The sequence below is a fragment of the Choloepus didactylus genome, chromosome 5 (assembly GCF_015220235.1).
Source record: "Choloepus didactylus isolate mChoDid1 chromosome 5, mChoDid1.pri, whole genome shotgun sequence".
NCBI classification, from domain to species: domain Eukaryota; kingdom Metazoa; phylum Chordata; class Mammalia; order Pilosa; family Megalonychidae; genus Choloepus; species Choloepus didactylus.
In genome coordinates this window covers 142,696,811-142,827,038 of record NC_051311.1, presented here as the reverse complement: position 1 = coordinate 142,827,038, position 130,228 = coordinate 142,696,811, and the positions used below count along the sequence as shown (strand labels likewise).

Below are 130,228 nucleotides of genomic sequence, written 5' to 3'. Positions count from 1 at the left end.
ACTGGCTTCCAAACTTGCCTGTGCCCTAGAATCATGTCAGGAACTTAAATACAGATTCCTCTCCTTCACATACATAGTTTTTTCTACCTTAAACACTCTTCCCCTTTGGCTAAATCTAAGATAACCATACATCCTAGTTTATGCCCATTTTCCCTTTCACTATCAAAAATGTCTGTCTGGATGATGAATTATCTGGTAAGGTAATTGTGGTTAAATTTAGTTTACTCTCCAAGTAATTTCCTCCAGAAGACACTTAAAAATTCACTCTACTACCTTGAGCTTCTTTAAATCAGTTTCACCCCATATTGCCTAACTCTCATTAAAAACTATTGCGTATTACCTATTTTGATTGTCTTCACCACTGGGCTTGTGTCTATGCTGTTCATTTCTGTATCTTCAGTATCTAAAAATACCTGTCACACAGTAGGTACACTACGGAATAAAAGACTGTATAGGTCACAAGGGGAATTTGAACTAGAGTAAAATCATTCATTTAGACCAGTATTTTGAAATTGTAGTAATATTGAAAAATTCCTCTTTGATGCTACAGAGAAAGGATTTGTGAAATAAATGAGCAAGTTGACGTTAAAAAGACAAACTTCCCAACAACATACAAAAAGGATAGTGTACTGTGACCAAGAAGGGCTTATCCCAGGAATAAGTTTAACATCTGAGAATCACACAATACACCATAATAACAGAAAGGAGAAAAACCATGTGATCACCTCAGAAGCAGAAAAAGTATTTGACAAAATCCAATACCCATTTATGATAAAAACTTGGCAGACTAGGAATATGAGCAAACTTCCTCGACCCTGATAAAGGACTTCTATGAAAAACCCATAGCCAACATGAAAGACTGAAAGCTTTCCCCCTAAGAACAGGAACCAGATAAGAGACCTGGTCCAAGCCAGTGTAATAGGGCAGGAAAGAGGCATAGATGGCTTAGAGTGTAGGGAATCTTTAAATAAACAAACAAACAAATAAATAAGGTATTAGATAAAAAGTTAGGAAGCTCACAGGATACAAGATGAACATACAAAAAAAAAAAAAATCAGTTGTATCAATGAACCACTCAAAAATGAAGTTAAAAGCTTAGTAACAATGACATTTTGTAAATACTTGGGAATAAATTAAAAGATATGTAAGATCTGTACACTGATAACTACAACATTTTTGAGAGACTAAAGCCCAAGAAATGGAGATATACCATGTTCCCAAATTGGAAGAATCAATATTGTTAAGACAGCAATTTTCTCTTAATTGATCTATAGATTCAATGCAAGTCCCTACCACAAAAGCAGCAGGCTATTTTGTGGCTATCGATTGTTTATGGGAAAACAAAAGATGTAGTATAGCCAAAACAATTTTTAAAAAAAGAACAAAGTTGGAGGAACAAACAGTTTCAACACTTGATTATAATGTAGACAGTGCAGTACTAGGGACAGAGAGACAGATCAATGGAAGAGAGTCTGGAAACTGATCCTCACATATATATGGTCAATTTTTGGACAAAGATGCCAAGTAATTCAATGATGTCGGAACAGCTGTCTGTCCACACACACACCACAGAAGTAAAGAAAAAACCTGGTGAATTCCTCTATAGTCTGGAAGTTGGAAAACTTTCCTAACTATGGCTCAAATTCTAGAAGCGATAAGGTAAAAGATAATTTTGCTTACAAACTTATTCCGAGGCTAACATGACTGATATCAAAGCCAAATAAAGACATCACAAGAAAATAAAACTACAGACCAATTTCCTGTGTAAATATAGGTGCAAAAATTCTCAACAAATTGCTAGCAAATCAAGAGCATATTAAAAGAATTACATACCGTTATCAAGTGGGATTTATCCTAGGAATGAGAGTGATTCAACATAAAATAAATTAATACATACGCCACATTAATAAAGTGGGAAAAATCACAGGAACATTTCGACGCAGAAAAGGCATTTGACAAATCTAACATGCTTTCATGATAACACTCCAAAAACTAGTAGAAAGGAACTCCCTCAAAATCATACAGAGCATATATGAAAAACCTACAACTAATATTACACTCAATGGCAAAAGAATGAAAGCTTTCCCCGCCAAGTCAGGAATAAGAGAAGAGACACCTACATTCACCACTGCTATTCAACATTGTACACGAAGTTCTAGCCAGAGCAATTATGCAAGAAAAAAAGAAATACAAGGCATCCAAATTGAAAAGGAAAAAGTAAAATTATTCACAGAGGACATGATCTATTATATAGAAAATCCCAAAGAATCCACAAGAAAACTACCAGAGCTAATAAATTAATTCAGCAAAGTTGCAGGCTATAAGATTAACACATGAAAACCAGTGTGTCTCTATATAACAGCAGGAAACATAGTGAAATGTAATTTAAAAAAAAAAATACATTCACAACAGCATTCAAAAGAATAAAATACCTAGGAACATTTAACTAGGGAGGTGATGGGCTTGTACACTGGCAATTACAACACATTGCTGAAATAAAGTTAAAATGACATAAATAAATAGTAAGGCATCCTGTGTTCATGGATAGGAGACTTAATATCGTTAAGATATCAATACTACCCAAAGCAATCTACAGATTTAATGCAATTCCTATCAAAATCTCAGCAGCCTTTTTTTGCAAAAATCGAAAAGCTGATCTCAAATCCATATTGAATCACAGGGCACCCTGAATAGCCAAATCAGTATTGCAAGGAAGAACAAAGTAAAGTTAGGGCTCACACTTCATGATTTCAAAACCTACTACAAAAGCCACAGTAATCAAAACAATGTAGTGCTGGCATAATTATAGACATATACCAATGGAATAGAATTGACAGTTCCTAAAGAAACCCATAAATTTATGGCCAACTTATTTTCAACCAAGATGCCAAGTACAGTAATTGGAAAAGAATCTCTTCAACAAAGTGCTGGAAAAACTGGAATCAAGGTGCAAAAGAATGGAATTGGACTCCTAACCTCACACCATATACAAAAATTAATTCAAAATGGATAATTAACCTACACATGAGAGCTAAAACTATAAAGCTCTTAGAAAATAGAAAATCTTCAAATCTAGTATTTGATAGTGATTTCTGAGCTATTACACTAAAGCATATATATACCCAAATATATTTGAGATGTTTGCACAATGTTCTTAGCAGCATTATTCACAATAGCCAAAAGGTGGAAGCAATCCAAATGTCCATCAACGGATGATAAACAAAATGTGGGGATATACACACAATGTTACATCATTCAGCTATAAAAAGGAATGAAGTTCCGATACATGATAAAACAAAAAAAAAACCTTGAAGAAATCACATTGAGTGAAATAAACCAGATACAAAAAGACAAATATTGTGTGACCTTGCTTACACGAAATAGCTAGAATAAGTTAGTTCATAGAGACAGCAGATTACAGGTTACCAGGGGATGGGGGTGGGGTTAGGTGGGGAGTAAGGGAACTGAGGGAAAGGGGAAGTTATTGCTTAATGGGTACAGAGTTTTTGTTTGAAGTGATGAAAAAGTGTGGGTAATGGATGTCAGTGGTAGTCCAATATTGCGAATGTAGTACATGCCACTGGAAGTGGTCAAAATGGGAAATTTGGGGTTGTATATATGTGACTACAAAAGTTTAAAAAATAATAAAACTTTTGCATAGAGTAAGAAACCATAAGCAGAGTAAAAAGAAATGACAAAATGGAAAAATATATTTGCAAGTGTTATTTCTAATACGGAAAGAAATTTTAAAAATAAAAAGACCAAGAATCCTATAGGAAAATGGACTTGTGAAATGAATGAGGAACAGGAAAATAAATTCAAATGATTCTTAATCATCTGCAAACTTGCTCACCTCATTCCTGTTAAGAGAAATGCAAAAAATTTATAAATAGCACAGATACCATTTCTTACATACTAAATTGGCAATAATCCAGAAGTTTGAAATGTTGGTGGGGACACAGGCATGCTCATACATTGCTGATGGACTGCAAATTACCCTCTTACTACAATTGTTGTAGGGGATTTGGCAATATCGGGTAAAATCAGTAACGCATTTGCCTTTTGACTAGCAATCCCACTTCTAGGAATGTATTCTGAAGTTAAACTGGGAAAAATATTTTTTGAAGGCATGCAAAGTATTCCTTACAGCACTATTTGTAATGACAAAATACTAGAAACAAACCAAATGTCCATCAGTAGGGGACTGGTTAAATAAACAATGGTAGAGCCATACAGTAAATTTTTAAGATATGTTATTAAAGAGGAAAGGATTTGTGTTCATGTATATGTTTAATGTGCTAATATTTTAAAAATGGAAGGGTAAATTATAAACATTAAAATTTAGTTAAAATAAAACAGGGAGGATAGCGGATTAGGAGAGACAAAGCAAAATTCTCCTTCATGGAAAACATCAGGTAAAGGGCTGCAGAACAGCAATTCCAGCGTTCCATCAGCTGGGCAGGGACTTCTACACCCGTAGTGAGTGTGTACTTGGAGAAGCTGAGAGACTGCTTTTAAAACCAGTGAGTGTTCAGCCCAGGATGCCGCTGGGGTATGGGTGGTTGGAGCCGGCGGACGAGCGCGGAGGGGAGCAGCCTTTCACACTCCAGGCACCCTCCTCAGCACTCGGTTCAGGTGATAACCCTTCACATACCCGTGGCCAAGAGCCCTCATGCCAGGGACTGGCAGTTGGAGCAGGCTGACAATTGTGGAGGGAGGAAGCTTGCCACACCCTGTGTAGCAATCTTGGCAGTTGGCTGGGGAGACAACCTTTCACAGCCCCATGGCCGAGAGCTTCCTTGAGGGAATTTGGGATATGGTGAGCTTGTGGCAGAATCCATCTTCCTCCACAGAAACCCCTGGTGTGTAGAGCCTAGAGGCAGGGGTGCCACATGGAAGTGCCAGGAGGCCTTCCCCAATCCCAGGGACTTGTTGGCACACAGCAGAGAGGGACTGGGACATCTGGGCTGAAAGGTGAGACACACATCTCTGCAGCCCCAGGGTACTTCACCTGCAGCCCTGGGAATGGCCGAGACCACTGTGTCCAGGAGCAGACTCCCTGTCAAGCCGCACAGGGCACACCCCCCACCTACAGAGCTGGCAGTCCCCAGTGCACATAGAAAACTGGTGCACTGATTGGACTTCCACATGGTTTGGACCCTTACTGGTGCATGGATGAAGTTGGGGGGGAAACTGGCTGGAGGGTAATCGGTGGCTCAAGAGTGCCATCTATGGGTAAGTAAGGGGAAGTGCACTCCACCAAACTAGCACTGCCAAATTATAGATAAATGTTTAAATAGACTTGCACATGCTAAAAGAACCGTATCAAGATCAGCAAATGCCAAGAGGCCAAAAAAAAAAAAAAAAACAGAAAATTATAAAGCATATGAAGAAAGCAGAAGACATGGATAACCCAAATGTCCAAATTAAAAACCCAGAGGAGACAAAGAACTTGGACCAATTAATCAAAGAAGTACACACAAACATCAGTCATGGCTCAAGACATAAAGGACATGAAGACCCTAGAAAAGCATAAAGAATTTTCAAGAGTTAAGTTAAAAAATAGCAGATCTAATGGAAATAAAAGATACTGCTGATCCACTTAAAATATTTTTGAGACACATAACAGCAGATTTGAAGAGACAGAGGAACGAATTAGTGAACTTGAAGACAGGACAATGGAATACGAAAGCACAAAAGAATGAATAGTGAAAAAAATAAAAAAATTTGAAATGGATCTCAGGGAAATGATTGATAAAATGAAGCACACAAATATAATAATCATTGGTGCTCCAGAAGATGAAAAGTGTATAGGGCTGGGAAGAGTATTCAAAGACACTGTTGGGGAAACCTTCCCACCCTTCTATAAAATAAATATGTAAATCAAAGATGCCCAATGAACTCCAAATAGAATAAATCCAAATAAACCCACTGAGACATATTCTAATCAGATTGTCAAATGCTGAAGAGGAGAAAGTACTTAAAGTCGCAAGGGAGAAGTGATTCACCATACAAAGGAAACACCATTAGACTAAGTGCTGACTACCCAGTGGGCACCACTGAGGCGAGAAGGCAGTGGTATGACATATTTAAAATTCTGAAAGAGAAAAATTGCCAGCCAAGAATTCTTCATCCAGTAAAGCTCTCCTTGAAAACTGAAGGAGAGCTTAAAATTTTCACAGATAAACAAATGCTGAGAACATTTGTTAACAAGAGACCTTCTCTACAAGAAATACTAAAGGGAGCTCTAAAGAGGAGAGAGAGGCCTGGAGAAGGGCACAGAACTGAAGAGTATAAGTAAGGGTTATTTAAAGAAAATAAGAAGAATGGGGGGAAAAATAGACCTGGCAATTAAAAGCCAAAAGATAAGATGGCTGATTCAAGAACTGCCTTCACAGTAATAACTTTGAATGTGAATGGGTTAAACTCCCCAATTGAAAGACATAGATCGGAAGACATAGATCGAAAAACTATGAACCATCTATATGCTGCCCATAAGAGATTCATCTTAGACCCAGCAACATAAAGATTGAAAATGAAAGGATGGAAAAAGATATTCCATGCAAGTTACAGCCAAAGAAAGGAGGGGGTGGCAATATAATATCAGATAAAATAGATGTTAAATGCAAGGAAGTCATAAGAGACAAAGAAGGACACTATATTCTAATAAAGGGGCAATTTAACAAGAAGAAATAACAATCAAATTTTTATTCACCCAGTCAGGATGCTCCAAAGTAAATGAGACAAACATTGGCAAAACTGAAGGAAGCAATAGGTGTTCCCACAATAATCATAGGACACTTCAATACACCACTCTTTCCTATAGATAGATCAACCAGACAGAGGACCAATAAGGAAACTGAGAACCTAAACAATATGATAAATGAATTAGACTTAACAGACATATATAGAGGATTACGTCCCAAATTACCAGGATATTCATTCTTCTGCAGTATTCATGGAACTTTCTCCAGAATAGACCATATGCTGGGGCATAAAACAAGCCTCAATAAATTTAAAAAGATTGAAATTATTCAAAGCACATTGTCTGACCAAAATGGAATGCAACTAGAAGTCAATAATAATCAACATTCACAAGTATCTGGAGATTAAAAGACACACTCCTTCTAAACAATCAGTGGGTCAAAGAAGAAATTGCAAGAGAAATTGCTAAATATCTAGAGATGAATGAAAACGAGAACACAACATATCAAAACTTATAGGATACAGCAAGGGCGGTGCTGAGGGGTAAAATTATAGCTCTAAATGCATATATTAAAAAGGAAGAAAGAGCTAAAATCAAAGAACTAATGGAACAACTGACAAAGCTAGAAAATGAACAGCAAAGTAATCATAAAGCAAGTAAAAGAAAATAAATAATAAGGATTAAAGCAGAAATAAGTGATATGGAGAACAAAAAAAAAAAAAAAAAAGAGAATAAATAAAACCAAAAGTTTGTTCCTTGAGAAGATCAACTAGATTGACAAACCCTTAGCTAGACTGACAGAGTCAAAAAGAGAGAAAACCCAAATAAAATAATAAATGAGAGGGTAACATTACTGCAGATCATGAAGAAATTAAATCATAAGAAGATACTATGAACAACTGTGTGCCAACAAACTAGATAATTTAGAGGAAGTGGATAACTTCCTGGAAACATATGAACAAGCTAGACTGACCAGAGAAGAAATAGAAGACCTCAACAAACCAATCACAAGCAAAGAGATCCAATCAGTCATCAAAAAGCTTCATACAAATAAAAGCCCAGGGCCAGATGGCTCCACAGGGGGATTCTATAAAATTTTCCGAAAAGCACTGACACCATTCTTACTTAAACTCTTTCATAAAATTGAGGAAAATGGAATACTACCTAACTCATTTTATGAAGCCAACATCACTCTAATACCAAAACCAGATAAAGATGCTACAAGAAAGGAAAACTACAGGCCAATCCCTTAATGCAGTTAGATGAAACGTTCTCAAAAAAAAAAATACTTGCAAATCAAATCCAAAGACACATTTAAAAAATCATACACCATGCATGGCAAAGTGGGGTTCATCCCAGGCATGCAAGGATGGTTCAACATAAGAAAATCATTGTAATAGAACACATTAACAAATCAAGAGGGAAAAATCAAATGATCATCTCAATAGATGCTAAAAAATCATTCAACCAAATTCAGCATCATTTTTTGATAAAAACACTTCAAAGGGTAGGAATTGAAGGAAAATTCCTCAATATGATAAAGGGCATAGATGGAAAAGCCACAGCCAGCATAATACTCAATGGTTCTCACCTTCTAAGATCAGGAATGAGACAAGGATGGCTGCTGTCACCACTATTATTCAACATTGTGTTAGAAGTTCTAGCCAGAGCAATTTTTGGCAAGACAAAGAAATAAAAGGCATGCAAATTGGAAAGGAAGAAGTAAAACTGTCATTATTTGCAGATGATATGATCTTAAATTTGGAAAACCCTGAGAAATCGATGACAGCTAATTGAGCTAATAAACAAATTTAGCAAAGTGGCGGGACACAAGATTAATGCACATAAGTCAGTAATGTTCCTATGCACAAGAAATGACCTAACTGAAGAGACACCCAAGAAAAAGATTCCATTCACAATAGCAACTAAAAAAATCAAGTACCTAGGAATGAAGTTAACCAAGGATGTAAAAGACTTCTACACAGAAAATTACATAACTTAATAAAAAAAAAAAAATAAAAGGGGACCTATAGAGATGGAAAGATATTCCATGTTCATGGATAGGAAGGCTAAACTTCATTAAGAACTCAATCCTATGCAAACTGATGTTTAGATTCAATGCCATTCCAATCAAAATTCCAACAACCTACTTTGCAGGCTTGGAAAATCTAGTTACGAAATTTATTTGGAAGTGAAAGGAGCCTCTAATTGCTAAAAACATTCTAATAAAAGAAAAAGTGGGAGGACATACCATTCCTGATTTTGAAGTCTACTATAAAGCCACAGTAGTCAAAACAGCATGGCATTGGGACAAAGATAGACATATTGATCAATGGAATTGAATTGAGGATTTAGAAATAGACACTCAGATCTATGGTTGACTGATTGCTGATAGGGCCCCCAAATCCAGTGAACTGGGACATAACAGTCTCTTCAACAAATGGGGCTGGAAGAACTGGATATCCATATCCAGAAGAATGAAAGAGGACCCCTACATCACATGCTACACAAAAATTAACTCAAAGTGGATCAAAGGCCTAAATATAAGAGACAGTACCATAAAACTTCTAGAAGACAATGTAGGGAAACATCTCCAAGACCTAGTATTAGCAGGGCATTTCTCAGACCTTACACCTGAAGCACAAGCAACAAACGAAAAAATAGATAAATGGGAATTCCTCAAAATCCTTCTGAGGTACAGAGGTTCCTTCTGTACCTCAAAAGAATTTGTCAAAAAAGGTGAAGAGGCAGCCAATGCAATGGAAAAAAATATTTGGAAACCATGTATCCAATAAGAGACTGATATCTTGCATATATAAATAAATCCTAAAACTCAACAATAGTACAAACAGCCCAAGTATAAAATGGGCAAAAGATATGAAAAGACATTTCTCCAAGGAGGGAATACAAATGGCCAAAAAACAAATGAAAATATGTTCATCTTCACTAGCTATTAGGGAGATGTGAATCAAGACCACAATGGGGTATCATCTCACACAAATAAGAATGGCTGCCATTAAACAAACAGCAAACTGCAAATGCTGGAGAGGATGTGGAGAAATTGAAACTCTTATTCATTGCTGGTGGGACCATATAATAGTATAGCCACTGTGGAAGACAGTTTGGTGGTTCCTCAGAAAAGCTGATACTGAGTTACCTTACGATTCAGCAATATCACTTCTCGGTATATACTCAGAAGATCTGAAAGCAGTGACACAAAGATATTTGCACCCTTATGTTCATAGCAGCATTGTTCACAATTGTGAGATGGAAACAATCCAAATATTGTTCAGCAGATGAGTGGATAAACAAAATGTGGTATATACATACTATGGAATACTACCCAGCAGTAAGAAGGAATGAGGTTGTGAAACATATGACAACATGGATGAAACTTGAAGACATAATGCTGAGTGAAATAAGCCCGACACAAAAGGTGAGATATTGTATGTTACCAATAATGTGAACTCTGTGAAAAATGTAAAATAAGTGTCTTATAATGTAGGATATAGGGGACCCACAGATAGAAGCTAGTGAAGGGGGAATGATAATTTAGTACATACAGATATGATAATGAGGGTGAACTTAATGGTGTGGGAATGGTCAGGTGTGACTATGGTTCGTTAATGGGATTGTTAAGTATCAGTGACACATTAAAGGTGAACATGTTCGTAAATGGTTGTTTAAAGGCATGTAACCTACAGAGTAGCACCACAAACCTAAATAAGTGTTAGCATGATATAATTATAAGGTATGACACTGGTGCAAAGGGTTTACAACAGTGGTATATGGAAAAAATACCCGTTACATATTAAAGACTATGTTTACTAGAAATATCTTACCAATAGTATACTAATAATAGGGATAAGTAATTAGCAGCTGATAAGAGCTCTGGAATGTATTATGTTATGATAATTGTTTAAAGTTGAGAGTGATGAAGATTGTACAACTAAGTAAAGATAATGTAAGAAACTGACCATTTAGCTTGGGATAGAAGATATATTAAGTGAAATTAGGAACCCACTACTTAATAAATCAAGCCCTCGACTTGAGGCTTGCTCATGTGAAACTCAGGGTTGTAAAAGGCTGAGCCTTCCTATAATTATGCCTAAGAGGCACTCCCAGGAAATGTCTTTTGTTGCTCAGATGTGGCCTTTCTCTCTCTAAGCCCATCCCGGCAAATGAATTCATTAACCTCCCTCCCACGAGGGATATGACTCCCAGGGGAATGAATTTCCCTGGCAACATGGGACCTGACTCCCAGGAATGAGCCAGACGCTGGCACTGAGGGATTGAAAATGCCTACTTGACCAAGGGGTGGGGGTGGGGGGAGAAAAGTAATAAGCTGAGGCCACAGTGGCTGAGAGATCCCAGATAGAGTCAAGAGGCTATCCTGGAGGTTTCTCTTATGCAAGCTCCAGCTAGACATCCCAAATGGCCACAGTATGCCATGCCCTTACCAAAAGTAGTGGCAAAATACCTGGGTCCCTACATTAGATTCTATAAAAGATTCTCTCGCTAAGTTTTATCTCCCAGAAACTTAAATCCACAGTGTCTTCCTATGCCAGACAAGTCCTAAAACCCAGAAGCAACAACCTCTTAAGAACTATCAGATGCAGGTCCCCTCCTCATTATGTTGACTTTCAATATGAACAAGTTAGGGTGCTCACTGCCTAGACATCTGTGAAGATGGAGAAAGAGATTAAGTGAGAGGAAGGGGTAGCAAAAAACAAGATTTAACAAAGGTCTACGAATACTGAAACTATATATAAATGTGTGTGTGGGTATATATATATATATATGAATATATATTTAGACACTGGGATGTTGGAATAGCTGGAAGGAGGTAAATGACATGGTAGAACTATAACCTACATCATACTTTGAAATTCACTCTAGCTATTCATTGAATTGTACTTTGAAAGTCTTCACGTTTTTGTATATACCCTATATTGCCTAATTAAAGAACTGAAACAGTAGAACTGTAACCCGTAACAATTTTTGAAATTACCTATTGTGTCAGTTTGTATATTTACATCTTCCAGAAAAAGCCATATTCTTTAATGCATTCTTGTGGGGGCGGACATATTAGTGTGGATTGGGTTGGAGCCTATTAGTTTAGTGTCCATGGAGATGTGATCCACCCAACTGTAGGTGATGACTCTGATTGGATCATTTCCATGGAGGTGTGGCCCCACGCATTCAGCATGGGCCTTGATTAGTTTACTGGAGCACTATATAACAGCACAAACAGAAGGAACTCGGTGCTGCAGTTTAAAGAGACATTTTGAAGAAGGCTGTTAAAGGCTGAAACTGACACTTTGGAGAACGCCATTTTGAAACACAACCTGGGAGCAAGCAGACACCAGCCACATGCCTTCCCAGCTAACAGAGGTTTTCCAGATGCCAAGGGCCTTTCTCCAGTGAAGGTACCTTTTGTTGATGGACATTTTATGGCCTTAAGACTGTAACTGTAACCAAATAAACCCCCTTTTATAAAAGCCAATCCGTTTCTGGTGTTTTGCATTCTGGCAGCATTAGCGAACTAGAACAACTATATAACTGCTTGTTGAGCTGTACATCAAAAGTTAGCATCTTTATGTATGTATGTTATATTTTACAATAATGGAAATTAGCAAGCTAAAGTTGTGGAACTGTGACCCTTGATATTTTTGAAATTTGCTAACTACTTGTTACATTGTACTTTGAAGGTTACCACTGTTATGTATACATGCTAAAGTTCACAAGAAAAAATGCATTAAAAATAAAAAATAGGGAACAGGATGAGAGAGATAAATAAAAGTTTTCTTTAAAAATACCTTGTTTTATTTCAGTGGCTGAGAGATTTCAAATGGAGTGAAGAGGTCACTCTGGAGGTATTCTTTTGCGTTATAGAGATATCACCCTTTAGTGTTTCATATGGTGGAATGGCTAGGGGCAAATACCTGAAGCTGTTGAACTGTATCACAGTGACCTTGATTTTTGAAGACAATTATGTAACTACGTAGCTTGCACAGTGTGACTGTGATTGTGAAAACCTTGTGGCTTGCACTTCCTTTATCCAGCATATGGACAGATCATGGAAAAATGGGGATAAAAATTAGATATAGAATAGGGTGGGATGGAGGGGATGGAAAGAGTTAGGGGTTCTTTTTTTTGCTTTTATTTTTATTTTGAAGTAAGGAAAATGTTCAAAAATTGACTCTGGTGATGAATGCACAACTGTATGATGGTGCTGTGAATAACTGATTATACACTGGATGACTGTAGGGTGTATGGATATATTTCAATAAAACTATTAAAATACCTTGTTTTGTAAATTTGACTTTGGAAGCATATAAATAATTTATATAACTATGAAACAAAATTAAATATTTTATGATGAAGCTAATGAACCTAATGAGTATCCAGTGAGTGGGCGGCATAATTACACAAAGAGTAACTTTAAAACAGCAGTTTGGAGGAGGCGGGGCAAGATGGCAGCACAGAGAAGTATGGAATTTAGTTAATCCCCTGGAGCAACTAATAAACATCCAGGAACAACTAGTAAATAATCTGGAACTGCTGGGGGACAACCATGACTGTCCACAAGTCGTACACCAACCTGGATTGGGTGGAATAGCTGAGACTGCAGCATAAAATCTGTAAGTAAAAACTGTGGAACCGTGCCAGGAGCCTCCCCCCACCCACGGCAGGCTGAGCTGCAGGACCTCACTGTGGTAGAAAACAGCACTCTCTGGGCAAGCGAATGTAGCTAAATCCAGCTTCAACTGGGATTATAATTAACAAATATGGACTGAATACAAGCTACTAACATAGACAAACCCCTGACAAGTAGCAAAATACCCTGAGATCACTCCCAATGGAGAGGAGGTGGGGCTGATGAAAAAAAAATAATTTAAAAAAGGAAGGAAAAATATAGAGGCTTTTACAGACAGTTTACCTTAAAGAGCAAGAAAACACCTGTGCCCTGGGAAAGGGAGCCTAGAAAACCAGATGGTTTCTCTGACTGATGGGCAAAAGTGGGGGGCTGTTGACTGGCCCTGAAAGGGGACTTTCTTCCCCATTTTCTCTCTCTCGACCTGAGTGGCTCATTGGAGACAGCTTCAGCCATTTTTGGTTTGCAGCGCTCTGACCCAGATAGGGGTGGAGTCGACAGTCAGGGAGACAAAGGAGCTATTCAAATGCAGATGATAGCTCCCTAAGGGGTGTATCTTCCCTAAGAGGAAGGAGGTGGGACCCAGCTCTCCTGCCAGCCTTCCCTTCAGAACTCAGACTCCAGGGCCTGGGGGAAAACAGTCAAAACAGAAACAACTTATACTGAGAAGTAAAGGGGCCACACCTCTTTACACCAGTGGGGACAGGCTGACATGCGCCACCTGCTGGGCAGGTTAGGAAAAGCACAGTGGCTAGAGGCCTCACAGGAAAGTCTGTAAATCTTCTAAGATACACCCTAAGGGAACCTTGAAACTGAAAATAACCCTATTCTGAGACCTGAATCCATTCTGGTCTGGGAAAATCTGATTGGGGTAACCAAGGAAACCAGATGCCTAGACAACAGAAAACTACAAATTATACTAGGATAAATGAAGATATTGTCCAAAGGAACAAACTTTCACCTCAATTAAGATACAGTTGAGATATTGTTTCACTTTAATGAAACAAAGATTTTCAAAGAAATATGCTAAACCAAGTCAACAAGTTAGGGAAGATATGGCAAAAGAGATGAAGAATATAAAGAAAACACTGAGCAAACACAAGGTAGAAATCGAAAAGTCTGAAAAAAATGCAGAATCTATGGAAATGAAAGGCACAACCAAGAGACAAAAACAAACAAACAAAAAAACAATGGAGACATACAATAGCAGATCTCAAGAGGCAGAATAAAACACTCAGGAACTGGAGAACAAGACACCTGAAATCCTACTCACAAAAAAACAGATAGGGAAAAGAATGGAAAAATATGAGCAATGTCTCAGGGAACTGAATGACAACATGAAGCAAACAAATGTATGTCATGGGTGTCCAGATGGAGAAGGGAAAAGGGGCAGAAGCAACAAAAGAAGAAATAATCAGTGAAAATTTCCCATCTCTTGTGAAAGACATAAAATTATAGATCCAAGAAGCACAACATACCCCAAGCAGAATAGATCTGAATAGACCTACGCCAAGACACTTAATAATCAGATTATCAAATGTCAAAGACAGAGAGAATCCTGAAAACGTGATTTATCACATACAAAGGAAGATTGATAAGACTACATGTGGATTTCTCAGTAGAAACCATGGAGGCAAGAAGGAAGTGGGGTGATATAATTAAGATACAGAAAAAGAAAAACTGCCAACCAAGAATCCTATATCTGGCAAAACCGTCCTTCAAATTTGAGGGAGAGTTTAAAATATTCTCTGACAAACAGACAATGAGAGAGTTTGTGAACAAGATACCTGCTCCACAGGAAATACTAAAGGGAGCACTACAGACAGACAGGAAAAGACAGGAGAGATTTGGAACACAATTTTGGGTGATGGTAGCACAATAATGTAAGTACACTGAACAAAGATGACTGTGAGTTATGGTTGAAAGAGGAAATTTAGGAGCATGTGGATACCAGAAGGAAAGAGGAACGATAAAGACTGGGACCGTATAACTCAGTGAAACCTAGAGTGCTCAATAATTGTGATAAAATGTACAAATATGTTTTTACATGATGGAGAACAGATGAATGTCAACCTTGCAAGGTGTTAAAAATGGGGTGGTATTGAGGAAAAAATACAGTCAATGCAAACTAGAGACTATAGTTAACAGAAACATTGTATTTTGTTTCCTTTAATGTAACAAAGGCAATATACCAAAGCTAAATGCCTATAAGAGGGGGACATAAGTGAGGGGTATGGGACTCTTGGCATTGGTGGTGGTGTCTGACTTTTTTATTGTACTTTAGTTTAATTCTATCTTTACTTTTGTTGCTTTTTAGCTGTCATTTTTTTCTTTCTTTGCCTTTTTCTTTTGTCTCTCTACCTTCTTTTGACTCTTCCTTTTTTGCAGAACAAATGGAGATATCTTTATATAGAAAGTGGTGATGGTAGTGAATGCATAAATACATGATTATACAGGGAACCATCAATTGTTTACTTAGGATGGAATGTATGGTGGCTAAACAAAACCATTTAAAAAAAAAACAGGCTGAAGAAGAAACCTTGAGGGCACTATATTGAGTGAAATAAGTCAGACACATAGGACAAATATTGCATGGTCTCACTGATATGAACTAATTATAATATATAAACTCACAGACATGAAATATAAGTTACCAGGATATAGAACAAGGCTAAAGAATGGGGAGCGGTTGCTTCTTATGAGCAGAACATTTAACTAGGTTGAACTTAAATGTTTGGAAATGGATAGAGGTGACGGTAGCATGTTATCGTGAGAATAACTAACAGTGCTGAATGGTGTGTGAATGTAGTGGAAAGGGGAAGCTTAGAGTCACGTATGTCACCAGAAGGAAAGTTGGGAGGTTAAAAAAGATGGGAATGTATAAAACTGTGACTCTTGTGGTGGACAGTGTCCATGATTAACTGTACAAATATTAGAAAACTCTTTCATGAACTAGAACAAATGTATGACACTATAACTAGAATAATAGAGGGGTATATAGGGAAAAAATGTACCTATTGCAAACTATGTATTACAGTCAGTAGTATTTTAACATTCTCTCATCAACAGGAACAAATGTACTATACCAATACTATGAGTCAAAAATGGAAGGGGGGTGGTTAGAGGTATGGGAGATTTGAGTTTTCTTTTATGTCTTTATTTCTTTTCTGGAGCAATGAAAATGTTCTAAAAATTGAGAAAAAAAATAATTGTGTTGATGAATGCACAGCTAAATGTTGGTACCGGGGGCAACTGATTGTGCACTTTGGATGATTGTATGGTATGTGAACAATCTCACTAAAATTGAATTTTTTTAAAAAAACAGCAGTTTGGCATCCCTAGTGAAATATATCCTAAGGAGAAAAGAATGGAAAATCTTAAAACTGTTTTCTGATGTTATATTATTATTAGTGGTGGTGTTGGTTTTAGTATTCTGGGTCTGTTGTGTGTATACTGTGGGTTAAATCAAAGTAGCGATATTCTGATCTGTTATTACTGGAATCACTGAGATGTGGGATTCTCTGCCTAGGAGAAAAGCGTTACAGATGTAAATACAAGAGGATAAGTAAAACCCTTGTGGCTCTGAGTTTGCCCTGGAAGTATCTGTATGCACTCAATAAATCTTAAAAAAAAAAAAAAAAAGCTGAACAAACTATATTTCTTTCTTTCCACTAAAGAGGCCTAGAAACAATCATCAATGCTGTGGGGGCAGTGAGCATCCTAGGCCCCAAGCTGTAGTCTCGAAATAATATTTCCCACTGCAGAAACCAAGAATTCTTGGAGAAAACACTGATTCCAGAAGTGAGGCATGGAATATACAAAGGAGCCTAAAACATCTCATCTTACTAGATATCAAGAAAGCTATCAAAGACTACCACAGTCATGTCAAAAGGACCTGGGAACCACCTAGCCAACTAGAACCAATGACCAAAAAGCAGACAATTTGAGCATCAGTAAGAACTACAACTGCAATGGACTGGAATATACTAAATATGTTCAATTCATGAGTTCACTTTAAGTACACACACACACACACAAATAATTGGTCACCATTAAAGGATGATAGTCAACCATCTCATTTTGAAAACTAGTAAATAAAGGGAAATATTCAAGCATTTTATCTTGCCTTTTTTATACATACTGAACTATGGGGTAGCAACATAGTTGAGGGCAAGTTCTTTCTTTATACCATATTCCAGTTAACAAAGAATGACAGAATTAGACCATCACTTATTTCTCAGTCCATAGTGAACCTGGGCAATGATCATCAATGGCTGCTAACATAAAATGATAAAGAAAGAGACAACCAGAAATTATGTTGATAGAATGACACACTTCCTATAAAGTAATCCTGCCCCCACCCCAAGTCTAATCTGATCAAACCTTTACACCCAGCTCCCAATTTATGTAAATGTAGACATTAGAAGAACATGTTAAATTACACCAAAGGATGCAATCAGCAAAATCCAGACTTTGGGAAACTGTAGAGGACAAATGACTGAGTTTCTTCAACAAACTGGAAAGACTATAAATGGGAAGAAGGGACCCTATAGTGACTCAAAAACCATCAATCAATGGCAACACGTGAACTTTATTTTCATCAAACTAAAAATAAATACGGCTGCACACAAAAACTTGTACACGAATGTTCATAGCATTATTTATAATAGCCAAAAACTGAATAAACAGTTGTGGTATAGCTATACAATGGAGTATTATTCAGGAGGTACTGATTCATGTTACAACATGGATGAACCTTGAAAACATGCTGAGTGAAACACGCTGGGCACAAAAGGCCACATGTTATAGGCAAATGCAGACAAAGTAGACTAGTGGATCCCAATGGATGGGGGGTAATGGGAAGTGACTGCTAATGATGATGGGGTTTCTGTTTGGGGTGATGAAAATATATTGGAATTGGTGAAGGTTGCATGACTTTTTTGAATATACTAAAATCCACTGAATTGTACATTTTAAAAGGATGAATTTTATGATAGGTGAATTGGGTCTTAATTAAAATGTGACATTTATGGCACAAATGGAAAATGGAACACTACTTTGCTACTTGATAATATTAAGAAATTATAACAAAATATATAACATTAACATTAAAAAAGAATATAACTTTTAAAGATACAGACTTAAATAATTATAGATGAAATATGATGCTGGGATTGCTTCAAAAATAATACAGGATAGTTGGAAGATCATTATTTTGCAGCTATGAGAGTAAGGACTGAATGAGGCAAGAATCAATGAATGCTTTGATGGCTCTACATTATGCCCACAAATTCTTTGATACTTCTCCCTTCAAAACTTGGAGCTTCATTCCCCTCCCCTTGAATGTGACTTAGTGATTCACTTCCAATGAACAGAATAATATGGTGGAAGTGATAGTGCATGACTTCCAGTACTAGGTCACAAAAGCTGCTGCTTTCTTCTCACTGTCTTTCTGGGATCCCTGGCTCATGGGGAAGCTAGCTGCCATACTGTGAAGACACTGAAGAAATCCTTTGGAAAGATCCACATGATGAGCAACTGACACTACCAACAACTGACACTAACTTGCCAAGTGTGTGAAGGAGCTACCTGAGAAGCAGATCTTCCAGGTCCAGGCAAGCCTTTGGGTGACTCCAGCTTCTGGCCAAGAACTTAAATGCAACCTCATGAGAACCAGAACTACCCACCCAATCCATTCCTGAATTCCTGACCCACAAAAACTGCCTGAGATAATAAATATTGTTTTACGGTACAAAGCTTGGCATAATTTATTGAGCTGCAATAGACAACTAATATAGATGCTGAATCTAGGGGAAATTTTGATGATAAGCAGGATAATTCGCATGATCTTAATGTATCTCCCCACAGCTTATTATTGACAAGGCAAAGAAAAAGAGTAATTATACCGTGATGAAATCAGGCCATACTCTCTTGACTGGTGATCAATATTATCACCATCAACAAAGGGACAGATGGACACCTTATGCCTCCAGATGTGATACCCTGAGAGGGAAACATCACCTATGCAGTATTTTGGCTTTTGCATATTCCTGAGTCTAATTGTGAGGAAACATCAAACAAACCCCAAATAAGGAACATTCTATTAAGAAAAGGAGAGGGAATACACACACACACACACATTCTATTAAGAAAAGGAAAGGGAATACACATACACATTTGTTTGTTTATTCATTTACATGGTGAAAGCATGTACAAATAATAAAGCAAATAGGATAAAATGTTAAAAATAGGTGAATCTGGGTAAAGGGCGATAGATATTCTTCATACTATTTTCATTTCTGCAACTTATCTGTAGGTTTGAAATTATTTCAAATACTTTTATTAGGTAGCACAACAAAGAAAAAAGGATGGAGAAAAATGAGTGAGGGTAAAGGTGCAGTAAGATTTGCCATAAGATGATAATTATTGCAGTTGGGTGACTGGATACAGGAGGCTAATACACTCTTCTGACTACTTGCGTATATGTTTGACATTTGAAGATTGTCGAGCATATTTTTTAACTCCATATTTTATGGTCATTTTGAGTGTGGTGGACTATGTGTGAACAGTATCAGTATATAAGAGGTGATCAAGAAATATATAGGCAACAAACTTGGGTTCCATCACTATTAGTGAATGACCTGGTTTGAATTGGGATGGGGGAAGCACATAGTTTACCTGAATCAAACTGATTTTACAATGAAAGATACTGTAGAATTTCATATGGCAGATTCTACACAAATAGTGTGACTTCAAGACATAGTACAGTATGGTAGTTCAAGCTTGAGCTATCGTCAGACTGTGATCTAAATTTGAATGGAGTCTAGTCTCCTCCAAAAATTGGGGATAGTGATAATTTCTACTACATGGATTTATTAAATATATATTATACATGTTAAAGTTGTTAGCACATTTACTGGCACATAATAGTTGTTCATTATGTTAGTAATCACTGTTGTTATTGAAGGAGTAAGTGAAACAAAAAGATTAATTTCCATTTGATGGTTTAAAGATGGAACATTGTCCCATAGAGTGTGCTGGTAAGGAATTTGACCTGCTGTAACCACTACCATGATGGCATGTGGTACAGGAAGAGGCTCACCAAGGGCCTAAGGAAGGAACAACCTTTTAAAAATTAGGTTGACTCCTATGTATTTTATATATATATGTATGTGTGTAAATATATGTGTGTGTGTGTGTATAAGTGTGTGTATGTGTGTATATATATATATATATATATATATATATTTTTTTTTTTTTTTCCTGAATAGGATGTAACAGAGTCCTCTATTTACCAAAAAATAACATATAGAGAGAACATCGTCAAATGCTCCCAGCAATAAGAAGACAAAATTAGGAGCTTTTCCATCATTAAACTGTGGAATCAAGCTTGGATTTTTATAATTTGTTGGAGGAAGAACGTTCTATTTTAAATTGCTCTTACCATCTGGGCTTTAGTTTGTTTTGATGTTTTTAATTGACCTTTAAGGGGGCAATGATAATGCTTTTCTGGAAAAAACACTAATATGTATGGTCTTGACCTTTTCTAACTTGTACATGAGTTCCTTCAAGTACAGTGCTACTCACGTGACTATCTGGAAGTTACTTCTGTCAGAGGGAGTTGATAATAGAAACCTTGTTTTAGGCTGTTGGGCGAACACGGGTAGAGCTGACTGAGGGTGGTCAAGCTCATGGGAAAGGCTGGCACGTGAGCCCCATTTCTCTTCTGTAACAAACGGCTCTCTTGCTATTCTTTGAGGACTGAGAACTGTTATTTTCTCAAGTGAGCCTGGTTTTGCTTGTGCTCAAAGTTGATTTTCCCATGGACCCCAGTACCGTGGCCTTCTTCCCTCTTCCTCAAAGAGTTATGTAATTATGCAGATCAACACCATGGGTCTTTTTCCCCTTGGACAGTGTTTTCTGGAACTGCTAGATTTCCAGATGAGAACTGTTTATTCTGGATGTGACTTAATTTGGTCAGCTGAATTCTCTTGGGTACAGAGATTTTTCTTACCCTTGACCTACTTTTTTGTGGTACTAAATATCCTTTTACAGTACTTTGTAAAACAGAAATAGTTGAAAGCATTGCTTTCTCTTGCCATCTTCATTCCTTTTGCAGTTTAATACTCTCAGTACACTAGCTACATCGTGCTTCTTTGAAAGCCATAACCACAGAGTCTTTCACTGGAAAGAAATGCTTTCTTCCTGTCACCATTATTTCTCTAATACTCAGTATATTCCAGGCTCCCTGAACGCACAGCTCATTATCTTGCGATTAAGACAAAACCAGAGACTTACCTTAGAAAAGTAAGGACACTCATGAGATATGCTCCGGACCCAATAAGGAAAAAAAGGCACTGGTCTACTTCAGAAATGGTCCAAGAGGCTTTGCTTGTGCTTTTTACCTACATGCAGCAGCTTCTCCACCTTAAATTGTGCTTGGGTTCTGTCTCCTCCCTATAAAACAGTAACAATTCAATAGCAGAAGAAAATCACCATCATGTCATTGTCTTAAAAAATCAACTCATTTTTTCGTGTTCTCAAAGCAACATGGGAGCAACAGAAAAGGCACACGAGAGAGAAATTGTGTAATTTTATATTCTGCACTTTTCCTCTTTTCCATGTTACCCCAGTTTTCACTGGGTCCCTGGTCCTGCTAAGGGTGCTAATGTAGGACCACGTCTGCTTTTATGAGTTTTCCTAGCACCCAGCACATTACTGGGAGAATGGGCTGCCCTGCCTAGAAAAAGAATGGGGAAGAACAGTGCTTACTTAAAGACTGCAAAAGTAGGTGGAATTACATTGGTGAGTGGTGGCTGGAGGGGGCAGGTGATTGGGCTTTTACCCAATGAAAGCTTTTAACTGCATGAAACAACCCCCTCCAAGTCCTGCGACTAGAAGTAGGCTAGGTTAGACTCTGGGCGCAACATTTAAGGAGGCACTCACGTTCACTCTCAGCGTTGTGCTATTCACTGTACTTTGTTCAATGTAATTCTCAAGGGCAGGCAATGTGCTCTGGGGAGACAGAGTACCCTCCACTCCAATCATCTGTGCTCCTCCTGGCAGTGGTCAAGTATGTCAAGCACATTGTCATTATCTCAGAGGTGATTCCAAATGCTGCTGTGGTCAGGCTGATCCTCAGGGGCCAAAATCATCTTATGCCATCTCCTTATTTTACAGATAAATCAAAGACTATACCTAGAAATCAGAATATGGACACATGTGAGATTATCACTGGCAGGTGCTTTACTATTAGGCTGGTTTCAAAGAATTCTTTTGTTCCCAAAGAATTCCTTTACCTCTTGCTTAAAAGCCTTCCAATGGCTATAGTAGGAACAAGTTCACAGAAATGTTGCTGTATTAGGTAACTTTCTTTGGGTAAAGTAGGAACATGTTGGAAGTTAAGCAGTTATCTTAGGTTAGTTGTCTTTTTCTTACTCTCTTGTTATGGTCTCTTTGAAATGTTCTTTTATTGTATGTTTGTTTTCTTTTTAACTTTTTTTTCATACAGTTGATTTAAAAAAGGGAAAGTTAAAAAAAAAAGAAAAACAAGGAAAAAAAGATGTAGTGCCCCCTTGAGGAGCCTGTGGAGAATGCAGGGGTATTCGCCTACCCCACCTCGATGGTTGCTAACATGCCCACAGACATAGGGGACTGGTGGTTTGATGGGTTGAGCCCTCTACCATAGGTTTTACCTTTGGGAAGACGGTTGCTGCAAAGGAGAGGCTAGGCCTCCCTATAATTGTGCCTAAGAGCCTCCTCCCGAATGCCTCTTTGTTGCTCAGATGTGGCCCTCTCTCTCTAGCTAAGCCAACTTGAAAGGTGAAATCACTGCCCTCCCCCCTACATGGGATCAGACACCCAGGGGAGTGAATCTCCCTGGCAACGTGGAATATGACTCCCGGGGAGGAACGTAGACCTGGCATCGTGGGACAGAGAACATATTCTTGACCAAAAGGGGGATGTGAAAGGAAATGAAATAAGCTTCAGTGGCAGAGAGATTCCAAAACGAGCCGAGAGGTCACTCTGGTGGGCACTCTTACGCACACTTTAGACAACCCTTTTTAGGTTCTAAAGAATTGGGGTAGCTGGTGGTGGATACCTGAAACTATCAAACTACAACCCAGAACCCATGAATCTCGAAGACAGTTGTATAAAAATGTAGCTTATGAGGGGTGACAATGGGATTGGGAAAGCCATAAGGACCACACTCCACTTTGTCTAGTTTATGGATGGATGAGTAGAAAAATAGGGGAAGGAAACAAACAGACAAAGGTACCCAGTGTTCTTTTTTACTTCGATTGCTCTTTTTCACTCTAATTATTATTCTTGTTATTCTTGTGTGTGTGCTAATGAAGGTGTCAGGGATTGATTTAGGTGATGAATGTACAACTATGTAATGGTACTGTGAACAATCGAAAGTATGATTTGTTTTGTATGACTGCGTGGTATGTGAATATATCTCAATAAAATGAAGATTAAAAAAAAAAAAAAAGCCTTCCAAAAGCATTTTTTGAAGTAAAAACTTTGACACTCATTTAACTTGCCAATTTATCCATAATTTCTAATCAGGGATTTGATACATGTGGGGGAGTAATTAAGAGGGTACTTTAACATGAGGTTTTGTATTTAGGAATTTATTTACAACAAGAGCTCTGAAATCCAGGTGTATCATTATCAGGACGATAGTAAATAGTACAATTATAAAAACATTCTTTCATGAATTGTAACAGTGTACCCCACACTAATTAAAGGTGTTAATAATAGGGTGGTATATGGGAACTTGATATTTTGGGCATGATTTTTCTGTAAACCTACAGCTTCTCTAATAAAAAAAATATAAAAAATACACATTGCATTGCATCCAATGCTCTGATGGCTATTGGAAGCATTTAATGCAAGATAAGGTGAGTGGTTTGCTTTTGATCTGAAACTGAAGAAATTTTTAGGTCTTCAAATGACAAAATTGAAAGATAAAAAACAAATCCTATTTATGCCCCTTGTGAAACTTACCAACCTGAGGCACCTTGAGGAACTTGAGAGGAAAAATGGTTTTGGATTTGAGTTTACTTCTTTTACAGAAAACATTTGAAGTTTTGAATAGTAATAATAGTAACAATGGTATCTTACACGTGCACAGCACTTCACAAATGTGTCTACTGATTGCTGCTAAAGAAGGAAGAAATTAACATTTATTTTGCAGAAATTATTAAACACATGCAGCAAACCCAGCCTATTTTCCTCAAACAGCACTCTCAACCTATACAGTGGTGAGAAGTTTATGGGCGGTGGAAAGAGAATTTGATTAGAAGTCAGAGTCCTGAATTTGAGCTTCAGCTTTTTTTTTTCTTTTTTTTGGGGGGTGGGGTGGGTTATAAAACTGGGATATGGTCTATTCTTACTCTTTTATATGAATACACAAAGAGGTTTTCTGTCGAAGCCAGCACAGATGGTATGACTGTCTAGAAAACCCCCCCAAAACAAAATAGTTAAATTATTAGCTATTATATTATAAGGTGAATAAATAAGATACAATAGCTTTGAGGAGCAGATAAACAAATTGACCAAAGGAATAGAAGTACCTTAAAACAGACCTGCATGTATAAGGCATGTCTGTTCATCCAAAGAGACCATAAAGAAATCAAACTGGAAGAAGATATTTGCATACACTTAAAGGATTAGTATCAAGAATATATGAAGAGTTCCTACAAATAAGAAAAAGACAAAGTACCCTATGATACAACAGGTATAAAATTGAGCAAGCACTTCACGGAAGAGAAAATATGAACAGCTTATGAACATTTGTAAAGGTATTTAAATTTATTACAAATCAGAGATATTACAAATTAAAGCCATAATAAGATACTCTTTTGAACCCTCCTGGATGGCAAAAATTAAGAAGACTGAAGAGCACATATTGTTGGTGGGGGTGTCATTAGTTGAGAAACAACTTGGCATTAGCTTGTATGATTAATGATGGCCACATTCTCTGCTCGTCTTCTCTCTGAGAGGTGGAGTTCCTTCTCCTTGAATCACAGCTGGCCTTAGTGCCTTGCAGCCCAACAGAATACAGCAGAAAGTGACATTCTGTGACTTCCAAGGCTAGGTCAGAAGAAGGCTTGAAGCTTCTACTCAGGTCTCCTGGAATACCTGCTCTTAGAATCTAGCTGCCATGCTGTCTGCAAACCCAAGGGGTCCCAGGGACGGGATCCCTCGACAGCCAGTGCCAACCAGCCATGTGAGTGAGGATTCCTGGAAGTGGGTCCTCTAGCCCAGCTGAGACACACCAGCTGATACTGCCCTAAGAGCAAATGAACCATCCCTGCCAATCTCTGCCAAACACTCATGAGCAAAATAAATGACTTATTGTTTTAAGCTACTTTTTAAAAAACTTATTGAGGCATAATTTACATACCACAAAATTCACTCATTTTAAGTGTACAATTGAATGATTTTTAGTAAATTTACCAAGTTGTGCAACCATAACTACAATCCAGTTTTAGAACATTTTCGACACCCCAATAACATCCTTTTTTTAAGCCACTAGTTTTGGGAAGGGTTATTATGCAGCAATAGATAAAAGGAACATCTAATAAAGCTGCAGCTGTTCATACCCTATGTCTCAGCAAGTCCTTTCCTAGATATGTACATTAGAGAAACTCTTGTATGTGTGCATCAGGAGACATTTATACAAGAATGTTTCTGGCAACCTTGCTTCTAATAGCAAACATTTGGGAAAAGAAAACCTCAAAAAACTTGAGTTCATGAACAAATGAGGATAGAAATAAAATTGCAGTATATTCATGCAATGGAACATTTTATGGAGGTGAAATTTAACTACAGCTAATCAAAGAAATCTCTCAAACTTGAATGTGCAAAAAAAGCATGTCACAGAGTAATATATACACATAATTCAACTTACATAAAGTTCAAAAACTTGGAATCAAGTAAATATATTATTTAGAGGAGAATTACATGGTAAACTGTTAAAGAAAAAGGGGGATAAGAAACACCATCTTTAATTGGGTATGGCATGTTCATTTTATTATTCTTTATACCCTATACCTTAGATATATTCTTTTGACTATCATCAATTGTTAATATAATTAAAAATATTAATAGCAACTATGTATTCAGAGCTAACTATGTCAGACACAACACTAGTTCAAGTCTACATAATAAGGTCACACTTCCATTTATGTACTATTACAGCACAGCCCTCACCACCTTGATGACTGAAAGCCTGTGTGCCAAGAACAAGAGGCCTCAATGGCGGCCGCAAATCAATGTATCAGCTGCAGTTCCCAAGAGATACCTGCTCCCTCCCTCTTCTCCTGCCTTGGCTCCCCATGTCCATAACTGCCACCCAAGACACCCCTGGGTGTAGCCTCAGCTCCACAACTGCCTGCAGGGGAAAGCCAGAGTCTCTGCCAAGGCTGCTCACAGATGTTCCAACCCTTGGTCAGAGCGATGCTGGATTCTGAACGGAGGTGGCCAAGGCTGGGGCTGTGCTTCACAACCAGGCCCCAAACAGGACAGTTTATGCTCCAGATTACAGAAAGCCTTTTTCGAACAGTTCTTGTTGCTTCTGGCCCTCATCCTTACTTAGATGTTACCATGTTTCTCAATGAAAAATTTTGTCATTCATTTCTGGTCCTTATTCCTCCAACGCCAGGAACTCAGACCATTCTCTTCATTCTTTGTTCTGCCTGTGGACTGTGACCTTACCCACACACAAAACTTCTCCTTCTCCACCAGTTACAAATCACAATTGTCTGTCTGTCAATTCATCCAGCGTTAAGGGCTTACTAAGTGACAGGCACTGCTCTACACCCTGATGATACAGCAGTGAATACAACAGACCAAAATCTCTGTTTGTTTCTGTGGGGAAAACAAACAATAAACAAACACGAAGAAAATAAATATGATCACAAATAAACGCAACTATAACACAAACATCATCTCATTTAAACCTACTCCTTACTGTACTGAAGGAAACCCCAAGGATCAGAGAGGTTAAGTAATAAACATGCCCAAGATCAAACTAGCACGTATGGGTACAGGATTTTAAATCTGGTGCTGTGTGCCTCCAATATATGAAGCCCTATAATAAACCATGGACTATAGTTAATAGTACAATTGTAAATATGTGCTTTCATCAATTGTAACAAATGTCCACACCAATGCAAGGTGTTAATAATAGGGTTGTAAATGGGAATCCGGTATTTTATGTGGGTTCTTTAAACTCACTTCTTTAACAACAAAATTAAAAAAAAAAAAAAATCTAGGAATAAATTAAGCCAAGGATGTAAAGGACTTGTATGCAGAAAGCAACAAATCTTTACTGAAAAAATTAAAGAACTAAAGAAATGGAAAGATATACTGTGCTCATGCACTGGATGGCTTAAGATCATTAAGATGTCAACAGTACCCAAAATGATTTATAAATTTAATGCAATCCCAATCAAAATTCCAATAGCCTTCTTCATAGAAATGGAAAAGCCAATCCTCAAATTTATTTAGAAGGACAAGGGACCCAAACAGCTAAAACCATCTTGAAAAACAACAAAGTTGGAGAACTCACACATCCCAATTTTAACTTATTACAAAGCTAGAGTAAACAAATAGTGCAGTACTGGCACAAGGACAGACATATAGAGCAATGGAATCGAACTGAGAGTGCAGAAATAAACCTATACATCAAAGGCCAATTGATTTTTGACAGGGGAGACAGGTACACTCAATGGGAACAGAATAGTCTCTTCAACAAATGGTGCTGAGAAAATTGGAATCCACATTCAAAAGAATGAAAGTGGACTGTTACCTCATACCATATATAAATATTAACTCGAAATAGACCAATGATCTAAATACAAGCACAAAACTATAAAACTCTTTGTAATAAACAGGGAAATATCTTCAGGACCTTGTAGTAGGCAATGGATCCTCAGATTTTACACTGAAAGTAAAAGCAACAAAACAATAGATAAATTGATCTTTATCAAAATTAAAAACTTCTGCGTGTCAAAGGAAGTTACCAAGAAAGCGAAAAGAAAGCCAATGGGATGGGAGAAAATATTTGGAAACCATATATCTGGTAAGAGTTTAATATCCAGAATATATACATTCCTACAAATCAACAAAAATAAGACAATTAATCCACTTTAAAAATGGGTCAAGGAAGGAATGTGGGTGGCCTCTAGAAGCTGGAGAAGGCAAGGGAACAGATTTTCTTCAAGAGCCTTCCGAAAGGAAGGCAGCCTTGCTAATACCTGGACTTTAGCCCAGTGAAACCCGTTTCAGACTGCTGACATGCAGAAGTATAAGAAAATATTTGTTTTTTTTAAGACACAAAATTTATACTAATTTGTTACAGCAGCAAAAGGAAAATAATACAATTGGAATACAGGCCAAAAAATAGTATTCTACCAATGTTAAATTTCCTGGTATTAATAACTACTATGGTTACATACAAAGGTGGGGGGAGGAGAGAGAAAGAAAGCAAGAGGGAGAGAGGGAAAGAGAAAGAACACAAATGACAAAAACAAATGGAAAATGTTAATAGGTGGATTTGGGTCAAGGGTATCTGGCTGTTCCTTGTACTATTCTTGCAAATTTTCCATACACATGGAATTATTTCTAAATAAAAAGTTACAAAAAAAAAAAAAAATGGGCCAAGGACTTGAATAGACATTTCTCCAAAGATGATACACAAATGGCCAATAAACAGATGAAAAGATGGTCAACATCATTAGCTATTAGGTAAATACAAATCAAAACCACAATAAGATAACACCTCATAACCATTATGATGGCTATTAAACAAAAAGGAAAATAACAAGTGGTAGTGAAGATGCGGAGAAATAGAAACCACAGCACATTGTTTGTGGGAATGAAAAATGGTGCAGCCTTGTAGAAATGCTATTGGAACCTCAAAAAGTTAAACAGAGAAGTACCATATGACCTAGCAATTCCACTTCTAAATACGTACCCAAAAGAATTGAAGGCAGGGACTCAGTTATTTGCACCCCAGTGTCCATAACTGCTTTATTCACAATAGGCAAAAGGTGGAAGTAACCCGAATTACTGAGTCCATCAGCAGATGAATGGATAAACAGAAAGTGGTATACACATACAATGGGATATTACACAGCCTCTGAAAGGAATGAAGTTGACAGACACTACATGGATGGACATTGAAGAAATCATGTTGTGTGGAGTTAGACACAAAGGGATAGACTGTATGATTCCACTTACATGAAACAACTAGAACATGCAAATTCACAGCAACTGAAGGTAGAGTACAGGTTACCAGAGGTGGAGAGAGGAAGAATGAGGAGTTAATGTATAATGGGCATAGGGGTTTTGTTTGGGATAATGGGGAAGTTCTGGTAATGGATGCAACTGTGTGACTGTGATTAACCCACTGAATGGTATGCTTGAAATTGGCTAAGGTGAGAAATTTTATATTGTGTATGTTTTCACAATAAAGAAAAGAGCAACTAAAGAGATAAATAAATTCAATACAATGATCTAATAATGGAGGAGAAAATGCCCAAAAGGACGTTATTTGGACATAAGAAAAAAATAGGAATATAGATGGTTTTATATCAATATTAAATTTTCTGAACTTGATACCTGTACTTAAAGTGGTTACTCAAATGAGTATCCTTGTTCTTAGGAAAAGTACACGGCAGTATTAAGAGTGCAAAGGGCAATGTACTTTCAAATGTTTAATAGATTAATGGATGTCTAGATGGATAGATAGAATGATACAGCAAATGTGGCAAAATGTTAAAAGTTGGAGGATCTGGGTATCTATATGGGTAGGGGGTATGCTGTTCTTTGTATGGGTTTTTGTATTTTTTTTACAAAGTTAAAAAATTGTTGTGCCACCATCACCACCTTCCGTTATTAAGAATTTTCATCGGTTTTTTTCAGATAAAAGTTTTTGATACATCTTATTAGTGTACAACTTGAACTCTGTGTATACCTATTTAACCACCACCTAGATCAAGTAAAATAGTTGGCTTTAATCAACATTATGCTTAGCCTTGAAATTTGTCACAGCTTGAAAGTGGGGACCAGACATCTGGTCCCCATAGGAACATATTGGTGTTTCTTTTTGAAAACTTTTGGTTTGAGAGGTTGATATAAAGGTTACCTGCACTTTCCAAAACCTTCCAGTTTACTTGATGCAAGGTATTTCATATACTTGACCCTGGAAAGGCAGCCATAGCATCTAACAAGCCCTCAACATCCAGACCCCTTACAGGCAAATGGACTCCTCTTCCGTCCTGCCTACCTAGGGTGTCTCCCACTCTTTTGCCTTTTTTTCCTTCATCCTTATGGTCTCACCAAGAGTAATCTCAGGGGGACAAGGAGGAGCTGGCTTCTATACTTCTCAGGTTCCTTCTGGCTTTGGCAGCCCCAGAGGCTGTTTTCTTCCTTAGTTCTTCATCATCACTCCTTATCCTTTCCTAGAGTTTTACTCATTCTGTAAAGGGGCCCACCTCCAGGGTAGATTCAAAATTTGCTCTTATTTTCTTTACTGCCTCTATTCAAAATCTTACCATCTTTACTCCAGGAGCAGCTCAAAGGGCACGTCCTCCAGGAAGCCTTCTTGGAGTGCTTCAGCTGAAAGGACTGCCTTCTTCCTGAAAACTCCATGGCACTTTATTGGACCTCTTTTAGTCTGCTCATTACTTTATATCACATTTTTGTGCAGGTGTCCTTTTGTCAACTTAACTCTATATAGAAGTGGTTTGGTGGCTGAGTAAATGCTTACTTATTCCTGCTGGGGCCGCAGCAGAGGGGCTGTTTTTAGCTGTCAGGTTGTACATGAACGCCTTTTTCTGTCTGTTGTATGGACCATTTCCTTTCTCTAGTACTTTTATACTATTTTGGTTTATTCTTTGGGCTCTGAAAAGCAGACTTTTATGAACTGAGACACAGTTCACATAAACATTGTCCATAAAGGAAAGCCCATTCTTAGTTCTCAAAAAAATTTTATTAGAAACACTGCAAACATAGTCTGTTCTTCAAGGGAGAAGAGTCACACAGTTTAACTTAACAACTTACAAGGAAAAAAACACACTTTTCAACTAGAGGGGTGGAGACTAGTTATCCTTCATTTTCATGAAGAAAAGGCCCCCAAAGAACAAACTCACGATTTATTAAGTCAAGATGCTCAAAGGAATGGAATTAATGGCCCTTAAAATAAAAATGTTTTAAACTTTTGGTCTCAAAATGAGGGATCTATCTGTAATGGAAAACACAGTTTAAAGAATGTAAAATATATGACATAAAAATTCCAGTCCTGATGGCCTGGACCATAAAATGGGTCACAAAAAAAATGCTCATTGATCTTCCTCTGTTAAAACTTTACCTGGGAATTTCCATTTTGAAGGCATTTAGAGAGTGAAGGATATATTGAGGGCACAGTGGCTTTGGTTTCTAAATGGGTGATCTTGTACAAAGAACCAATTCAGGATTATTGTAGCTGAGGACAGTGTAGTTTAACCAGTCTCAGTGGTTTCAAGGAAGGGCTGCTGAATGACTGTTTTCCAGAGCAGAGCAAAAACTCCATGGTCCTACTTTGACCTAATCATTACTCCCCACAGCAAGCACACGGTCCATCTGGTAAGGTTTATCTGAAAAAAAGAAATTCCATACACTGGAGTGAATATAAATGAAAATCCTTATGTTAATTGTAGAAGGACTTTTTGAACATATAAACCACTCCATTCTTGCTAACTACATGAAGGGTGAGTTTTATCGAAGTTTAAATATATCAGTACAGCATTGGTGGCATGTGTCTCTCCGGACTCTATTTTGCCTGAGGGTGACTTTAACAGATACTACTGTCCTCGGTGCTGACTTTCATACACCATCCACATCACTCTGCAGCCCCTTTTTATGAACAGCTCATGCTAATCTACCCTTCGGCAAAATCAAAGGAAAACACATTTTCTCACAGTAACTGGATTTTGACTGAGGGCCAGCTCATAGAAGTTTTGTTCTTGGGTTCTAAAGGCTGAACTGTGTTTGGGGCAAATGTGACCTAAAATTGCTGGAGAGCTGTCAAACTGGTCCAAGGATGAAGGCCAAAGGTGGTTGAGGGCATCAGAGAACGTCAGTGGAGAAACATCACTAAATCTAAAACAAAGGGCAAAGTGAATGCAGTGATGCTCTCCTGAATGAACTTTCTAAAATGCAGCACTGAACCTGACACTTGCCCACAGGAAACCCTTCCTTCCTTTTCCCACTGCCTTTTAGATCAAGTCCACACTCCTTCAACAGGCTGACAGGGCTGTTCCCACTCTGACCAGATCTTACTCTCTGGCCTCATCTCTTGTTCATTCCTCCTTGCTATCTAGGTGTCAGACACACTGGAAGCTTGCTTCCAAGTTTTTGCCTATGCTATTCCCATCCCCAGGAGCCCTTCCTATCTTACAACCTCTCCCACCACCCCCATCTCACCCACTAACCTCACCTGGCCTTCAGGTCTCAGCTAAGGTTTGCACACAAGAAGAAACATGTACTTGTTTCTTACCAAAAGCAGTCAACCACCCATGATATGCTAGCACACCTCCCTGATTTACCCTCAACTCAGCACCCTCTACCCTCTTTACCCTGCCCTCTCTGCCTGCTGAACTGCAAGCTTTAAAAGGGCCAGGCACTGTGTGGGTCTCACACAGTATAGGTGTTACAGTGCAGGCACTCAAATACTCATGGGAGAGAAGGTAGGGTTTAAAACACAGTGCGAAGGGCTTGGTTAGTTTTCAGAGTGATTTTCCAGAACAAGCAGCCAAAGACGCGCAAACCTTGAGTCTCTGGAGGCCAGTGTGTCTACAAAAGTGAGTCATTGGTGCAGGATTAAAGGTCCTTTGGGTGTGTGGCTGCCAAGCACAGTTCTGAAGAAACCTGGAAATTTATGTGATTGTTGGAGTTGGGGAATTAGAGCACAAAAATAAGGTTCTTCATTCATCTCCATGAACTGATACTGAGGCAACACCAGGTTTGCTTAGACCTGGAATAAAATGAGAAGAATGTGAACAAATTAAATAAGTACAACTCAATCATATGTATTTAACTTAAAGGACTCTTCTTTATTCTGAACCTATGATCTTCCCATGTTTTGGTATTAAAATGCCTTTGTATGAAGTGATAGCAATAAGAGAAGGTAGCTTAAAGAGTTCTTATTTAGCAGAATAAGAAGTGGTAAAACTTTCATCCATATGGGGCAAAAAAATGCAATTAGACTCCCATTTCACTCTGCTCCGAAAACAACAAACAAACAAACAAAAAAAACATTTCCAGGTGAATAAAGACCTAAATGTGAAAGGCAAAAACTAAAAAACTTCTAGAAGATTATAGAGAAAATCTTCATACTTTAAGTAGAGAATCATTTCTTAAATAAGACATAAAATACTAATCATAAGGGGAAAGACTAACAAATTTGACTACATTAATAACTCTATTCATCAAAGACACCATAAAGATGAAGACAAGTCACAGAATGAGATATTTTCAACATACATAATTGACAAACAGACAAAAAAATAAGAAATAGACAAGCAACCTCATAGAAATATGGATAAAAGGCTTGAATGGGCATTTAGCAAAAGTGGAAATCCAAATGGCCAATAAATAAGTGAAAAAGTATTCAACCTTATTACTATTCAGAAAAATGCATATTGAAACACACAAAAGAGATTCCATTTCATACCCATCAGTTTGGCAAAAATTTAAAAGTTTGACAATACCAAGTGCTGGAGACAATGTGGAGCAATGGGAACTCCAAATACCCTTCTGGTGGGGAACATAAAATGGTAGAAGTGCTTTGGAAAACAAGTCAGCACCCACTAAAACGGTTGAAGATGTGCATATTCCCATGACCCGATGGTTTCACGCCCACATTTATACCTTATAGAAATGGGCACAGTACCCTGGTAAACGTACACCAGAATGGTCAGGGTAGCCCTGCTGTTCATATTAGCGCCACACTGGAAAGAACCCGGTTTCCACCTACAACAGACCACATAAGTTGCCCTACAGTTGTACGATGGGGTAGCATTACAGAGCAATGAAAGCGAATAATCTCCTAAAACCCAAATTGAGCAGGAAAAAAACATAAAAGAACACAAATGGTGTGGTTCCATTAATACATGTTCAAAAATAGGTAAAAAGAAACTATATATCTTTGGGATACACACACAGGAGGTAGGTGATAAAATTACCAAGAAGTGATCATTGCAAAAGTCAGAATACCAAATACCTCTAGGGGAGGAATTGTGTTACCATCTGGGAGAGGCACAGGGGGTAGGGCTTTTTAGATGCTGGCAACATCCTGGGTTATCAGGTTGCATGAATGTTTGCTCTATAAGAAGGTACGTGTTTTAGGCTCTTTTCTGTCCATTGATCCCCTTTCTTACAATTACGTTTTACTACCCCAAAATCTCCAAGACTGGGAAGTATTTTAGAAAGGACTTGAAGTAGCCTGGGGGAAACATTAAGGAGGAAGAGACTTGATCTGGGTCTTTGATTAGTGTCTCTAAAAGGTTTTCTCAGTAATGTATCTAGAACAGTTAAAGGAGTAGGAAAGCAATAGCAAAGTTGGCCAAGGGGGCTTGTGGAGGTCAGGGCACCACTACAGGAGAAACTAACAGGGTACAAGTTATTTTGTGGTGGATGCTGGGTGCCTGACTTAAGAATCTGGACTTAATTCTGTAGACTATAAGTTGACATTGAGGGTTATCATGAAAGGAAATGTCAATTAAAAGTACCCAAGATGTTTAAGGGAGATGAATCTTGGTGTGGTGGGGGAGGAGGGCCTGGAGATAGGGAAACCAGTTAAGGGTCCAAGCAGAACACAAGGGGAATAATGAAAGCGAAGCTAGAGAGAGGTGGAACTGAAATGTATGTACAGAACAAAGAAAGAACAGTGAGAACATAGTATTGATAGAATAGCACACTTTTTTTTTTTTCTATCTGCTCTTTTCTAGTCCCTTCATTCTAAAGCTAACTCTGGGAGTAAGAATTCAAGATAGAATCTGTGGTACAAGGAGAATAAAGGGCAAGAACCACACAAGGTCAGAACAGGACTAGCAGATACACTGACTTGATGCAGAAAAATTGACGTAAAACTTAGGTCAGTTTTCAATTCCCCGCAAGTATTTAAAAGAGAATTGCCTGTGCTCTTTTTCACTCTAATTATTATTCTTGTTATTTTTGTGTGTGTGCTAATGGAGGTGTCGGGCACCTATTTGGGTGGTGAGTGTACAGCTATGTAGTGGTGCTGTGAACAATCGAAAGTACGATTTATTTTGTATGGCTGCGTGGTATGTGAGTATATCTCAATAAAATGATGATTAAAAAAAAAAAAGAGAATTGCCTGGCAGGGATAAGTAGAATTAAGAGTGACGGTGGTGTTGCCACAGGGAATTTTTTTTTTCATCAGCAACATAGTTGTTTAATGGCTAGGAAGTAGCTTTTTGTTTTGAAGTTTTCATTATGGAAATGCTCAGACATACAAAAAAAGAAAAACCTAACGAAGCTCTATGTACTCATTACATAGCAACAATGACCAACATTTCACCACAGAGCTTTCATCAGCTTTCCATGGTCCCAGTTCCCATCTATGTGCTCCAGGAGTATAGACCAGCACAGTGGAGGATAACTCACATTTCTAAATATTTGATTCCTAATTTTTGTGTCATGATGGGACATCAGTGGTTCCAAATGCAGGTGTTCATGGGCTCAAGAGCAAAAAACATAACCATTCTGATCTTCTGCCCCAGAATATTCCCTGGCTCCTGAATCCATGATCAAAAAAATCATGATCAAACCATGATCAATGTGTGTCTATGTGAGCCTGGTGACTAGCCCTTAGCAGTCTAAACTAAAGGGGCTGTCAGTAATATGGTTTTAAGTTCAGTTGGGGATTTGGTGATTGTGAAGTTGGAGAGATCAGCCCTGCTGCACTGTGGTCTCCCAACCCTGTGTAGATTACCCTGGCAGAGAAGCCTTGAAAAGAACAAGTTTCATATTCACACTTCTTTCAGATGTTACCAGATTTAATTTTTGCAACTCTCATCTTAACAAATGAAGAGCAGGGAGTTCTTACTTGAGAGACAACAGGGAACCATTGCATCACCCCAACAGAGCCTCAAGCCAGTCTGAACAGGTCATCAGGAAAAGGAAGAAGATGTTGGGAAGCTCTACTCTTCTCAAGTCATCTTGTCAGCTCTGGGTGCTAATGGTCCATATGCCAAAGAACACTAATTTAACCTTAACCCTGCACTATCACTCATGTAAACACACATTCCCAGCAGGCAAAAAGGTTTGTCTGCACCTTCTGTGAAGCGTATTACAAAGCCACAGCTTTGTAGGAGTACAAGAAAAGTGACAGCTGTAATGGAACCATAGTACGTGGAAGTCTATAGGTAGATATTCTAGGAGCTCTCAGTGGAAACGTCAAGCCTATTTTGAAGCTTACCAGTCTAGGTAGAAAAATGGGCTGCTCAGGACCATGTCCCATCCCCTGGGTTTCCGTTGATGAAGCATGGGATGAGATACTACCACATGACCAACCTCTGCGTGTTTGTACTTTGTGTGCGGCACTGTGCACTTAGCAGACCAGAGGCTGAGGGGCTTCTTCCTGTGGAGGTCACCACCTTAAAAGCTGAGGCTCTCTGCTGTGGGCAATATCAAAATGAGAGATTAAACATGCAGTGATTATCTTATTTCATTCTGTGTGCTGATTTCTTAATAAATGAAACTAGCATCCCTGTTCAACTGTGAAGCAGGCCAGAAACCACAATGTCAACATGCAAGGCACGTCTAGAAAAACAAGTCACGTACAACAGTATGCATGACAAACAGGATAATTTTATTCTCATTTTTCCATAAAATAAAGATACAGTAAAGTTTTACAATTCAGTATGATTAGACGTGATTTATTATTTAACATTTTAAAAAAATGACAACAAAACTAGCACAAATTATAAAACTACTAAAGCAAAGAGGAACTAACTTTCTGATCAAAACGTGCCACAGACAAACTTCCTTAGAAAACATTCTAAGTTTTCTAAGCTAAACTTCGTTAGAAAGGGTTTGTGGAAAGCTTGTAATCTCAAATATTTAAACTATTTTTATAACCACTAAGTGCCTTCAGCAACTCTTTAATCAGATGCTTCCTAAATTCAGCAACCAATGACCAAGGAGCCTGAAACACAAGTCTTGATCCTATTTTTCCGGCTATAAATTATTAATATTTTAAGGAAACAACAAAATATTTTCTAAGCACAGAAGCTTTCTGAAAACTTCAATTACCCTTTCTGGCTCAGTACCTGACTGAAATGTTCAAATGCTTCTATTGCACACAAAAAAAAATTTGAGCAGCATACAGTGTGTGTAAGAAGCTGAAGAAAAATAAGATTGGAAAAAAACCCTAAATTGTGTCCCATTTACATGACTTAAATATATAGTTTCTCTATGTTTAATTAATATTAGTAAAAAGGTAAACATTAGAACAACACAGAAATAAAAATGCATTAGAGTTTTACAAAATATATCCGATCCCTTATATGCACACAATCTTTAATTCTGGAGTTACCATACAAGGGAGCTAATTTCTTCTTCACAATGAAAGCAGGAAGTCATGTGTAGAAAGTTATTTATATGAAAAGAATAAAGATCCTCATTCCTTTTCTTTGTCCTTGACAAATATTTATGGAATGTTGGAACTATGAAGGAACAGTTCCAATGCTATGAAGGCCAAAGACTTAGAATGAGAAAACTCCTAGTGGCATATTATGCTATGTGGAATGACAATCACCCCCTAGAAATCAAGGCTGTGATCTCTATCACGTTTAAAAGCTACCAAGGATCTGGGTGGAAAAAGCATGAAAGGATCCAGAGCATGCAGATGTTGACCATTTCATAGTCCCAACTAACTCCCCAATAAAACAGCAGGCAATATTCAGCAGCTACCGTCCTAATGGGCTACTTTCCAAAACTGCTCAAGCAGGTAAGTTCATGCAGCTAAGGGTGAGTATATCCATCAGCCCTTTACAGAGCAGAGGGCTCCCAACCACATCACCAGCACTGGAGGGAAACATACCACTGGCTATACCTGATACCCAATTTTTCTCCACAAAATATAAAAAAACAAAACCTGCCTGCCAGAGAGACAATGTAGCTTCATTTAAAAACATGTAACTAGCATATTAAAATTCTAATTTCTTTCTAAAAGAATTCTTATAACCTTTAGCATATTAAATACTGCTCTCAAAATATTTTCCTTCAGAGTTTAAGTACCTTGTTCCTCAGTCTCGAAACAACTTCTCATTTCTCCTCTTCCTTCCTAATTTGTTTTCATCTTGACTTTCCGAAGTCAATTATTCTAAACAAATTGAATGTTTGATAAAGAAATTGGAAAGCAAGATAAGGTTGAGGAAGTCATGCTATATACTCTGGTTTGCTGCCAAAGTATATTGCTACTTTGTTTCTTAAAGCAAAAAGGAGATGAGAATTATTTTAGAGCTTTGGGGCTAGTGAAATCACTAATGGATATGGGGACAGATTATTCATACTGGTTATGTGAGCCAAATACACCTGCAAAATAACTCCAAGCCTTAATGAGTCACACAACTTTTTCTATTCACCTAGCCCACAACACCTGATAGCTTCACTCTCTCTTCTTTCCCTGTGTCATTGTCATTATAGTGCCTGGTAGGAATTCAAGTATACCAGGGACTTTTTCCAAACACTACTTTTAAGTCACCTGGATAGCAATGAGACCACCATCAAGCCTCAGACACAGTCTGTGTGCCTGGCACACCCTGAGAGGCTGGCTGACCCAACGTCCTCAGGCCTATCTACAAATACTTAGTCCTTAGACCCAATGCTTTAGGAAGCACTGGAGCAAGCATGGCCACCAGAATACACACCTCTACCACTGATATGGTCAGAAGACGGACCGTTGGCAGCTCTTATTGCTCACAAAGCCAGTGCCTGGAATCCAAGCTTGAAGTATGTAGGTTTGTAAGACAAGGGGCCAGGCTTCCTGCCTTCAATCATGCTGGCTGCCCTGGTGCTCCCGCCAACAATAAAATAACACACACACTCTGAAAACTACAACACCTCCCAGAACCTGAAGGAAATATAGATATGTCTTTTGACCATTCCTATGATGAAAATTCTATTTCTGACATAGTCATTTTATGTAGGAAGCCAGTTAAACGACCACTTAAAGAGGTGAACTCTAAACTAGAAACATTAACAGAAAACTCAATTAAGGTACATATTCAAATGGGGCACTAAAGCAAAGTTAAATTTCCTGTAAAGATTTTTATCTTAGTGGGATTCCAAAGTATGGGTTGGACTGCTTTTGAATAGTGCAAAATGGAGTTTTACCCCAATTATACAAACCATACAAACCAAACGACAAACCAGTAGCTTGCTGGCTGACCCCTCACAGTGCTCTTAGCACTGTAAACTTCTGCCCACTGAAAGCAACAATTGCACACTAATATAATATCACACTTCAACTAATGTCCTGGCCTTATGAAACATGTTACAATGAATTCTTTATAGTTTCAGCGCAACACCAATTAAAGTACCTTTCACGGTTTTGTTTGGCATTACTTCTCTTCAAATAATATTTCCTGAGAAGGTTAACTTTTCTAGTAGAAGTGGAGTTAATGGAGCTCTCATGTTAAGCCCTTTATCATCACTGAATTCTTGAGTTTTTATGCACAAATGAAAGTACGCTTTTAGACTTGCTGGACTTGTGTTACAAAACAAATTGGAAAATTTAGGGATATTTAGATTATGTCCATTTCACACACCCTATGAGGATTTGCTTCTTATGGAAATATTTCATAAGGGCCAAATTACATATAATTTCTGTCTTTCTTAAATAGGTCCCTTATTTTCATAATACTCTTTATATCATATATAGATTATACTTGCAATGCATTTTCCAAGTATGCTTTGTTACTGAACAGGCAGTCTGTCCCCAACCCCAGTATTCCCTGAGAACACCCATTCAAAATCCCCTTAAAAAGCAAATGGGAGCGGGTATGGCAAGCAAATGAGGTTCACTTGTGTAAAAATCATCAGTAGTTAGCACACACATGCATGTGTCTAAGATGAAAGAAGATGTCCTCTGTGAAACAGATGACAGATGTGATGGCTGCAGTTTTCTTCTCTCACCTCTTGCTTTTCTTAATCTGAGCTAAGATGGGGACTTCTATTTTATATCTTTTGTAAAATACTTTCAGAAGGGGGTAGATATTGATTATAGAGGATTTTCAGTCAGGGAAGTAGGAAGGCCAAGCTCCTTGGAAATCTTTAGGAAGAATAACAGAAAACCTATAGGTCTGTAAACACCTAATGGAAAACTGTTTCAAAAGAAGAAATTAGAAGGCACAAACTTTGGATTAAAAAATACTTGAAAAAGATTCCAACATGACTAGAGTTGATAAAACAAACATATATACTGCCCTATATAGACATTCATGTTAAACTGTTCAAACACCAGTATAACCATCACTATGCTATTTCTCTGCACATCTACTTGCACAATTGGGAAGAGGAAGCAAGAACAGTGACACTCCTTGATGATTCATAACAAGTTTTTAAGGATTTGGTTAAAAACATAAAACAAAACACACCATCCTTAGGACTCTCTGACTTCCATGTTTCCGGGAGGAAATTAATTGATAAATGTGTTTTGTGGAAAGAAAACAAATAATCATCATACAGCTCAGCCAAATAATAAAGGACTGGACTGAATGCTCCCTTAACTGGTATAAGCACATCTTAGGGCCAACTTTAGAGAAATCGTGAGTAATATAACTTAATTCTAGCACATATAAATTACAGTGACCATCTGGATATTCAAACAGCAAAAGAGAACAAAATTTACAGAAATAACTTTTCTAAAGTAGACAAATGTACAAAATCAGAATTAAAATTCATTAGAAAGTTCATTTCCTTATGTGTTTTAATCAGGCTCAGACTGAAATATAAGCAGTTGATTTAAACCCCAACCTGGAAAGCCATCCCTGCAATGGTCGTGATTTCATCTTTTCAGTACCCTTGACATTCATTTAGACAGAGTGTAATCTTTCATGTAAACAGTTTGACGTATCAGTCCCCTGTTGTGGACCTGTGGCCGATGAAGAGGAACAGTTTGGGAGCAGCAAACGGACAAGGAACACTTAAACCTAAGAAAGCAACAATAGCCTTTGGTCGCCTTGCTCAGGGCTTTCCATCTGGTAACTCAGTTAGACTTTGCGGGGTGGAACTGGTGAAAGTAGAAAGCCAGGAAGACATGGCTGTCTTTGCAGTGGAAAAAGCTCCTCCAACTGACTGGCCTGGATTGAAAGGAGGGGAAAAACAAAAGGAAAAATGCCTTACTTTTGTTAAGAAACAATGAAAGACAAACGCTAATTAAGAAACGTTAATTCACCAGAACACACCAGTACATTAACTGTTATTTAAATATCATTTAAATTTCTAGTTTCAACATAATCCCTTTCCATGAGCATGTCTCATAGGAAACTGGATCATTTCTTGTTCTAAGAGCCTGTTTTCCTAAGCATTTTGAAGGTATTCATCAAACTATTTCCTTAATACCCACAGTACCAGGTCAATGCTTCTCAACACTGGCTGTGCATAAGAATTAACCTGGAACGCTTTAAAAAAGTCCTATGTGCTCTTTTTGCCCTAAAGACAAAGTTGGTAACTGCTAACTACCCATACAGGGAAGGGCAGTTAGGCAGCTTTAGGGAAATTTGCTATTGTCATCTGAAATTATGTTGCATGAAACACAGATACATAGAGATCTGTCTGCCACAGGTCTATACTGCTTCAAAGAACGTTATCTCAAAAACTGATGCTCAAGTGGGGAAAGGACTGTGGTTAACTGGCTTCAAAATTTAATGATCAGCCACAGCATCACTAAAAATTCAGTAACATTTGATATGATGTACCTGTAATGAAGTGGGATTTTTCCATTAAAAAATAAAGAGTAAAAGTAAGTTAAATGCTTAATACTGCATGGAAACAAATGCTTAGACACCAAATTCCATTCCCTTGGGCAAAAAAAAAACAAAAAACAAAAACACAAACCTAGTGGTAGGGCTATGTGTTCTGTGTTTGTCTTTTAAAATGAGTCTGTAGAGTTCGTTCACTCTGTTAATCTCTAGGTACATAGACTGTTAGTGCTAAGGGGGCCTCTGCCTAGAGATTATCTAGTTCTGGGGCTTCTGAATTTGGTTTATTTAGTAAAGGTTAGACAAATTCTCTCAGGAACTAAAAAAGGAGATGGATCCTTATTTTTACTTATTGGTATGATAAAGCAAATAGGGCAAAATGTTAACAACTGGTGAATCTGAGATAATTGGGGGTTCCCTCTCCTATTGCAATGAGAATGTATCTCTAAGTTTGAAGTGATTTCAAAAAGTTTAAAAAAATAATGAGGAATTTTCATGAATTAATAGGGAAAAATCTTCAAAATATTTTAAATGAAAAAAGCTAGGCACAGAGGGGTAGACATAGAATTTAACCGTTTGTCTGGCTTCGGTATTAGGGTATTACTGCCCTTACTTAACGAGATGGGGAGTATTACCTCATCTACTACCTTCTGAAATAGTCTGTATGAAATTAGTACAATTTCTTCCTTGAATTATTTGATGGAATTCTTAAATGAAGCGAACTGGGCATGGAGATTTTTTTGTGGCAAGGATTTTAATTCTGAATTCAATTTTTAATAGATATAGGGCCACTATTCAGATTTTCCATCTTATTGTACCAGTTCTGACAATTTGAATCGTCCAAGGAATTTGCATATTTCACTTAAGTTTTCAAATTTGTTGACATAAAGTTGTTCACAATATTCCTTTGTTGTTGTTTTAATTTCTGAAAGATCTATAGTGATGTCTCCTGTTTCATTCCCAATGTTAGTAACTGTATATTTTCTCCCAATGCCCACTTTATTATAGGTCGCTGCCATTTACAAAGAATGGTTGAGGGCTCAAGGAATGGGAGAAAACTTTTAGTGATGTTTAAGTCCTGGTAATACGACACTGAATCCATCAGATGTGGCAAAATGTGAACTCTGATGTTCTATGGTGCCAAAAGAGTTTTATAGTATAATGATTAAGGAAAGCAAAAATTTAAAAAACCTTCGTATTTTTATTAATTTATTATGTGACATACAGACCTCTGTATGTTTTTATCAATCACATATTGAGGATAGAGAATAGAAATGTTATGATTCCAATCTGTTCCTGGCTAAAGACATGCCTTACCAACAGCTTTTCCCGTTTGTACAACATTGCGGCTGGTTGTGACCATGACGTTTCCAATTTTTTTGCCACGTTCACTATTCTGTACAGAACTGAGTTAAGAAATTAAGTGTTAGGTACACATTTTTTTTTGCATATGTATTTTTAAAAAATTTATTATACATGAGTTGTTGTATGTTTACAAAAAAATCATGCAGAAAATATAGGGTTCCTATATTTTATCCCCCCATTCCTATTCCCTGTTTTCCCTATTATTAACACTTTGCATTAGTGTAGTACCTGTGTTACAACTGATGAAACAGTATTATTATATTTTTACTACTAATAATATCCATGGTTTACATTGGGATTCACTGGTTGTGTTGTCAAGTCCTGTTTTTTAAATTTTTATTCTTGTAACATATATACAACTTAAAATTTCCCCTTTTAACTGCATTTATTACATTCAAGTGCTGTGCTCCCTCACTATCATCCATTACCAAAACTTTTTGCCATGTTCACCATTTTGAACAGAGCTGAGTAAAAAAATTAAGCATTACATACAATTTAAAAATCTCTGTCTCTCTCCTCACATATACAAATCACTTTATAATCATCCCAAGTTAGAATTATTGAGGAAAGATGCTAAATTAGTCATAATTTGTTATGAATAAATTGCCAATCTTTTAAGCATGTGAGTTTTCAAAAATATTAAAGGAATATACAGATGGATGAAAAAGTGTTAAGGACATAAGGATGCACGGTTAGTTCTCCCTGACAGTGATGACCTACCAAAGGCATTTTGTCAGAACAAACATGGCAAATCCTGTTATTGGTTCATACCATTCTCTATGGAACAGAAGTATTTTCACTTTTAAACATACACACTGCTGAGCTAAAAATGCTATGCAAATATTTGATTACTATTTGAGGCACAAGTCTATCAAGTAGAGAAAAACAATTCCCAAATAGCAATTAAACACATGGCATAAATTCATACATAAAAGTTTCCCCAATGTTTTCTCTAAATACTCACTGTGAAAATCTTAACTTCATGTCTGACACTGAATATTGGCCTTGAAATGGATGACTGTAAAATAAAGTATGAATTTAGACTATGAATATTTAACCAAAAAAAACTGCAAAAAAAGAGTTATCACAAGGGAATATCAGTAAACCTCTTAGGAGTGACACAGCTGTGTGTCAATGTTCTGAACTTGACAGCTGGGCTTTGATCACTGCTCTCTACTTACAGTTATGAGACCCACAAGAGATTACTTAATCTTGCTGAGCTTTAGTTTCCTCACTCGTATGATAGGGTGAATTTTCAGGGGGCAGAATGAGTGCTACCCTCAAGTTCTGACTTAATTGGTCTGGGGTAGGGCCCAGGCTTCAGCATTTTTTAAAAGCTCCTAAGGATATCCAGGGATAAAGCCACTGATCTAGGGTATGGCCATAGATTGTGTCTGGTCCTGGCCATTTTATAAATACATGCTGTTGGTCATGGGAAGATCTGTGAATGGATCAGCAAAATCCACATTTTCTACCAGAAAGGCAACTCAAAATGCAGGTCTTAAAATAGCAGTATTTTCATTTTTTGTAAGAAAGCACACTCATTTTACCTCTCCATTTCCATTATACAAGGAAAAAACAGTATATATAAAAATTTAGACAACTTGAAAAAGATGCACTATAAAAGAGAAGTCATTAACCATCCAAATTTTTATCATACTGGGGTCTCTCCATTAATGTCCATCAAAGAAAATGACCTCAGTGAAATCTATAGCTGCTTGCAAAGTCATGAAAATGCTATTTATGGGTTTTCAAATGTCTACAAATGGCTCTTTATGGGCCAAACTAAGAATGTATAACAACCTCTCCCTTTTTCTGGATTCCTAAATCACAAGGTTGAAAGGATTGAGAGGTCACTTAATCATTCTCTGTGCTCTTGGAAAGACTGTATTTAAAGGATCAAATATGCCTGCTGCTTGTTAAGGGAAGTTAGATGACTGCCTTCTCTAATTTTTAGCAGTTGAATAAAGGCTCCTATAGCTCTCAAATCGTACATTTAGTTTGGAATAGTTCTAAATTATCCTCCCTGATAACAACTAAAGACTATCATTTCTTGTTTTTAACTTGGTAAAAATGTTGACAATCTGCTGACTATGCCATCTGCATAACTTCTCTATATTTCAGTTAATAGCCTCTTTTCAGCCTTTTCTTCAACCTAAATAACCTTAATTTATTTACATACACATTTTTACCAAATACTACTTTACAATCCTTTAAAACTCATTCCAGCAAAGCCTTCTGTGGACCTGTATTAAAATCCAGATATAGTGACTAGGTAGAGATGCGACAGAGCCTGTCAGTGGTGACACAGGAGAGGCGGCCGGCAGCTGTGGTTGTGCTGCTCTGCTGACAGTCATATGCCTGCCCTCAGAGCACCACTGCTGCGATACCATGAGGCAAGCAAGCTCGCACCTGTTTCCCTTCATCACGTTAGAATACAGACCTTGTAGTCAGTGAAAGAGAATACTTTGAACTCTTAGCCCTTTCATTTAATACTATTAAACTGTGATTGCCCTTTAATTCTCCATGTTTTTACTACACTGAAATGGCAATATACGTTTCTACTATAATCCAGTATGATGATTAAATTCACCAAAAGTGATATTGAACCCATTCATTTTTCTTGATACAAAGCTTAGCAAGACATGATTTCCAAAACCTGCTGTACCACCTTATCCATGCAGATGCTTTCCCGAACTACTGTGGCTTAAATATCTGGAATTTTTTGTGTGGTGTGAGGAGGAGCTATCCTTTTTAGTACCACTTACATCAACCTGCAATCTACCTAAGTTAGCCCTACCTTCAAAAATAATATGAAGTCAGTACAAAGTTGACTTTCATCCTTTTTTCACCAAGAAGTAAAAGCTTAAAATACAAATATTCAGTGTATGTTTATAAAAAAAAAAAACCAACATTTTAATTTTTTAATTTAGAAAATAAATTATCAATGTATGCATTTTATCAACTGCCCTCCTTTAGAGTCTGCTTTCTCATTCACACACACATATTTACTATTTCCATAATGGTCCTAATCCAGAGCATGTTTAAATATATTGTGTGTCTACATGGGATAAAGTCCTAGTCAACATTCAAAATTGTGGTAGGTATTCAATTTTGCTGAATTTCAGAATCTGATATGGAAACTAGGTTTGGCCACATATCAACATTAACTTGGCTTTTCAAGTTTTAAAATAACCTCCCAGGTTTTACATTAATGGAATTTTCCCCCAAGTCTCCATTTTATTTGGCCTTTCTCTTAAAATACAGTTATACGAAGAGGAAGAGAAGGACCATCATGTACTGAACATCATTATGTGCCAGACACTTCTGTTAAACTCTCCACCTGAATTTTATCAGAGCTAAGAGAAACATTAGCACTTCCAATAATGCCTTGCACTTTTGTATAAGAAGTATGAATAGGGAAGCAGTTTTCAAGCTGCTTCTCTGAACTTGGGAGCCATTTTATAACATATTTAAGGAGATTCTTTAAGATATACATAATATCAAACTTATGATTTTCTTTATATTGGGGCACACTTAGTAGATAAAACGTTCGGTTGACTATCTACCAATAAGAGGATGTGCTTACCTAGGATTTATTTCTGCAAGTGCCGGATGCTTGTTGCTGTTCCACACCCTGTAGTTGTGTGTATTCTTCCATGCTGTAACAAAGGTTGTCCCATAGTCCGATAATATCTTTTCATTATCTGCAAAGTAAATATTTGAAAGAAGTGAGCTGGACTGAAGCCACTCAGGGACGTGAAGATTAACAACCAAAAAGGGTAAAGAAATGGCTTTATCCCCTAGTCCCCCTGTTCTTTTTGGAAGATTGCCTACCAGATGTCAGGAAACTTGTTAAGAAGTTATGTGGCCACTGGCAAGTCACTTAATCACTCAGAACTTCATTTTCCTAACTGGAAAATAAGAAGGTTGAGCCAGATATTTTCCAGGGTTCATGACAATTGCAAAAAATTTTGATGTTCTTCTTACCAAGATTACGAGGATGGCATCATTTTTCACACAAAAATTGCAGGCTTGACAGTGAATAAACACACTAATGTATACATATGGGGTAGGCAATTAGCGTATCTTTTCATCTTTTCACAAATATTTTTTTCTAGGAAAAGACTAAGAATGAATATATGAATTGGTTCTTTTAGCCTCATTTTCTCATCTTTAGACTTTGTCTCCTTTTTGGTGTTGCATTCTTTAGTTTCAATGCATCTTACTGTCAGAATACTTAAAGTAACAATGGGGATTTCCATATTTAATGTTTAAAGCTTTTCACCTTTATTAATACCATAAGAAAGCCTCAATGCAGTGGTTGTTTTTTTTTTTTTTTTTTTTCCATATGGAAAAACAGAAGTTTGGAGAACTGATTTAAATGGCTATTGTTTCATATACTAATTAAATGTTGCTTTCTTTGGATGGTGAAGTACAAATACCTTTTGCTGCTAGGAAAGGAAGAGAAGGAGATACATAGTTCTCAAAAGCAGCAAAAAGAAGTTCTTTTAAGAACGTATTTTCTCAAGCAATTCATTGGGCTGAATATCCTCTTTTGATTAAGAGTGTGGACCTGAACCAGATTCCATGGGCTTAAAACCCATCTCGCTCTTACCAGATGGATGAGCAGGCTCTGTAAAAATTGGAATGACATAGTATCTACCTCTGATATGGAAACTAGGTTTGACCACATATCAACGTTAACTTGTTTTTTCATGTTTTAAAATAACATCCCAGGTTGGGGATTGTTGGGGAGGATTGCTGGGAGGATGAAATGAGTTATGAGATAAGACAGTGCTGAGAATTGCATCCTGCACACATTAAAAGTTCAAAAATGTAACTATTAATATTATCCACTGCTCACAGCTACCTGGGAAAATAATTTAAAAAAGCAAATTAATGTTGCTCAGATGTGGCCCTGTCTCTCTAGCTAAGCCAACTTGAAAGGTGAAATCACTGCCCTCCCCCCTACGTGGGATCAGACACCCAGGGGAGTGAATCTCCCTGGCAACGTGGAATATGACTCCCGGGGAGGAATGTACACCTGGCATTGTGGGACGGAGAACATCTTCTTGACCAAAAGGGGGATGTGAAAGGAAATGAAATAAGCTTCAGTGGCAGAGATTCCAAAAGGAGCCGAGAGGTCACTCTGGTGGGCACTCTTATGCACACTTTAGACAACCCTTTTTAGGTTCTAAAGAATTGGGGTAGCTGGTGGTGGATACCTGAAACTATCAAACTACAACCCAGAACCCATGAATCTCGAAGACAGTTGTATAAAAATGTAGCTTATGAGGGGTGACAAGGGGATTGGGAAAGCCATAAGGACCACACTCCACTTTGTCTAGTTTATGGATGGATGAGTAGAAAAACATGGGAAGGAAACAAACAGACAAAGGTACCCAGTGTCCTTTTTTACTTCAATTGCTCTTTTTCACTCTAATTATTATTCTTGTTATTCTTGTGTGTGTGCTAATGAAGGTGTCAGGGATTGATTTGGGTGATGAATATACAACTATGTAATGGTACTGGGAACAATCGAAAGTACGATTTGTTTTGTATGACTGCGTGGTATATGAATATATCTCAATAAAATGAAGATTAAAAAAAAAAAAAAAAAAAGACATAATGCTGAGCAAAATAAGCCAGGCACAAAAAGAGAGATATTGTATGTTACCACTAATGTGAATTCTGTGAAAAATGTACAATGCTTTATACTGTAGAATGTAGGGGACCTAGAGATACCAATTAGTGGAGGGGGAATGATAATCTAATAACAGATAAACTATGGAGGGTAATCTCAAGGTTATGGGAATGCTCAGGAATGATTATGGTTTGTAAACTTTCTTGGATACAGTAAGATCATGTTGGAAGCAATAGAGTTATTTTAGGTTTTTTTTTTCTCTTATTCCTTTGTTTTCTTAGGGGTTGTTAATTTTCTTGGGGTATGGTAGGAACATGTTGGAAGCAATGTAGTTATTTTAGATTATTTGTTTTTCTTACTCCTCTGTTTGGACATGGTTTATTAATTTTCTTGGGGTATGGTAGGAACATATTGGAAGCAAAGTAGTTATTTTAGGTTATTTGTTTTCCTTAATCCATTGCTTTGTTTGAAATGTTGTGGGGTTTTTTTGGTTGTTGTTTGCCTGTTTGTTTTTAATTTTTTGATAAACGAAGTTAAAAAATTGAAAAAAAATCAGTAGAAAAATGGGAGTAAAAACTAAATGACAAATAGGGTGGGATGGGGGGATGGTTTGGGTATTCTCTTTTCACTTTTATTTTTTATTCTTATTCTGATTCTTTCTGATGTAAGGAAAATGTTCAGAAATAGATTGTGGTGATGAACGCATAACTATATGATCATACTGTGAACAGTTGATTGTATACCATGGATGACTGTATAGTTTGTGAATATATTTCAATAAAACTGAATTAAAAAAAAAAAAAAAAAAAAAGCAAATTAAATACCCATGAAGCTACATGACTGTCGGAGACTGAGGGTTTTTTTCTAGATTACTGAAAGATTCTGGGTTAGGATTTAATTTTGGTGTCTTATCTGCTCCAGCTAGAGGAGGGAAGATATTCTAAAATATTCCATTAATAAATGAGGACTTGTTCCTTAGCTTTCCTTTACAAATGAATAAGCCTGAAACCCTGGTTTCAAACTGGATATGCAGTATGTGAAGAACTAGGAAGAGGTGCTGGTGGATTGATTAAAAAAAATCTACTGAACATCTGCCAAATGTCTAGGGTAGTAATGAACAAGATGCAAAGCTCATTGTATTTTCTCTTTTTATATTTTTCTAAGAGGGAATGATACAGTTCAGCTTGGATCCAGGTGTCCCATCACTAACAGTGGCTTAATACAGGAGTGATGCTGTTTACCTGCCCCATTTTTGCCATTTCACAGGCTAAATATTATTTCCAATGTTATTTTCAAAATCATATTTCTTAGAATGGGGTATAAATGTGAAGGATTTATCATTCAGAATGTGACTTTCAATGATTTTTATTTTTTATGTTTTTCTTTCTTTCCTTTATATATCTTAAAAATATGTGTTTACAAATAGCTTCAATATGGATATATCTTTCTTTATGATGGAGTATTAAACAGTCATGTAATAATGATGAAGATCTGTTATTTATCGTCTTGACAAATGCTCACGATTCTATCATATAGAAAGAAAAGTTAAGTTTCCAAAAACATTTATAGTATGACCCATCTTTGTAAAAGAGTCACCACAAACCACAAAACTAACATTTAAAATACAGGCATAGAAAGAGGTCTGGAAGGATGTCAAGTGCTCAAAATGCAAACAGTGGCTATTCATTTCTACATGCGCTTCTTGTGCAATTCAAAACACCATGTTAAAAAACGAAAACTTACAACAAAAAAGGAAGCTGTGTGCCCCATGCAGTTTCTTACCCAACTGTAATGTGGCAGCCAGCAGTGCATGGATGTAGACTGCAAACTGGGCCCGTATCCATTCGTCACCTCCCTCCCAGCCCGTGCCATCCAGAAAGACGTCGTCCCGGTTCTCAGTCACGTGTCTCACTAGGTAGTCTGCAAACCTTAGATCTGCAGTGGTTGGGTTAAGCAGCTTCCTGAGTTCTGGATCATGGATCTGGATCAGAGCCTCTTCTACCTAGAGGGTACCCAGGTACAAGTCAGAGTCTGGGCATTCACGCCATATTTTAAAGAGTAACTACTGGGGAGTTGGAGCTGGAAATAAAAAAAATATGAATAACAGAATTCTCAAAAGGTGAGCCTAAGAAAGAAACAGATTTTTACACTGAAGTTCTTTTCCTTCTCTATTTTATTTAAAAAATGCTCATTTTTTTTGTTTTTAGAAAATATATACATTAACATTTTTAAAATTGTGAATTAAATTTATGCTGATTATAAATATTTTGGAAAATATAGAAATGTATAATAAAAACGTTTATCACCCTAGTCAGAAATGAACAATTAGTGTAGTTCCTTAAAATGTCTCCACTGAGTACACAGATAACTCTGGAACTTTTTATTATGCAATATTTGATATACAAAGAAATATATATATATAACCTACAGGTGAGTTTTGAAATACAATAATAAAACAAGTACCCATGCACCCTTCAACCAACTTCAGAACTAGAACATGGCCATAATGCTGAAGCCACTCTGTGAGTCTACCATCTGTATCTTCCCGTCATTGAAGGTATATACACACACACATATATATTTTTTCCTTCACAAAATTGGGATCAAGGTATATATAGCTTTGAATCCTAGTTGTTTTTTTTTTTTTCATTTATTATAAACATTTTCCCAGGAGGCATGTTTTGGTATTTCCTATCAGAAACTGCAAAATCCTTAATGAGACTGATTTTTTTTTAAATAATTACTTCAATGTAACACACGACATAAATTTCTTATATTTAGATGTCAAATATTTAATCCTAGCTTCCTTCTTTTTGATATCATGAGGATATTAAACAGGTCATTTAAACAATAAACACATTTTAAAAGTGAGATTGCAGTAGAACCAGACTGTCCTGATCTGAATCCTGGCTCATCCACTTATTAGCTATTTGATCTTAAGCAAGTCACTTAATCTCCATGATCCTTAACCTCTGGAGGTGTAAATGTGGGTATCAACAGTACCTATCTCACAGGGCTGTTAGAAGAATTAGATCAGTTAAAACATATAAAATGCTTAGAATGCATGGCATATAGTAAGAACTATGTAAGTGATTATTATCGTAAGTAGCGTTATCACTACACCTTCATAATTGAATTTAGGAAAGGAAAAAAGGAGCAGCAGTGTCAAGTACACACACACACAGACATAAACATACTTCCACTATGGCATCACTGAGGTGTTTTTGTTGTCGAAAAAGGATGTTAGTAGCTCCAGCAACAAATCCCCGAATGGTGACATCAGAAAGAAGGTGATGCTGCTGCAATGCCATGTAAGGCAAACAGAGATATCCCTATGAATTACAAGAGTAATAGAAAACATTAGAAAAGTAAAAGCAGAGATACCTCTGTCTTCAAGCCTAGAGAGCTAATAGCAGAAACTCATTTTTCACCCCCTGCCCTGCCCCTAATGCAGCTGACCTCTGACTTGTTAAAATAATATTCTAAGGGAACTTCGAGCCTTGATTGCAAAAAGTCCAGTTAACCACTAACCTCTTTCATGGTTAAATCTTGGCAAAGTGGTTCAACATAAAGGTTGTCTTACTTGATCACTTTGTTCTCATTTCATTTTAAAAGCCTCCACAGTAACTGATAGATTGGACTTTTTCATTTAGGAAACAAAGTAATGAGCCCATTAAGAAGGGCATTGTTTACTAGAAAGCTATTAAGTTCTTCCAGTAAAATTTTAAAGCATGCATCTACGCACAAGCAGTAAAGTACTATTATGAGAACAGCAAAGTACTGCTTTTATTGACCAGTTGTTTAAAATCGGGCAAAATATTTCAACATATTTGCTACTAAATATTTAAAGCAAAATGGCACTGACAATAGCTGTATATTCACATAATTTCCATTTGAATTGTATTTGAAAACAGCACTTCCCTGAAAATTATAGTTCAATTGCCAAACCAAAGCAGGCAGTTCAACATAAAATTGCAGCATATTTCCTCCGAGTAAAAGTGTTAACACTGGAATGATTCACTGAAAGAGGGTATGGAATTTCTGCTGAACGATTCTAAATCAGAACAGATTTTCAATGAGTGGTACAATTTGTATAGGAAGCCAAGAGGGCAGACTTACTGAGCCCCTGAACTTCTTTTCAGCTTCAAGTTCTATGATAGTTTTATTTCCTACTTCTCATCATTTTTTAAAATACTGAATTGTAGTTATTTGTATGATGTCTCGTTATTTCATGAGACAAATCCCTCAGAAGGCAGAAAATATCCCTTTTTCAACTTAACGTCCTTCCCTATATCTAGGATAATGCTTTGTACCTAATAAGTGGTTGTTAATACTTAATATGGGAGGGAAGACTTCCAGAAGTTGGAACACAGATCCAGTAACTAGGTTTTATTCTTATTCTTGATAACGTCTTCCACTGCTCTATAAAACCCTAATTAATAGAAGCAGCAAAAATAAATCCAAGTCTATGTGGCAGAGATGCTCAGGATAGTACTTCGCAGCCTGCACCCCCTTGTGACTGAAAGCTTTAAGGACCCATGGCTCATGGAGGCCAGCTCCTCCAAATCCCTCACAATTAGTTCACTGTTCATGCTTTGCCTTGCAGGCTGTATTCAAAAACAACGGATCTCCACACATCCCCTGCTTCCAAACACAAAATATTACAATACTGAATGCTGTTTCAAACTTCATGTGGGCCCTGAATACCCATCCCTCCCTGAACTACTATTGAGAATCCCTCTTCTTAATAAAGGCACTCTCAGAACTGCCAATTATTTCAAAAGATTTATATTGCAAAACAGTTATCAGAGAACTTAATGTAATTGCTCAGTCTTGCATTTCAAAATTGATTCTGTTACAGAAGTGTCATCTGTCAACAATGGGATTCCTGGCCAAGTCAATTAACAGCATTAAAACTAAGAAGAATGCTTAAAAGATAAAGTAGATCAAAACTATTTAAACATGAAAAAACACATTCTTTTTAAAAATTATAAATATACATAGCCTTTGACCCACCACTCTAGTTCTTGTAGTTTATCCTACAGATACACTTGGTCATTATACACTGTTTGTTATAGAAGAAGACTGGAACCCTAACTGTTCATGAATAGAAGACTAAATAGTCATCTGTACAATGGAACACCCTATGGCTATTAAAAGTAACAAAGCTTATCTCCAAGATATATTATGTAAAAATTAACAAGGGCAGAAAAGCGAGTATAGCCTGGTGCTATTTGTGTAAAAAGGGAGGGGAAAATATTTTTATCATGCATAAAATACCCCAAGAGGGAAACATAAGACATTGATAATGTTGCTGCCACTAGAGAGGGCCACTGGGTAGCAGGGGACAAAGTGGAAGGGATACTTTTTATAACAGATGCTTTGGAACCTTCTGAATATTGAACAATCTGAAAGCATTACATATTTATAAAAAAATATTTAAAAATAGTAGTTCAAAATAGCCTTAAAATTTTGCCAAATACTTTCAACAATGATCAATTTGGCCCAAGTCTTATAAAGGTCCTTTATGTACGGTGGCAGCAAGAGAACATGGGTCCTTTCCAAATATAGTCAATATTTAGAATAAAGCAGCCTTCACACCTAAGCCCACCCTTTGCTTTCCACTTTTCTAGGATACTTTAACTCCCATGTTTGAATATAATACATGAAGGTAAAAAAAAATAATAATAACCTCAGCTTGATAAACCTGGTAGAACTATTGTAAGCTGATCTGCTAAAGAGCTCTAAAAGTATAAAAAGCCTTTCCCATATATGAGAAGTTCAGAAATGGTCAGTCTCCCCTATCCACAAGACCCTGTAGGACTAACCATAAAGCAAAAAAATTATAAACAGGAAACATATCTAGAATATATGGAGAAGTTCCAGAAATCAATGACAACAAGGGAGACAAGCCAGAAGGTCTGAACAGACCCTACAAAGAAAGGGAAATCCAAATGGCCAACAAGTGTAAGAAAAGACGCTCACTCAACAGCAATCAGGGAAATGCAAGCTAAGAGCTACAAGATACCACTACTCTCTATCAGACTGGCTAAAAATTCAGTCTAACAATATCAGTATCTAACAATATCAAGGTGAGAATGAGGACAAACGAGAACTCATACACTGCTTGTGGGCATGGAAAATGTTACAAACACTTTTAGAATACAGTTTGGAATTATCCAGTAACACTGAAGATACCCATTTCCTATGGTCAAGCATTCCCACTTCTAGGTATTGGGAAGTGAGAAACTCTTTCATGAATACACCAAGATTCCAGAATAAGAATTTCAGAGCAGCATTATTTGCAATAGCCATAAACTGGAAACAGTGTAGATGTCTATCAATAAATTGTGGAAGAGTCACATAATGAAATACCACACAAGAATACTATGTAACTTCACGCAAAAACATGGATAAAACTAAAAACAGTGTTGAGGGGGAAAAAACATGGTTCCACAAATGTACAATTCACAAACATATATCCATAACTTTTTAGCTCAATCAAATTATTTGCAGGTTTCCTAAATCTGAAAATAAAATGACAATCTGCAAGCAAGCAAACCAAGTATAAACTCAGAAGACTAAAAGCAGTTTAATACATGTGGCAGATAAAAAAAAATGTTTCCAACTACATATACTTTTAACTTTCATAAATTTATTAAAAAGTTGCAGATAAACTGAAACGTTAGAAATACTTAATTAAGTGATCTTCTGGTGGAGACAATGTGTATTAAAACTAAAAATTGGCTGCTGATCTTTTTTAAAAGGTCTCCTAAAATCATCTTCCGTATCCTTCTTATTCAATTAGAGATTGAGGAACTTCTCATCAGAATTCCACTTATGATAAGATACCTAATTTTGCTAAATTATGAATATTATCTCAAAACTGGAAATGGAGAAAGTTTATTAATCATTTATTTAATGAGATTAAAACAAGCAGGAACCCTTACTCCCACAGCTCTAGTCCTTCATTAGCATCCCTAATCTAGCCGCTTTGCTCCAGTATCTGGCCAATTTTGGAACCAAATTGAATAGAAAGACTGAAAATCAGAGGGAAAAAACAGAAGAAAAGCTCTCAAGATTTTCTTTTTAAATCTGGCAATAGCTCCCCTATCGTCTTTATTTTTACCTTTTTCTTCGGCCCCTTCTACTTTCCTCTGATTATAAAGTGGTACAGTTCAGCAGGGCATTAATATCAAGCAGGTACAATAAATTTTCCAACTTTCCTACTTCTTTTGTTTCTTCCCATTCCCTTTCCATCACCCCATGAGTGGCTTCTCTAAGGCTGCCTCTCATCATCCGTTTCCTCCCCCACACTACCTCCATCAGTGCTTAGGAAGGGTCTGGGCTTATTAAAGAACCTAGTTAATTTAGAGTATTTGCTACAGTAGGTCTCATCTCTAAGACTGACACGAAAGGGCTCATCTTCAAGCATCAGAGATAAGACTAGAAAGTTGGAGAGCTGGGAATAATGAAATAGGTAGAAATTTGTTTCCATTTATTCATATGCTGAGTCAGGGAACCATGCATTAGTCATTATTTCCCAAGCTTCCAGGTATTTCTCTATTTTTAAAACTGCTACTTTTCAAGATGTTTTGCTAACCTAATTCCTTCTGTATAAGCTTTTTAATATCTTCAAGAGAAAATAAACCTAAAGACAGAGTTTTAAGACTATTTCAAATTCCAAAGCTACTGATACGAAGGAATTCACTTTGACATTTAAAACATTAAACAACACAAGTTGATTTGTTCATTTCAAAAACAAAAACAAAAAAAAACCATTAAACAAATCATATTTTAATCAGTACATAATGAAACATAAGACCAAAAAGAAAAAAAAAATTATTTAACATAATGATGGTATTATCACATATGTATCAAGCATTCTGCTAACCCTAATTTACTAACACTCAAAATATATCTTTACATCACTTTGCTTAATTCAGCAACCTCACCAAAAAACAAAACCAAAAGCCTTCCCAGGTTAATCTTCCCCAATGATAAAATTTAGAGGGTGGGTGGGCGAAACAGCAAAGGGCTCCAAAAGATATAGGCAGTCATGATACTTAGTTCAGAAGACTTAGAATTTGTGGCAATTTGTGGCACCCAATAATTTGAGAGACCCAAGTATTCTGTTCAGCTTCCCAGTGTAATAAATTGCATTAGTTCAACTGTGAAAGTAGTTAAAATAATTTCAGAATCCCCTAAACAGATGACAAAATGAGCAAAGAGAGCATTCTCTGCTATCCTCCTAGCAATATTGATTCTAGGTGAGTACTTACTTGCAAAGCTGGATAAACCCAGAAAAAATTTATCAGAGAGTATAATGGAGGAAGAAATACGATATTCAAATTAATATTACCTATCTTTTTTTTCCAAATAAAGTTTGACTTTGTGCACAATGGATGGATGGTATTTAGGGAAAAACTTCATGCATAAGGGATGGATGGTATTTAGGGAAAACATTATAGTTTACTCTAAGTACTGGGGAAGACATATCTGTCTTGGTAGACTGCAAGATAATGGATGGCAAGACTTTAGAACCTGGTATGTTACCCAGCACACAGGAGTACAATAAGTGCTTATCAAATGAAAGAATGAAATGGAATTTTTTTTTCTGCTCCATTTTGAAAAGCAATTCACAAATGGCAATTAAATAAGTAGTTATTCAGGATAAAAAACAAAAACAAAAAATCCCAACTACGTAGCTTCCAGAATGTGTCTTAGCATCAGTGTAGTTTTAGTCTGTTTTACTATCTTAATATACATTAAGAAATGAAATCCACCCCCCACCTCCCCACCCCCCAAAAAAAGAAAGGATATCCCCAGACACAAGATCCTGAATCAAAGATTCAATCTGATTTATAGTATTGTGTTTAAGTTGATAAAAAATTACAAATACATTTTGAATGATTTTTCATAAAGAAATTAAAAACAGTTTGTGAGACAATAACCGAACCACTAAACTATATCTAAATGAGGATTACTAATATATAAGTTAGATATCTAAGAATGTTTTAAAATTGTAGCATTTGGAATTAGAATATATATTCATTAAGTGCAATCAAGAGCTTTCTCAATTCATCTTTTTCCAAAAGAAGTCTGAAAAATTTAAAAGACCCAATATAGTGATTGCTGATTTCATATCTATTAAGTTTCAAAGCTGTTTCCAACTGAAAACCAACGTATGAATTACTTATAGCCTTACCCTACCGTCAGATACCATAGAACTATACATTTGGTATGGAATTTTAGTTTTCCAGGAAAAATTTCTGACCTGAAAACGTGTTTGTTACGGGTTAAATTGTGTCCCCTACCAAACATATGTTCAAGTTGTAATCCCCAATACCTCAGTAAGTGACCTTATTTGGAAATAGGGTAATTGCAGATAGAATTAGTTAAATTAAGATGAGGTGATATGGGAGTAGGGTAGGCCCCCAATCCAATATGACTGGTGTCCTTATAAAAAAAGAAGAGACAGAGATGGCCATGTGGAGATGGAGGCAGAGACTGGAGTGATGTATCTACAAGCCAAGAGACACCAAGTACTGCCAACAAACTGCTGGAAGCTGGAAGAGGCAAGGAAGGATTCCTCCTACAGGTTTCAGAGGGAGCATGGCCTTGCTGGCATCCTGACTTCAGACTTCTTGAGCCTCCAGACCAGAACTGAGAGAATACATTTCTGTTTTTAAGCCACCCAATTTGTGGGTACTACATCAGAGCAGCCCTAGGGAACAAATACAGTGCTCAACACTTAAAATTAACCTTTAAAAGAATTGTCTCATGTTCTTTAAGGGATTCAAAGGACATTAAATATTACCTTTGTGAAGATAGCCAGGGGCATGCCATACTGGTCCTCTTCCAAACCTGAAATTAGCCCTGGTATCAGGACCACCTGGCCTGTGTTAGCTTGAGGTTGTACAGTAATTGGAGGACTGTCTGAGGGCATAGAGTCCTTTGCAAATAAGTTTGTCTGTTCTGACCCCACTTGTCCTCTTTCTTTCGAGTTGGGGTCCTCTAAGACACTAGGATCCAAAGTCTCCCAGTCACTTTCTGAAGACTCCGGAGAGGGGTGGGAAGGAGGTTTTAAATAGTGATTGATATCATTGGGTTCCTGTCCTTTGCTGCTGTCATTTTCTATTTGGAACAGAGATTTTTCAGTCTTGAGGACAGCATCTCCTCCACGGTTTCCTGTCATAGTTTTCTTGACAGTTCCCACGTTGGTATTCGAAACGTCAGGAGCAGACAAAGAAGCAAAATCATCTGCAGGAGGGTTACTTTCCTGAAGCCCAACATCTTCAGACATACTCTTTCGGGGTCTGTACTGAGAACAGTCACTGAGACCATGTTCAATCATGCCTAAAACATACAATATTAGAGAATGGCTTGGCTTATAACATGTATGGAAGAAAGCAAAAGCTGTATATTGTTTTATATTAACTGATCTATTCTATATAAAATTTAATAAGCTATGCTAACACACATTTTAAAATTTAAGAAAAATAGAAAAAGAAAAATCCAGACAAAACTATTACAAAAAGGAAAATGTCGTTATTAAAATGGAAATGTTGATACTAATAAAGTTATCATCGAAAACTTTTATCATTGAAAGTTTAAGTTATAGTACAAGTTAAACAAAAGAAAAAGGAGATACTGCTACTTTCTTACCTGGAAAAAGGGATAACACAGTCATCAGTGCACCCACTAATTTATTCACTGGAGAAATATAAAATAGAACCTGAAATGGATTCAATCAATCAAAATTAAATTAGAAAACCCTTGAGTCCATAATGATACTTAAAAAAAAAAAAAAAAAGGAAAGGAAAGGAAAAACTCTTCTTTACATAAGAATGATAGCTAATAAATGTAGAAGAAATGATGAATTAAAAGATCACTATTTAGCAAAGACCACAGTAATAAACAACAGATGCACATAAAAATTACTAATGGGTGCTAAAACTATCATGAAAGGTTGCTGGGGAACACACTATTCACAAAGCCTCAAATTTATCATCTCACAGATTACCTATAAATTGTAAAGGGAAAAAGGTAACTTAACATGAAGACATCTGGCAAACACCACCTTAACCAAATGATCAGACTTAACATTACCAGTAAAAGTACAAACAGTTAAGGGCCTCCTGATGTGCTTCCCTGAGAAGGACATACTACCATCTGCAGAGTATTTTTACCAAGAAAGTTTAATTTGAAACCAGCCAGTAGAAAACAATCAAATAAACCCAATAATGGAACAATCTATTACACAATAGTCTGGATTCTTTAAGAAAAAAAAAAAAAAAAAGAGGATTGAAAACAATAAGAATTAGAATTACAGAGATGAGAGAACAGTGAGATAACTGAGATTAAAAGAGACTAAAGAGAGCTAACAAGCAATGCATAAGCCTTGACTGGATACCAAACTGAAAACAACCAGCTATAAAAGGACATTATTATGACATCAGGGGAAATCTGAAAATGGACTGTACATTAGCTATCATTTATGCTGTCAATGCTAAATTTCTTAAATGTGAAAATTATATTTTGGTTATATAGGTATACACCTCTATATTCTTAAAAAATATATCCTGAAGTATTTAGGGAAGATGTATCATGATATCAAGTTACTTTCAAATTTCTATGATTCAAGGGAAAAAATGAACACAAATAAAGCCATATAATAATGCAAAAGTGACAAAATGTTAACAACAGATTATAGAGGAAGGGTAGGAAGATGTTCATCATATTATTCTATCAACTTTCCTGTAAGTTTGACACTTTTCAGGATAAAAGTTGAAAGAAAATTAAGTTAGAAACAGGATTCAGTTAGACATTACACTAAAACTAACACTGGCTAATATTACATGAGTTAAAAACCAAACAAAAATTTGCCTTGGTGGATTTTTTTTTTTTAAAAACAATGAAATCATAGGTTATATTTTAAGAAAATCACATGGGACTTTACTAATAATCTCTCCTGTGTTTTAGAATAAATAGAAGCCCTACCAAATTCAGAAAGACTTAAGATCAAGGTATAAATTTTAAAACACTCATATTAATAAAATAATTTCTATAAATAAATATGATACACTCCATATTTAATTACATGTATGCACAGCTGGTAATGAAAAACAGTAGCATTTGCACATTCAATAATGTCACCTCTTGGTATAAATAAGTAGTGGTGAAAGAAAACATGACTAACCCATGAATAATGGTCAAAGCACAGTGAAATCCAACTTGCCTTATGGTTTCTAGTTTATCCTGTTGGTCATGTGCAAATGCCCACCCACTCATACTTGTGACACTAAAATGCTATTTGACAGAAAATACCACTTAGGTGCTCTCACACGCATCTTATTTAAAGAGTGTTTGTAAGTTCAGAGGCACCAAGTGTTAACATTAAAGGGAGTCCTTCTTTTATCAAATCAATATAAAAACAGAGTATACCTATGATCTGACACATTAAATAAAGTTTACTGGATCAGAAATACCACTCCATGTAAATTCCTTTACACTCTCTATACTCTCTTAACAAATGTTGGCTATGACTATTCCAAAAAAAAAGCATGCTTATAAAAAAGTGCTATCATCAATTTTAACAAATGTTCCACACCAAGGTATTGGTGGTGGGCTGGTATATGGGGATCCTGTATTTCAGGCATAATTGTTCTGTAAACCCACTTCTCTAATAAAAAAAAATTAGACAAATTTCTTAAACATCATTTTTACTGGTTGGAATAACAAATTACATACAACATACAAAATGAATCATAACTTAGCTAGTCACTAACAATTCCTAATTATTAAAAATGATGATGATGATGAGATGGACTCTCTTCAACAAAGCTCTGTGTCCAATTCAGATTAATTCTGAAAAATAAATCACTAAGAGGAGAATTACTGAATCAAAGGAATAAAAAGTTTTAAAGTAACAAGCCTAGTGGACATATCATAAGTGGCTGACTCCCCAACATCCATTCTACCTCTACTCTACTATGCACAGTGTCATGGTATATGAAATTGGATGGTTCCTAATTAGTCTAAACCAGAGGTCAACATAGTAAATGCAGAAAATAGTAAATATTTTTGGCTTTGTAGTCCATAGGGTCTCTGTCACAACTATACAACTCTTCCATTACAGTGTGAAAGCAGCCATAGACAATAAGTAAACTAATGGGTATAAGTGTGATCCCATAAACCTTTATTTACAAAAATAAGTGGTAGGCCAGATTTGACCCTTGGGCCTCATTTGTGCACTCCTGGTCTAAACCAATCATCACAATCCCATTCCATAAACTATAGAGATGGTTCTGGAACCCAAGTTTAAGGTGATCAATGCCAGGATTGTTTTCACGATGATTATTGGTTCAAGAGTAGGCACGTAGCCTAACAGACCTAAACATATTGCAAGGAAGATTTCTTATTAAATGGTTTGGGAAAAGGTACTATCTCTGCCGCCAGATATGACTAAGGAAGCATGTAGCCCAATTACTACTGGCAGTTATCCTGCACTACAAGGAAACTGAAGTTTAGGATACAGCTAGCATTGTGGACTGTAATGCAAACAGATGGAAAAAACCTCAGTAAGGAGGATCTAAGATGGCAGCATAGAGAGGAATGGAAGATAATTAGTCCCCCTGGAACAACTAATAAACAACCAGGAACTAGGAAATAGCCCAGAATAACTGTGGGGGGACAAACATGACTGTCTACTCATCACACACTAACCTGAATTGGGAGGAATGCCTGAGATCAAAATCTGTAAGTAAAAACTGCGGATCCAAGCCGGGAGACCCCTCCCCCCACAGCCTGAGCTGCAAAGCCTCGTGGTGCTAGACAGCAGCTCTCTCCGGGCAAGTGAATACAGCTCAGCTGAGCTCCAAACATGGACTGCTTGATACAAGCTATGAATCCCCAACAAGAAGACAGAGGCTTTGGGTGATGACTGACCTTGGAGAGCTGGAGGGTTGCCATGGACTGGCCCTGAAGGGGACTTTCTGTCCATGTTTCAGCTCAGTGGAGAAAGTCTCAGCCATTTTCAGTACCCAGCACTCTGACCCAGACAAGGGTGGAGATAGCACAGGCAGAGAGAAATCATTCAAATGCTAATGACCCCTCCCTAGTGGATCTATCTTCTCTAAGAGGAAAGAGGTGGGGCCCAGCTCTACTACTTGCCTTCCATTCAGAACCAGACCCAGAGCCTGGGGGAAAACAGCCACGGGCCACACTTCCTTACACCAGTGTGGAGTTACAGGCTGACAGGCGCCACCTGCTGGGCAGAAAAGCACAGTGACCTGAGGCCTCACAGGGTGTACCAATTTTCTAAGACACAGCCTCAGGGAAACCGGATACTGAATAATTCTTTCTGGGACCTGAGCCTGTTCTGGTCTGGGAAAACCTGGTTGGGATAACCAAGGAAACCATGCCTAGACGACAGACAACTACAACCGACACTAAGAAAAACAAAGTTATGGCCCAGTCAAAGGAATAAACTTACACTTGAACTGAGATACAGGAATTTAAACAACTAATAATAAGTCAATACAAAAAGGTTAGGGAAGATATGGCAAAAGAAATGAACCATATAATGAAAAAACTGGGAGTACATAAGGTAGAAATTGAAAGTTCGAAAAACCAACTTGGCAGAATCCATGCAAATGAAAGGCACAATACAAGAGATGAAAGACACAGTGGAAACATACAACAGCAGATCTCAAGCGGCAGAAGAAAACACTCAGGAACTGGAGAACAAGGCAACTGAAAGCCTACACGCAAAAGAACAGATAGAGAAAAGAATGGAAAAATATGAGCAACATCTCTGGGAACTTAAGGACAAAACAAAAAGCAAGAATGTACGTGTCTTTGGTGTCCCAGAAGGAGAAAAGAAGGGAAAAGGGGCAGAAGCAATAATAGAAGAAATAATCAATGAAAATTTCCCATCTCTTATGAAAGACATAAAATTACAGACCCAAGAGCGCAGCATACCCCAAACAGAATAGATCTGAATAGGCCTATGCCAAGACGCTTAATAATCAGATTATCAAATGTCAAAGACAAAGAGAGAATCCTGAAAGCAGCAAGAGAAAAGCAATCAATAACATACAAAGGAAACTTCATAAGACCATGTGTGGATTTCTCACTAGAAACCATGGGGGCAAGAAGGAATGGGATGATATATTTAAGATACTGAAAGAGGAAAAACCACCAGTCAAGAATCCTATATCCAGCAAAACTATCCTTCAATATGAGGGAGCGCTTAAAATATCTCTGACAAACAGACAATGACAGATTTTGTGAACAAGATACCTGCTCTAGGAAACACTAAAGGAAGCATTGCAGACAGAAAGGAAAAGACAGGAGTGAGATGTTTACAAAACAATTTTGGGAGATAGTAGCACAGCAATGGCTGCTCTACACAGGACACTCAGGAAAGACTGGAACAAAATATGTATGCCACTGGCTGCAATTCCAGAAAACTCTGTAATCACATTCTATTCCCATGTCTTCAAACTAGAGGTAGAAGATTTTGAGGCTTTTGGGCAAGAAAAGGTAAGCCACAACCTGGAAGGAGCCTGGATGCCTTAATCCCCATGTGGAGGAGAACTGAACACTTACATTGAACTATTTTGGTGATTAAGTAATGAACTTTTGTGTTAAGCCACCAAAATATGACAGCTTATTCACTGGGGTAGTTAGTGCTATTCTAAGACATCTGTCAGTCAGGCCAAATTCCGTCAGAATATAAATCATTTTTTTCTTTAAATAGATACAGTTAAAATAAGGAAATAGACCTAAGTACATTTTGCTCCAAAACAAAATGTTGGGTTTAAAAAAGAAAAAAAAAGTTAAGTGATAGTTTTTAATTGAAGTGTAATTTGCATATAATAAAACAGGCAAATCTTAAAAAACAAAAAACACAAAAAAAACCCTAGGTAATTAATAATACTGTTGAACCACTGAATCAACCAACCCTGAAGCCTGAACTGAGGTAATACATTTCCTTATAATTTTAGTCAGTTTAAACTTGGTTTACCGTTACCTGTTAAAAAACCATGTTGACACTTGAACATACTGTAAACTGCCTCCAGAAAGACTGCACAAATTTGTACATCTTTGGCAGTGAACAAGAGTACATGCTTCAGCTCACAAGAATGTGATACGCAAAAATTCTTAACTTATATTTTTATCATTAGTTTCAATCTCATGTAATAGTTAAGAAACATCAATAAATGTTAAATATTCCCTCCTTCCTTTCGTCCCTTCAAATCTTACCTTTTTCTCAAGAAGAATCAGTTTAAATAGGATTAAGACCTGCAGAAAGAAAAAAGAAACGTTTTATTAATATAAGCAACTCAATGCTTATTCATTTGTCTTTTCTCCTCCTCAAACATATATCATTTAATTAATACTATTAAATAATTAAAGTGCCTTAAAAATACACTGGAAAATATGCATTTATACTGAGAAGCACTTAAATTGCTTCCTATAATTGTGTTTTTTGGAAGAAGTGGTGCCATTTTTGCTTGAAATATTTGCAAGCTTCTTATGGGTAGCGATGGGATGTCAAAGACACCCACATTTACTCAATAAATGTTTGTTAAATGAATGGTCAATGTATGTATTTCCTAGCCAACATATGGATTTCTAATAAAGATTAGAAGGCATATGTAAAGATATTTTACTGGAAAAAGTTCCACTCTCTGGGCAACATATAAAATATCCTGCAAAAATAACACATGTTTCTATCCACTCTAATTTCATGATATCTGAAATGATAGAGAAATTGAAAAAAACACTCTACCCTGCAAAAAAACAGACAGTATACTTTTGGAAATTTCTATTGATAATTTCCAACTACCAACAACACTTTCAGATTTGAATAGCAATAAGACTGAGCACTATCTCAGAAGAAATAAAACATAATTATTCCACAATCTGTATCTGACCAGATTACTCATGGAATGTGTCCAGTTAAATCAACCCAAGAAGAACAGCATCTCTCACTTTAGTAAATGATAAATCAAATAAGGTATCATACCTTGTGACGAAAATGAAGGACAAGATCTCGAGGAGAGAGACCTATAATGTTAACAAAACAGCTAATTTGTGAATATAACCTACTGTTTCATATGAAGAAAGTTTTTTTTATTCTTCAAAGGAAAGGAAGGTGAAAAAAGTAGGAATACCAAAATATTCAAATATTTATGTAATATGTGATTCAATGCATATATGCTCAGAATTAAATTACTGTTAACAGTCAAACACAGCTCTGTCAAATAGAACTTTCTGCTATGATGGAAATGTTCTATATCTATGCTATCCAATACAGCAGTTAAATGTGGCTACTGGTACTTGAAATATGGCAAACGTGACTGATAAACTTAATTTTTATTCATTTTAATTTAAACAAATAGTCACACGTGGCTAGTGATTACTGTTTTGGACAGTGCAGATCTAACACCTCCAATTCTTCACACATCTTACAAATTATAAAAGTTTAGAAATTGTAGAGCTAGTTATACTATACTATAGTGGTAGGGAATCATTTAAATCTGGTTTTTCAGTCACTGCACTCCATATTCTATTATTTCTGAATCACAGTCTCTAATTATCTTGGTCTCATAAGACAAGAGAAAATAGTTTAAAGAAAAATGTATCTTCAGAATATGAACTTTGTAACCACCTTCCATCACACACAGAACTACAGCAGTAAACTACCACAACTGGGCTGCTTCATGCTGAACAGGGAAATAGGAATTGAGTAGGAATTGAATAAGCATAAGCCACTCTGTGATTAAAACTGCTTTTATTTTTTTAGTATCATGAGAACGATAGTTAATGCATGCCTAGGACACCAATGGATATTCGGGGTTGGCAGGATAATATAAAGTCAACAAATTTCCCAACCCGAAGAATCTTAGAAGAGAGGCGAGCAGATCTCTCTTGCTCTTACACTCTGTTATGACAGACAATTTAGCTGGTCAGCATTAATATAAAGAAAAGGAGAAACTTCCATTACTACTCTGCAAAGTGGGAATTCACTTTGCACAATATTAGTTGCAAATATTGCTACAAATAGTATGTTAAGATAACCCTTGTCAATATAAACACTAACTAAGAAAATATTTTAGGAAAAGTTTTCTACAACTTGATTCTAATTGGGATACAAACTGTAGATTTCAAAGTTTGTAGGGGGAGAAACAGAATCAAATATTGAATTTAGATCCTATGTATACATGCAATTCTTATGAAGTTTTTTTTTGTTTTAATTCGTTTTATTGAAATATTGTGCCAGTTTGAATGTATTATGTCTCCCCAAATGCCATTATCTTTGATGTAATCTTGTGTTGGCAGACTATCAGTGTTAATTAGATTGTAATTCTTTGAGTGTTTCCATGAAGATGTGCCCCACCCAGCTGTGGGTGATGACTCTGATTGGATCATTTCCATGGAAGTGTTGGCAGCCCATTGGGTGGGCTGAATTAAATTACTGGTGCACTATATAAGATCAGACAGAGGGAGTGAGCTTGCTACATCCAAGAGGGACACTTGGAAGAAAGCACAGGAGATGCAGATGAGAGACAGTTTGAAGATGGCCGCTGAAAGCAGAGTCTTGCTCTGGAGAAGCTGAGAGAGGACAAATATCCCAAGTGCAACTAAGAATGACATTTTTGAGGAACTGTGGCCTAGAGAGTAATGTCCTGGGAGAAAGACATTTTATGAAACCAGAACTTTGGAGCAGATGCCAGCCACGTGCCTTCCCAGCTAACAGAAGTTTTCTGGACACCATTGGCCATCCTCCAGTGAAGGTACCCGATTACTGATGTGTTACCTTGGACACTTTATGGCCTTAAGACTGTAACTTTGTAAACAAATAAACCACCTTTTATAAAAGCCAATCCATCTCTGGTGTTTTACATTCCAGCAGCATTAGCAAACTAGAACAGATTTTGGTACCAGGAGTGGGGTGCTTTTGCTGCTGAGTTTGTAAATAACAAACATGTTGGAATGGCTTTTTAAATGGATAAGGGGAAGATTCTGGAAGAATTGTGAGGAGCTTGATAGAAAATGCCTAAACTGCTTTGAAGAGACTGTTTGTGGAAATATGGACTCTAAAGATACTTCTGATAGGACCTTGAACAGAAATGATGAATGTGTTTTTGCGAACTGGAAGAAAGGAGATCCTTGTTTTAAAGTGGCAGAGAATTTGGCAAAACTGAGTCCTGGAGTCAGATGGAAGGAAGAATTTGAAAGTGACAACCTGGAATACTTAGCTGAGGAGATCTCCAGACTGTGTGTGGAGGATGTACCCTGGCTTCTCCTTGCAGCTTATAGAACAATGCGAGCAGAGAGAAAGAAACTTAGAACCGAACTCTTGGGTTCAAAGAAACCAGAAGCTGATGGCTTGGAAAATTACGGGCTTCCAGGGGGTGGAATCCCAGAAGCTACAGCCCGACATAAGGATGTAACCAAACATGGAACCCAGCGGCCATTTCAGTACAAGCCAAGATTGGAAAAGGAGTTAAGCAGAAAGGATTTGTGGAAAGTTCTATTGTCTGACGGCTTTGACCCCTGTGTGCTTCATGTGAAGCCAACAGAATTTTTGCAAGATCTTTATAGACAGAGCCATTGCCAGTCTGGACTGGAGGAGACAGACAAGCAACAAATTGAAGGAAAAATTTCTTCAAAGACAGAGCCATGGAGGTTGAGGTCTGGAGTCAAGAGGCCTTGGACTGGGAGAGCGGAGTGGCCCACATGCATGGAAGGGGTGAGTGTGCCCCAGAGGTCGAGGGTGGGAATTCTGCCTCAATGGTCTGGAAGAGTTTTACCACCCCAGGTCCCAAAAAGGGTGGAGCACATTCCCAGGGAATTGCGAAGAGCCTGGCTGCCACCACACTGTTCTGAAGGGGTTGAGCGTGTGCCCCAGAGATGGAAGGGAATCCAGGTGCTGCCCTGATGTTTGAGGGGGGTGGGCCTGAAAAAGTGGTCTCCCCAATGTGTGGATATGTTGGAAAACTCACCCAAGTGTTTGGAGAGGAAAGGGCTACCGCAAAGGCCCTTAGGAAGGGTTAGACTCCCACTCTCTCAAGCCCCAAGGATGCAATGTCATTCTGTAAATGACTCTCAGACTTTGAAATCTAATGGAGTTTGTCCTGAGGATTTTAGGAACTGTTTTGGTCCTGTGAACCCTGTTTTCCTTTTAGTTTCTCCTTATGGCAATGGGAATGTTTATCCTGTGAATGTCCCTCCTTTGAATATTGGAAGCACATAAGTTGTTCTAAGTTCACAGATCCATAGTTAAAGGAAAAGTATGCCTTAGGACTGACCACACCTATAATTGATGGTGATGGGATCTCATACTTACCTATTGTTACTAAAATGAGAAAAAGTTTCTGTGATATTGTGGGATGAATGTATTTGTATATGGAAAGATGATGTCATTTTGGGGTCCAGGGGGTGAATGTGCCAGTTTGAATGTATTATGTCCCTCCAAACACCATTATCTTTGATGTAATCTTGTGTGGGCAAACTATCAGTGTTAATTAGATTGTAATTCTTTGAGTATTTCCATGGAGATGTGCCCCACCCAGCTGTGGGTGATGACTCTGATTGGATCATTTCCATGGAGGTGTTGGCCTGCCCATTGGGTGGATCTGAATTAAATTACTGGTGCACTGTATAAGATCAGACAGAAGGAGTGAGCTTGCTACATCCAAGAGGGACACCTGGAGGAAAGCACAGGAGATGCAGATGAGAGACAGTTTGAAGATGGCCGCTGAAAGCAGACTCTTGCTCCGGAGAAGCTGAGAGAGGACAAATATCCCAAGTGCAACTAAGAATGACATTTTTGAGGAACTGCAGCCTAGAGAGGAACATCCTGGGAGAAAGACATTTTGAAACCAGAACTTTGGAGCAGACACCAGCCATGTGCCTTCCCAACTAACAGAGGTTTTCTGGACACCACTGACCGTCCTCCAGTGAAGGTACCCAATTGCTGATGTGTTCTTGGACACTTTATGGCCTTAAGACTGTAACCGTGTAACCAAATAAACCCCTTTTATAAAAGCCAATCCATCTCTGGTGTTTTGCATTCTGGCAGCATTAGCAAACTAGAACAGATATATTCATATACCATGCAGTCATACAAAATAAATCGTACATTCGATTGTTCACAGTACCATTACATAGTTGTGCATTTATCCCCCAAATCAATCTCTGATGCCTTCATTACCACACATACAAAAATAACAGAATAATAATTAAAGTGAAAAAGAGCAATTAAAGTAAAAAAGAACATTAGGTGCCTTTGTTTGTTTGTTTGTTTTCCTTCTCCCATTTTTCTACTCATCCATCCATAAACTAGACAAAAGGGAGTGTGGTCCTTATGGCTTTCCCAATCCCATTGTCACCCCTCATAAGCTACATTTTTATACAATCGTCTTCAAGATTCACGGGTTCTGGGTTGTAGTTTGCTAGTTTTAGGTATCTACCGCCAGCTACCCCAATTCATTAGAACCTAAAAAGGGCTGTCTATATTGTGTGTAAGAGTGGCCACCAGAGCGACCTCTTGGCTTCTTTTGGAATCTCTCTGCCACTGAAGCTTATTTCATTTCCTTTCACATCCCCCTTTTGGTCAGGTAGATGTTCTCCATCCCACGATGCTGGGTCAACATTCCTCATGAAGTTTTACATGAAACTCAATTAATCAAAGTGGAACGCTGTCAGAAAGGTGTACGAAAGTTACTTACCAAGGTATACTTGGGATCCTTCTAATGAAGTTCCTCCCAAGGAACTATTCATATGTTCATAAAGTTCCTATAAAATACAGATTCAATTTAGAACACTTTCATATTATTTTAGACACTGAATTAGAAATATGATAATAAGAAAAAAGCTGGTTCCTTAAAAGCGAGGCAGTTTGTACTTCCAGGCCCTAAATTTGCAAACAATCAACATGTCTCTGAAACCTTACCCGATTCCAGCACTTCTTTCTATTCCAGACATGAGCAATATCAGAAGAGATTTGGGTGGGAAGTTTGAAAGTCTTCCTAGACTATGACTCCTTTCCCTCTACATTTTAGAGCTTGCATTCACATGGTGGTATGAACTCCTGCCTACTTGCAAAATACCTAAATGTCCTCCTTTCACTAGATCAAGAACAGAATCCAGAGAGAACTTCTGGGAAGATGGTGGAGTAAGGAGTTGCAGGAGTCACTTCTCTTCCATAAACAGCTGCTACAAAGGCAGACACTGTCTGAAATAACTGTTCTGGGGCTCCGGAGCCACAGCATCCAGGCAAGAGCAGGGTGCAGAGATTGAGAAACTGCGGTAAAATCCGTAACTCCCTCAGCCACAGCTCCTAGCACCCATCCCCCACCTGAGGCAAGCAGTGGACTGAGAGGGCCACAGAAATCTGCCCCACCCAAGAACAGAAGGGAACATGGCCAAGTATTGATCCAGCCATTGAATGGCAAATTTAAGACAGCTGGGTCCCATGGCTTTAGCCCAACCATACAACCACACCACTGTTTTCACCCATGTTAGAGGTGGAACAACCAGAAGGCTAAAAAAATACCCTTCCTGTGTAAGGCTGCAAAGAATAGGCTAGTGGTGAGTACCATCTACTGGGCAACTAGGAAAGTGCAGCCTTCTTTTTGGCATCTTTCCTGACCCTCTCCCCAGGGAGCTTTGGAACTGGCCTGCACCCCCAGTATGGGTCCCTCACCCAGTTTTGGCTGGTAAATACTGACAAACCAAGTATCAAACAAGAGCCGTAACACAAACTGAATCAACAACAAAATTCTAGACAAGAGAAAGAAACCAACCTTCAGAATAATCTCATCAAGATAATCAGATGGCCAGATATCAGCAAAAAATTATAAACCATACTGAGAAACAGGAAGATATGAACAAAAGGAATAAATAAAAAAGCCAGAGGAGATATGGAATTTGCAACAACTAACCAAGGATGTTCAAATGAATCTTCTAAATCAATTCAATGAGATGAAGAGAAATATGGCTAAAGACAAAGGATATTATAAGAAACTGGGTGAGCATAAAGATAAAAAAAAATACACCAGAGGCATTGAGCATGCAGAAAAAAGGATCAGCGACATAGAAGACAAAAAATCCAAAATCAAACAGACAAAAGATAATACAGAGAAAAGAATGGAAAAAATCAAGCAGAGTTGCAGGGAACTGAATGGCAACGTGAAGTGCACAAACGTGTGTCGTGGGTGTCCCAGAAGAAGAAAGGAAGGAAAGGGAGCAGAAAAAAATGTTTGAGGACATAATGACTGAAAACTCACCAACTCTAATAAAAGACATAAATACACAGATCCCAAAGTGCAAAGTACTCCAAAAGAAATAAAACCAAATAGACACACTCTAAGACACACACTAATCACACTGTGAACTGTCAAAGGCAAAGAGAGAATTCTAAAAGCAGCAAGAGAAAATTACCACATACAAGGGATGCTCAAGAACACTAAGTATTGATTTCTCATCAGACCCTGACAGCAAGAAGGCAGAATGATATATTTAAGATACTGAAAGAGAAAAACTGCCAGTCAAGAACTCTTTATCCAGCAAAACTATCCTTCAAAAATGAGGAACAGTTTAAAATATTCACAAACAGAAGCTAAGAGAGTTGATTAACAAGAGACCTGCCCTACTAGAAATACTAACAGGCGTTGTGCAGGCTGAAGAGAAAAGGCAGGAGAAGCTTGGAGAAAGTGTAGAAATGAAGATTAGTAAGGGTAACTAAAAGGGCAAAAAGAGAAACAAAAACCAGATATGAGAAATAAAAGCCAAAGGACAAAATGGTTGAAGTAAGTACTGCCCTTACAGTAATAATATTGAATGTTAACAGATTAAGCTCCCCAAGCAAAAGACACAGACTGGCAGAACGGATAAAAAAAAAAAATATGATCCATCTATATGCTATCTATAAGAGACTCACCTTAGACCCAAGGTCACAAAAACTTGAAAGTGAAAGACTGGAAAAAGATATTCCACACAATCAGTAACCAAAAAAGAGCTGGGGTACTGATACTGATATGAGACAAAACAGACTTTAAATGCAAAACAGTTATAAGCTACAATGAAGGACACTATATATTAATAAAAGGGGCAATCCACCAAGAAGAAATAATAATCATAAATACTTATGTACCTAACCAGGGTGCTCCAAAATACATGAGGCAAATACTGGTAAAACTGAAGGGAGAATTAGATATCCATATAACAATAGTTGGAGACTTCAGTACATCACTCTCATCAATAGATAGAACACCTAGACAGTGGATCAATGTGGAAACAGAGAACTTGAATAAAATGATAAATGAACTAGACTTAAAAGATACTGACAGAACATTACATCCAAACAGCAGGATACATATTCTTCTCAAGTGCCCAGGATAAGATCACATGTTGAACCACAAAACACGTTTCAATAAATTTAAAAAGACTGAAATTATACAAAGTACTTTCTCTGATCATAATGGAATGAAGACGGAACTCAATAAAAGCTGGATAATAGGAAAGTGAACAAATATATGGAGGTTAAACAATACACTCTTTTTTTTTTTTTTTTTTTTTAAATTCAGTTTTATTGAAATATATTCACAAACCATACAGTCATCCATGGTATACAATCAACTGTTCACAGTATGATCATATAGTTATGCGTTCATCACCACAATCTATTTCTGAACATTTTCCTTACATCAGAAAGAATCAGAATAAGAATAAAAAATAAAAGTGAAAAGAGAATACCCAAACCATCCCCCCATCCCACCCTATCTGTCATTTAGTTTTTACTCCATTTTTCTACTGATTTTTTTTCAATTTTTTAACTTTGTTTATCAAAAAATTAAAAACAAACAGGCAAACAACAACCAAAAAACCCCACAACATTTCAAACAAAGCAATGGATTAAGGAAAACAAATAACCTAAAATAATTACTTTGCTTCCAATATGTTCCTACCATACCCCAAGAAAATTAATAAACCATGTCCAAACAGAGAAGTAAGAAAAACAAATAATCTAAAATAACTACATTGCTTCCAACATGTTCCTACCATACCCCAAGAAAATCAACAACCCCTAAGAAAACAAAGGAATAAGAGAAAAAAAAACCCAAAACAACTCTATTGCTTCCAACATGATCCTACCACATCCAAGAAAGTTTACAAACCATAATCATTCCTGAGCATTCCCACAACATCCAGATTACCCTCCATAGTCTATCTGCTCTTATTAGATTATCATTAAACAATACACTCTTAAACAATCAGTGGGTCAAAGAAGAAATTGCAAGAGAAATTATTATGTATCTCAAGACAATGAAAATGAGAATCCATCATATCAAAACTTATGGTATGTAGTGAAAGCAGTGCCAAGAGGGAAATTTATAAATCTAAATGCCCAAACTAAAAAGGGAGAAAAAGCTAAACTCAAAGACCTAACTGCACATCTGAAGGAACTAGAAAAAGAACAGCAAGCTAATCCCATAGCAAGCAGAAAGAAAAAAATAACAAAGATTAGAGCAGAAATAAATCAAGAACAAAAAACAATTGAAAGAATCAACAAAAGTTGATTCTTTGAGAAGATCAATAAAATTGAGAAACCCCTGACTAAACTGTCAAAAAAAAAGAGAGAAGATGCAAATACATAAAATCAGAAATGTGAGCATGGACATTACTACTGACCCCACAGAAATGAAAAGGATCTTAATAGGAACAACTGTACACCAACAAAATTTGACAACTCAGATGAAATGGAAAACTTCCTAGGAACACATGAAGAACCTACATTGTCTACAGAAGAAACAGAAGACCACAACAAGTCAGTCTCAAGTAAAGAGATTCAATTAGTCTTGAAAAACCTCCCAAAAGAGAAAGCCCTGGACCAGATGGCTTCACAGGTGAATTTTACCAATCACTGCAGAAAGAATACCAATCCTGCTCAAACTCTTACAGAAAAATTTAAGAGGATGAAACACTACTCTATGAAGCCAATATCATCCTAATACCAAAGCCAGATAAAGATACTACAAGAAAAGAAAATTACAGGCCAATCTTTCTAATAGATTTAGATGCAAAAATTCTCAAAAAAATACTTCCAAATTGAATCTAATAGCACTTTAAAAGAATCATACACCATGATCAAGTGGGTTTTATCCCAGGTATGCAAGGGTGGTCCAACACAAGCAATCAATTAATGTAATATACCACATCAACAAATTGAAGGACAAAAAAAAAAAAAAACCCACACAATCGTATCAATTGATATAGAAAAAGCATTTGACAAAATTCAGCATTCTTTCTTAATAAAACACCTTGAAAGACAGGAAGAGAAGGAAACTTCCTCAACACGATAATGGGCATATATGAAAAACCCACAGCTAACATCATACTCAATGGTGAAAGACTGAAAGCTTTCTCTCTAAGAATGGGAACAAGACAAGGATACCCACTGCCACCACTCTTATTCAACAATGTGCTAAAAATCCTAGCTAGAGCAATTAGGCAAGAAAAAGTAAAAGGCATCTAAATAGAAGAGGAAGAAGTTAAAACTTTCACTGTGATTTGCAGATGACATGATCCTATATTTAGAAATTCCCGAAAAATCTATGACAAAGCTACTAGAGATAATAAATGAGTTCAGCAAAGTGGCAGGATACAAAATCAACACTCAAAAATCAGTAGTGTTTCTATACACCAGTAACGAGCAGTCTGAGGAGGAAATCTAGAAAAAAGTTCCATTTACAATAGCAACTAAAAGAATCGAATATCTAGGAATAAATTTTAACCAGGATGTAAAGGACCTATATTCAGAAAACTACAAAACACTGCTAAAGGAAATCAAAGACCTAAATAAATGGAAGGATATTCAATATTCATGGAATGGAAGACTAAAAATAGTTAAGATGTCAATTCAACCCAAATTAATTTACAGATTCAACACAATCCCAATCAAAATTCTAAGTCTACTTTGAAAACTGGAAAAGCCAATTATCAAATTTATTTGGTAGGGCAAGGGTCCTCAAATAGCTAAAAACATCTTGAAAAAGTAGAACAAAATTGGTGCACTCATACTGCCTTACTTTAAAGCATTTTACAAAGCTACAGTGGTCAAAACAGGATGGTACTGGCATAAAGACAAATATTGATCAATGGAACTGAATTGAGAGTTCAAAAATAGACCTGCACTTTTATGGTCAACTGATTTTAGACAATGCAGCCAAGTCCACTCAACTGGGACAGAACAGTCTCTTCAATAAATGGTGCTGGGAGAACTGGATATCCATATCCAAAAGAATAAAAAAGGACCCTAATCTCACACCTCATACAAAAATTAATCAAAATGGATCAAAGACCTAACTATAAGAGCAAGGAACATAAAACTCCTAGAATAAAATGTAGGCAAGCATGTTCAAGATCTTGTGGTAGGTGGTGGTTTCTTAGACTTGACAACCAAAGCACAAGCAATGAAATAGAAAATAGATAAATCGGACCTCCTCATAACTGAATTCTTTAGTACAAAGGACTTTGTCAAGAAGATGAAAAGGTGGCCTACTCAACGGGAGAAATATTTAGAAACCATATATCCAATAAGGATTTAATATCCAGAATATATAAAGAAATCCTACAACTCAACTATAAAAGGACAAGCAATACAATTAAAGAATGGGCAAAAGACCTGAATAGACATTTTTCCAAGGAGGAAAAACAAATGGCTAAAAAGCAAATGAAAAGATGCTCAACATCACTAGCTATTAGGGAAATGCAAATCAAAACCACAATGAGATCATTTCACACCTACTAGAAAGGGTACTATTAAACAAACAGAAAACCGAAAGTATTGGCGAGGATATAAAGAAACAGGAACACTTATTCACTGCTAGTGGGAATGTAAAATGGTGCAGCTGCTGTGGAAAGACAGTTTGGCACTTCCCAACTGCCATGATTCAGCAATCCTGATTCTAGGTGTATACACAGAAGAACTGAAAGTAGGGACACGAACAGACACTTGCACACCAGTGTTTATAGCAGAATTATTCATAATAGCCAAAAAATGGAAACAGCTCAAGTATCCATCAACAGATGTACAGATAAGCAAAATGTGGTATATACATACGATGGAATATTATTCAGGTGTAAGAAGAAATGAAGTCTTGAAACATGCAACAACATGGACGAACCCTAAGGACCTTATGTTGAGTAAAATAAGCCAGATACAAAGGGACAAATATTGTACGATCTAACTAATATGAACTAAATAGACTGAGCAAACTGATGGAGTTAATATCTAGAATACAGGTTACCAGAAGATAGAATGAAGGCATGGAATGGGGAATTGATGCTTAATTTGTGCAGAATTTTTTATAAGGTTGATTGTAAATGTTTAGAAATGGATATAGGCAATGGTAGCACATTATTGTAAGTGTAATTAACAGCATTAAATCGTGTATGTGATTGTGGATCAGAGGAGAAGTTTGGGGTCATGTATGTCAAAAGGAAAGTTAGAGGATTAAACATGGGACTGTATAACATAGTAAATCCTGATGTGGACAATGAAGGTAGGTAACAGTACAAATATAAAACGTTCTTCCATGAACCAGAAAACTTGTATGTTACTGTAACAAGGTGTTAATAATATGGTGATACATGTGAAAAAATACACCTAATGCAAACTATGGGCTAGTTAACAGTAATATAATATTCTTCCATCAATTGTAACATAGTTACACACCAATGCTAAGTGTCAATTATAGGGAGGTATAAGGGATATGGGGTTTTTCTTTCAGGAGCAATGAAAATGTTCTAAAACTGACTGTAGTGATGAAAGCATAACTCTGATTATACTGAGAGCCACTGATTATACACATTGGATGGATTATACGCTGTGTGAATAAAAAGCACTTTAAAAAACAACAGAATCCAAGAGAGATCTATGTTCCGTATATTTATGGCAGCTGTAAGAAAAAATGTCACCCATCTTCAATAGAATAGGTACATGGTTTTTCTGGTTTTTGCTATGGGAGCTGGGAACAAGAACTTGATAAATAAACATACTGTGCAGTTTATTAATAGGATAAGTAAATTTATAGAAGCAATGGCATACCAAAAGGGCTATTATCCATTACAGGAATATTTATGTTAGCTATAGTCATTTGTAATTATTATTTCCTAAGAAAAGACAGCTTGGTAAATTTAATAAGTATTAACTGTATCTTTTGGGCAGACCCTTGACCCTTCACTGTTTTCACGTAAATGCATTTCCAAAGCTGAATGTCTTTCTTAAGCAAACAAATAATTATCCTTCACAACATTACTGACAAGATTTACTTGATTAATACATCTGTCTTCAGTCAAACACATCTACAAAGAGGTTCTAAAGTTACCTTTAGAATAGAAATTTGGGAAAAATCCTTCTCTTCAAAATATGCATGTGTAATAAGCTGAAGTTTTGCTTGAAGTAATCCATAGAGAGGCTTAAAGAAAAGAAGAAAAATTACCACTATGTTGATATCAGGAAAAAAAAAACCCACAAAAAAATACCCTTTTAATTTGAAGAGAACAGAGAGAAAAAATTAACTGTCAATTTCAGTGCCTTTTTATTTCCACAAAAGCACAGCTAAAAGCTATGAAGTCACCTATGCTAGGTCTTTGTAGGTGAAAAATAACTGAAACACTGACGTCACAGTACAGTGGTTAAGAGTGTGGGTTCAGACTTCCTCTGTCTATCACTCAGCAGCTTAAACCCTAGGAACTTAAACTATCCACATCTGTTTCCTGATCTGAAAATGGGTATATTAAAAGACAATGTATCTTACGTGGTTGTTTTAAGGATTAAATAACCCAGGTAAAAAGCACTTAATGGAGACTCTGGCACATAGAAAGCTTCAAACATTAGCTATTATGAGATTTTAAACCTATTCTAATTCTGCAACGTGTTCTGGGGGCTTGTGGCAACATTTACGTATCTGTACAGCAGCCCATTCTTTTTTTTTTTTTTTAGCAGAACTGGTAATTATTAATGTAAGTGCAGAGTGAGTGGACAATATCACCTGATGGAGATGATGCCAACAAACCAGGTAGAGACAGGAGCAGCTCTGTTCATTGCCAATAGTTTTAGTGTACAGAATACCAATTTAATTTATTTATACAAATTTAATTATCTGTATACTTACTTGTGTGTATTATTTATATTCAGCTAATAATAACAACAAATGTCTGCCTATTATCTTTTTGTCAAGCTCTGTGTTATATATTCTGGTGGCACAAAATGAGGAAGTGGATCCTTGTCATAAAAGTAAAATATATATGCATATACAATATCTTAAGTTTTAGCAGTGATACTAGCAATTTCTCGTAACATATTACACAAGAGTATACAAGTATTTATTCATGATTCATTCACACAGCTTCCAGATCAGTTTTGGCATATAACTCACTCAAAAATATTTTGAAACACTGAGTTAATTATAAATATATTAAACATTTTATGGATATGTGAATGAAAAAATGAATACATATATTCATGAACAAAACAGTTCTTCCAAATCTTCAGACTGAACATACATTCTTCATGTATTTGTAGAAAAGCCAATGAATCAATTGCTTTTGCATTTTGAGGGATGGATAACCCATAAAATAGCCTGTTACCCAGGGAAACCTTATTTTGTAGGTTATCCCTCTGCTACCTGCCAGTACACAGGTAAAGAAGCTGTCTCAGTTTTACAGTCCCTATTCAAATCAGTTCAGAGCATTTATACTGTCATATTCATTTTAACAGCAAATTCCATCAGCAAATGCAGAGTGCTGGGTTTCCCCTTTCTTTCTTTGCATGTTTGGAGATAATAGTACCATGGGTTTAAGATGGAACAGCAGCCCATTCTTAGTTCTAGTTGAACATTCATGATTGAATTTAAGTTCATTTTCCTTTTGGTCTTCTCTGGACACTTAGAACAACTAGTCTGTGATCTATATCATCATATTCTTTTTTTTTTAAATTGTGGAAAATCAAAATGGAGAACTAATCAGCATAAAAAAGAGCCAAAATGGTTACAGAAAGCTGAGCAAAGAAGAAAAGAGCAAATAAAGAATTAAGATAGAATGCCATTTTAAAACATAACACACAGAGATACTCTGTGTATCCTTATTGTGAATTCACATTTTAAAAACTCAGTTATGTTTCAAAAGTTAATCTATACTTGTTTTTTTAGGAGATGTACTTTTTTTAATTTTAATTTTTTATTTTTATATTCATTTTATTGAGATATATTCACATACCACGCAGTCATACAAAACAAATTGTACATTCGATTGTTCACAGTACCATTACACAGTTGTACATTCATCACCCAAATCAATCCCTGACACCTTCATTAGCACACACACAAAAATAACAAGAATAATAATTAGAGTGAAAAAGAGCAATTGAAGTAAAAAAGAACACTGGGTACCTTTGTCTGTTTGTTTCCTTCCCCTATTTTTCTACTCATCCATCCATAAACTAGACAAAGGGGAGTGTGGTCCTTATGGCTTTCCCAATCCCACTGTCACCTCTCATAAGCTACATTTTTATACAATCGTCTTCAAGACTCATGGGTTCTGGGTTGTAGTTTGCTAGTTTCAGGTATCCACCACCAGCTACCCCAATTCATTAGAACCTAAAAAGTGTTGTCTATATTGTGCGTAAGAGTGCCCACTACAGTGACCTCTCGGCTTCTTTTGGAATCTCTCTGCCACTGAAGCGTATTTCATTTCCCCCTTTTGGTCAAGAAGTTGTTCTCCAAGAAGATATACTTTTAAGAAAACTTAAGTAAACTCGGTAAAGTCTAAGGGATAAGAAAATAAATCTCATCTGGAATCATTCTTTAATAAATTTCAGTTTTCTGTTTGCTTTTTTTTTTTTTAAATCATGGTACTCAGACTAACCCTTGATATGGAACAAATACACATGTAAAATTTCACTTAATATAAATGTTAGTTTTTTAACTAACTGCCAAGTAACTTCACAGAAATCTTTGGTATTAAACCTCTAGGGTGGTACTTCTTATTTTAGGTCTCAGACTACTCTAAAATCAGGTGAACTATGGACACAATCCCTCCCTTAAACAGCAAAAATTTCAGGGAGATCATGAACCCCCTGAAGCCCAGTAACTGATTTCTATGGATTCCAGGTTAACCCCTGCTTTAGCTTAACTGCAGAAATGTTTACATACAGTATTCATACAGATCTAAGATAATTAGTATGAAACAGATTTGGACTTCTCCCCAAAAAGGGGATTTGGGAGACTGTATTTTACATGTAGAATTAGGAATTTGATGTTACCAATAAAGGTGTTATTATTCCATTAGTAATAAACCTGAAACATCATAAATAATTTAACGAAAAAAGCTATGAAAAACAAAGTGTTATACATTTTCATTTTAAAAATAAAAAGTTAAGATGATTATACATTTGTATCTGATTAACTTGTACACAAAAGAAACACAATTTTAAGTACTGTGTACAATTGTGTACAACTTCACTACATCATTTCCTTTCCTCAAACATTTTAAGTTTTTAAAAAACAAGGCTGGAGGGGATGTGGCAGGAGTAGGAAGGGGATGTGGTGGGTGTCATACTGGCATTTAATATTAATTCCTGGGATTAACTTTTTTATCTTTTTTTTTATCATCATTTTATTGAGATATATTCATATACCACGCAGTCATACAAAATAAATCGTACTTTCGATTGTTTACAGTACCATTACATAGTTGTACATTCATCACCTAAATCAATCCCTGACACCTTCATTAGCACACACACAAAAATAACAAGAATAATAATTAGAGTGAAAAAGAGCAATTGAAGTAAAAAAGAACACTGGGTACCTTTGTCTGTTTGTTTCCTTCCCCTATTTTTCTACTCATCCATCCATAAACTAGACAAAGTGGAGTGTGGTCCTTATGGTTTTCCCAATCCCATTGTCACCCCTCATAAGCTACATTTTTATACAACTGTCTTCGAGATTTATGGGTTCTGGGTTGTAGCTTGATAGTTTCAGGTATCCACCACCAGCTACCCCAATTCTTTAGAACCTAAAAAGGGTTGTCTAAAGTGTGCGTAAGAGCGCCCACCAGAGTGACCTCTCGGCTCCTTTTGGAATCTCTCTGCCACTGAAGCTTATTTCATTTCCTTTCACATCCCCCTTTTGGTCAAGAAGATGTTCTCCGTCCCACGATGCCGGGTCTGCATTCCTCCCCGGGAGTCATATTCCACGTTGCCAGGGAGATTCACTCCCCTGGGTGTCTGATCCCATGTAGGGGGGGAGGGCAGTGATTTCACCTTTCAAGTCGGCTTAGCCAGAGAGAGAGGGCCACATCTGAGCAACAAAGAGGCATTCAGGAGGAGACTCTTAGGCACAAATATAGGGAGGCCTAGCCTCTCCTTTGCAGCAACCGTCTTCCCAAGGGTAAAACTTATGGTAGAGGGCTCAACCCATCAAACCACCAGTCCCCTATGTCTGTGGTCATGTTAGCAACCATGGAGGTGGGGTAGGCGAATACCCCTGCATTCTCCACAGGCTCCTCAAGGGGGCACTACATCTTTTTTTTTTTTCCCTTGTTTTTCTTTCTTTCTTTTTTTTTTTTAACTTTCCCTTCTTTTTTAAATCAACTGTATGAAAAAAAAGGTTATAAAGAAAACAAACATACAATAAAAGAACATTTCAAAGAGACCATAACAAGGGAGTAATAAAAAGACAACTAACCTAAGATAACTGCTTAACTTCCAACATGTTCCTACTTTACCCCAAGGAAGTTACATAATATAGCAACATTTCTGTGAACTTGTTCCTACTATATCCATCAGAAATTAACAGACCATAGTCATTTCTGGGCATCCCCAGAACGTTAAATAGCTTATCTGTTCTTCTTGGATTATTGTTCCCCCTTCCTTAATTGCTCTCTACTGCTAGTTCCCCTACATTCTACATTATAAACCATTTGTTTTACATTTTTCAAAGTTCACATTAGTGGTAGCATATAATATTTCTGTTTTTGTGCCTGGCTTATTTCGCTCAGCATTATGTCTTCAAGGTTCATCCATGTTGTCATATGTTTCACAAGATCGTTCCTTCTTACTGCCGTGTAGTATTCCATCGTGTGTATATACCACATTTTATTTATCCACTCATCTGTTGAAGGACATTTGGGTTGCTTCCATCTCTTGGCAATTGTGAATAATGCTGCTATGAACATTGGCGTGCAGATATCTGTTCGTGTCACTGCTTTCCGATCTTCCGGGTATATACCGAGAAGTGCAATCGCTGGATCGAATGGTAGCTCTATATCTAGTTTTCTAAGGAACTGCCAGACTGACTTCCAGAGTGGCTGAACCATTATACAGTCCCACCAACAATGAATAAGAGTTCCAATTTCTCCACATCCCCTCCAGCATTTGTAGTTTCCTGTTTGTTTAATGGCAGCCATTCTAACCGGTGTTAGATGGTATCTCATTATGGTTTTAATTTGCATCTCTCTAATAGCTAGTGAAGCTGAACATTTTTTCATGTGTTTCTTGGCCATTTGTACTTCCTCTTCAGAGAACTGTCTTTTCATATCGTTTGCCCATTTTATAATTGGGCTGTCTGTACTACTGTCATTGAGTTGTAGGATTTCTTTGTATATGCAAGATATCAGTCTTTTGTCAGATACATGGTTTCCAAAAATTTTTTACCATTGAGTTGGCTGCCTCTTTACCTTTTTGAGAAATTCCTTTGAGGTGCAGAAACTTCTAAGCTTGAGGAGTTCCCATTTATCTATTTTCTCTTTTGTTGCTTGTGCTTTGGGTGTAAAGTCTAGGAAGTGGCCGCCTAATACAAGGTCTTGAAGATGTTTTCCTACATTATCTTCTAGGAGTTTTATGGTACTTTCTTTTATATTGAGATCTTTGGTCCATTTTGAGTTAATTTTTGTGTAGGGGGTGAGGTAGGGGTCCTCTTTCATTCTTTTGGATATGGATAACCAACTCTCCCAGCCCCATTTGTTGAAAAGACCATTATGGCTCAGTTCACTGACTTTGGGGGCCTTATCAAAGATCAGTCGGCCATAGATCTGAGGGTCTGTCTCCGAATTCTCAATTCGATTCCATTGATCTATATGTCTATCTTTGTGCCAGTACCATGCTGTTTTGGCAACTGTGGCTTTATAATAAGCTTCAAAGTCAGGGAGTGTAAGTCCTCCCACTTCGTTTTTCTTTTTTAGAGTGTCTTTAGCAATTCGAGGCATTTTCCCTTTCCAAATAAATTTGATAACTAGCTTTTCCAAGTCTGCAAAGTAGGTTGTTGGAATTTTGATTGGGATTGCATTGAATCTGTAGATGAGTTTGGGTAGAATTGACATCTTAATGACATTTAGCCTTCCTATCCATGAACATGGAATATTTTTCCATCTTTTAAGGTCCCCTTCTATTTCTTTTAGTAGAGTTATGTAGTTTTCTTTGTATAGGTCTTTTACATCTTTGGTTAAGTTTATTCCTAGGTACTTGATTTTTTTAGTTGCTATTGAAAATGGTATCTTTTTCTTGAGTGTCTCTTCAGTTTGTTCATTTCTAGCATATAGAAACATTACTGACTTATGTGCATTAATCTTGTATCCCGCTACTTTGCTAAATTTGTTTATTAGCTCTAGTAGCTGTATCGTCGATTTCTCAGGGTTTTCTAGATATAAGATCATATCGTCTGCAAACAATGACAGTTTTACTTCTTCTTTTCCAATTTGGATGCCTTTTATTTCTTTGTCTTGCCGGATTGCCCTGGCTAGCACTTCCAGCACAATGCTGAATAACAGTGGTGACAGTGGGCATCCTTGTCTTGTTCCTGATCTTAGAGGGAAGGCTTTCAGTCTCTCACCATTGAGTACTATGCTGGCTGTGGGTTTTTCGTATATGCTCTTTATCATGTTGAGGAAGTTTCCTTCAATTCCTACCTTTTGAAGTGTTTTTATCAAAAAGGGATGTTGGATTTTGTCAAATGCTTTTTCAGCATCTATTGAGATGATCAATTGATTTTTCCCTTTCGAGTTTTTAATGTGTTGTAATACATTGATTGTTTTTCTTATGTTGAACCATCCTTGCATGCCTGGAATGAACCCCACTTGGTCATGGTGTATGATTTTTTTAATGTGTCTTTGGATTCGATTTGCAAGTATTTTGTTGAGGATTTTTGCATCTATATTCATTAGGGAGATTGGCCTGGTAGTTTTCCTTTTTTGTAGCATCTTTGCCTGGTTTTGGTATTAGATTGATGTTAGCTTCATAAAATGAGTTAGGTAGTGTTCCATTTTCTTCAATGTTTTGAAAGAGTTTGAGTAAGATTGGTGTCAGTTCTTTCTGGAAAGTTTGGTAGAATTCCCCTGTGAAGCCATCTGGCCCTGGGCATTTATTTGTGGGAAGATTTTTGATGACTGATTGGATCTCTTTGCTTGTGATGGGTTGGTTGAGGTCTTCTATTTCTTCTCTGGTCAGTCTAGGTTGTTCATATGTTTCCAGGAAATTGTCCATTTCTTCTACATTATCCAGTTTGTTGCCATACAGTTGTTCATAATATCCTCTTATAATTTTTTTAATTTCTTCAGGATCTGCAGTTATGTCGCCTTTTTCATTCATTATTTTGTTTATACGGGTCTTCTCTCTTTTTGATTTTGTCAGTCTAGCTAGGGGCTTGTCAATCTTGTTGATCTTCTCAAAGAACCAACTTTTGGTGATATTTATCCTCTCTATTGTTTTTTTGTTCTCTATGTCATTTATTTCTGCTTTAATCCTTGTTATTTCTTTTCTTCTACTTGGTTTAGGATTGGTTTGCTGTTCATTTTCTAGCTTCTTCAGTTGATCCATTAGTTCTTTGATTTTGGCTCTTTCTTCCTTTTTAATATATGCGTTTAGTGCTATAAATTTCCCCCTTAGCACTGCTTTTGCTGCATCCCATAGGTTTTGGTATGTTGTGTTCTCATTTTCATTCGTCTCTATATATTTAGCAATTTCTCTTGCTATTTCTTCTTTAACCCACTGATTGTTTAGGAGTGTGTTGTTTAACCTCCAGGTATTTGTGAATTTTCTAAGTCTCTGATGGTTATTGACTTCTAATTGTATTCCATTGTGGTCAGAGAATGTGCTTTGAATAATTTCAATCTTTTTAAATTTATTGAGGCTTGTTTTATGTCCCAGCATATGATCTATTCTGGAGAAAGTTCCATGAGCACTAGAAAAGTATGTGTATCCTGGTGATTTGGGATGTAATGTCCTGTAGATGTCTGTTAAATCTAATTCATTTATCAGATTGTTTAGGTTTTCAATTTCCTTATTGGTCTTCTGTCTGGTTGATCTATCTATAGGAGAGAGTGATGTGTTGAAGTCTCCCACAATTATTGTGGAAACATCAATTGCTTCCTTTAGTTTTGCCAGTGTTTCTCTCATGTATTTTGTGGCAACTTGATTGGGTGCATAGACATTTACGATTGTTATTTCTTCTTGCTGAATTGCCCCTTTTATTAGTATGTAGTGGCCTTCTTTGTCTCTCAAAACATCCCTGCATTTGAAGTCTATTTTATCTGAGATTAATATTGCTACACCTGCTTTCTTTTGGCTGTAGCTTGCATGAAATATTTTTTTCCATCCTTTCACTTTCAGTTTCTTTGTGTCCCTGTGTCTAAGATGAGTCTCTTGTATGCAACATATTGATGGTTCATTTTTTTTGATCCATTCTGCGAATCTATATCTTTTAATTGGGGAGTTTAATCCATTTACATTCAACGTTATAACCGTGAAGGCATTTCTTGAATCGGCCATCTTATCCTTTGGTTTCTGTTTGCCATATTTTTCCCTCTCTCTATTAATATCCTTTATTGTACCCATACCGAATCTCTTTAGTACTGAACCTTTCTCCAAGTCTCTCTGTCCTGTCTTTGTTTCTCTGTCTGTAGGGCTCCCTTTAGTATCTCCAGTAGGGCAGGTCTCTTGTTAGCAAATTCTCTCAGCATTTCTTTGTCTGTGAAAAATTTAAGCTCTCCCTCAAATTTGAAGGAGAGCTTTGCTGGATAAAGTATTCTTGGCTGGAAATTTTTCTCACTCAGAATTTTAAATATATCGTGCCACTGCCTTCTCGCCTCCATGGTGGCTGCTGAGTAGTCACTAGTTAGTCTTATGCTGTTTCCTTTGTATGTGGTGAATTGCTTTTCTCTTGCTGCTTTCAGAACTTGCTCCTTCTCTTCTGTGTTTGATAGTGTGATCAGTATATGTCTCGGAGTGGGTTTATTTGGATTTATTCTATTTGGAGTTCGTTGAGCATTTATGATTTGTGTATTTATGTTGTTTAGAAGATTTGGGAAGTTTTCCCCAACAATTTCTTTGAATACTCTTCCTAGACCTTTACCCTTTTCTTCCCCTTCTGGGACACCAATGAGTCTTATATTTGGACGTTTCATATTATCTATCATATCCCTGAGGTCCATTTCGATTTTTTCAATTTTTTTCCCCATTCTTTCTTTTATGCTTTCATTTTCCATTCTGTCATCTTCCAGGTCACTGATTCGTTGTTCAACTTCCTCTAGTCTTGTACTATGAGTGTCCAGAATCTTTTTAATTTGGTCAACAGTTTCTTTAATTTCCATAAGATCATCCATTTTTTTATTTAGTCTTGCAATGTCTTCTTTATGCTCTTCTAGAGTCTTCTTGATTTCCTTTATATCCCGTACTATGGTCTCATTGTTCATCTTTAGTTCTTTGAGTAGCTGCTCTAGGTGCTGTGTCTCTTCTGGTCTTTTGATTTGGGTGCTTGTGCTTGGGTTATCCATATCGTCTGGTTTTTTCATATGCTTTATAATTTTCTGTTGCTTTTGGCCTCATGGCATTTGCTGAACTTGATAGGGTTCTTTTAGGGTTTGTAGACCTATTGAAGTCATTATCTCTAATTTATCAGATCTACAGCTTCGTGGAGTACACTTTCTCTAACTAACCAGCAGGTGGCGTCCACGAGCCACCTGTCCTCCAGAAGCCAGTTCTCCCCTGCTTAGCCTTTTTGGTGAGTGGGGGAGTGAGTCTTGTGGGGTCCAATTGGTGTACCAAGCTTGCGTGTGTAGTTGGTGTTGCCTGCCATGTATGTGGGGCGTGTTTCTGGGCAGTCGGGGAGGGGTGGTGGCTCTAACAATCAAATCTCCCTGGTGATCCTAGAGTTTTAAAGCTGCTGCAATAGTCTAACCCTTCAGTACAGTCCTGCCACAGTTTGTCTCTGCCACCGACCCACAAGTCCTTGGTATTGGCGTATGGCTCCTGAGACTTGCAAGTGGGCCCCTCTTCCAGGCCGTGCACCCCGGGTCCTCTGTTGAGGGATGACTGTGCTATGTCACAGGTGAGTGCCGTCCCCCCAGGGCAGTTCTGGGCTGCTGGGCTGTGTAGGGAGGCTCCCAGTCTGCTCAAATGATGGCTGAATGGGGCTTTGTTAATTCACACTGCTCCACCTTCCCAACTCTGGGACAATCAGCTGAGGTTGCAGGGAAGGCTAATGTCCACGCCCAGTTTTGTGGTGTGTGCCTATTATTTGAAGCACTTCTGTCACACTGGGTTGTCTGGGGTAGCTCTGGGCTATGGGGCTGGCGATGGGCAGGAGTGTTTCCTGTCCACCAGGATGGTGGCTGTGAGCGGACACCCCCCTTTTCTTGGGAAGTTGTGTTGTTTAGTGAATTTTCTCAGCCACTGGATTATTGCCTTTTGTCTCAGAGCTCTCTTAGTTCTGCTCTTGACTTGACGTGCCCAAATTGAAAGTCTTTGAAGCTTTCTGTATTGGGCTTCTTAGAGTAATTGTTTTAGAAAAAGAAAAAAGGATTAAAAAAAAAAAAAAAAAAAAAAGGGCCCTCCTCAGAGATCTAATGGGTTATTGAAATGATAATAGACAAAGCAACCAGGGCCATTAAGGAAAGGTCCACAGGGCAGAGAGATCAGCTTTTCTTCAGGATTTGCATATGCGCCTCAAGGCCTGAGCTCCGCCCTTCCCCTTTCTGTGCTCACCAGAACTCCAAAAATCCTCTGCTTTTATTTTGGAGTTTTTCGTGTTGTTTTTTTTTTTCTATGCCTGTCTCCTCTCTGCTGGGCTGGCTGCTCTCAGATTCTCTGGTGTCTGGTCTCAGTCTATCTATGGTTGGAGTTTGGATCAGTAGAATAAGTTTCCGATAAGGGCTGCCACTGCAGTTCTCCCTTCTCCTTCCCGGAGCTGACAGCCCCTCCTCCCACGGGACTGAGCCTGGCAGGGAGGGGCGCGGGTCCCCCGGCCACAAAAACTTACAGATTTCACTGATCTCAGCAGTTCAACATTTTCATGAGTGTTGTATGAAGTATGCCCAAAGACAGATTGCTCTGTGGTGTCCAGTCCACGCAGTTCCTGGCTTTCTACCTACTTTCCTGGAGGAGTAACTAAAATATACAGCTCACCAGTCTGCCATCTTGCCCCACCTCTTTTGGGATTAACTTTTAAATAGCTTTTCCCTACCAAAGCAGTTGGCTGTATTGAACAACAACTTAAGTGTGTGACCCAAAGAATTAAAAGCATTTCTATAATCATAAAACCAAAAAGAGAATCTCTAAAAGCACAGATAAATTAGAGAGAACTGAGCCCCAGAGGCATACATGCAAACACCTGTCTACCTGACATTTAAGATGAAGCAGTGCAATGAATGGATCATGATGGGGGGGGGGGGGCAAAAATGTCAGGAACACCCTAACATGTTTAGTTTAAGATTCAATTGTTTACTAGATCAAGGTGAATTGAGAAAAACACAAAATGCTCAAAAACAAGTACTTCTGGACACTGGTTTTGTAATTATTTAGCTTATGATAGCTCTTTTCACCATTTGAATCTATTGCTTTTATATTTAAGAAGCTTCCATAAAAAGCCTTCACATACCAGACACTGCAACTGTCTCACTGGATAGTCCTAAAAATGGCACTACAAGAGTACATGTTATTTCGCTTTGAATTAAGAGGTGAGAAATTTGGGAAAAAAAAAAAAAAAAAAAAAAAAAAAGCAAGGCTAAAATTTTCTCATTGCAATGAATTATACAGAAGTCTCACCAGAAATTCTTACATTTCAATTTATGTCCCTAAGTTAACCAAGTTTGAACATGAATTTCTGTATTAATAAAGTCTGAATAATTATGTTATCTTGAATTTTAGTAAAATATTTATCGAAAGTTTTGGGAACAAAACAAAATGGGTAAGTGAAATACATCATATATCTCATTGGGATCAATTGTCAACCTCCTTCCCAACAACCTTCTACTTCTTCCTCTTCCAAAGTCTCAGGGAGAGTTTGCAAATGAGAGTAAAACTGTTGAAAGGAAACAGAAAGAGGAGACTCAAGAGCATAAATAATGAACCACTGATTAATTTCTCCTAATTTTAATATATTATTACTTTCATAAATTTCTTCTTATTCTAATAATGTCTTATCCTAAAAAAACCTGCCAGTTTCTTTAATTACTTGGTCTCTTACCAGCTTGCTTAGAACACAGACGCTTTTCTGAACAGTTTCTCTGGTGACATCTGCTTGCCTTACTTTTAGTGTCTGTAATAAACAAATAGTCATTATTAGAAATATTTCATAGAATTATTTTAAAAATCACATTTCAACACAAAAAGGACACTTAAGTAGAAGAAATTTCTTGCATTTTTATCTAAGTTCAAAAAGTATTTATTGAGCACCTCAGAAAACATGTGTTGAATGAATAAATGTCAGTGTGAGCAGTATGTGTCAGAATCTGTGCTGGGCAATGACAATATAAGAGTGAAGAGACAATCACTACTCTCAAGGAACTTATAGTCTGAGGGGGAATATTTTATGTATAAGTCGCCACACCCATAATACAAATCAACAGTTCTTGGTTCTGTTTTAAAACAAGTGACCCTTTTAGAGATCACTGTTTATCTAGTGAGAAGGAGCTACTTTAAGAGATGATAAAAACAGATGGCTTAGCTGCTATGTAAGGCAGTTTGGCAGTTTCTCAGAAAGTTAAGTACAGAATTACCACATGACCTAGCAATCCCACTTCTAGGTATATATCCAAAAGAATTGAAAGCAGAGACTCAAACAGATATTTGCACACTGATGTTCAGAGCAGCATTATTCACAATTTCCAAAAGATGGAAGCAACCGAAGTGTCCACCAACAGATGAATGGTGTAAACAAACAAATAAGATTCAGCCATAAAATGAGGGACGTTCTGATACACATGACAACATGGATGAACCTTGAAGACATCATGTGGAGTGAAATAAGCCAGATACAAAAGGACAGTGTACGATCTCACTGATATGAAATAATTAAAATATGCAAATTCATAGAGTCAGCAACTGGAATATAGGTTTACCAGGGCCTGTGGTGGAGGCAGGGAATGGGGGGATGATGCTTAAATTGTTCAGTTTCTATTTGGGGTGACAGAATAGTTTTGGTAATGGATGGTGATGATGGTGGCACAACATTGTGAACCTAATTAACAGCACTGAATTATATATTTGAATGTGCTTAAAAGGGGAAAGTTCAGGTTGTATATATGGTATTAGAATTATAACAAAACAAAACAAAGTATAAGATTATATAGCACTGTGAACCTTAACGTAAATCATGGACTACACTTAATAGTACAATTGTAAAAATGTTCTTTCATCAGCTGTAACAAATGTACCACGTTAATGCAAGGTGATAAAAATAGGGTAGTATATGGGAACTCTGTATTTTATGCATAGTATTTCTATAAACTTACAACTACTCTAAATAAATAAAAATTAAAATAAATTAAAATTAAAAAATTAAAATAAAAATAAACAAACAAAAACCCCAAATGCTTGTTTCTTCAGAGATGGAAAGATTAACTATCAGCCCAGTTTTTAAAGTTGGTTGATCTATGCTGCCTGGACTCTATCCTGGAAGACCAGTATTATAGCCCAGCTCTGAGTACATAGTGATTCTGAGGATGACCAAGTAAAGATCTCTACAGTTCTCTCCATTAGAGAACAAACCTTGATTTAACAAACTTCAAATAAGGCTGTGAGAGAAGAGCAACTGCTTACCGTCTAGCGCACTGCCTGAGAAAATTCTTAAAAAAAAAAAAAAAGAACAACAAGAAGAAGAAAAAACCCAAAGGTATTCTCACTGTGGTTAACAACTACAAACAATCACCCTCAGAAGTCCAAAGACCATGCTATACTTCCATTTTCCTAACAAAGAAATCCTTGTCTTACTTCCTTTCCCCTCAGATTCCCAAAGGTTTAGTTTTTGGTGGCCAATTCTTTTGCTAGGTCTTTGGGGAAACCAAATTACAGAATATGTTCCAAAAGCTAAGATAACTCATTTTTCTATGGTTCAAAAATCAAAAAGAAAAGCTTCCAAAGCACTCTAGCTCCTCTACAATCCAAAACAAAAAAAAGTGTCAAATCAGGTTGCTTCCTGAATTACAGTCAAGGAATAATCCAAAACAGTCTTGCAGTGTAAAATATCCCTATTTATTTCAAAAAAAATAGTAACTTTGGCTCAGATCTTATGTCAATAACCCCTCTGGGGCACAAGGATCTTTCTAAGTCTGATGAAAGCTATAGACCTTTCCCCCTAAAAATGAATATACATATTTTCACAAAGAATCAAAAACTTGGGGAAGGAGTTATGGATCTCTTGAAGCCTACCCATGGGTGTCAGTTAAGAACCCACCTCAACATTGCTACCTATCCCAATTTTACAGCTGATATCTCTCTTGGATAAGGGCAACACTATATGAAAGACTGAAATGTGGAAAGCTACCAGGCTCTTCTTCTCAAATTTCTTTTATATTCAACTTTGGATTCAATTATTCATTCCACAAACATTTACTGGGTTATCTAAAGTTTCAGGTCCTGTGCTTGGGGAGTGATTTCATGGAAGTTAACTACTGTGGGTATGCTGGAATTTACACCTGCAGTTAACTTTCAGTAGGTTCAGGGGAAAACACATACATAGAGCAAATAACTGTTATATCTAGGTGGTGGGAATACAGATATTCCTTGTAATTCTTCCAATTTATTTGCATATTTTGAATTTTCATTATAAAAAGAAGGAAAAAAAAAAAAGATTTGCTCAATTAATCATTTAGCTTAGGAAGCTTTTTAAATTTTTAACTGCCCAAGCTCTACTCTTAGAGATTCCAGTATAGAAAGTTGAAGGAGGGGTCAGGCATATATGCATGCATGTGTATATTTTAATGTTTTCAGGCAATTCTGAATAAAAACCATTGTTTTAGAGCAGTGGTTCTCAATCTTGGGCATATAATAGAATCACCTGGGGAAGTGCTTAAAAGCCCTGATGCCCATAACATTAAATCATTACCTTTCCATTTTTCCAAATGATGTACTAAACACTAGAGACAAAATTCAAGGACATCATGAAATTTAAATACAGAATTTTAAAGACAAATGGATAACCTAGCTAAAAACAATGTGCAAAATATTATATGACACACATATAATCATAGTCACCAACGTCAACATATATAAAATTATAGCAATATTGGAAAACCAGCTATAAACTGTTTATAAAAATTTAAAATATCACAGACACCATATGAAAAATAAAAGACTGTGTGTTTTCACCAAATTTTAGATTTTAAGTTGCCAACACTAAGAGAGGATTTTTGAATTATTTTTTTCATATGTAACTATCATACCTTAGCTTCAATTTGTCGATAGCAAGAGATACCATATACTGTGGTTCCATTTCCATTTCTGGGTGGCAAGTGAAAAAATACAGTATCTAAGAGATACACAGAAAAATGTAAGTAACAAGGTGTATTATTTCTCTTATTGATAAATAATGAAATTTGAAGTTATCATGGTATAGTTATTAAAACAAAAAATGATAATGTTACAAGGAATTAATGTCAAACTTTCAGCATCATAACCACTGGTTTCTGAGAATTCCTCTCTTTACCTTACAATGTACACTCACCACCAACAAACAAGGAGGCTGAATTATAACAGGTCAAACAGACTACCATCACTTATCTCAGAAAATATTTTATATATGGGGGACTGCTGCAGATTAAAAGTAGAGAATCAGAAAAGCTAAAGACAACACATGAACCTTGAATGGTTCCAAGAAATTCTTGAGACACCTGGGGAAATTTGAACATAGATCAGATAGTAGACGGCAGCATTATGGAATAACTACTAAATCTCTTAGCTGTGATAATGGTATTGGAAGTTATCCTGGGGAATGACCTTACTCTTAGGAGATTCACGCTCAAGTGTTTAGAGGTGAAGTGTCACGATGTTTGCAATTAATTTTCAAATAGTTCAGACAAAACGACACACATACACACACACAAATATAAAGAAAGCATATCTATGGAATACTTACTATACTGCGCATTTAACTTTTCTGTATTTTGAAAAGTTTCATAATAAAAATTTAGGGAAAAAAGATTTGTGAGGTTAAAACACTATTTTATGTTAAACTGCACGGTTAACATTTGATATACTTCATAAGAACGTTATTGAATATTAAGAAAATAGGTAATGAGTCCAAGTTTAAACTGGTGCTTTGGTATGGCTTCTAATACCATGATAAAATACAGTCCTTCATTATGTTAGGCAAGTACTCACGTATAGGGTGGTAGGAGGCTCAGTATTAGCTTCACAGGATTGCTTCCTTTGATAGCAGTGGTTCCAGAAGGGGAGAAACAATCCCATCTATTTCCAGGTTGCCACTGGAATACTAACCTAGTTTACAGCCAGTGTTTTGCAGCTGGTGTTTTGCCTTTAGTTTGCCTCTGAGAGGTTTCCCAAGTACAAATATAGGGAATTCTACCAGTAGTGGATATCCTGATCTGGCTCATCACTTACTTAAGCCAAGACTCCTGGCAGAAGAATGGCCAAGGTTCACCAGCCATTGCCAATGACAGCCTGGAACTCTTCTGGAGGTCCTCTAACACATGACCAGCCACCTCCAAACTAGCATTTAAGTACTTTATAAACATTCACAATAGGCCAAAAGCCTTTCATTTACTACAGTATTTAGAATCCAAGATGTCTTGGGAATATTTTATTGGCACCTACTTATTGCTCCACTTTACCTTTACATACCTTCCTGGTAGTTATGAGCCCCATCTGGTAAGGCAAGGAAGGGCAAATATTTCCATTCTTCAGGTAAAGTGTGGCTGTCATGTCCATCTCCTGGAATCAGGGGCGGGTAAGAAAATTCAACCTAAAATGGCAAGGAATGTTAGCAAAAAAGTTGTTTATCACAGGGAACACTGAGAATAATTTATTCTTCCAGGCAAAAGAAAAATGCCTTTAAACTCTGAATGATAAAAGTAGGGATAAGCCACATTTGTTGATGCCATTAGACATTACCAGCAAAACTAAGCACAGAAGAGGAAAAAGAAAAAAAGGGAGTAAATGAAGAAAAGATTTGTCCTATTTGAGGGATGTTAAATTTATGAGAGTGGTGGAGCTGGGGTGTCTGGAATGGAGATATATATTTGAGAGCTGTCATTGAATAGATGGTAATTGAAGCTATGGGGCCCTGAAGAAAATAAACTTCCTACTAAATGAGGAGGGGCCCAGTAAAGGAGCCTGAGAAACAGAGCCAAGATCTAGCTTTGCTTCCTTGCTCTCAATACTTACAGCTTCGAGCTTACAGGTTTGATGGGGCTCTGTTGGAGGGAGGAGACACTAACCAACAGCTCAGTGACTTTTTTTTATTTAAGTATGATAACTTATCATAGGAAGTTTGATGAAGTCTCTCTAATACTCTGTCTCATGAAGTTTTTACTATGTGTTCCCAGTTTCTAACATTCCCCAGATTTTTTACTTTTTTCTCCAAGTTTCGACTGTTGTTATTTCATTGAGACTTTTGAAGAGAAAGGCAGAATTAAACGCATGGTGCTTGGGTCACCATCTTGTCTCAGAAATTCTAGGTGAGTTACATGTTTTACTTTCAAAGTGTCTCTTAAAAGTTGTGTGCATTTACATCAGTAATTCACTAAAGTGGAAACAACATAGGGATAAGTATCACTGCTAGATCCCATCTTTAATGTGGGAAGTTTGATGATGGCTCATCTTCCCCCATCTCAATGGAATCAAGCTGCCACTTGAGTCACAAGAGACTCAAGGTGTAAAAGGGCATGAAAATACTACTTTTATTTTTAATATGGGATCCAGTTTCATGTTTAAAAATTTAAAAGATACCAAAAAGACAGTACAGTAGTAGAAAGATTCTCTATCACTCTTGCAACCACCACCCCAGCCACCCAGTTGTTTCCCTGCCCCCATCTTCAGAAGCAATCAATGTTTTCAAGATTGAAAGGACGTTTAAAAGTCTACATTACAGGGGAGGAGGCTCAAGATGATGGCACAGAGAGGAGTGGAGCAACTAATAAACAACCAGGAATAACTACTAAATAATCTGGAACTGCTAGGGGACAACTGTGACTGTCCACATACCGCACACCAACCTGGATTGGGGGAATGGTGAACATGGCAGAATAAAATCTGTAAGTAAAAACTGCAGAACCGCGCTGGGAGTCCTCTCTCCCCATGGCAGGCTGAGCTGCAAGCCCTCACTTTAGGAGAAACCAGCATTACGAGAGCCAGCAAATATAACTCAGCCCAGCTCCAACTGCGGTTTTAATTAACAAATGTGGACTGCTTAAAACAAGCTATAAACACACAAAACCCCTAACATGGAGACAGAGGCTTTTAGAGATGACTGACCTAAAAGAGCCAGAAAGACCAGAGGTTCTCTCTGACCGACGGGTGAAACTGGGGGCTGTGGATTGGCTCTGAAAAGAGGCTTTCTTTCACTTTTGCTCTTTCTCAAACTAAGTGCTGCAGTGGAGAGAGCCTCAGCCATTCTCAGTTTTCAGTGCTCTGACCCAGACAGGGGTGGAGATAACAGAAGCAGCAATTCAAATGCAGAAGATAACTCCCTAGGAGGTGTATCTTCCCTAAGAGGAAGGAGGTAGGGCACAGCTCTAGGGCTGGCCTTCCCTTCAGAACTCAGACCCCAGGGCCAGGGGAAAATAGCTAAAACAGAAACTAAAGGGGTCACAACTTTCTATACCAGTTGGGAGCGAAAGGCTGAAAGGCGCAATCTGCTGGGCAGGTTAGGAAAAGCACAGCAACCAGCAGCCTCACAGGAAAGCCTGTCATTCTTCTAAGATACACCCTAAATATAACCCCATTCTGAGACCTGAACTTGTTCTGGTCTGGGAAAATCTGATGGGGGTAACCAAGGAAACCAGATTCCTAGACAACAGAAAACTACAAATTACAGTGGGAAAAACAAAGATATAGCCCAATCAAAGGAACAAACTTACACCTCAATTAAGATACAACTGAGATATCGTTTCACTTTAATGAAAATATCAATTAAAGATTTTCAAAGAAATATGCTAAATCAACTCAAAAACCAAATCAACTAGTTCAGGGAAGATATGGCAAAAGAGATGATGGCTATAAAGAAAACACTGTGCGAACATAAGGTAGAAATCTAAAGTTTGAAAAAACTACTGGCAGAACCTATGGAAATAAAAAGCACCAACATAAGAGATGAAAAACACAATGGAGACATACAACAGCAGGTCTCAAGAGGCAGAAGAAAACACTCAGGAACTGGAGAACAAGATACCTGAAATCCCACACGCAAAAGAACAGATAAGGAAAAGAATGGAAAAATATGAGCAATGTCTCAGGGAAGTGAATGATAACATGAAGTGCACAAATGTACGTGTCATGGGGTCCAGAAGGAGAAGGGAAGGGAAAAGGGGCAGAAGCTATAACAGAGGAAATAATCAATGAAAATTTCCCATTTCTTATGAAAGACATAAAATTACAGATCGAAGAAATGCAGATCACCCCAAACAGAATAGATCTGAATAGACCTAGGACAAGACACTTAATAATCAGATTATCAAATGTCAAAGACAGGAGGAAACCAAGATGGCGGCTAGGTGAGACAGGGCTAAGGAACACCTCCATGGAAAACACTAGATAAGGACCAGAGAGTGACCCAGAATACCGGTAACAGCGATGTGCCAGCTAGACGAGATCTGCTAGTTCCCAGGGGCTGTATACTTGGCGAAACTGGGAGTCTGCATTCTGAAACGAGTGAGTAAGCTGGCTGAAGTCCCGCAGCCGCGTGACGATCTGGGGAAGCCAGAGTTTGGCGCCTGGAGACCAATGGGCTCTTTTAATTAAAAAAAAAAAGGAAAAAACCCAGGAGCGGCTGCAGGTCCGATCATGGGAACCATGCAGTAAAACACAGCAAGAGGGGGCTGGGCTGGCCTCTCGGTGTCTGGCCTGGAAGATAGCCCACTGCAGATATCCCTGGGCTGGAGGATTGGATGGAAGAGCCAGAAGCTGAAAGAATCCCCGCGGCTAGCAGCTCACTCCCGGGAGGGCTGAATCAACTCCTGCCTGGGGCCGTGTCCACAGCCCAGAGCCCCGCCAGTTGTCCCGGAGCTGGGAAGGAGGAACTGTGCGAGGAGGGGGGTGTGGAGACGCCCTGTTCGGCCATTCTTGCATCAGGCTGAAAGCGAGCTGGCTCGGCCTGGCAGCCTGGGGCTTCCCTTGAGGGACGGCGCGCACTGGTGACATAGCACGGCATTCCCTCGGCAGAGGTCCTGGAGGATCGCGGTTGGGCGGGGGGACCCGCTCAGAGATCCCAGAGACACTATGCCAAGTCCGGTGGTTTGTGGGACAGTGAGAGAGAGGGGCTGGGGCTGAAATGAAATGAAGGCTTGGACTCCTGCGGCGGCCTTGAATCCCCGGGAACCTGGGGGATTTGAATATTGAGGCTGTCCTTCCTCCCTGGCCACCCATACAAGTGCCCCACATTCAGGGCGGACAGCTCCAGCAACACACCCAGGGTGAGTTCTCCGGCTGGACCCCACAAAAATCATTTCCCCACACACCGCGGGTACAAAGTGGAGAACTGACTTGAGAGGTATAGGTGACTCACAGACGCCATCTGCTGGATAGAGAAAGTGTACGCCACCAAACATGTTTCTGAAAAATTAGATAGGGTTTCTTTTTTCTTACAAATTGAAAGAACCCTGTCGAGCAGAGCAAATGCCAAGAGGCCAAAAACAACAGAAAATCTCAATGCCTATGATAAAACCAGATGATATGGAGAATCCAACTCCAAACACACATATCAAGTTATCAGAAGAAACAAAGTTCCTCGCAGAATTAATCAAAGAAATACAATCGAGGAATGAAAACATGGCAAAGGATTTAAAGGACATCAGGAGGACCGTGGCCCAGGATATAAGCGACACAAAGAAGACCCTAGAAGAGCATAAAGAAGAAATTGCAAGAGTAAATAAAAAAATAGAAGATCTTATGGAAATAAAAGAAACTGTTGGGCAAATTAAAAAGACTCTGGATATTCACAATACAAGACTAGAGGAAGCTGAACAACATCTCAGTGTCCTAGAAGTCCACAGAACAGAAAATGAAAGAACAAAAGAAAGAATGGAGAAAAAAATCGAAAAAATCGAAACGGATCTCAGGGAAACAATAGATAAAACGTCCAAACTTAAGACTCATAGGTGTCCCAGAAGGGGAAGAGAAGGGTAAAGGTCTAGAAAGAGTATTCAAAGAAATTGTGGGGGAAACAATTTTCTACACAATATAAATACACAAAGCATAAATGCCCAGCGAACTCCAAATAGAATAAATCCAAATAAACCCACTCCGAGACATATTCTGATCAGACTCTCAAATACTGAAGAGAAGGAGCAAGTTCTGAAAGCAGCAAGAGAAAAGCAATTCACCACATACAAAGGAAACAACATAAGACTAAGTAATGACTACTCAGCGGGCACCACGGTGACAAGGCGGCACAGTGGTATGACATACTTAAAATTCTGAAAGAGAAAAACTGCCAGCCAAGAATTCTTTATCCAGCAAAGCTCTCCTTCAAAATTGAGGGAGAGCTTAAAATTTTCACAGACAAACAAAAGATGAGAGGATTTGCTAACAAGAGCCCTGCCCTATAAGAAATACTAAAGGGAGCTCTACCAGCTGAGAGAAAAAGAAAGGAGAGAGAGCTCTGGAGAAGGGCAAAGAACTGAAGAGTTTTAGTAAGGGTACCCTGAAGGAAATAAAGAGAGGTTAAAAAACATCTGAGAAATAGAAACCAAAGGAAAAGATGTCTGATCCAAGAACTGCCTTCAGAGCAATAAAACTGAATGTGAATGGATTAAACTCCCAAGTAAACAATATAGATTGGGAGAATGGATTAAAAAATATGAGCCATCAATATGTTGCATACAGGAGACTCATCTTAGACCCAGAAACACAAAGAAATTGAAAGTGAAAGGATGGACAAAAATATTTCATGCAACCTACAGCCTAAAGAACGCATGGGTAGCAATATTAATCTGAGATAAAATAGACTAAATGCAAGGATGTCATAAGAGACAATGAAGGACACTATATATTAATAAAAGAGACAATTCAACAAGAAGAAATAACAATCATAAATGTTTATGCACCTAATCAAGGTTTTCCAAAGTACACGAGACAAACATTGGCAAACTGAAGGAAGAAATAGATGTTTCCACAATAATTGTGGGAGACATCAATACACCACTCTCTCCTATAGGCAGATAAACCAGACAGAGGACCAATAAGGAAACTAAGAACCTAAACAATGTGATAAATGAATTAGACTTAACAGACATATATAGAGCATTACACCCCAAATCACCAGGGTATACATTCTTCTCCAGTGCTCACAGAAATTTCTCCAGGATAGATAATACGCTGGGGCATAAAACAAGCCTCAATAAATTTAAAAAGATTGCAATTATTCAAAGCACATTCTCTGATCACAAAAGAATACAACTAGAATTCAATAATAGTCAAAGATCTATAACATTCACAAATATCTGAGGTTAAACAACACACCCCCCAACAATCAGTAGGTTAAAGAAGAAATTGCAAGAGAAATCGCTAATTATCTAGAGATGAACGAAAATAAGAACACAACATATCAAAACTTACGGGATGCAGTGAAGGCAGTATTGAGGCGGAAATTTATAGCTTTAAAAGCATACATTAAAAAGGAAGAAAAGTTAAATTCAAAGAATTAATGGAACAACTAAAGAAGCTAGAAAATGAACAGCAAACAAATCCCAAAGCAAGTAGAAGAAAAGAAATAACAAGAATTAAAGCAGAAATAAATGCTATAGAGAACAAAAACAAGAAAAAAACAACAGAGAGAATAAATAAAACCAAAAGTTGGTTCTTTGAGAAGATCAACAAGATTGACAATTAGCAAGGCTGTCAAAATCAAAGAGAGTAGGCAGAAATAAGCAAAATAATAAATGAGAGAGGGGACATTATTGCAGATCCTGAGAAATTTAAAATATCATAAAAGGATACTATGAACAACTGTATGCCAACAAACTAGATATTTTAAAGGAAATGGATAATTTCCTGGAAATACGTGAACCTAAACTGACCAGAGAAGAAATAGAAGACCACAACAAACCAATCACAAGGAAAGAGATCCAATTAGTTATCAAAAAGCTTCCCACAAATAAAAGCCTAGGGCCAGACGGCTTCACAAGGGAATTCTACGAAACTTTCCAAAAAGAACTGACACCAATCTTACTTACACTCTTTCAAAACATTGAAGAAAATGGAACACTACTTAACTCATTTTATGGAGCCAACATCAGTCTAATACCCAAAACAGGTAAAGATGCTATGAGAAAGGAAAACTACAGGCCAATCTGCCTGATGAATATAGATGTAAAAATTCTCAACAAATTACTTGCAAATCGAATCCAGAGACACATTTGAAAAAAAAACAAAAAACAAAAAACACACAACATGACCAAGTGGGGTTCATTCCAGGCATGAAGGACAGTTCAACATAAGAAAAGAAATCAATGTAATACAACACATTAACAAATCAAAAGGGAAAAATCAAATGATCATCTCAATAGATGCTAAAATAGCATTTGACAAAATTCAGCATCCTTTTTGATAAAAACACTTCAAAAGGTAGGAACTGAAGGAAACTTCCTCAACATGATAAAGGGCATACATGAAAAACCCTCAGCCAACTTAGTACTCAATGGCAAGAGGCTGAAAGCCTTCCCTCTAAGATCAGAAAACAAGACAAGGATACCTGCTGTCACCACTATTATTCAACATTGTGTTCGAATCTAGCCAGAGCAATTCAGCAAGACAAAGAAATAAAGGCATCCAAATTGGAAAGGAAGAAGTAAAACTGTCATTATTTACAGATGATACGATCATATATTTGGAAAACCCTGAGAAATCAATGACACAGCTAATTAAGCTAATAAATTTAGAAAAGTGGTGAGACATAAGATTAATGCACATAAGTCAGTAATGTTCTATACACTAGAAAAGACCTAACGGAAGAGACACTCCAGAGAAGATTCCATTCACAACAGCAACTAAGAAAATCAAGTACCTAGGAATAAACTTAACCAAGGATGTAAAAGACCTCTACACAAAAAATTACATAACTTTACTGAAAGATATAGAAGGGAACCTAAAGAGATGGAAAAATATTCCATGTTCATGGATAGGAAGGCTAAACATCATTAAGATGTCAATTCTAACTGAACTCATCTACAGATTCAATGCAATCCCAATCAAAATTCCAACAACCTACTTTGCAGACTTGGAAAAGCTACCTACCAAATTTATTTGGAAGGGAAAGATGCTTCGAATAGCTAAAATATTCTAAAAAAGAAAAACGAGGTGGGAGGACTTACACTTCCTCACTTTGAAGCTTACTATAAAGCCACAGTAGTGAAAACAGCATGGTATTGGTACAAAGGTGGACATATTGATCAATGGAATTGAACTGAGAATTCAGAGATAGACCCCCAGATCTACAGCCAACTGATCTTTGATAAGGCCCCCCAATGCACTGAACTGGGACATAACAGTTTCTTCAACAAATGGGGCTGGGAGAACTGAATATCCATATCCAAAAGAATGAAATAGGACCCCTACCTCACACCTTACACAAAAATTAACTCAAAGTGGATCAAAGACCTCAGTTTAAGAGACAATACCATAAAACTCTTAGAAGATAATGGAGGGAAACATCTTTAAGACCTAGTATTAGGAGGTACCTTCTTAGACCTTACACTCAAAGCACAAGCAACGAAAGAAAAAATAGATAAATGGGGACTTCTCAAAATTAAAAGCTTCTGTACCTCAAAGGAATTTGTCAAAAGGGTGAAGAGGAAGCCAACTCAATGGGAAAAAAATATCTGGAAACCATGTATCTGATAAAAGACTAATATTTTGCATATACAAAGAAATTCTACAACTCAACAACAATAGTACAAACAACCCAATTATAAAATGGGCAAAAGATATGAAAAGACATTTCTCTGAAGAAATACAAATGGGCAAAAAACACATGAGAAAATGTTCATTTTTACTAGCTATTAGGGAGATGCAAATCGAGACCACAATGAGATATTATCTCACACCAATTAGAACAGCTGCCATTAAACAAACAGGAATCTACAAATGCTGGAGAGAATGTGGAGAAACTGGAACTCTTATTCATTGCTGGTGTGACTGTATAATGTATAGCCACTCTGGAGGACAGTCTGGTGGTTCCTTAGAAAACCAGATATTGAGTTACCCTATGATCCAGCAATTTCACTCCTCAGTGTATACCCAGAAGATCTGAAAGAAGTGACATGAACAGATATTTGCACACTGATATTCACAGCAGCATTGTGCACAATCGCCAAGAGATGGAAATAATCCAAATGTCCTTGAACAGATGAGTGAATAAACAAAATGTGCTATATACACACAATGGAATACTATGCAGCAGTAAGAAGGAATGAGGTGGTGAAACATGTGACAACACGGATGAACCTTGAAGACATAATGCTCAGTGAAATAAGCCAGACACAAAAACAGAGATATTGTATGTTACCACTAATGTGAACTCTGTGAAAAACAAAAAATAAGTGTCTTATATTGTAGAATATAGGGGACCTAGCGATAGACAGCAACTAGGGAAGGGGGAATGATAATCTAATAAGAATAGATAAGACATTGAGGGTAATCTTAATGATATGGGAATGTTTTAGGAATGACTATGGTTCACTAATTTTCTTGGGGTATGGTAGGAACATATTGGAAACAATGTAGTTATTTTAGGATATTTGTTTATCTTATTCATTTGTTTTGTTTTAAAGTTTAATTTTTTGATATAATTAAAAATATCCTTTTGAAAACCATTAAATTTTAATATACAGTTTTTTAAAAAGTATTTAGCATGGAATAAACATACTTTTAACTAAATATAAACACCATGGATGCAGATGCTCATGAGTACATCATGAAATGTTGCTCTTTTAGGATCTAAAGAAATTTAATCTAGAAAATTCTAAAGGAAAGCAGTTCAACAATGCTCTACCTCAATTTTAATCATGGAAATGATATTTGAAAGAATATTATTTTTACCCATCAGGTGGAAAAGCATTAAAAAAGATTGTTAATTTTTATGTTGATAAGAATGTGGGGAAAATAGGCACTGTTGTGAAACTATAAATTGATATGGTGGTTTGGAGAGCAATTTTACAGATTTAACAAATCGATACATTTACCTTTAGACTCAGCAATTTCAGTATTAGGAATCATCCCACAGATACTGTCACACTGCATGATTTGTTACAGCATAAAAACTGGAAACCTAAATATCTGTGTGCTGAAGAGTAGCTAAATAAATTTTATATCAGTTCTAGTCGGCTGTTAGAATAAATTCGTTTCATATCTATAGGTAAAGCAAGATATTTATGATATACTAAGTGGTAGATAAAATAATGGCCCCTCAAAATAAGTCCATATCCTAATCCCTGAACCTGTGAATATGTTAACTTACCAAGATGCATACTGATCAGAATGCCAAATGCCAAAGAAAAAGAAAGAATACTAAAAGCAGCAAGAGAAACGCAATTCACCATATGCCCACATGCAACGGAAGCCACATAAGGCTAAGTGCAGATTTCTCGTCAGAAACCCTGGGAAGCAAGAAGGTACAATGCAAGAAGGAAAAAAAAAAAATAGATCTGCAAAAAAAAAGGTCAAAGGATAAAATGGCTGAAGTACTACGTTTACAGTAATAACACTGAATGTTAATGGATTGAACTCCCCATTCAAAAGACACAGATTGGCAGAATGGACAAAAAATATGATCCATCTATATGCTATTTACAAGAGACTCGTTTTAGTCCCCAAAATACAAATAGGTTGAAACTGAAAGGATGGAAAAAGATATTCCATGCAAGCAAGAAACTTGAAATAGCAAGAAACATCTTGAAAAAGAAGCATGAAGTTGAGACTCAAGTTCCCTGACATTGAAGCATATTATCAAGTGACAATGGTCAAAACAGCATGGTACTGGCAAAAAGATACGCATATTGATAAATGGTACTGAATTGAGAGTTCAGAAATAGACCCTCAAATCAACTGACTTTTGCTCACTGATTTTTGTCAGGCTCCCAAGTCCACTCAACTGGGACAGAACAGTCTCTTCAATAAATGGTGCTGGAAGAACTGGATATCCATATCCAAAAGAATGAAATAGGACCCCTATTTCACACTCTCTATAAAAATTAACTCAAATGGATCAAAAACCTAAATATAAGTCAGTACCATAAAACTCCTAGAAGAAAATGTAGGGAAGCATCTTCAAGATCTCATGATAGGCAGTGGCTTCTTGGACCTTAAACCCAAAGCATAAGCAACAGAAGAAAAATAGGTAAGTAAGACCTCCTCAAAACTGAATACTTCTGTGTTTCAAAGGACTTTCTCAAAAGGGTGAAAAGACAGCTGACTCAATGGGATAAAGTATTTGGAAACCACATATGATGGTTAGGTTCATGTGTCAACCTGGCCAGGTGATAGTACCCAGCTTTCTGTTAAAGCAAGCACTGGCTTAACAATTGCTGCCAGGACATTTGTGGCTGGTTAATAAAACAACAGGCTGATTTATTAAATTATCAAGTCAATTAGCTGCAGCTGTGACTGATGACTCACCAAAGGGTCTCTTCCACAATGAGAGAATGCAATCTTGTGGGGTAACCGTTTTAGTGCTGATTAGATTGGAATCCTTTGAGTGTTCCATGGAGATGTGACCCACCTAACTATAGGTGATAACTCTGATGAGATAATTTCCATGGAGGCGTGGCCCTGCCCATTCAGCATGGGTCTTGATTACTGGAGAACTATATAAGAGCTCAGACAGAAGGAGCAGTTTGCCACAGCCAAGAGGGATACTTCGAAGATGCACAAAAGCTGAGAGAGGAACTGCAGAGAGACAGTTTGAAGATGGCCATTGAAAGCAGACTCTTGCTCCAGAGAAGCTAAGAGAGGATGCCCCAAGAGCAACTGAGAGTGACATTTTGAAGGGAGCTGTGGCTTAGAGAGGAACGTCCTGGGAGAAAGCCATTTTGAAACCAGAACTTGGAGCAGACGCCAGCCACGTGCCTTCCCAGCTAGCAGAGGTTTTCCAGATGCCATTGGCCATCCTCTAGTGAAGGTACTCGATTGCTGATGCATTACCTTGGACACTTTATGGCCTTAAGACTGTAACTGCGTAACCAAATAAACCCCGTTTATACAAGCCAATCCATTTCTGGTGTTTTGCATTCTGGCAGCATTAGCAAACCTAGAACACCACACATCTGGTAAGGGTTTCATATTCAGAAAATATAAAGAAATCCTACAACTGAAATAAAAAGACTGACAAACCAATTTAAAAATTGGCAAAAGACATGAATAGACATTTTCCAAAGAGAAAATACAGATGGCTAAAAAGTATGTGAAAAGCTGCTCATCTTCCCTAGCTACTAGAGAAATGCAAATCAAAACCACAATGAGATCACGTCACACCTATTAGAATGGCCACTATTAAACAAACAAGAAACTATAAGTGTTGGAGAGGATGTGGAGAAATAAGAACACTTATTAACTGTTGATGGGAATGGAAAATGGTATAGCTGCTATGGAAAACGGTTTGGCAGTTCGGCAGGAAGCAAAGTATAGATACTATGAGAAAGTGTTCATCTTCACTAGCTATCAGGGAGAAGCAAATCAAGACCACAACAAGATATCATCTCACACCAATTAGAACGGCTGCCATTAAACAAACAGAAAACTACAAAACTACAAATGCTGGAGAGGATGTAGAGAAATTGGAACTGAAAAACTTTCAGAAAAACTGAATGAAAGCAGGGATGCGAACAGACATTTGCACACCGATGTTCATAGCAGCATTATTCATAACTGCCAGAAGATGTAAACAACCAAGTGTCCATGAATCAATAATGGATAAACAAAATGTGCTATATACATATGATGGAATATTATTCAGCAGTAAGAAGGAATGAAGTCCTGAAGCAGGCAACAACATGGATGAATCTTCAGGACATTATGTTGAGTGAAATAAGTCAGATACAAAAGGACTAATATGGTATGATCTCACTAATATGAACTAATTATAATATGTAAACTCATAGAGAAAATCTACATGCTACAGGAGATAGCATGGGCATAGAGAATGGGGAGTGGATGCTTATTATACACAGAATTTTTACCTAGGTTGAATTTAAATGTTTAGAAATGGATAGATAGGAAAAAAAAAAAAAAAGAAATGGATAGAGGTGATGGCAGGACATTATGGTGAGTTTAGTTAACAGCACTGAATTATCTGTGTGATTGTGGTTGAAAGGGGGAGTTTATGTCGCATATGTCACTAGAGGGAAAGCTAGAGGTTAAAACATGGGACTGTATAACACAGTGAAATCTTGTGGTAGACAATGATTAACAGTATAAAAAAGTTATTTTATGAACTAGAATAAATGTGCATCACTATTATAAAGAATTGATAGAGTGATATACAGGAGAAAATGCACCTATTGCAGGCTACAGGCTCATAATTAACAGTAACATTTTAATATTCTTTCATCAACAGTAACAAATGTACCAATCAATGCTAGGGGTCAATAATGGGGGGTGGGGGAGATAAGCGGTATGGGATGTTTTGGGTTTTTATTTTTATATTTATTTTTGGAGTAATGAAAATGTTCTAAAATTGTGGTGATGAATGTACAACTATGTGATGATATTGTGAGTCACTGATTGTATACTCTGGATGGATTGTACGGTGCATGAATGTATCTCAATAAAACTGCATTTAAAAACAAAACAAAACAAAAACACAAAATAAAAAACCTCCTGTGCCAGTTTGAATGTATTACGTCCCCTAAATGTCATTATCTTTGATGTAATCTTGTGTAGGCAGACCTATCAGTGTTAATTAGATTGTAATTCTTTGAGTGTTTCCATGGACATGCACCCCACCCAACTGTGGGTGATGACTCTGATTGGCTAATTTCCATGGAGGTGTTGGCCCGCCCATTCAGGGTGTGTCTAAATTAAATCACTGGAGCCATATAAATGAGCTGACAAGCAGAAGGAACTCAGTGCAGTGCAGCTGTGAGTGACATTTTGAAGAGGAGCTACAGCTTTGAAGAAAGCACAGGAGCTGCAGATGAGAGACAGTTTGAAGACGGTAGTTGAAAGCAGGTTCTTGCTCCAGAGAAGCTAAGAGAGGACAAACAACCCAAGAGCAACTAAGAGTGACATTTTTGAGGAGCTGAAGCCTAGAGAGGAACATCCTGGGAGAAAGCCATTTTGAAACCAGAACTTTGGAGCAGACGCCAGCCACGTGCCTTCCTAGCTAACAGAGGTTTTCTGGACGCCACTGGCCATCCTCCAGTGAAGGTACCTGATTGCTGATGTGTTACCTTGGACACTTTATGGCCTTAAGACTGTAACTGTGTAACCAAATAAACCCCCTTTTATAAAAGCCAATCCTTCTCTAGTGTTTTGCATTCCAGCAGCATTTGCAAACTAGAACACCTCCCAAAAAAGAAAAGCCCAGAACCAGATGGCTTCACAGGTGAATTCTGCCAGTCATTCCAAGAAGAAATAGTACCAATTCTGCTCAAACTCTTCCACAAAATTGAAGAGGAGGGAACAGTACCTAACACATTTATGAAGCCAACATCACCCCAATAACAAAGTCTGAGAAAGAGAGCACAAGAAAATTACAGACCAATCTCTTTAATGAATATAGATGCAAAAATCCTTAACAAAATACTTCCAAATTGGATCCAACAGCACATTAAAAGAATTATATACCATGACCAAGTGGGTTTTATTCCACGTATGCAAGGGTGGTTCAACACAAAAAAATCAATTAATGTAATACTCCATTAACAAATCAAAAGGGAAAACCCACATGATTCTGGAGGCTCTATGCAAGATAGTTTGGCAGTTCCTCAGGAAGTATAGAATTGCCATATGATCTGGCAATCCCACTTCTAGGTACATACCCCAAAGAACTGATGACAGGGACTCAAAAAGGTATCTGCACACCAACATTCACAGTGGCATTACTTGCCAAAACACGGAAGAAACTTAGGTGTCCATCAACCAATGAATGCATAAATAAAATGTGGTAGATACATACAATGGAATATGATTCAGCCATAAAAAGGAATGAAGTTCTGATACATGTGACCTTATGGATGAACCCTGAAGACATCATGTTGAGTGAAAGAAGCCAGACACAGAAGGACAGATATTGTATCATTGCACTGATATGAAATAATTAGAATAATCAAATTCATTAGGGCCAGAAACTAGAATATAGGTTACCATGGGTAGGGGTAGGGAATGAGGAGTTAATGTTTCAAGAATTTCTGTCTGGGTTGATCATAAAGTTTTGGTAATGAATGTGATAGTAGCACATCACGAGTGTAATCAACAGCACTGAACTACATATTAGAATATGTTGAAAGGGAAAACTGTATATATGTTACTAGAATAAAATTTTTTTCAGAAATAAACATAGCACTGGACAACACAATGAACTCTATTGCAAATGATGGAGTATAGTTAATAGTACAATTATAAAACCATTCTTTCATGAATTGTAACAAATATATCACATTAATGCAAGGTCCTAATAATAGGTCGGTATATAGAAACTCTTTATTTTATGCATGATTTTTCAGTAAACTGAGAACTTCTCAAAATAAATAAATACATAAATAAATAAATAAACAAATAATTTAAAAAAATATCCTTGGGTTCACTTTTAAACAATGTAACATCCATTCCACTGTTAGAGAACCATACAACTAACAGTATAAAGGCCACAATGTCAAACACTACACACAAATGGAACACCCCCATGGGTCCCACAAATATTGATACAACAATGGTTTACTGAGAAAAGGAGTACTTCCTAGTAATTTAAAAAAACAAAAAACAAAAACAAAAAACTTTTATTGAAATAATTGCAAACTTAGAGGAGATTTACAAAAGCAACACAAAAACCATAAAGAAAACTCAAATATATTCCCCATCCAGATCCACAATTTTTAACATCTGGCCACGTTTGCTGCATTATTCTATCACTTTCCAGTAATTCTGGGCCAGGGGCATCACCTCTCTGCTTCCTTGCTAAATGCTGCATGGATTTTTTCCCTTTACTCATAAGCACAGAGTATTTTCTTAATAGTCATTAACAGTTTAAATACCAAAATCAAGATGTTTTCTCTTAAAAAAACAAAACAAAAAATCCTGTACCTAGCAGACTTATTTCTTCTTTCAGTTACATTTTCCCTCCAAAATTTCTTGAAGAATCAGTACCATATTTTATAATTTCATATGTGCACTAGATGCCCAGAAAAATAAAACATATATTATAAAAGTAAAATGATAAAGTTTTTTCTAAAGTTAAATGGAAGTACTTTAATTTAAAGCATTTGCAAAAGCAAATTGATTTAAGTGAATAAAAGCCATTACTTCTACTTCTTTCTAGAATTAGAGAGATATTTTACAATTCCTTATTCCTTTACCTAAGGAATGGAGTACTTGGATTATGAACAGGAAGACAGATGATGTGTATTTAATTTAAATGTAGAAATTTATTATTTTTTATTTAATTGCAAATTCCACTACAGTGAACCAGAATCATATCAAGACTCCATTATACAGAAAAATGTGACATTTTACTAGTATGGATATAATATGAAGATAATTTTCATACTAGAGGTAACAGAGGCACTAAAATTAAGACATTATTTTTTAAAAACTGCTTTAAAACCACTGGACTTTTTAATAAGTATATATGTTCATTAAATAAAGTAAGGCTTTATAGGACCATGCTTGGATTAAATATTTCTTCTAGGAAAGAAAAAATCTTTACTATCTACATACAAATAGTGAAATGGAAAACACCACTAGTAACTATTCATTCAGCCACCTGATGTTAATTATGCAAATACACCTCATACAATAATAAAATGGCGCTGTTATAAGGATCTGGCATTTGCTGAAACATCATTATTTGCAGATCTACAACTCACAAAATCAGAAATGTCATCAGATCTAGATTCAGTACAGCTGATTTTTAAGTGTTTCAGACAAATAAGATAATGCCATTCCTTTCCAGTAATACCAGAATAGTTTCGTAAAGCTCCTTTATGTAAAGCTAGATAGCTTAAAGTGTGTTTATTGATTGTGAGCTCCTAATGAAAAGTGGAAAATGGTCACGAAGCTTCTTAAATGGATTTGACTTACAAGGATCTTTTGTTGAAGAAATATAGAACTCCCATATTATCCTAAATACTTTGGTCATGTAACATAAACATATATAACTTTTATAAATGGAAACAAAACATAATAATTTTTTTTTTAAAACTCACTTTTAAAATAAAATGTTTTTTCGTTTTACTTGTAATAAACAACTAGAAACAACCCACATATCCATTAACAGTATAATGGGCATATAAAATCATTGGAATACTACACACCAACTACTGATGTAAGCAACAACATAGGTAAGTTTCAGATAAGACATGAAGTGAAAAGTCAGACACAAAGGAGACAAAACTAATCTATGGTGACATGGGTCAGAACAGTGGTTACCCTTGGGTGGTAACTGACTGGGAGGGGGCATATGTAGGAGCCTTCTGAAATGCTGGAATTGATCTATATCTTGATCTGGGTGATGGTTATATGGATATATCCATTTGTAAAAGTCATCAAGCTGCATGCATTTCATGTACTTTATTGTTCTTAAGTTATTTCTCAACTTAAGAAAATAAACTTAAAAAAAAATCAATATAAAGACCAATTTTTAAATGCAAGGACCATTGAAACCGAATAGGCATTGAGTTTTAGTTCCAGCTTGCTACTTAATTAGCTGTATGAACTTGAGCAAGTCACTTATTGTCTATGAACTTCAATTCCCTCATCTATAAAATGGGGCTAATACTACCTTGGCTTGTTTTGAGAAATAAATGGGAAATATATATCCAGCATAGTGTTTACTATATGGTAAACATTTAATAAATGGCAGGTATTATTAATATCTTCATAGAACAGCAATGATGAATTGCACAGTGACTAAATTGGTATAAGTTCTCATGAATAGCTTTTAAATAGTTCACAAGCTAAGGATTATATTAGGGCAAAGTTTACGGAGTTTAGATAGGCTCTTCACAAAAATTTGTTTCCAAAGAGTGAAGAAAACCACTATACTTAGTGGAAATATATGCTCTCAGTATATAAATTATATTAGCATCCAGAGAGGTCTGGGTTCCTATATATACTGAACAGGGGCTTTTATGTCTTTGATGAGTTGTTTTCTTTTTTTCTAAATCACATACTTGTAAGACTAAACATTTAAAGAAGATAATGGAGAATTATTGCTAAGTCCTAGCTCTGTACAAGTGTAAGGAGTTTAAAGATAAAGAAAGAAAATCATATTAATAAAAGTTTTGAAAAAGCACTTTCAAGTATCTTGATGAATGTAGGGTTTCATTTATGATTTCTTATTAGGTAGGAAAGATGATTTTAAAAAAACTTTAAATTTAAGGTATAATTAAAAGCATAACATGCAAATATCTTCAGCATACAGAGTTCAAGGGTTTTAAAAATTTATACACCCAGGTGGCTACTACCCCATCAAGATATAGAACATTTCTATCATCCCAGAAAGTACCCTCCTGCTCCTGTTCAGATTTCTAACACCATATATCTATTCTGCCTGCCCTTGAATTGTGGGCATGTTTTTGAATGTAGCCTCTGATGATGGGTATTCAGTACATTTTTTTTTTAATTTCATCTTAGAAATATGGAAGTGGAGAGATTCTTAGATTAAGAAACTGTAAAATAAACATTGGGCAACTTACTCCAGGTTACACACCTAATAACAACCAGGGTCAAAATGAAACTCAGGTCTCTTGACTCCTAGATATAATTTACTGTTGATCAAGTAGAGAATGGTAAAGAAAATTTATCTAACCTGAGGGTACAAGGGTACAGAGGGATATTAGGAATGTCATACATAAAGTTTCTCTACCAAAGGAGAGATAGGTGGGATTTGTACAAGACATAAGGTTGAGAGACAAAGAATTATAAGGACTAGTTTACTCAATGAGATGATATAAATATTTATCTCCAGGTTATGGAAATTATATTCAAAGATGATATCAATGTTTAATTAGAAATTTCTTAAATTATTGAAATCAATTATTTTAATGAACCATACCCTAACAATCTTTTATACATCGATTCATTTTTAACATTTCAACATTAAGCTTTTAGGTGGCAAAAAAGATACACCAATTTCAGAGGACTCTTAACAAATTACTCATATCACCAGTGAAGCTACCATAGGGGCAGGAAAGGTTTTATTAACAATTCTGCAGTCATTTCCACATATTTGAATACAGGGTATACTTTGTGATAAGGAGCATCAGTGATATGAAGAAAACATAAGTACAGAGGGATATATTTCAAACCTAAATGGACACCAAAGCATGGTTTATCCAGAAGTCAACCTTCTAACAACTTAATCACCTAGAACACTGCCAAGAACCAGAAATAAGCAAGAAAAGTATCAGCCCAACCAGCTATCCTAAAGCTCCCTACGATATACTAAGAAAACTTCAGGTCTTCTTTCAAAACCTATGACTTACAGGGGGCAAGATGGTGGCATAGAGAGAAATGGAATTTAGTTAGTCCCCCTGGAGCAATTAATAAACAACCAGGAACAAATAGTAAGTAATTTGGAATAACTCCTAGGGGACAACCATGACTGTCCACACATTGTACACGAACCTGGATTGGGAGAAACACCTGAGGTCACAGCATAAAATCTGTAAGTAAAAACTGCGGAACTGCACCGGGAGCCCCCTCCCCCAATGGCAGGGTGAGCAGCTAAACCTCGCTGTGGTAGAAAGCAGCACTCCCTGAGCAAGTGAATATAGCTCAGCCCAGCTCCAACTGGGGTTTTAATTAACAAATGTAGACTGCTGAATACAAGCTACAAACTCCCAACAAGCAGATAGAGGCATTTATTGACAACTGATCTTAAAGAGCCAGAGGACTCCTCTGTCCCAGGAGGGGGAGCCCAGAAGACCAGGTGCCCTCTGGTCGACAGGCAAAACTGGGGGATTGTGGACTGGCTCTGAAAAGGGGCTTTCTGTCCCTTTTTCTCTCTCTCAACCTTGGCAGCTCAGTGGAGAAAGCTGCAGCCATTTTCAGTTCACAGTGCTCTGACCCAGACAAGGGTGGAGATAGCAGAGTCAGAGAGACAAAGAACCTATTCAAAGATGATGATAACTCCCTAGGGGGTGTATGTTCCCTGAGAGGAATGAAGTGGGGCCCAGCTCTACTACTAGTCTCCCCTTCAGAATAAGACCTCAGAGACTGAGGGGAAAAAGCCAAAACAGAAACACCAGTTGGGAGTGACAAGCTGACAGGCATCACCTGATGGGCAGGTTAGGAAAAGCACAGTGGCTAGAGACCTCAAGAAAAGTCTGTCAAACTCTAAGACACACTCACAGGGATATTTGAAACTAAATATAACCCCATTCTGAGATCTGAACTGTCTGGTCTGGGAAAATCTGATTGGGGTAACCAAGGAAACCAGATGTCCAGACAACAGAAAACTATAATCTACACTAGGAAAAACAAAGATATAGCCCAGTCAAAGGAATAAACTTACACCTCAATCAAGATACAGTTGAGATATTGTTTCACTTTAATGAAACAATCTATTAAAGATTTTCAAAGAAATATGCTAAACCAAATCAATGAGTTCAGAGAAGACATGGCAAAAGAGAAGAAGCATATAAAGAAAACACTGGCAAAGATAAGGCAAAAATCAGAAGTTTGAAAAAACAACTGGCAGAATCTATGGAAATGAAAGGCACAACACAAGAGATGAAAAACACAATGGAGATATACAACAGCAGATCTCAAGAGGCAGAAGAAAACACTTAGGAACTGGAGAACAAGCAACCTGAAATCCTACACACAAAAGAACAGATAGGGCAAAGAATGGAAAAATTTGAGCAACGTCTCAGGGAACTGAATGACAACATGAAGTGCATGAATGCACATGCCATGGATGTCCCAAAAGGAGAAGAGAAGGGAAAAGGGGCAGAAGCAATAACAGAGGAAATAATTAATGAAAATTTCCCATCTCTTATGAAAGACATAAAATTACAGATCCAAGAAGCACAGCGTACCCCAAACAGAATAGATCTGAATAGACCTATGCCAAGACACTTAATAAACAGATTCTCAAATGTCAAAGCGATTGTATAAAAATGTAGCTTATGAGGGGTGACAATGTGATTGGGAAAGCCATATGGACCACACTCCCCTTTGTCCAGTGTATGGATGGATGAGAAGAAAAATGGGGGCAAAACAAAACAAAAAACACCCAGTGTTCTTTTTTACTTTGTTCTTTTTCACTTTAATTTTTATTCCTATTATTTTTGTGCATGTGGTTATGAAAATGCTCAAAAATTAATTTTGGTGATGAACACACAACTATATAACAGTACTGCAAACTGGATGTACGCTTTGTATGACTGCGTGGTATGTGAATATATCTCAATAAAAATGAATTTTTAAAAAATGTCAAAGACAGAGAGAATCCTGAAAGCAGCAAGAGAAAAGCAATCCATCACATACAAAGGAAGCTTCATAAGACTATGTGTGGATTCCTCAGTAGAAACCATGGAAGCAAGAAGGAAGTGGTGTGACACATTTAAGATACTGAAAGAGAAAAACCACCAACAAAGAATCCCATATCCAGCAAAACCGTCCGTCAAATATAAGGGAGAGTTTAAAATATTCTCTGACAAACAGACAATGAGAGTGTCTGTGAACAAGATACCTGTGCTACAGGAAATACTAAAGGGAGCACTACAGACAGAAAGGAAAATTCAGGAGTGAGAGGTTTAGAATACAATTTTGGATGATTGTAGCACAGTAATGTAAGGATACTGAACAGGGATGACTGTGACTATGGTTGAAAGAGGAAGGTTAAGAGCATGTGGGACACCAGAGGGAAAGAGGAAAGATAAAGACAGGGACTCTATAACTCAGTGAAAATAGAGTGCTCAAAAATTCTGATAAAATGTACAAATATGTTTTTACATGAGGGAGAACAAATGAATGTCGGCCTTGCAGGGTGTTGAAAATGGGGTGGTATTGGGGGAAAAATGCAATCAGTGCAAACTGGAGACTATAGTTAACAGAAACATTGTATTATGCTTCCTTTAATGCGGCAAAGGCAATGTACTAAAGCTAAATGCCTCTGAGAGGGGACGTGGGGAAGGGGTATGGGACTCTTCGCATTGGTGATGTTGTCTGACTCTTTATTTCACTTTAGCTTAATTCTATCTTTCCTTTTGTTGCTTCTTAGATGTCACGTTTTTTTTCTTTCTTTTTCTTTTTCTTTTGTCTCTCTACCTTCTTTGACTCTTCCTCCTACTTTGTGGAAGAAATGGAGAAGTCCTTATATAGATAGTGGTGATGGTGGTGAATACATAAATACATGACTATACAGGGAACCATCGATTGTTTACTTAGGATGGAATGTATGGTGAGTGAACAAAACTGTCTTAAAAACAACAACAAAACAAAAAAAACAGCTTGATGAAGAAACCTTGGGGGCACTATATTCAGTGAAATAAATCAGACACATAGGGACAAATATTGTAGGTACTCACTGATATGAACTAATTACCATATATAAACTCATAGACATGAAACATAAGTTACCAGGATATAGAACAAGACTAAAGAATGGGAGCAGTTGCTTATTATGAGCAGAATGTTCAACTAGGTTGAACTTAAGTGTTTGGAAATGGACAGATGTGACGGCAGCATGTTATTGTGAGTATAACCAACAGTGCTGAATGGTGTGTGAATGTGGTGGAAAAGGGAAACGTAAAGTCACGTATGTCACCAGAATGAAAGTTGGAGGTTAAAAGATGGGAATGCATAAAACAGTGAATCTTGTGGTGGACAATGTCCATGATTAACTGTACAAATATTAGAAATCTCTTTCATGAACTAGAACAAATGTATGACACTATAACTAGAAGTTAATAATTGAGGGTTATATAGGGAAAAAAATATACCTATTGCAAACTATATGCTACAGTTAGTAGTAGTTTAACATTCTTTCATCAACAGTAACAAATATACTATACCAATACTATGAGTCAATAATGGAGGGAGGGTGGTTACTGGTGTGGGAGGATTTGAGTATTCTTTTTTTTTTTTTGTCTTTATTTCTTTTCTGGAGTAATGAAAATGTTCCAAAAATTGAAAAAAAATTAATTGTGGTGATGGATGCACAGTTGTATGATGGTACCACGGGCAAGTGATTGTGCACTGTGGATCTCTGGATAATTGTATGGTATGTGAAAAATCTCAATAAAATTAAATTTAAAAAAAAGTACAAAAAAACTATGACTTTGTCATTTTACGTTATACACTGTTCTAATACTTGGTCTCCCAGTCCTTGGAAGGAAAGCAGCAACAAATGAGAAGGGAAGGGGAAATTGAAGCTTACAATGCTATATATAGTGTCAACCCTGAGAAGTAACTGCTAACATCTGTCATCTCCCTCTCTGGGACTGGTAATCAAAAGCCCAGGTGTGTCAGAGGCACATGTAAAGTACTCTGTATGTTAAAATAATCTGAGATTTCATAATAAATATCACTCCTGCTGTGCAGACGGTCATCCAGCCTATCTTAAATTGCATTCAGTATATTGTTTTAAAATCTATTTTAATGAGATCTCCATGAAAAAAAAATGGCTAAAAGAGTCTCCATTTAAAAAAAAAAAAATGCAAAGATTTAACCACAAGGATGTTCTTTGCATCACTGTTACAATAGTTAAAAATTGGAATACCACCAGTCTAATAAGACCAGCTACATAACAGAACTTGCATAAAACAGAATACCATTTAGCAATTTAAAGGTTATTGTAATTTAATATTTAACATGGAAAGATACTAGACCAATGCAAGGTGTTAATAATGGGGGGGAGCTGCCTAAGGGAATCTTGTATTTTATGCATGCTTGTTCTGTAAACCCACTTCTGCAATAAAAAAAAATTTTAAGTGCAGATTTCTCTAGAGACAAGACTACAAGTGTTCTTTTTTCTTTTTATTTATATTTTCTCATTTTTCTATTAAAATAAGCACACATTACTTATCCTAAGATGTTATTTTTAATTTTAAGAATAGCTGGAACACAATTTAAGCAACAAAATTTTTACTTAGATAACATCCTCTAAAAATATCCCAGGGAAAAACTGAGTTTTTAATCTGATGCCGTCTTAACTAAAGAATTTATTTGGACTAGTCTTACTCAAAATTATTAAGTAGGTAAGGACACCCCTCTCTAGATCTTCATTTTGCGGTGGCCATGCCTAGTAGACCAAGACCCTTCTGCGTTCTTCCTCTGTCTAGCAAAATCTGTGCTCAGAAAAGGATCTGAACCTCATTAGTAACAAAGGAGAAGGTTACCTGTGGTATATAAGCATTTTACTAGGGTTCAAAGACTTAAGCCATAGGAAGAAATTAGGCACTTTTTAGCTAGCTGGAAGGAATTTTAAGAGACAAAGGAATCTTCCTGATTCTTTTAAAATTGCCATTACACAGGTTGACAGCCACTCTGCTTAGCCATGATGATAGGCCCGAATGAAAACACTTCAATTGTTCTAAGAATTAATGCTGCAGCCCTGCAAAGTCAAAAGTCAGAGATCATGATCATCTTTTCAACATATACAAAAAGCATGGCCAAAATCAGGGGGAAAAAAAACCATTGTCAAAATATTAAAGTTCAGGAAATAGAAGTGCTGTGGAGGACCAGAAAATGCAATCTTGTTTCAGGATAGTCTCTCTAAAACTAGTGGCTAAAAACAATCTTTATTTAATGTTATTCTTCTCTATCTTCTAACCCTCCAAACTTCTGTTCTTCTATTCCAAAGCCCTACTTAGTCCAACAAGAATCACAAACAACACCTCCTGAATGTTTCATAGTCACCGCAGGATTCTGTCAATGGCAACTGCCAAAACAACAGGCATGTCAGCCAGCCACCTGTCACTAAAACCTGAATGGGTCAGGGCTTGAGTATAGCATCTCACTATGTCTCATCATAACATGAACCTCCCTCATCTCAACTTATCCTGAATTTGCAATGCAACATTCTGCTACCCACAGACATTTTCCCATCACCACTCCACTCAGACCATCAGGAAAAGATACTGCTCTCTCTTCACTGCTTCTTCTTTGGAACCAGTATAAACATTAGTTCTAGTTCTTCTATAATTCTTTTTTTATTTTTTAAACATAGTCTGGTAAAACCATTTTATTCAAGAATTACAACTGCTAGCTATATATGCAAAACCATGAACTCCGTCAGAAAAGTGGTCACAAATCAGGCAATAATTTCAACTTTTTATGACATCACTTTGGAAAATAACTATTCCCTATTAACTGGAGTGTTTAAAAAAGTTCAACTTATCTATGAAAGAATGAAAGAATTTAGTTATATATATTGGATATTATTTCTCAAAAAATTATGCTATCCTGACAAAGATACAGTTCACATATTTACCACCACAAAGCAAATATAGATTAAACTCTAGAACAATCCATAACAAGAAACTTACTTCAGAGAAGGTATCCACAAATTATTTCATGTCAAACAATCTAATTTCAGGTAGGTTTTTTAAGGGAAAAGAATCCTTTACTAAATGATAAATTTAAAAAAAATTCAAGAAAAGAGTTGGAATGGATATTTTATATTTAATCAGTTTTCAAAACCATTTCAAATGTCATGGTAGTACTTAAAATCAGTTAAAAAGTTCTGAATGTTAACTAAATCAATAAACTAGAATAATCACAACAGCTAACATGTTATCTACAAAAACATTCACTCCTACAAGTTACCCAAATATAAGTGAAAAAAATGATCAAGTGACAGTTGACAGATGTTCACTTTAACCTAAATGTCAAATGAAAGTATTCTTCATTTAAAATACATCTGAAGACTTCAAAGATGGAAAATGTGTAGGAAACAAGGTGAATGAATAGCTTTCATATACCTAGCTTTTGAATCTTCAACACAGCTGCATTAGGAGACTGCTTTTACCTTGTGGTCCATGTGAAAGGACATGACTCCTTTATCATAACACCTTCATTAATAAGACTTTCTACAAAGATTTAGTACATTCCCTTACGTAAACTTATCATGCTTAACCAAGCAGACTGCTCAAAGGTATTACTTTTTAATACAAAGCACTCACACAAGCTAAAACCATCTGAAGTCAGAGTCACAATTCAATGCAAGGGGCACTTTTAATCCTTTACACCTGGAAGTAAAATCTTAAAATGGGGAACAAGGTAGCTGATTAATCTATTCTTATGTAACTAGAGCTTCTGAAATACCTGATATACTGGTTAAAAACCAACAGCATTCTCTAATCCAGTAACTCCGTACAAGTGTCTGTATAACACACAATAGGTTTCAAAGCATGAAAAGTATTTAGATGGGGGGCAGAGTGTGGGGTTAAGAAAGCAGAGTTGTAGGACATGTAAAAAGATGTTGATTGGCAGAAGTGAAGAACATCCTTAAAAACTAATATAACATATTGGAAACCATAGTATCCTTGCTATTAATTTTTTATAAGGTAATTTTGTTGAGATACACTCATACACCATACAATCCATCTGAAGTATACAATGTATCCTTGCTATTATAATACTCTTTGCTGTCAAAAATCAACACTGTTTTTGATATTTTATAAAAACTAAGACAAGAAAAAAACAATAAAAAATAAAAATTAAAAAAACTAAGACAAAAGGTTTGGAAAAGTAGGGTGACCAAACCTGAAAAAAATGTAGTCAAATTATTTTTGTATTTTTTCCATACAAATACACATTTATTCAGTGTCCTGTTCCGGCCAGATGAACTACCATGAACTTACAGAAAGTATGTCTCCAGCAAAATTTTCATTGTTTTTGACTGAAATGACCTTCAATTTCACCAACCAATCCAGTGTAAGAGACTTTTTCATTCACTTGCTCTGTTGTCCGACTGCACTGGCTGTGTCGCAGCCCCTAGAAAACAACTTGGCTAATATCACAGAGGATTTGCAATGAACATTTTCAGATTATCCACTTACCTAACCCTAATTCTCTTAAGAGTCCAGAAATCATACTGTCTTCTATCTAACCAACCTCCAGTTAACAGAAGGACAATAGAAGATTAACAGATTACTGGTAAGCCAAAATTTTTCCCTGAGAAATAGTAGTAGTTCCACTAAAATTTTAACTGTTTGACTCCTGCAAAAGCTACAGAATATGCAACTTGGGCTGGCATGCACAATTTGAAAGTTTTTCTAAAAGATTTATCTAAAAGTCATATTTTTACTCACTGTGCATTCTGACTGACTAGCTATATTACATTCTCAAGTTTGATTTGCAAAACAAGTTCAAATTTGCAAAACAGATTCTGAGCTCTTCATTTTCTGCCACAACACAAGAAAGGTAGGTGCAATTTTAAAAAAGCTGCTTTTCTTCACTCAGCGATAATTAAACAAGCCGTTACGTACACCTGAGACAAAACAACCCCTATTGGGTTTCTCACCTTTCACTGCACTGTGGCAGAACCTCATGCATTCTCTCCCATTCTATCAGTATCCAAGGTGAGTAGATACTCAACAAGTAAATTTATTCAAAATAGTAATTGCCACCGTCTCCACGAAGCACTATTCGGGTTACAAAAAAATATAAGGTATTATTTTTCTTTTCTCCAAGAGCACACAACCCCAAAGTGCTATTAAGAGACATAGTTAGACCAGCTTATTCAGACCCCAAAATGTGGAGTATTTCCACATTGTGCTCTGAACTGGCCGCCATTCAGAGCAGTTCCTGAATCCATTCAGAGAAGCTCCTGATTTCAGAGCAACGTGGCTCGATTTCCCCACCCTGTCGAGTTACGAGAAGCTGCTGAGAAGTTGGTGTCTCCAGGGAAGCAGCCAAGGGGACCTTGTTTTTTATGCCACTCAGAGGCTTGCTGGGCAGCTGAAAAAAATGGCGAGGTTGACGTGACTGCCCATGGGTCAGTGAAAACATAGCTGGCTGGAGATTTGGCGGTTTGACTCTTCTAAGAAAATCCACTCATCGGTAACCAGTACAGACCACAATATGAATAAAGATATTTCCTAATACCAACTGGTGAAGGCTTTGGATTGCTGCGTGGCCATTTGTTACCCACCGAGATACCTGCTCAAGAAGAACTCTTCTGTGTGTCTGGCACTGGCTCGGGAGACCTGGACCATTAGCTTTTTTGCCTCTGTAGTGCCTCTTTACTTCATAATTTTCCATTCTGTGGTCTTTATGTTACTGACTCTATTTTCTGTTAATTTCCCACCATTCTTCACATGTTCTGCAGTGATACCACCCTGCAGGAGACTGTAAAGATGGTAGGAAGTGCTGGAATGTTGTTAGTCTATCTTGTCCTCATTATCCTCTCATACACTCACATCCTCGTGGCTGTAATGAAAATAGACTCAACAGAGGGCAGCAGAAAAACTTTTTCCACCTGTACTTCCCCCCGATTGCTGTGCCTATATATTTTGGAACAAGATTGATCAGGTTCATGAGACACAAGTCCTTCTACTCAGCAGAGGGAGACAAACTTATCTTTGTTGTATGCTGCAACCATCCCAGTGCTGAATCCTTTCATTTACAGCCTGAGGAACAAGGAAATGAAAGGTGCCATGTGAAGAATCATGGGGAGATACCAAAAAGCCAACAAATCTCATAACAGAATTTTTGAAGGTTAAAGGCAATGCTTCTTATATTGGGTTTATATAAAAATCATGTGAGCCTAAGATCTAAGACTAGAATGTATGATTCTGTGTACTTTAAGATGAAGATGCCCATCACATTTAAGAAAAAATTTTCCCAAGTGTTTCCCATCTAGGTTTCTATTTTCAATAAGTGAACATTTATGGATATCAGTTTAGTAACATAAAATATTGCCATGTCAGCTCAATCTCATTTTTTATAACTCAGCCATGCTAATATCATTGTTATATCCTGTAATCATTACCTTTACAATACATTAATACCTATTTTTTAATCCATTTTAAAGCCCTCAAATTTTGTTGGTGCCCTTCACTTGTCCACCAATCAGCACTGACTTATAGGTAATGTCAACCTAAAGGCATCAGGTTTAGCTTTTTCCAGGGGTTAAAAGGTAGAAAGGCAATGGAAAATCTGAAATATATGTATTTTACAGAAAGAATCTTTTCTTTTGCCGTTGAGCATGTTGTAAAATTGTACAATCCAGTTCTCATTTTTATCATTTATTTTGTTTTGTTTTTTTTGTCTTTGTGGTGACTAATTTTTGTAAGGGAATAAGATTTTAATATAAGAACACTCCTCAGAGTTATTTAAACTTCAACTATATTCTTATAGAAGGTAAGTTATGTGAATGAATATTAACCATCATTACATGTAATAAACTATACTTAAATATATTAGTTACAATATATTTGTAACTATGTTTTATCAAGGAACTTATATAGAAATGAGTTTAATATTGATGATTTTGAAGGAAAGCTACAGATTTAATTCCAGGTTAAACCACATAGTAGGCATAGTTTTTGAGCAAATAACTTCAACTTACTGTACTTCAACTTTTCTTTCTGAAAAAATAAAGTTAATACATATTATTGAGAATCTGAAAAGCATGTAATACAATTGGAACTGGAACATAACAAAGGCTTAACAAACACTATAGGCTATCATTTTCAAGATGGTATTTAATTAAGAATTTTGTGATAGATTTTATAGTTCGTAGACAGAAAAGAAATATGTGGCAATTCCACTAAACAGACAATTTTGCAAAACTGTCTTTGCTAATTTATATAGGTTTACATTTGACCTTGGAAGCAGAAATCCCTCTTTCCAAGGTCATGTGGTATACTCTTAGAATAGTTTAAAGGAACTACCCTCATATTTAGGAAACATGATTTCCAAGAAAGTTAATATTTTCAGACAACCCAGTGTCTACCTGTACTTGGATGAATGACTACATTACATTTCTATTTTGGAGACCTGTGATATTACTTGAAAAAGATGCAATGCCAAATATCCAAGGAAAAAAAAAAAGAGAGAGAGATGGAGTTATAAAGACTAGGGACACCTGGGCTTCAATGTTAGTGCCAAACTAGCAATATAAGAATGTTTAAACCACTTAGCCTCTCCTGGCTTCAGATGTGTAAATTTAAGGGCGCCTGAGTAGATGATCGCTAAGGATCCCTGCCAGGTGTAAAACCCTTATGAAGAATCTGGCAGGGAAAACTGAGGCAAAGAAAAATCAGGCAATTTGGAATTGCTGGAGGTCATAGGAGCTGTAAGGCCAGGGTGTCATCCAGGTCTCCTGACTCCAGCACAATGCTCATTTTACAAATCCCACCACCTTTACCTCACTGCTGAAACCAAAAGACAGACAAAACCAGAGAAATGCCACAAAACCCGGCATGCTACTTCAGCCCCAAATGCCTCTTTCATCCTACAATCTGTTCTTCAGTTTTCTTTAATCTATAGGCAACATTACATTTTATATCATAAAATAAATAATTTTCCTTTCTGGAATGGACATACAACTTTACTTTCACCAATAAAACAGGTATAAAACATAGTAAGTCATAGTAAGTTTTGACAGCAAAAATTAAGAGATGTACTACCAATATAGATATTTCCTTCTTCCTTCTCGTCAAAGGCTCCATTCAGTTTGGTTCTGTTAAGTTCTCTCAAGTGGGTTGCCTCTTCTTTACCCAGAACAACTAAAATTCCACCATGGCCCAGCAGAAAGAAAATGCATGGTGCCAGGAGAAATTCCAGCGCTGACTTCAGGGCTGATTTGCAGTGTGACCCCAGTGTGATCATTTTACCGCCTCTAAATTTCAATTACTACATTCATATCAAAAGAAAATTATAAAGTGACTATTAAGTTCAAAGGTGTGAAGTTTTAGATTTAAAGTATTAAAGATCTAATGATGATGGACACTTTGTTTGTATGACATGGTACAATCTCAAATATCTAATCTCATCCTTAAATATAGGGCCAGAATTTAAAAACCTGTATTTCACTGCTGCTGGGTGAAATTTTTTTAGTACCACACTGAATAATTCCATTTCATCCTTGGTATCTTTCTATACCATTTTCACCTGAGAGACAAGGAATATATGACTTGAAAGTTAAGCAGTCTTCAAAAGGAATACAAATACAACCATCTTTCCAGTTCCTCCCTCACTTTTTTTTGCTAATAGAAATCTTCCAAAATGTTACTTTTTTTGTGAAATACAAGAAACCGAGTGTTACATTACCTATTAGTAATCAGTAGTTTTAATACTTCAAAAAAGCATTTCAATTTACTGTTTACTAGCACATTATGACATCATTGCTTTCCAGTGTTCATTAAATAAACCTGTTTCTGACTATTCTGTTCCCTTGCCTTCAGTACATAGAATGCAAATGCCCCATTGTTCACATTCACCATTTCAAATGCTGGATTAAGGATTCAGTCAGCAACCTTTAAAAATGCCTTTTTATTTGCACATTTTATGCTTGGTAAATACACTTTCTTTTATTGCAACTGATTTGAAGAGGTCACTTTTTAACAAAAGGCAAGATCTGGACAAATGAAACAGCAAAACTGAAGCCCAATTTTGGGGTGGTAGAGTCAAACGACAACACTAAAGCCATAAGACAGATTCCTAGGACTTCCATCAGATAAACAAAGGCATTTGTTTGGTCGATATTCTTAAGGCGCCTCCATGTGCTTCAACCAAACCTTGGGCATATGTGAAAGCTCACTGAGCTCAGAACCTTGAAAACGGAATCCAAGTACTGAATTTTCCTAAAGACTGCCATTATTAAGTGGCACCCAGAAAGCCAGTGGAAACAGTGATGGATGGGGAAAGAGATGAGGCCGATCTTCGGTTCTTTCCTCCCACTCCACTGAAGGAGAACTTCAAAACCTACCAATCCAAATATAGTAACCAGCTCCGCTGCTCATAATATAATTTACAGGGGCAGAGGAAAAACGGGTGGGCTTCAGGTGGGGCCAGAATGAGACTGGTCAAGTTCAGGAGCGAGGGGCCGCGGAGCTCTGTAGAGGATGGAGGACCCCAGAGGAGCCACGGGGACGCGCGATCACCCGAGCGCAGAGGAGGGGAGTGGGTGCTGGGCGCGAAGCGAACGCCCGAACCGGCTGCGGGCGGGGGCGGGCATTTTCTCACCTGGCAGCCCTTCTTGTGGTGAAAGCCGACCACCACGATGTGCAGTACGGGCCCCCGGGGGGCGCCGTCGCCGCTCCGCCCGGCCTTCTCCATGGGTGGCCGCCCAGGGCCCGCACGACGACGGCTTCAACCGCCAAGGGTGGCAGGCGCGGAGGGCCGGGCGACCCCGCGGTCCCCAGGAGGACGGAGAGGGGGCGGACTTGAGGTGTCAATGAGGGCGCCGCATGAGGGCCGCGCAAGGGGCGCGCAGGAGGCCGAGCAGCTCCGACAGCTCCGCGCCGCCCCCGGCAGCCGCAGCAGCTCTCGCCTCATCCACTTCCGCAGCTTCCGGGCAGTCACCTGATGTACAAGCCGCCCCGCCGCCGGCGAGGCGGGGCAGGGCTGGGAGGGACCCGATAAGGCGGAGTTTGGGGGGGGTCTGGGGAGGGGTTTGAATCGGAGGGGCGGGGCCTGGATGGCGGGGCGGGGCAGGACGTGAAGGGATCGGATGGAGTGGGGCGGAGCATAGATGGGATATGGGCGGGGCCTGCGGGGAGGGGCGGGGCCTGGCTCGGCGGGACACTACCGGAGGGCTCCGACTAGGATGGGAGGGGTTTACCGGGGCGGGGCGGGGCCTAGTGGGGTAGCTCGCCGCACCTGTCGCTGCTGGGCTGGTTCGGCTTCAACCTGCTTCCTCAACCTGCTTCCTCCTGTTTTGCCGCACTTCTTCCTCTTTAGAGCTCCACTCCTTCCCTCCCTCTTTCTTCAGCTTTCGTTTTCTTTTTTTATTTTGTTCTTATTTTTAAATTGAGATATATTCACACACCATACAATCCATCGAAGATACAACCAATGGCTCTTTTCTGTTCACTGTCCAATAGTCCTATTCCTTCACTTCCTTTCCTTTCCTCTTTTGGCCTAGGGTCTCTCCAGCCTTCACCCTTAAATATTTGATAACATGGAGACATATTGGTGCTGCTGTGTATATGGATCTTTGAATTACTTGCGTATCCCAAGATTTTTGTTTTGTTCTAGGGATTTTTTTAATCACTTAAATATTATGTAGTAGTTGGAAAGCGATTTAAGGCCTGAAGCAGAATATCCTTGACAATAAAGGAGGTTTGCAGGGAAACTGACTATTCCAGTCCAGCAAATTTTTAAACATATTTTTTCATTCTATCTTTTTCTAGGTTTAATATTCTGGTCAGTGCAAAATATATGGAGTTTGATTATACTACTTTTTTTTTTTTTAAGCAATGCATCTTATCCTATATCAATTTACAGTGAATAATGGAAATACTAATAGGTTTAACAAGTCTTATCCAAGGCAGTTTGGGAATAAACTAAAGGATAGATGTCTGTTTCAGATAGAATTTGAGATTACTACAGTAACTGACTGAAATTTACCATCACCAGTTTAATAACCCTTTGTTTAGGCAATCTTTGCAGTTGTTATTTTCCTCTCCAGGCCTTAAAATTTAAGGACCTGCAATCTAGTCTAAGCATAACTGAACAACAGCAGACTTCCTGGAATCAAGCTTGGTTTCTATGATTCAGTAGAATTGTATCAATGCTAATACAAATACTGTAAAAAAAATTTCAAGAAGTAGCTGCCAATTTCTTTTCTATATATCCAAATTCTCATTGTTGACTCAACTGCTTATGAAACTATGCTATTTCCTGTATAAAGAATATGTTAACTGCTTTCTTCCACCTGCCTTGACATTTTCCACAATTGGTATATGTAAAAATTAAAGACTAACTAAATATCTTTTTAAAAAGGTGTGAGGACAGGACATCTTAGGACTCTATATGTACATCTAGGGCCAGCTTGTTTAATTCGCTGTCCTGGAGATACAGTAACAGCTTTATAAAAATGTGGCACTTTGTATCTTAGAAGTTTCAGCTAGGATCAAATCATGTATTCATAGCTACTATGTTACTGAAACATTTAAAAATACATCACTCAAAGAATGCTATAAATAAAGTAGATATTTGACTGGAGAAATTGGGAGATAAAGTAAGCAAGGGAATTTCCAGGATTTTTTACATTTCTAAATATACATACTGTTTCATTTAGCAGTTTAGAATAACAACTATTTTACATTAGTTTTTAAATGAGTTGTCTTAATATAGATTAAAGTCATTAATGAGATACTGTCCAAAAAGGACAAATATCTATTGGGAAAATTACAGAAATTTCTCCTTTGTTTTAAAAAGTGTTGGAAAGAGATTATCAATTGGAAATATCAATTTGAGATGACTGAATATTTTCTGATCATAATTTTGAAAAGAAACATTTGGTTGTATTTTTATGATGACATTTATCTCCATAGAAAAAATTAGAAATGTCTTTCTGAACACAATACATTGAAGAACCTGTTGTAATTACATGAATTTTATGATGAATTATAAATTGTATTTTATGTCTGCTCTGTAAAAAAGAGCTAAAGGGAGAAAAATCTGCATGGAGCTATGACATATTTTCAAGTTTATTAAAAATGGACTCTCCACCAGGAATTAGTTTGTTTGCATCTTGCCTCAGGGAAGAACACAATCAGGTAAAACCACTCCCTTCCTGCTATACTCTTAACTCTGCTATGTAAAGGAATGATAGCTCCTTTTAAACAGAGCCTAAAGAAACTTTCTTCTTCACTAGTGGCATTGCAAATTGCAACTATTCATTCTATTCTTGTAGCGGGAAAAAAGTATAATAAACTAGACTTTTTTAGCACATTTCTGTGATTAAAAAAAAAAAACCTCTATTAAGCAGCAGAAACACGAAAATTCCTTGAATGTGGTCCATACTCTCACTATGATATGACGAATATGAAACAGGAAAGCAGATAGAAAAGTAAAACTAGGAAAAGGAAAGGGTTTCACAAAAAAATTTGGTGTTTCTTTGTATTTAGAACCTTATGAAGATTAAGGAGAAGGTTGATGGGTGTGAATGAGATACAATCAGTTCAAAGAACATCTATTAGCCCCTACAGTACACCTGGAACTGTAGTAGACACAGTGCAGCAAACAAAAGAAA

At 37.1% G+C, this 130,228-nt stretch overlaps 1 protein-coding gene across 4 annotated transcripts; it reads right to left on the bottom strand.

Moving 5' to 3' along the window:
* Window positions 1-37,178: 37,178 nt before the first annotated feature.
* AVL9 (AVL9 cell migration associated) lies at window positions 37,179-127,541 on the bottom strand. Of its 4 annotated transcripts, XM_037837025.1 has the most exons (17): window positions 127,213-127,541; window positions 121,929-122,013; window positions 95,542-95,631; window positions 94,125-94,210; window positions 90,929-91,000; window positions 78,797-78,886; window positions 71,135-71,201; window positions 66,424-66,464; window positions 65,658-65,696; window positions 60,054-60,123; window positions 59,206-59,744; window positions 52,583-52,717; window positions 51,168-51,387; window positions 47,328-47,445; window positions 44,703-44,756; window positions 43,691-43,779; window positions 37,180-41,752 (listed from the first exon to the last, which is right to left on the bottom strand). In XM_037837025.1, the coding sequence occupies exons 1-17, from the start codon at window positions 127,303-127,305 to the stop codon at window positions 41,637-41,639; spliced, it is 2,004 nt and encodes a 667-aa protein (XP_037692953.1). In that variant the 5' UTR covers window positions 127,306-127,541; the 3' UTR covers window positions 37,180-41,636. The 4 variants fall into 4 exon arrangements, with proteins under 4 accessions (XP_037692956.1, XP_037692953.1, XP_037692954.1 ...); XM_037837028.1 differs by lacking the exon at window positions 52,583-52,717 and having other exon boundaries at window positions 37,179-41,752; XM_037837026.1 differs by lacking the exon at window positions 121,929-122,013 and having other exon boundaries at window positions 37,181-41,752; window positions 95,542-95,662.
* Window positions 127,542-130,228: the final 2,687 nt, after the last annotated feature.

Excerpts from the sequence above, each read along its gene's own strand:
- AVL9 (XM_037837025.1), bottom strand. The coding sequence starts at position 127,305 with ATGGAGAAGGCCGGGCGGAGCGGCGACGGCGCCCCCCGGGGGCCCGTA. Across the intron at positions 78,887-90,928 it reads TCTGTGTTCTAAGCAAGCTG|CCTCTCTATGGATTACTTCA; the intron begins GTAAGAGACCAA and ends CTTTTCTTTAAG. Across the intron at positions 43,780-44,702 it reads ATGAAGTTAAGATTTTCACA|TTCTGTACAGAATAGTGAAC; the intron begins GTGAGTATTTAG and ends TTCTTAACTCAG.